The sequence below is a fragment of the Tubulanus polymorphus genome, chromosome 5 (genome assembly GCF_964204645.1).
Source record: "Tubulanus polymorphus chromosome 5, tnTubPoly1.2, whole genome shotgun sequence".
NCBI classification, from domain to species: domain Eukaryota; kingdom Metazoa; phylum Nemertea; class Palaeonemertea; order Tubulaniformes; family Tubulanidae; genus Tubulanus; species Tubulanus polymorphus.
In genome coordinates this window covers 4,674,791-4,790,917 of record NC_134029.1, presented here as the reverse complement: position 1 = coordinate 4,790,917, position 116,127 = coordinate 4,674,791, and the positions used below count along the sequence as shown (strand labels likewise).

General features: G+C 40.6%; 4 protein-coding genes across 8 annotated transcripts in view; 2 read left to right on the top strand and 2 right to left on the bottom strand.

Annotated features, from left to right (window-relative positions):
• Positions 1 to 4,986, top strand: part of LOC141905196 (uncharacterized) — an 18,941-nt gene extending 13,955 nt beyond the window's left edge. For 4 of the 5 annotated variants that reach the window (XM_074793995.1, XM_074793998.1, XM_074793994.1 and 1 more), the window contains 7 exons: positions 574 to 803; positions 1,119 to 1,267; positions 1,649 to 1,774; positions 2,347 to 2,426; positions 2,541 to 2,657; positions 3,781 to 3,924; positions 4,327 to 4,986. In XM_074793995.1, coding sequence (XP_074650096.1) covers positions 574 to 803; positions 1,119 to 1,267; positions 1,649 to 1,774; positions 2,347 to 2,426; positions 2,541 to 2,657; positions 3,781 to 3,924; positions 4,327 to 4,461 — 981 coding nt within the window. In that variant the 3' untranslated portion in view covers positions 4,462 to 4,986. The remainder of the gene's footprint in view (positions 1 to 573; positions 804 to 1,118; positions 1,268 to 1,648; positions 1,775 to 2,346; positions 2,427 to 2,540; positions 2,658 to 3,780; positions 3,925 to 4,326) is intronic. The other variant, XM_074793996.1, reaches the window with a different exon arrangement.
• Positions 4,987 to 8,102: 3,116 nt separating this feature from the next.
• Positions 8,103 to 9,197, bottom strand: LOC141905406 (FMRFamide receptor-like). The gene has a single exon (XM_074794257.1). The coding sequence runs from the start codon at positions 9,195 to 9,197 to the stop codon at positions 8,103 to 8,105; it is 1,095 nt and encodes a 364-aa protein (XP_074650358.1).
• Positions 9,198 to 10,002: 805 nt separating this feature from the next.
• LOC141905162 (transmembrane protein 33-like) lies at positions 10,003 to 15,719 on the top strand. Its single transcript, XM_074793936.1, has 8 exons — positions 10,003 to 10,033; positions 11,667 to 11,795; positions 11,917 to 12,011; positions 12,172 to 12,356; positions 12,983 to 13,050; positions 13,133 to 13,266; positions 13,393 to 13,476; positions 13,729 to 15,719. Exons 2-8 carry the CDS (start codon positions 11,703 to 11,705, stop codon positions 13,868 to 13,870), a joined length of 801 nt encoding a protein of 266 aa, XP_074650037.1. The 5' UTR covers positions 10,003 to 10,033; positions 11,667 to 11,702; the 3' UTR covers positions 13,871 to 15,719.
• A 2,711-nt stretch (positions 15,720 to 18,430) lies between these two features.
• On the bottom strand, positions 18,431 to 70,396 carry LOC141905403 (teneurin-m-like). Its single transcript, XM_074794253.1, has 26 exons — positions 70,159 to 70,396; positions 66,532 to 66,756; positions 61,678 to 61,893; positions 50,007 to 50,274; positions 48,814 to 49,040; positions 42,392 to 42,472; positions 41,309 to 41,571; positions 40,803 to 40,929; positions 39,189 to 39,293; positions 38,368 to 38,562; positions 37,830 to 38,048; positions 37,164 to 37,346; positions 34,514 to 34,660; positions 34,023 to 34,230; positions 33,639 to 33,758; positions 33,002 to 33,546; positions 32,709 to 32,849; positions 32,289 to 32,541; positions 31,949 to 32,184; positions 31,667 to 31,824; positions 30,507 to 31,575; positions 27,334 to 27,677; positions 26,503 to 26,529; positions 24,611 to 24,913; positions 22,747 to 24,364; positions 18,431 to 22,612 (listed from the first exon to the last, which is right to left on the bottom strand). The coding sequence occupies exons 1-26, from the start codon at positions 70,394 to 70,396 to the stop codon at positions 21,750 to 21,752; spliced, it is 8,379 nt and encodes a 2,792-aa protein (XP_074650354.1). The 3' UTR covers positions 18,431 to 21,749.
• Positions 70,397 to 116,127: the final 45,731 nt, after the last annotated feature.

The window sequence follows — 116,127 nt, the reverse complement described above, 5'->3', positions numbered from 1 at the left end:
TTATGTGGATGGTGTGAAATATGAATAACGTCCCGATTATAAATTCCGAAAAATTAATCCTCTTTCTGCGACGGAACGCGTGACGGAGCTGTCGGCTACAGCTCGTTCACCGGGAAACGTTTTAGCGACGAAAGCGTTTTAGTTGTTTTAAAAATATCACGTGCCTAAACCTGCTGTCTAGTCATTGCATGAATGTTTCAAGAGAAATCCGTGTGGACTTCTCGACATCTACGAAAAGAGCTGAAATATTAATTTCTTCTTCCGTAAACAAGTTTGTTGAATCCCCACGACTCAGTGAGAATAAGAACCTAAACGTGTAAAAAAAGAAACACATTTTTTTATTGCGGGATTTTAGTATAGACCTTATCCACAGACCTAACGTGTATACTCAATTGTTATTTACATCATATCGGCCGTCAAATGGCCGTCAACCGTCACGTTTTAGTTCAGTTGACGGACATTATGATCTATTGTGACGTAACTTGAATAACGTCTGTACGTTCGTTTTGCGATGAAATCATATCGGTTATTGATCATAGTCATTATATCATTTTATTTCTCACCCCGATTTAGGAACTAGCGTTGATGTACGGAGGTACGCGTAACGCCACTGTGACGTGTAAAGATGACGTCGAATTGTTGGCCGTCGGCCGGGACGATTTCGTCGATATTTTCATGCACGTCGATAAAGACGTCGAACCCGAGCACATACAGTTCCTGAGAACCGTAGATTTACTGGAAGGATGGCCGACCGATCAACTACCCTACGAGGATCCAAAAACATGTCTATTTACGTATTTTAGGTATGAGATGTTGCATTGGTCGAATAAAACATTTTAATTCGTGTAAATCGTTGATGAATGAAAACGTCCCGCGATAGAATTGTTTGCGAAAGATTTTGATCAGATTTAGATGAAATTTATTAAAACGCCTTACAGACATCATCTGGTTGAATGACAAGACACAGAGGAATGAACTATATAAACGCACAGTACATTAAACCCTGTTTTATCAGATATCATATTCCAGAATCGGATATAGAATATCATAAGCCGTGGCAATACACGCATGATTTAAAAATTGATTCTGAACGGCTAATTGGTACTTGTTCTGTTTAGGCGAGGGGTGATAATGTGCAGAGACAGCAACGCTGCAGAATGGATATACGTCATCAAGACTGGTTCCTGTCGTGTTTTAAAGGCTCTTGAACCAGCCCGAGCTAACGTGCCGATGATAGCGACTTCACCTGATTTGCGGGCGAATAAAGGTAAAAAAAGTGCAGCTATTCCGCTGAGTCAACAACTCACGTAGAGTTCATCAATCTAAAAGAAGTTGAATATCATTCGTAAACTAGCGTTTTGCCAACAAGAATGCACTAATGGTAAACGGGAGAAATTGATCAATTCTTCATCACAAATCTCATAGCATCGTTCAAGGTTGACTTGATTAATGTTTTATCATCCCGTGGTTGCTTCGCTTCCCAGCGATGGATGATACCCATCGTTTGGGTTTGCCCGGCAGGCATACAATTCATAAATATCCGCGTAACTCGTTGGTTTGACTTTTGTCTCAGATATCACATGACAAAATGATACGCATTCGCTGGAGCTGTATTAATCTCCCCCCAAACAAACTACTACAATTGCAGGATCGGCGCAAGTGTCTCCGCGGCGTAAACAGATGAAAAATGCAGCCGTGATAACCGTTCCTAAACGCGGTATCATAACTCAACCTAACCGTAATCAATTACCCGTCATTAACAGACAAAACGAAGGTATTAGTCTAATACCTATCTGCTTGATAGTTTAGAAATGTCAGCTTAAATCCTCCCGGGTAATACAGGTTACCAGCTGCTTTTTTACTGTTCTATTTACGGATGTTGCTTCATTGCTTTCGCATTCTCTTGCGCATTGGCCAGAATCTTAATTCGGTCTCCACTGAGATTGGGTAATTTTCGGTCCAGTCATTTAGCTTCCCTGTGGTATCGCAATACTCAAATCATTTAACTCAGCTTTGTCCCACACGTATATCGGTGAACAGCTCCTATTGTACGTTTTTCAAGGTCACCGTATGATGTCACTGTGACGTCATGCTGTTACTGCCGCTATCGCTATCAGGAATATCCAAAACATACACACAGCTCACAATGACACATTATTCGTTGAAATAAGTCGATGTTATACGCTTATCATATCACATTTGGTTATTATCACAATGCAAGACACAAAATATCTATTTACGATTCATTTTGAAAAAGGTAGCATTAAGATGATCCAATGGCATGTACGTGCACTGGTATCGCGTGTCTCCCAAAACTTTTACATCGATTTCCGTTCACTTTTTCAGCAAAGAACGTCACCAAAGACGACCATAAACAAATCATAAATAAACTATTCGAAGAAAAGCACAAAGACGAAAACACTAAGGTACGCTCCGATTCACGTAAAAACGAAGTCACTTTTCCGATGCGGGGTTTGTAAATTCCTTAAACTATTAATCCGCTTAAACACTGAGTCTGTGTTTGTTTGTTTTTTTTAAAGCCTGGAGAGAAGAAAGTGAATTTCGCCGACGCAAAATTGAAACCATCAGCTCCGAAACCAAAGCCAAATCAGAAAGTATACATACAAGTACAAAAACTGGGACCCAAGGACACGTTTGTAAGTTATTACTACAGTTTCTTGTTAATACAAATCAATGCAATTTGATATGACTCGATGAACTGACAGGTTCGTGCGGAGATCATCTTCTGATTTCGGAATGAATCCCTAAATCTTCGATAAAGATAGATATGAAATCATAATTATCCAAACTAAGCGCAGTATTTCATCTTTAACACGAGGAATTATTGGCCGGGGATTATTTTGCGGTCTATGACCCCGTCTAGATTTTAAGTGTAAAGTCTTCGTGCGTTGGCAACTATTTCCTCGCGCCCATTTTTTCACTAATTTCCATATAGTGACAGCCTTCTTCTGTAACAACAGCTGCGTCAAACTTCCGTCCGGATTGCGTTATTTTCGATGTATACAGTGACTGCGCCTGAAGCTTTCCATTTCTCTGTCTTCCTTTCATTAATCTGCCTATGATCAGATATATCGTGTTTCCTTAAACGAAAAGGATAGCTCCGTATTGACTTCCACCAAATCTTAAATTTCATTTTGCGACGGCAATGAATATTTAACGAACACCATTCACGTTTGCAGCAAGAGTTTCGTACTCTGATAATTTTTGAGTATAAAGAGTGCATCGTATAACGATTTATCGGTGACAACAAGCGGCGAAGCGAGCTTTAATGATCTCACATTGGCTAAAACGAACCATCAGTTTTTAATGAATCGTAATAACGTTGGTGTCCCGCGGTGTTAGAGTTACCTTCGTAGCCATTGCCAAGTAAGCCGAGTTCGACACGTTCGTTCATTGACTCTTTTCTTGCTATAGTTCATATCAGTTCACTGCATCTATAATTTCCATCAGGCGAACGCCTGGAATCTTGCATTCATCCAAACATGACGGAAATTAGAAAGAAGAAAATAAACACAATACGCGTATGATCGCGTATGATTATGCGTGAATGTAGATCAGGATGTATATTACCGTAATCAGATGACAACTAAAACCCGTGATTGTCAAATCTATTCCATTATTACCGGCGTGCTATTCAAGAATCGCACTCGCTTCAAAATGTATTCACTGGATATCACCCCAAGACTGTAACTTAGTGCTACAATATTGACCGGAAAACCGGAATTAGATTTGATATCTTTTTTTCTATGCTTCTTTCAGGGTATGGTACCGATTGCGTTCAGTATGATGCACGATACAATGAGTATGATACTGGTATCCGACGGTGCCGAATGTGTTCTCATCAGTAAAAAGTTCTTTATGCAGCATTTAAACGAAGGTCACCACAAACGATTGCGACAAAGTGTACGTATTCGATTTGTGGAAATCAGGGATTAAATGAAGATTAATGGGTAGAATTGCTCCGACGATATTAATATGACTTCCCACGCATAAGGACACGGTGATGCTACAGAACAGTGGCTCTCGAGACTTCCCCTTGCGAGCATTTATGGCATTAACCGCTTGCCGGTGAGATGTGCTCATTAATCCAGCATTCGTGTAAAAATCTAGTATCATTCCTATCGCATTTACATATAAATTGGTTCGTCAGAAATGCGAATTCATCACGCACCACCGTTGATACTTGAATCCAAGTTTCCGGATTCACTTCATTGCGTACATTCCGTTTTGATTTCCAGTGCAATTGCAACATTTGACATTCTACCCACGCGCTTAACCGACTTTATTGTCTCTTCACACTTACAGATCCAGCCATATCCCACACAAGAAAGTCTCCAACAGAAATTACAAGACCAGCTGAACTGGGAGGCGTACAAACTGGCAACGGTGCAGAAAGAGCTTATTTACAATACGAAATTACAAGAATCTGCTTTTTATTGAGTACTTTAGTACGTCAGATAGTGAAATAATGGTGCTTCTACGTGTTTGATTTTCTAAAACGGACTCAGTAAATGGATGCAGTTAGTAGGCGGCAGGCTGGTTGGTCGTGTATTCGAGAATTCTTCAATTAACCTAAGTTTCCCACTCGTCATCCCTACTACGTTTTGATAAGATGGCTATGCATTAGAAGGTGCAAGGATTAAACGGAGCCTTTTCAGTATAGAATCAAAAGCCGATAAGAAAATACACTTGTAAGCAACTGCTGCTTGTAGAATGACGCTGTGCGAATGTTACTTCGCATTTCGATTCCAATGACACTCACGTTCTTGCAAATACCGATGATAAAGATACTACGCAATTGTAAAGCGTTGTTGATAAAACTCCCGGTAGTAGGCAAACGATTATATTCCATTACAAAAATCAAGTTGAATTTTCAAAGTTTATATGCATAGTTATTGAATATGTAATATCAAAATAAATGGTTAATGATTTTGTGTAAATATTGTTATATATACATATACATACATCCAGTTGTTTTAACTATTACATCATATCGTACGTTTTTTTTTTGTGGTAGAGGAAACGCCACTATTTCACTCTTGTTGGATGGATTTTTTTATCTGGTGTCGATAAAATCGGACATTAGGAATAAACCATTATTAGAATATCAGATGAGATCAGTTAGGTCACTGGTTTGGTGATGAAGACGTTTAATGTTATGAGATTCGTGCGAAATGGTTTCCCTTGTGCTAATGAAATGGACCTGAACACATCCAATGCATTCCCCTGATATCCAGAGCTAGAGGAATACACTCCACTCGGCGTCCTGTCTATAAACGATACCACTTCCAGATGACATGCCTTCGTTCGTGCCGATCTATATCTCTCCCTTGCAATTTACCAGGGGAAGCGCACAACAAAAACTGAATAAACAAAACCTTCAACGGAAAAAAATCGATCCAATCTGTAACAAAAGTAAAACCAAAATCCGTGCACCGGAACATCCGTTTATGGAAAACGGTTAGACATTTCTTATTCAGTTGGTTTTGAGTTAGCCGGTACTTTCCCCAGCACATGAGCGATTTTGTATTAGTGTTCGTAACTGCGAATATGAGATTTACATAGCACTTCGAATGACATGTGCACTCTCCAAACATACAACGTTTCACATGTTTTGCATGCGATGCACATTTGTGGTAATATACATACATGTTGAGAAGATACGTGCAGGAGTCTTGTTATCCTGGTGTAGAATAAACATAACGAGACGAACGTCACTTTAAATGTTAACTAGTTTATTAGACGCACGAGCTTTCGCTACGTGTATGTAGATATAACTAGTAGCGAAAGCTCGTGCGTCTAATAAACTAGTTAACCTATATAAAGTACTGTTCGTCTCTTTGTATTTATACATACATGTTGTGAAGTTTATTTATCGTGATAATTTCAGCTAATATTGAATTAAGTTACGGTTCACTATTTAATCAACATAAACTACGAGAACAATTTGTACATTGTACAAAGCCTTCCCCGACTCAAATAAATGTATCGACAACAAAATTAAAGAATCGATAATGATGAATGCCCTGTGCTTTAAGTAATAAAGAACTTTTTCTTACAGACATTAATGGGTATATGTGATACTTTCAACTGTTCACAAGCCTCGCGTCTGTCAGGGTTGGATTGGCCTCTCCGATGTCGTTACTGCTAAGATTTATTTGCGATAACGAACAACACGTTTGAGTTATGATAGCGTTATTTATCGAATCGTAGTAAGTGCAATAAGAACATTAGTATTCGTCACGTTGTAGCGGTCCTGAAGCCTGGAAGAAAATCCGGAATAGCCGAACGAAAATGGTACCGGTACTTAGTCAGAATAGATACAGAGGCTCAAGTGTCGTTTGTCTTTCGGACACCAAACTGCCAGATAAAACGCAAAGATTTACTGAGCTCGTACGCTTCCATACTTTGCGCTGTCATCTGACTACGCAAAAGTTACACGTACTTCGATGAAGCAATTCGGTTAACTGAACTGCTTGGTAAATCCGTCGCGTGATTTATCGTCGTAATAATATCTTAACATGTCATCCTAGCTGTCCCGAGTTATCACCTGATCGTATACACAACTTGAAAACTACGACCAGTCGAGCTACAGATAAATGAGAGGTACATTCCCGGTTATTGATATACAGGACTCGTTTTATCAACGCGATACCGTCTGTGACACGAGGGGCACGTGTAATAAATATCGTTACACTTATTGCAGTATGCGTTCAAATATTGTCGGATACCAAATACCAGAATCTTGCGTGTTTCATCAGAATCTCTTAATAAACGATGTAAAGATGACTTATTTGAATCTCGTTGATTTTTGTAAAGATATTTGATACAATGTTCGACCTATTGATCATTCACGATTCAGGCTTTTGATCTTAAAATAGGGATAGTCCCTGTTGTTTATTTGGTTTGTAAATTTCGTTAGATTTTTAGCCGCCGCACAGTTGGCGATTTCTGATCGCTAACGAATAGATTATTAGCAACATCTATCTACGATGGCGGATAAACTGATGTATTCACAGTTTAGATGTTAATGAAGGATACCATTATATGTGGTATCTTATATTTTTCAATCTGACATTAATGAAGGAATGTCGGACACTAAGGTGCCACATAAAACACTAAGATTTACGGACACTTTCATACATTAAGCAGTCATCTGACTATGCAAAACTAAAGCCAAGTAATATGATTTTCAAATCATCATTTCGTCATTACTGTTTCTAAGAATGAAATTTGGATTGGTTCCGAAACCGTTGGATTTATAAATATACGTAATATAACGAATTGTGGGGATCGTTCATAAACATCTGCGCGTCGTCAGCTTTTGCAAGTGCACTGATTCTATTTTTTTCGCTTCGTTAGTGTTTATCATGTTTACGTCGAGATCACGCTCGATGTTCGCGAGTGAGGTTTAGAATTGGAAATAAATATAAATTATGAAGATAATTGCCCGGTATCGAAATACAGTACGGCTAAATGGCTGAGAATCAAACGAGTCACGACTCCGTCGTTATAGCCTAATGGTTTCTCAGATGCGCACTAATTACTCCCAGGAGACAAACACTGACATTTTAAACCGCATATGAAATCAACATTAGCTATTAAAACCATCCTAGAACCATAAATAAAAGAAAAAGAGTTCAACCAAGACATAATAATATATTCTCACACGGAATTGATTCACATTTCGATATCAGTTTGAAGTTCCTCTATATCGTCCTAATATCATCAGTCATCGGTTTCTTAAATATTCCATAAAATATTTGAATGAGATCTCTAATTGCACGTGGTTCTAAATAAGAACATATCACCGCCATATCGCCAACATCAACACAGGTAAAGTCTGAGAGGCCCTTAAACCAGCAACAACGCTCGTCGCTGATTAGTATGTTTCCCTATGGACCAATACGTTGCGTGACAGGTACACGTCTCTTTTACACGAAGCGCCAACTTGAAAAAAAAACATCCATCCAATCCAACATATCTCGATGATATCCCTCTTTTGATCTGGGAAATGTAATACCTCATTGTTTTACATTTTCCTTGTACACGTGGGTTGCTTCGTTTCTTTGAAATGCTATTCAGTATCTAGTAAGGTTAGTCGTATTTATTCTGTTGCTGGCCGTGTTCTTCTGCCATCTCGCGTCTCCCAGAGAAGAACTATCACAGCCCGGTCTCGACTCTGGCTGACCTCCGCAGCAGAGCCGTTTCACTACTGGACGCACTTGTTCACCGGAAATAACGTAGAAAAAGAAATTACACGCGTAATTGAAGTGATACATGATCTCAAAAAACTCGTGTAACGGAAGTTGAATGTTCGGGTCGATTTGGACTCCATAATCCAATATGGCGCTCATTATCCACGGAGGAAGTGTAAATATTAAAAACGCCATCGTCAATAAGCATAACATCAGCGTTATCTGTCGTTTGCGCTGAGTGATTTTATTGCCATTTGCCGATTTTGAGTGGTCTAACTCTGGGATGTTAGTTTTCCGGTTTAGTTTATACAGAATCGTAGCGTTGCACGTGATTATGATGCAAGCTGGAATGTACTCGTTAATCAGTCCGTAACATAGTTCGGCCACGTGCGCCAGGGATCTCTGGTGCACGCAGAGTCGCCTGGCGGGCAAATAAGTCAACGTCAACGGGAAATACCCATGCAATAGGACGATGCCCATGACTAGGCAAGGCGTTATCACGTAAAACAGTTTCGTCGAACATATTTGCCGACTTAGAAACGGAAAACACACGACAATGACTCTTTCTATAGTCACTGTTGCTGTCAGCCACGCCGACATAGTCTCTATAGTAAAGCACAGTAAATGTGACGCAACACAAGATGCCTTACCTTCGATCGTCACCAAAAGATACCCGTAAAAACGTTCCGAAACGAAATTTGCCCAGGCTAGTGTACGGATTAGTAAAACGCCCGTGTCGGATATGGCGATCGCCGCCAGATACCGGCTGAAAGTCTGTTTCCTGAGTGATTGCGATACCATAACAGCAAACGATAGCGAATTACAGATAATCCCTGTAATTACGATTATCGGTACGAATATAAGCTTCAACCAAACCGTCCACGTCGGTAGATAATCGACTTTGGAATAATGGTTCTGTAGAACAGCCGGCCAGTATTCCTCGACCCAGCTATCATTTGTCGATGCGTCAGCCACCATGATTTTGATCAAGTGATTGCTGGCGGCTCCACACCAAGTAGAGTGGATTTGTCGTCATTTTAGTCGAAATACGCGCGACACGCGGCGTGTACTGCACACAACGCGAGAGATGGGAAAGTGCCGTTATAAAAACCCTCGTTTGGCATGTCTAACCGATTACAAGTCATGCTTTCCTCACGACTGTACAGAAAAGTTCTCTTCGATTCTGATATTAACTCTATCGACATATCGGTTACGTAAGATTCTCCGTGAAGATATCTATATGTGTTGATCATATCGTATCAGCATGTAGGATATATGACTCCCACTAGAAATGGATTCGGGGCCCACGAGTTATTTTGATTTAATCAAACATAGTTATTCATCATTCATCATTTTTTCCTATGTAAATCTTCCATACCGTAAACTCTTATTTGTTACAATTTGGATGCTGCGGTTAACCTCTCATCCTCGCCTGACCGTCTCTCCCGCCGAAGCTCTTTGATTCGGCTAGGTCGTCGGACCCTGGCAAGCGAGGATGAGGCAATTGTATTGTATGTATACCCTACCGGTCTCTTCTTGTGCTCGATTTTTTGTTTGTTTGTTTTTTGTATTACACTTTCTATATTTTTGTACTGTGTATTGCTTTATTGTACTTCTGCTACCGATGATGTTATGTAACATTAAGGATCAATAAAGTTATTGAATTGAATTGAATTGTCCAGTTCAGTCCTTCGTAAAAAAAGCCAGTTTGTTTTTACGATTTGAAACAATAAAATCTATTTTGAATTGTATTACTCATTTTTGTGTTCAACAAACAAGTTGAATTGAATTGATTCCTGCACAGGGGTGACGCAGTAAGTTGTTCTAGATTAATCTCTGTTAATTTACGGCTGTAAATACGATTGAACGCTGGTTTTTTTACAGCCAAACCTTCCCGATAGATTGTTTCAAGTAATTAAACTAGTACTTTTGTGATTTGATGTTCGAATCTGCGCAAATTTGATCGAATTTCACGCGTAAACCCGGTTGACGGCTAGTCTGTGTTTATTCCTATCACATTACTTTCATTTTGCTGACGGTCACTAATATTCTGCGCCTTCCAATTGCTGCACCTATGCAGTTTTTAGGTTACTGATGTGTAAGGAGTTGGCCATAGCATTGCTGTGTCGGGAAGTCTGATACAGCAGGGCCGGCGATGGGCTTGGCCTCACAGGGGCTCGTTACGATAGCTGGGGGTCCAAAATCAAAGATTTGACCCAGTATCCTAGGTACCACCTATAAAAAAAGAAAAGGGAGCTAACATTTTGACATATTAGAATTGACCTTCTCATTTCAATCGCTCATAATTTCGTAACCCATCGACCGATTCGCACGAAATTGGTTTCGTTTCATTCCTAAGAGGTTACTTTTTCGTTTGAGACCTTTCGCGACAAAATCGGATAAGAGACACCCGAGAAATCATGACTCAAACCCGAAAAAACGAGTCAAAATAGCCAAAGCCGGAATTACTAGGACGTCTCGGAGCAGTCGATTCCCGACGAGAAACGATGAGTTGACGCGGTTCCCGGGCATTAATCTTCACATATCATACATCGCTGGAAAGCTTATGAACTGACCTTATTGAAAGACGCGTTTATTTGATAATCCGTTCCGATACCCGCGACTGGCGAGCTGATAATCCAGATTGATGCGATAAATACGATTTCCAAGTGTATTCCGGCCGCCATTAACTGCGTGACATCATGAGAAATCCCAGCATGCAACGCTAGATAATTAACATATTCAGTCGACCAATCACGTATCGCGAATTTATCAGTCCTCAGAGCCCGTGACGTCACACCCTCAATGGCGGTTCAGTGACGCTTAAAGTGCGTATTTATCGGTTCGGTGCGTATTATCACCTCGCTTGTCGCCGGTTTCGGAACGGATTATCAAATAAACGCATTTTTCAATAAGGTCAGTTCATAAGCTTTCCAGCGATGTATGATATGTGGTGATTAACATCCGGGAACCGCGTCAAATCATCGTTTTTCGGCGGAAATCGAGCACTTCAAGCCGTCCTAGTAATTCCGGCTTTGGATATTTTGACCCATTTTTTCGGATTTGATTTCTCGGGCGTCTCCGGTCCGATTTCATCGGGGAAGGTCTCAAACAAAAAAGTCACCTCTTGGGAATGAAACGAATCTAATTTCGTGTAAATCGGTCGATCGGTTACGAAGTTATGAGGGGTTGAAATGAGAAGATCAATTCTTGTATGTCAAAATGTTAGCTCCCTTTTCTTTTTTTATAGGTGGTACCTAGGATACTGGGTCAAATCTTTGATTTTGGACCCCCAGCTATCGTAACGAGCCCCTGTGCTTGGCCTGGCCCTGGGATAATACAGTTCCTGGCCCTCTGTCTCTGGGCTGGGGTTGTTGATAATGTGTCTCTGTGTTCCGACTGGTGGTTTTGCAGTAAATCAGAATAGATTTCTTTTCCTTTATGCAGTTTTGTTTCTGTACCTGTCGAATTAAAAAGTACGATATGGCCGACTCTGAAACTCAAGAGAATACTGCCGAAGGAAACAATGGTTCGGCGAGACCGCAGCCGCAAACATCATCAGGACCTGGAATAATCGTAAGTCGTCTAATTTACGGAACCCTTAGACCTACAACATCGGGTTCATCGCTAGCATTGAAACTATTAAGTTGTCTTACAGATCAGGAAAAAATGCGATATCAACATTTTATTTTTCTAGGGTTATATCTCTCAGAATAAGATCGATGCCGCTCTGTGGATGACGAGAATATTCACGGTTATTTGTTCCATCGGATTTTTATTTCCATTTTTCTCGTAAGTATGAATTTCACTTTTAAACATCTTGAATATTTTATAGAACCAGACCAGGTGCAAATCAGCAATTTTTCAAATTCTGAATTCGAAAGTTCTATCGTCTTGTATTGTATCCGAGGGGCTATGCAGATTGAAGCAGTGTATATATGTCTGATTTCAGATCGAACCCGGTAGGTCTGTACCAGAAAGCGTTGATCAGTAATGCGGCGACGAGCGCACTACGAATGCATCAACGTTTACCACAGTTCCAACTGAGTCGTGATTTTTTAGCTCGAATGCTCGCCGAGGACAGCTGTCATTATTTATTCTTTTCGTTGATATTTCTCAACAGTTTTCCCGTCACTCGTATCCTTTTATCTAGAGATTTTGGAATTGTTTGCTAGCATTGAATACTATTTTATTTGGTATTCGGAAGCCAGTCGCTCAAAAATTGGTAAAAGTCTAGATAACCGTCGAATAAATACCATAGTTACAATGAACTCATTGTCACTATGTCAACTATCCACTGGTTAGCTCTAACCAACTTTTGAGCAACTGGCCCTGATTTGTAAAATAAAACTTATCCAGTAAGCAGTTATAACAGGGTTTTTTCAATTCGGGGTATTCTTGAAAATCAGATATTTTAATTTTAGGCTTCTTGCTGGTGACAAAAAAAGCAAGGAACCTTTTGAAAAGAAACAGCCCCCACTGAGGATATCCTATCATTCAATCAGGGGTCGTAATATTAGGGAATTTTGGATTCCTTGGACTTAAAGAACTCTGATTCAGTTCAAATACAGTGGATCATTCCATAATATCACACATTTAATGTAAATTGGTTTATTGGATGAAAGCAAACCAACAAAAAGTTCCTTCTTCCTCGAAAAATGTATCGAAATAAGGGCCAATAGTTATAATAAACTGATTTGTGTTTTGAATTTGAACTAAAATGTATCTCATTATTTGAATTTCCTTAATGATGTATTAACCAGTTGTATTAATTCCTCTATTCCTGTTCGCTGTTCTTCATTCTGCTTCATTCACCATAAAACTTTTGAACGTAAGTTTCCATCGTGTGGGTTTAGTAAAGTTACTCATAGAGATTATCAAATATTCATTGTTTGTGCGTTTTTGTATTGCAGCAAATTGGACCCAACTCGCTGCCACCGGTTAGAAACCTAATGGCGAAATTACAGTTGAATCAACAAGCCGTTTTACGATTTATCGCTATAACTGAAATTCTTCTGATGCCCGGCATTGTTTTCATGTTAATCGGGTGTGTATTTTGCATAATTTGATCGGAATTTCATTGAAGTTGGAATTTTTATGAAAAAGAACTGCCAAAAAACTGTATCCTCTTTATGTATTTTTGCTGATATGTGCTATTATATTTCGATTTCAGGGGTAAAACTAGTATACTTATGCCATTCGTCTACTATAGATTCCTTACACTGAGATACTCATCAAGACGTAATCCATATAGCAGGTACTTAACCAAACTACTTCTACTTACGATAGAACCTGCTTAGCGCGAATAGTTTCAGACCAATCAACTAAATCTGGTTTGAGAAATTCGAATTTGACCCCTTGGGCCTTATTTCTGATTTAAAAGTACATGATCTGAATAAAACAAACTTTTGGAATGACTGTGGAACTGCTCCTAATTTGCCGACCTGACGATCCATGCACGTTTTATTTTCATCAACTCTCCCTCTTAATGTTGCTATTTATTTTTCAGACAAATATTCGGCGAACTGCGCATAAAAGCGGAACAAGTAGTAATGAATCCGAATTGCCCGGGAATAGTCAGAAATCTTTTACGTAAATCGATTGATGTCATTTCAAAACTAGCGCCACAAATCGAACCACAGCAGCAGTAAACTAATCATTGAAAACTGTATCGGTACCAAACAATTCAGACTTTTTTTCATTTTGTGTATGTGTATTATTGTGAATAAGCGATTTCCGAATGTGTAAATTAACTGTGGAATCTCATTACACAGTACACCTTGCCTTACTTATAAGACATGGCCAAGCTAAACTGAAATGAAATCATTTTCTGATTTCTTTATGAGAAGATTCATAGAGTATGTATGAACTGGGTATAGAATAAAGAAAAAAAGATGAGTAGTACTTTATAGGTTTAACTATTTTGTTTGATGTCAAATGAAATACACGGTAGTTAACCGATAAATTACTACTTGTCTCCTATGATTTCTTTGCGTATTTTCCGATACTAAACACGGACTTACGCTTAACTTGGACCAATTTTGTCGGTCCCGGTTTGTCCGAGGTGGGCGAGGTTCACCGTGTAACGAATTATCGGATATAGCGAACTTAGAATTTGTCTCGGGTTGAGATAATTCTATTGATTTCATACTGGATCTAACAAACTATCACTTAACGAACACAAGTTTCATGTGTTCTGAAGGTTCCATTGTACTTGATTATTGCCGTAAATCCGGCCTCGCTGTCGGTTAGTTTGGACCATAAATATTTTACCGCGTTAACGATGTATATTATTGTAAAATACCAAGTTGGTATTACCAAGTAAGGAGGTGTCTACTGTATTTAATGATAGAATCAAACAAGATTTTCAAAAATGAATAGTTGGAAGTTCTGTGTACGCGTTGTGTATCTGCATTGATGATATTTTACATCTTTATAATGGACTGGAATGAATGTTAATGTGTCACTGCCATTCGTAAAAAAGGAAAACATTTGTAATATTTGTTTCATTTAATGAGTATTTTGCCGAGTTTCCGCAGGTTTTATCAATGTTCCATCTGTTTGAATCATTTCGAAGAGCATAGATTCTTATCAAAAGTTTAAAAATCGTCTCTCCAACTGTTTTAATGATCACATTTTGTTGTTACTCGTGGCTTAAAAATCGATTTCAATATTTAACAACTTCTATGTTGAGAAATAATGCAGGTCATTTTGAGCCAGCCAAGCGCGGCTTATAATCCTAATTACCAACCAGAGATTAAATAACAATCCGAGTGCTGACAATATGGACCTGTAAGGGAGCATTCTTTAAGTGCATGTGCAAAAATGATGAAATTTAGACAGTCCTACCTTAACGTACAGTGGAACCTCGTTGAAACGTTCTCAGATTTATCGGTTTTTACGAGCCTAGAATTTTGTCCCAAATTGGAATATTTCAATTATATCATACTGGATACATGTATTTTCTGGTCCACCGAAGATCGTTGTAACGAGGTTCCACTTTATGATAGACTTCTACTTAGATACTCTTTATTTATGTACACAACTGTGGAATTACAAAGATGCCTTTTGTTGTTATTGTGTTTCATCTACGTATTTTCTCTAAACTACTGTACGTTACTGTACTGTACGCACTGAAACATAAGATAAATGGCAAGACCATCTTGCATCACTAGAAACAATGTTACAAGAAATACATGCAAATGATTGGCCTTGAACTTAATATGTAAATAGCTACCAAGCTGTTTTCACTGGTCACTCGCTTTTAGCTTCTTCAATATAGCTACAGTTTGTGTTTGTATTTGATGAATGCTCCCTCACAGTCAGCTTTCCTGTAGATATATTTCCATCAGTCGATGTCTTGAACGGTCATTATTGAGCATCTCTTCGTCTCGTGTTAGTTGAGATATATATGTGTAGATTCACTGTTGTCATGATGATAATTGTACATTTTACGGATAATTTAATAAATTATGAACAGATATTAATAAAGTTATATCTATGAAAACGTGTGGTAATTGACTTAGAATTTCGAAAGATGCGGAATAGAGGAGTATAGAAACCCGTTTGAATCTGATCTAATGTAGCAAGTCAAGTGCTACTTTTTGGCCCTGATTTGTGCCCACCTTTCACAAAAAAGTTAACAGTGCTGAACACTTTTTGACTCAAAAGTTATCAAAAATACACGGCATTCGTAATTGTGGATAGTCAGTGTTGATCGAATTAATAAATCTCCCACCTCCCTGTTCAAATAATGGGGTACCCATTAAAAGCAGCTATCCCGCCTGATGGCGTGACGAGCAGTAGGTCATCCGTTGTCAAAATTAGTTAATTCTCAATGAACTTTGAACTGGATTTTTAGACTCCTCTCAATCCATATATTATCACATCACCCTCAAATATACAATTCTTCCATTCAAGAGAAATGTTCATTTAGATTTATTTATTGAAATGTAGAAGAAATCGAACGCGGACGACCCAACCTACCTAGAAGCACACCTGGTGGATCCTCGCCTGCCATTCTGGGGGTCATTCCCGTCATCTCAGGTTCGAACCCATTCTGAGTGGCTTGACAGCAGTCGACTCGTATATCGATATCAGTTTAACTTACAAAGGTTGAAATAATTAGGAACAGACAGATACTGATTATTAAGAAGTTCATCGGTCGTTTTAACTGCTTTAAGTTCACAGATATGCCACTAATTATTCAAAAACTACCGTCAGACAAATCAATAAACATTCAAATACCTCGGACGAATAATAGCGTTGCCGTATTAACAAATGTAGAATCATCTTCAATAGAACAGTCATTTTTCATTTCGCTGATTATTTTGTTACTTTTTCTGGTGCTCGTAACCTTGAGCATGAGTCGAGTCGTCTAGACCACTGATAGATCACTTGCCACAAGAGGGGCAATAATTCAAAACCTGATTAATCTAAATAGGCCGTTTCTTTATGATCCCATCTCTTTATCGGTATGACAAAAACAAATAACTGTATCATGAGATTCGATAAGAGGGTCGATAATTCAAAATACTGATTAGTCACTGACCTGACACAGATAATATTGAATTGGACTTTTTTTAATATCTTAACTAAAGCCCTAATCAAACCACCCCTGGGAATATCACCTGACTGTTCTCATATATGACATATACGCCCATAAGTTGTATTGAATTTATTTCTGATCGGTAGTTCTCCTGAGCCGTCAGCAATCAACAACAACTTTTCACATACCGTATCGGAAGTAATTGAGCCAATGGAAGCGACCGACATCAACGACGATGAATTCGTTGATTCATTGCCGTTCAGTGAACAGGCTCAGACAGACTTCAGACCCTGCCTACAGACATCATTACCTAGAAAGCAGAAGGGTCGACAGTCATGTTCAATTTGTTCGGAGTACAGATTCAGTGATATATATTACACGGATGATACATAAAGTGTTGTAATGGTTGTCGTGTACTTGGACTCGCTACTGAACGGAAAGCTGTTTGTTCTCGCGTGGAAAAACAGAAAATACATCCTAAAAAAAATATAAAGATCGGAAAAAACTGTTAAAAGGAGTTATTACTGATTTCGACCTTGTATGTAGATATTGTGATCATGGATTATTACCAGGGTTACGCATCCCGATTATATGTGTAACCCTGGTAATCCATGATCACAATATCTACATACAGTTGCATAGACACGTTTATGTTCTACGTTTACTGGCGAACCCTGAAAAAAGTTTGACCGATAGAAACCAAGTGAAGATATATCAGCTCCCGGATGGAGAGTACCGTTATATGAACTGTTTAGATGTCAACTCGCGTGGACGGATGTTCGTCTACTGTAGCCATACACATAGACTACTCTTTCTAACAGCTGAAGCGAAACTGATTAGTTTTATCAATATGAATGATTGCGGACTATCATTTAATCCATGCGCGGGATGCCCGTCAGTTATTAATGATAAACATTTATTACTATCGGTAAACTCTGGTGCTGGTTACAGTGGAGCCGTGTTTAGTATCAGATATAACGATCAGGGGTTTATAGATCACCCGCGTGTAGAAATGAACTCAACAGATAGTCCGATACATGAGATACATCGGGTGTGTGACAGTAATACTGTAGCTATCCGTCACTACGATAACAGTAATAAACTGAGTTTACTGGGAATTTATAATATAAACACTGTACCCGCTCCAGTCGTCAGAGAGAGTCCTGTGCCCGACCCAGTAATCACAGGGAATACTGTATTTACAGTAACCGGTGTATAGACGTTTGTTTAGATTGTCAACTTAAAATCATATGGCTACAATTGAGACGCTTGAAAGCAATGCAAAACCATCATTAAATGGAGGAGGTTAAGACTATGATATTGATGCGGATTACTGTGAAAAATCGTACAAAACAATTCTTACTGCGTAAAACAGATCTTAACGCGCAAGGATATAATTTGTTTAATTACACGTATTTGTTTGATGGTCGTCTGTGAACGTACCGCGGGCTTTTTCGATCTTGCCTCTGTGAGTAACATCGAATGTTTGAACTCGGTCTATTGATACTGACATTGATAGGCGTACAACTATCTGGGATAATGCAGGTTCGAATCCGGTCTAGTGAATTTTCCGTGTGTAATATATGTTTCCAAGAAGATGAATGGTGGGGCTATCCCAGCTTCGAATCTGGTGTATCGATAGAATGAATACATTTGCTTTTTTATTTGATAAAACTTTATTCTTCTTCATGGTTTTATTCGTACATAGGTATCTTTTTTAAATTTTTACAAGATTAACATACACATATCGTTGAATAGTCATTTCCTATAAAACTGCAATTCATCAATTTCATTTCAGGTTTTGTTTCCATTTTACCACCGCAGTTTTCTGTACGATGGTTCGTTCCGCAGTTCACGCAGCAATATTCTGTAAATGATTCTTTTTTTGTATCATTTAATTACACCGCAATATATGGATATACATATACATATGTATTAAGTTTGCATGTCATGGTTATGGAATTAGTGGAGTTCACTCATCCCTGTAGCTCAGAAAGGAATCACCAGGTCATTTTGCATTAATCGGCAACTCAGTCCAAGATTTTATTAACAGACATCTTGTACACGAAATGAGAAAAAGGAAAACTTAAAAATATAGGATGTAGAGTAATTAGATTGAGGTTCATTGAACCATGGACTTAAAAATTCCGAACGAAGTAACACAAAGTAAGTAGTTAAATCTCAGATTTCAAGCGTTAGTCTATCTATCAAAAGATCTAAAGGCCAGGTCCCTTCTTCGATAGTCTTAAGACTTTTGGATGTAGACGAACTCCATTTTTTTTTTTGAAAAAAGTTTCTCCGAAACCAATTTTGAATATAAATCACAAATTTGTCCACAGAGAACGTGTAGATAGACACGGAACTAAAGACTTGAAAATACGAAACCTTTCTTACAGATACAAATAACACGTTTTCATCGTTTCAAAAACCGGTGATTGTCCATAAAAAGTTTTCTTTGCAACAAAAAATGCAAAACATTCGTACATCTAAATGTTTTTTTCTGCAATACGCGCGAACGCGTGCGACGAATGTACACTCTGACACAAACACAATATATCTTGAACCACAATAGATGAATTTGGCACAATAAAAATAATCATACTTATCACCACACAAATCAATTCAAATAAATTTCATGATAGGTCAAACAACAAAATAGGTCAAATTATGGAGAATATACTGAATGTTGTAGTAGGTAATTCTAGCGATGAAAATTGTCTTCATTTCATTAGATCGGTGAAATTCTCTTCGTTCGAAAACGTCAACATCGAAATAATTTTGTTTCGGGTCCGCGGTGTACTATTAGATAGTAAACAGCTTTTGTTTCAGGGTTCATTTTTTACTTAATTTGAATTCCGTGGTCAACAATGGGCTACTAGTAAATCGAGCTATCCGGCCAGCTGGCGTAATCAACGGTCGGTTTTACGAAATTGGTTCATTTCTAATCATTTTTGAACTGGATTTGGCTCGAGATCAAAGTATCATCCTAATGCCACTCTAATATAATGTATATATTATATACGATTGCCGTTCCGACTATACAATATAGACGTGAAGTGTAGTTTTTTGTGACCTGCACAAAAATAAAAGTAAAATGTTTACAAGAGAACATAGGAATAGCACTTACACTTAACCACCCCCCCCCCCCCCCCTATACTGCACATTCCCTAACCCAGAGAGACAGTCAAGACTAGCAAGAATACAACATCTTTAGATCAATCAATTGCAACTCAAACAATTACCTTTTTAAATCATACAAAACTAAAAAATATATCGAAATTGGTTCCCGTAAAATCCCGCAGAGGGCGCCCGTACAGCTAAAACATGGAATTTATGAATGCATCCAATGATAATCTTTGTTTTATCGAAACGACGCAACGCATTCCGAAAATAACACCATATATTATGAATAGTTATAGTATTTCATATGCAGGGATGCACCAGATTTACACGGTTTATGTACAATATTTACACAGGGAAATAAAGCCGGATATTTCCTTATATAGAATCTGATCTTCCTATTTATATACAGCACCACACATTAATTTTACACTCGCACACTGAAGTTTTTTTTAATATATATATATATTCATATAGATAGATATGTCGCATTTATTTCACACTGAAGCCATTACATGTCTCATAGGGCGGGCTGAGTAATTATCATCATAAGTAGAAAAGTAGTTCGTTTTCGATAGATTTTCGTACATTGATTTAGGCTTTGAGGAACAACGAAGCCTAATCTCGAAGTGGTAACCAAGTTTTCAACTTGCAAACTAAGAAATGGAAGAATGATAAGCACATTAAGTATGATACATGCTTTCTATGTTATTTTTCCTATCATCAACTTCTCTTTTTTAAAGAGCAAATATATTCAATTTTGCACTAAAATATGGATAGAACTCGGGTTAAACTTTCCACATTCAGAAACAGTCGACTATTTATCATTAGGTTTTAAATCTGAAGTGGCACAGAAAGATTCTGATTGTCATTGAAAATCCTAGGTGGGAAATCTAATGAAGGGATATATACCGCTGACTAAAATGCTAATGCTAACGCCAAAGGGCCTCTTGCCTTGATACGAATGTGTCATGGACCGAATTCGATCGTAGGATACGCCCGTTATAATATTCCGTCTCACGAATTATCTATGATTTTTATTTTTGCAAATGCATCATCGAAAATACCATACAAAAGACGAGATCAGTGCCGCACTCTATACGTCGGTACATGTACTATTTACAGCGATTTTTTTCGTTTCTTAGTCGATGATAGAAATGGAAGAAGAGAGATGATGATAGGATAATCAAAATACGATAGTTAGAATGACGCAACGTTCTCGCGCAACATTCGTATTCCTATTTGACTTTCAGGAAAGTAAGAGAAGACATTTATTCACGATTTGAAAAAGTCCGATCTCGCGCAATATACTAGCCAAAATATTTGTCATGGCCGAGCATTATTTAACTATTTACATATTGTTAATATACACATAACACACTCTACCCGAGGTAGTCAACAGAAATTGCGATAATTTTAACAGCATAGAAGCAAAAACACATGTATCGTCGATATATATCATACACATGTGATCATTTATCATCTCTCTCGCGGAGATTGTTTCTGGTAAATATTACAAACAGCGATCGTATTTTTCGTTCGTTTTCAAAATGATGCATAAAACAATATATCGATATTATACAGCCCGTTCCACGACAGCCAGCTCTCTCTCTCTCTCAACTAATCGCATATACACTTCATAGAAAAATGGCACAAAAATATGATAAAGATTCAGATTTCTTTCAGCAGAAATACTTCATGTGATGATGATTTTTAATGAACAAATGTTTTCATGATCTTTTCCGTTTCTCTTTTTCTATGTGGATATGGAGTTTGTTTTTATCATTATATATGTATAGGTGATAAAATTTGGCGATTTCCTTTTCTATATATATTTCGACCTATAGAAAATAGATCGGTCACTAGCTGACCGGTACAAAGACGATGTTTTGAGGATCGTCGGCTAGTTCGGGGTAAACGTCCACGTCGCGAATATACTCGCCCTTGTAGCCGGATATTTCGCCAGTGCTCAACAACTGCTCTTTCTCGACTTTGCGCCACTTGTGCACGCTATGCATATCGTCAACGAGAATGTGTTTTTCGCGAATCCACGCGTGTTCGACGGCGCGTTCTTTGGCGTGCACCAAAACGCGATGGCGCTCCTTCTCTAGAGTCGTTCCGTAGCGGATATTCAACACGGTGTGGTTACCGTGAAGTCGTATATCGACGTATCTCGGCTGCGGGTCGCGTCGCCGCCGCACCTGACCGCGATGTACGGAAACATTGATCCCGTTCGGTAACGTCACTGCCGTATCGACGATTCCCAGTTCGTCTAAATCTACATCCGCCTGTTCTAAGTCTTCTTTAATGAAGTAATGCACGTCTTTACCGTTAATCGTGAACTGTAGATCGACTGTGTACGAATTGTTTAACAGAACGGCAGCCAGCTGCTTCGATTTATCCCTCGCGCTATCGAGGAAATTCACTATTACTTGCGTGCCCACCGAGGAGAGCACGACGCCCTCTCCGAATATCGGCGAGTACGGACCGAACGTTTTTGAAACTTGCGGGTGTATTTTCGGGGTAACTTTCGAGCGCGGAACGGCGCTCAATGCCGTGAAATCGATAACGTCTCGTTCGAACGCGCATTCGAACGCCGAGATACTCGGCAAGAAGTCGGCGATTCCTTGCGTTATCACCGGATCGCGGATTTTACCGTTGAACGAAACTGAAGGGACTAAACTTTCCAAGTCGTAGCCGAGTAATTTCATCCAGTTGCCCATATCTGCAGAAAATAAGATCGAAATAATATAAAATGCGTTATAGAGGGAGAGGGAGAGGGAGAGGGAGGAGAGGAAGAGGGAGAGGGAGAGGGAGAGGGAGAGGGAGAGGGAGAGGGAGAGGGAGAGGGACACTTACCTCTCAAGTACTGATCACTTTCCTTCCAGTGAGTATTCATCGGGTGTCTGAACTGATAGAAATTCATCACTTCCGGAGTCAACGTCATTTTCTCCGGCAAATCGAACAGATTCTTATAATCGGGAGTCGTCCATCTACCGGTCATCGGGTCGTACAATCTGTGTCCGAGGAATATCAAATTCGTCTCGGGATCGTAAACGCCACCCTGGAAACCGAACGGGAAATCGAACGTCGGTTTCGTGTCGGACTGAATCAAACCGAACGGCGAATATGTGACTGTCTTCATCGCCTGACCGACTGAGTTATAAATGACTAGAGTCGAGCCCATCGGATCTTTAGCCACGTAGTAGAAACTGTTATCGCGTTCCATCGAGAACAGCCGGCCGCTCGAATCGTAAAACATCAACGTTATCTCGTTCTTCTGGTGGTTATACGTATGCGTTATACGATCGCGATGCATTACGTCGCCGTAGTAATATTGCATGATGTTCGTAGCGTCGGCTTTACGGGCGATCAGACGTCCCAGTCCGTCGTAGTAATACCAGATCTCGTATTCGCCCGGTTTTTTCGCCTGCGTTATCTGCGCCAACGAGTTATAGGCGAACTTCTCTTTACCGCGCTGAATCAGGAAACCGTCCTTGTCGAATTTATACCCCGTCTGTCCGAGCGAGACGATCTGATTGCGGGCGTTGAACGCGATTTGCATCGTATGTCCGCCCTGAGTAATAGACTTCAGATTACTGTTGGCGTCGTAGCTATATTTCCACGACGACACGTGGTCTATCTTCACGTTTACGACGTTGTTATCGATGTCATATTCGTACTCGAACGTGCGCGTGTCGGTGTCGCCGATGCGTCGACGCCATTTGTGAATTCGATTGCGTTTATCGTAGGTGAGCTGTAGCGTGTAAACCACGCGGTTATTGAACTTGTATCTCATATCGTCCAGCCGTCCGTACGCGTCGAAAGCTCGCGATATCTCCACATTGATGTCGCGGATAATCTGCTTATCGGCGGCCGGGTAGTTGAAATTGAAAGATTTGATCTTTTCCAAGCGACCGTTGTTATTGCTGTACGTGCTGTTCACCGGCCGGAAATGGTGCGTACCGATTTGACTCTCGAGTGAAATCACGCGGAAGTTACGATCGTACTGGTAAATAAATCGTCCCGATAAGAATTTACTGTTCGCCTGCTCCAACTTGACGATCTGCTCTTTCACCAGCGAGGACATCGGTTTGTATTCGACCTGGGAGTTGTACTGCTGTTGCCGGTTGGTGAGATTTATGTGCGCCATATTGCCGGCGTTATCGTAGTTGTGCACGACATCCGACTGGTCGAATATCACTTTATAGAGACGCGATTGGTCGTCGTAGCGATACAGAACGCGGCGCATTTGACTCGGGTAGAATACGTTGATCAGTTTGCCGTGGCCGTTGTAATCGTTGATGAAATGACTGCTCAATTTCGGAGGTGTGTAGATGTATCGATGGTAGCCCATCGTCGATAGAGTTCGGAAGTTGTGTCGGCCCAATCCGGGAGTGATCACTTGCGTTAAACTGCCTCGGTTGTCGTACAGGAGCAGGTATTGTTTGCCGCTCGGGAGTATCACATCAGAAGGCTGAAAATATAACAAACGAGAATTTTGAGATAAATGAAATGAATTAAGGACCCATTAGTTCGGTTGGCTTCCTATAATCCTATAAAAGATGATATGTAAAAGGAATTGGGAAAGACGCAGTTTGTTCTCTAGCAATCCAAAACCGAACCAGCAGTCTACTCTATTGGTACGAGTTACTTCACGGTCCACGATGAAGAATGCGACTCGACAAAAAGCAGCAAGTCGCATATTTTGATTACAAGTTACCTTATTTTGTCCTCTGTAGATGTACCGGTAGATCGCGTTGGCGCCTATTTGTCGTTGTTTCAGACGACTTCGTTCGTCGTAGAGGTACATCTCCATCAACTCTCCGCGTTTCCAGCCGGTGATCGCGCCGTGATGGCTGTACGATAGATTTACAGGTTTGAAGTGGGTCGACGGCACGAACGCCGTCGGCTGCCCGGCGTCGTTGTATATGACCTTCAATATCTCGTTCTTGTCCTTGTCGTGAACGGTTTCGTAATTCTCGGGAACGTTGTACGCAATCGTCAGTAGGTTTTCACCATTTATCTGCAATTCAGATGGAACATTTTCAAAATTCCCGTTTAAAATCAGAACCTACTAGGCTGTGATCGAGCGATGGTCCATGCTTGTTACTAACGACGTGCTTTGTTTATAGAATTGAGAGTTTTATTTTCAGAATATTTATAGAACATAATGCTCAAATCAGTAGAAGCATGGTTTTGCATAACAATTTTTAAACAGAGCTTGATTTTGACAGCTTAAAGTAAATGAATTTTAAGAATTTCAATTTTTTTATTGTATTCAACATATTTTGATAAGTGGTAAATTGCACGTGAATTTAATATCATTGTATTTGATTGGACGAACATGGTATATATTGTATATCTCAGGACACAAGATATCAACACTGTTTATTAATATATAAAACACGAATTAATATTCAATCTCAGGGTGAGACTTTGCTTACATTAGTCTGCAAACCCCAGATATTGGAAACGTAACGAGGACATCGTAATAATGAGTCACAGGACATTTTGATTGAATCAATTAAAGCAATTAACATGCCAGATACTATTAGATATCTCGGGAATTTTGGGGGTGCGTTTTTTCATTGGGTTGTGACTGTTGAGGTATTTTAGTGTACTCTTTTAGTTTAGTCAAAAGAGAGATAGATTGATTATAACAGTTCTCGATGTCAGTGTTTTTGAATGGAGAGATACATAAGCTGTAAGGGCTACAGGTTGGACGATCGCCATGCTAAGTGTATATATTATGATACATTTGTAGGCTTCGTTGCGTAATAGTATTGGCTACCTCTAGGTCCCAGTCTCCGCACACATGCACATTACACCGATGCATCTTTTGCATCAACTTTTCTCTATACATCGCTTCAACACTGACCTCAAGACTGAAACTTTTCAGTCAATAAAACACGTAGAGAGTATAGAAACTGTTTCTACTATTTAAGAAATAAGTAAATGTCATGCTTTCGTTCATGCATTCTGCTTTTCCGCCAAGGTTAATTTCGATTAAAACTGCAATTTCAATTTGTTAGTCATCCAACTTCACAAAGAAATATCAATCTTCTTATTGTTTTGCCACAATTTGGATTTGAAACGGAAGTTTAAAAAAGATAATCCAAAACGTTCCCAAATGTGACTAGTCTAGGTCAGATCTCGATCATGCAGTTAGTTGTAATCAATCAAAACTGTGCTTTTGAGGTAAGGAAGGGTTCAGGTTCAAGCACTATGCCACTAGAGGGCAGCACAAAGGTCGCATATGAAGCCAAGTCAAAATACTTATCATCAGTGAAGGAATCCACTACTATCCGATTTTGAGGGTACCTACGATTAAGGGGGGCCTAGCCGGCGGTTGGTAAAATCGGTACTACGAGTGTGCGAAGCGAGTGTCAGACACTCATCACAAAATAGAGCGTTACCTGGCACTAAACAAAATGAGTGTCCGGAACAACACTTAGATTTTAACTAACTAAACCGTGAATGTTCGATGCTCATTGCAACATAAGTGAGTGAGAATCTACGACGCTTTAATAATAATAATGATAATGATAACAATAAGGAATTTCTACCCTATTTTACCCAGAAAGATTGGGAGCATTATAAAATCTTACTTACTCGTAGTACACGTTTTGGTTGTTTGACCTACACATGTATACATTATGCAAATTAAATGCAAATTATGCACACTTTTTAGTAGCCGATTCCAGATTCCAGTTGAGTAACGCCACGTTAGCTCAATGGATCTGTCGGATTATATCTTCGCGTCAAAGTTATCAGATATGATTTTTATTTATTTTATAAAGATAAACATCATCAAAGTGCCGACAGAAATTTAGGAATTTTTAACTAGTTAATGTCAGACGACAGATATAAAAGAAAATGTTGTCCTTATGTCTGAAAGTAGATTAGTCGATATTACAGCGCTAAAGGTATGATCGTTTTGAGAAGGCGAAAGTTTAGAGCAAGATTTTGGTATCGATTTATCGAGAGAGGTGTTCCGAAATACTATCGTATTTCTTCGAGAAAAGGCGATATTTATCAAGCAAGCCACGTTTTCGTTGCAAAGTACAAAGACGTAAGAATACAAGATGTTAAACCTAAATAAGTGAAAAATGTGCTAAACACGTTTTGTGGTGCGAGAATAAAATTTGGCCAAAAATTATTGTATATAAAGATATATGAGACTGATTTAACAAATGAAAACTGAAAAACGCGTATGAAATCGAAAATGTCACAGCTCAGAAGTTGCCCACGTTGCCCCGATGGATGATGACATCTAATCGTTGAAAGATAGAGGGCGGATATTGGTTCTATTTCCAATAAGGGCTAGTACATCCATCAGGGTTGTGGGCATTGAAAACAGACATAAGGACAACAATGAAGAGAATAGATTCAGAGCGCTAAGGCTGCCGTGGAGGTGGTGTGGTGGGTATAGGGTAAACGTACCATAAGGATCTTTCCATTGTAGCCTATCTCATGCATGTCAAGGTCATCTGTAAGTGCATCGATGTTAGAATCGGCATGCCAAGACGAGGAGGCTTGTCGTTTTACCCGCATCACGCGACCGAACGTGTCAAAACGTTTAACCCTCGTACGCTCGCGACGTATGTAATAACGCCACTGTAACCGATGCACGATGTGTTGCGGCATGATGATCTTGCGTCGCAGGTGTATGGGATGCTCGGAGCTGAGCAGCGGGTGCGGACTAGTCTCGATCGTGACGGCCATCTCGGTCGGATACTCGATCACCAGCGATCCGTCCGGCGTGTACGTTATCTTCGCTTTGGCTCCTGTAAAACAATAACGAATATAAGCTCGATGTTAACACGTGGATGCTACAACTAGAGAACTGGGTTTCCATGAAAATGATCGCTCTCGAGTAAATGCGATGTAGACTAATCACCGAGATACAACGCCTAGTCTAAAGTGTTAATACAGAACGATTACCGTTAGATTAGTTACCATGGAAATTGGATTGATTTTTGGGAAGTGTAATTAGAAACAATTTATTCTCATCATTTCATCAGCTGAGGTTTTATTTTCCAGGGTTTAGGATACATAGGAAATATAATCACTAATGGAGTACGGTATTTGCGTAATGATGGAAGGTATGAATGGGAGTTAAGTAAGTGTTGATCGATAGGAGATAGAGAGAAAGACAGGGAAATATAAGAAGCCGAGAAGTAAAGATTGAATTCTTATCTTTAAAACCATTTTAGCCGAAGAATAAAAAACCTGATGAACTCAAAATAAAAGATGAAAGAAGATCTCGAAGCAGCATTGCTTGTAAAGCTAATGATGTTCTTTCGTTTGAAATTTGTCTTACGTTTTTACTCTTCGTATTCTCGATAAGGGATCGCAGTGGCGGGGTTCTCTATTTCAGGATACATAATTCATTTGATTTACATTCCTTTTATAGTGGAATAACCACAGTATTGCATCTATCACGTGTACGACTGAACTATTATAGACGTATAAATAGCAGGATTGTGAATTCACTAAAATCTACGGTGGCGGTAAAAAAAAAAATAAAACAACATCACGACGGAGTGCGCGAACATCATAGTACAAATCACACACAAACCAGTAAATAGCAGCAGCAAAACGGACAAACACGATATAGCCAATTTCGTAAAAAGTGGAATATCTAATCTCAGTTTATATCTTTAATCTATCATTCATCGTCTATGCATCAATAGTGATATAATAGTGATATTTTGTTCATATCACAGGTGTTTTAGGTTAAGTAATTTTAAAGAGAATGTTTAGACTTTCACCGTATCAAGCATATTTATCTATACGTTATATACATATTTACTTCATAAGAACGTTTAGTGAAGGGAAGAAAGTGTACAGAATAGAATATAGAATTTGATAGATTTTAAAGAGAATGGATAGATGGGAAACCAAATCAAACATTCGAGAAGAAAGGTCAACACAGTTCAGATCATTTTAAGTCCCGTTTCTTGTGGTCTTTATCCAATACTTCAATTTCAATGATTGTTTAACGTTTATTTCAAAAGTTCTTCTTTTCTGTGACAGAAGAACGGAATTCCGATATTACGAAATCAACCAAGCCATCAGCGTTATCGACTCGAGTGATTTAAGAGACAAATAAAGGCTGAACTAATCTATCGAAGAGAAAGAAACCTATTCTATATAAATACATCGTATTTGTTAACCTACTCACCATGTATGGGTGAGGTTAGACCTTCGGGGACTGGAGAAAGAGCAATACAATAATGTCTGTCAGTAATAAACAGATATATAATGTACACACACAATACACAAACGCGTAATGTTAAAATCCTTGTCTTTGTAAGTAAACAAGATGTAACAACTAAACAAGCTTTCTAGTTGTCGACAAGCAAGCTTATATCACCATCGGATGTGGCATTTGTCGTTAAATCGACATTTGGTAATTCAAATCAATTGCCAATAAGAAGCGTCAAAAGTGTGCAAACCAAATGAAACGACCGCCAATACGTTTTCTAACTTTTTGTTGATACTCGTTTCAATTACTTTCAATGTACGTCGCTAGATGGCAAAATGATTTTCCGGCAGTCCAAACATTTTTCTGGCCACATTCAAACGCGGCGCCCTCTGAACACAGTGGTATAGGCTTGCTTCGCGAGGTGTTATTATTCAAGAATATGAACATGCATTTTTGCACCATGCCTCGTAGAAAATTGACCGACTAAAAATATCAATAATATTCCTGCTTTCATGCAGCGAGAAGTCAATAAATAATTCATCAAAGAGTCAATCTATGAAAACTTGTTCATGCTCGTTGTACTTGTAAATTTGTTTCGATGTAAATGCATTTGTTCAGTTAATTATTTAATAGTAGTTTAAGTCTGCAGGCTTCTCCATGAGAACGGCTTAGGTTGACTTAGTGTACCATTTCATTCTATAAATCAGAAATGAATCAAGAAGTCCCACAAAATAATTTCATATGATAAAATCTATTAAAATGAAACCACAACGTTTCGGCTGTTCACTAGCAAATTCTAATGTCGGACTTTTGATTCATCTACAATTAACACGGATTAGAGTGTTTTATTCGACTACTGAATCAGAAATGGTCTCCGAATCTGCTAATCTAAGTTTACGTGCGAACCAAAGCCAGTGTATATTCCAGATTGAAATTGCGGAGGCAGTGAATGCACTTTTCGAAAGGACCTTATAATTCAAAAGCAGACTGGGATAAAAGCGCCAATCATACGAAGATAGCCATTCAAAGGCATCCTCGAATCAATTCATCGAAATCAATGTATTTGAATCAGTTCAGGGATGATTAGTATTGATTGTCGACTGATTGAAGTCTCTATCGTAAATGGTTCCTTCGTTGAAAAAAACTATATTATATTCACGTAACTTTATGAAATTCAGTGTTTGAGAGAAATTTGTGTCATTTGCTTGAATTTTGCTGGCGCGGAAGTGAGTCTTAACTTGTTAAAGACGAAGCACAGCTATAAGAATTGCGATGTTACTTTTTAGAACATTCATATCAATCGTCAGACTGCATGCATTATATCTGACTAGATATCTCGATAATGATATATTTGGGAACCACTCAGATAGAGATATAAGATTGAGATAAAGCTATAGGAACTTGCCATGGAGAATCGAAAGCATATTTCCATTGGTGGCCATGGTAACATCTGTTTTGTCGTCTGTTTTGACGTGTACAACAGCACCTGTTGTGTCGACATCAGTCTCGATACTGATGATCTCGCCGGTCGGTTGGATGGCTCTGGTCAGGCGCCCGTTCGTGTCGTACGTGTAGAAATAGGTCAAACCGCTGCTAGTGTGTTTCGTCTCCAGTAAACCGGTATTCTGCACGTACGTGAACGACACCGTGAAATTGTCCGGATTCATGAACCGAACCAAACGGGCCAAATTGTCCATCTTCAGATTGCAAATCAAGCCGTTCGGGGACCGAATCTCTTTGGCGAATGTCGTGTAGTCTCTGATGATGGTGATTTGGTTATTGCCGGCGCCTCTTACTGATGTCAGCTTCCCGTAAAATGAATTAACGGAATACGTAAAATTATACATGTACTGTCCGGTGATGATGTTCTTCGAGTAGAGATGTTGCCCGTAACGGTTGAAAATGTAAAGTTCTTGAGTTTCCGGCGACAGAACCTCGTACTGCCTCATCGCGTTTTGTTTGGGTAGAATCGACATGACGGAGTGCACGCGCAGGTTACCCATATCCGATATGTGTAAAACGCTATCGGGAGTGACCGAGACGGACGTCGGGTTGCTCAACAACGCCTGTGAGGCGACGATCTCTTTCGGGTCGAAGCATCGACAGTTACTCTGCGAGCAATCGCATTTCGGTTTGGCCCCGACGTGGTGATAGATTTTACCGTCGGTCGTCACGACTCGGATGCGGTTGATGTATTTCTTATCGCTCTCGACGATGTACAGATCGCCGTTCGGCGCGAACGCGATGTGTTGGGGATGATCGAGCACGACATCCGTGGCGTACTGGGTCAGTTCGTCATCTTCGAGGAAATTCGGCCGAGTTTGATTGTTTCGAGGAGGACAGTGTATCGCCCGACCAGCTACAACGATCACTTTACTATCGTGCGTCAGTTTCAGGACCATATCGTTATCCAGAACATGCACCGTGTCATCTAGCGGATTCACCGCTAAAGCTGTCGGCCATTTCAACGTTGTCTGTACAAAGAAAATAGGTTTTAATTTCAAAATATACCCACTTTAACGACGAACCAATGATAAATATGCTAATTAGAATAGAATTCTTTACCTCTTCGAATGAAATAGCCTCGTGACAGGGCAGCGGACGCCATGCTCCCGGCTGCTCCTGATGACCGATGATAGTATGAATGACGTTGTCTTTGGTAACAGTGCGAATGTTCGAACCATCGGCAAAATAGACGATTCCATCTTTGTTGATTGCGATTCCTGCGAAAATCAAACGAAAGCGCTTAAGATAAAGCAATATACTTCTCACTTAACAGTATCGAAATTCATAAGCGTGGAAGGTAAAACGACTGTCAACTAAACGAAAGCAAAAATCAATGATTACCTTTCGGATAGAGGAGCTTTGCGTTGACGGAATTGGATCCATCTCCGCAACGATCTCTTTCTCCCGGGACGCACGTTTCTCCCGTTCCAGCGATGACCTCGTAATTGTGCTCCAAATCGCGAACAGCTCCCATCGTCTTGACGCGGATAACGCGGTGGTTTTGGAAGTCGGAGATATAAAGCTTGCCGTTCAACGGACTAACGGTCATATAGTATTTGTAGGAGGACGATACCGTACTAAAATAATCAGAAAATGGATAAAATTATTTCAACGCATTGGCACATTTTCCCTAAATCCTCCCGTGGATCGTATTCTATTCATCTAGGCCTTCTTCACTTACCCCATCTGCAAAATGTTCATAACTGTTTGACGACTGGACAACAGTTTTCGGATGAAATTCGAATCGCCCACGTACAAACTTCCATCGAGACCGCTGGCCAGTGCAACTGGAGCTAATAGTCGGTTACCCTCGGGAGGCCCGTTACAATTCTTACATTCAGGTTTACGTCGACGCCCGTTGCCGAGTACGGTGACAATTTTCTTCGGTTTTTCTTTCAAATAAATGTTAGTTCCGTCGCCTTTATGCAGGATTCCTACAATGATTTCGAAGCACAAGATATAGACAAGTTGCGAGTTTTTCATCGAATGATAAGTCAAAGTAGCAGGCTTTCTGTGAAGAAATCTTGCTATATTTATGGCGAATATATCCAAATCTCTAGAGTTAGAAATAAAAGAACATTCAGTCTCGTTACTTTCTTACCTTCTTGGTAGTTGTACATGTGGTGTATATCTAAATTCCAGCCTCCGATATCGGAAGATGGCATGTCGTAACCGCTCATAGTCGCAGTCTGTGTCTCCCAGAATATATGATCGCAATCCTCGTATTTATAGCCGACAGCAACTACAAACATATAAACAAACCATAAATAGTATGTTAACCTACACTTAAACAATACATGAAACGTATGCAAATACTTTGATAACTATTTATTAGGTTTATAAATACATTTTCTTCTATATAAACAAGCAATATATCATTTCGTCGCTGCTTACCTCTGGCTGTGACGATTCCGTAAACTTTCTGATTATAAGCGTTCAGCCTTTCCCAGGCGAACTTGTACTTCAGTCCGGCGTCTGCCTCGAAGGTTTTCTCATAAGTCAGACCCTGTACTGCTATTCTCATGTAAACCACCGCCAGGGTCTCCGGTATTTTATCCGGGGTGAGTTGAATCATAATCGTCGACATATAACCCGAAGTTTCGCTGCTGTGGTAAACCAGGTGCACGTCGGTATCGGGCACTAGAATACTCTCTTGTAGAACTTGGGATTCGGGTATGAGGGCGCTTTTCGACGAACACGAACCGAGTTGCGTGTGCTCCCAGGTCGATAACACCAACGGCCGGACGGTGTAGTGGTCATGGTTGGCGCTCGGACAAGGTTGAATTTCGGTGGATTTATCCTCGACGAGGGACATCACGACCGTGTCCATGGTTATCAGCCGATTCCAGGGAACGGTCACCGTGGAACCTTTCGATTTGAACGGCTGACGAAGGAAGTTCAAGGTCACCGATCCGCCACCATTCACGAGTATATCGAATCTACAAATCACCAACAAGGTTTTTTGTGAATCGTAATTCCATCAAATAATATTTTTGTGTTATCAACATCATTATTAAGTTTTCTAACTTACAATCCTTGTTCTCTGGTAAGAGTGAAGCCATACAGCGGTTGAGTGAGGACGCTGACACGCACGCCAATTAGTGGGCTGCCATCCTTCGCAATAACTCGGCCTCGGATCACCGAAACTTGGCTGAAAATAAGCATCGATTCATCAGTCACAAGACAACTACAATCATCACATAAAGCATGAGATCGACTTATAAAGAATTAAAGGGAATTGAGACTAAAGACGAGAAAAAATGCCAGTAAACTTTTTTCTGGTAAAATATCCATTACATGTATTTGAAACAAGAGTTGTTGGGATGGATTTCTATTATGCAGTAGAGATCAAAGGCCGAAACATGGCTCATTGAAATTCTCTTATTCTGTTTGAAAGGTAATTTATTCCGCTCACCTTTCATTAAACGACGATCGCGTTGCGTAATTCTGCACGCTGTCGTCCTCGATCAAAAACTTCATTTTATCAAAGAACGAAGCCGTATTGCTCGGCGGCTGTTTGCGCAGTAGGATCTCCATCGGGTCCGGCGAGGTAACGCACTGAATGCTCTCTTTACAGGCGAACGTAACGCAACAGTCGGGATCAACGCAATCCGTCAAACCGTCTAAAATAACAAACAACAATTAAGAGCTAAAGCTAACAAGCAACAATGTCTTTACATTTCAAAACGATGACCTTTCCATGATCAAACCCTTGGGAACTTTTTCGAATGAAAATCACCGCGGTGTCACTTTACTTTCCGGGTAGATGTTCTCTACACTAATGCGATCAAAGATGAGATTTGAGTTTCAAAGTTCATTTATTTAGGTTAGCTAATGAACCGTGTCCCTCGCGGTTGGACAAAGAACAGCAGTTTCAAAAGAAATTTTGTTTAGAGTTTTTTTTACCTAAGTCATTATCAACGCTATCGCCGCATTGGGTTTCCATTGCGACGTTGCAGGCAGTGCCCTTCCAACCACTTTGGCAGCTACATCGCCAGCCATCTTGAAATCGTTGACATGTACCGTGATTGTTGCACGCGTTAGGACAACCATCTGTAAATAGAATGAAATATAATCTTTTAAAAGTTTTCTTTCCCCACTAACAAAACTCTCGAAAATTTGCCACCAGGTAAAATCAATTCCTAACTCCACCCAATTGATATCTAGAATATCATAAACATTCGAAATATCGATAATTCGCGGAAATATCAAAGAATCGTGAAATTAACGCTGACATTTACCGAGCTTAGATATCAAGCCCGGTAGCGATTTCATTTAGAAGTTACGATATTTGCCAAGTAACTAAACGGAAAATGTAGATCATTTCTATTTGATCGTCGAAAAATTGTGCAGTAAGCGGAAAATACAAATCGCGCTCAAAACAAAAACAGGCTAAAAACACGCGAAGCAAATCTAGTTTTTCAAACACACACGGTGCAACGAATCGGCAACTTGTTGATTGTGTCCTAAGGTCACGAGAATGGCTTTCATCGTCTTATAAATCTATGACGACTGAATTCGAAAAATAAGAACGTTCTACTACACAGTAAAAGCTTACCACTAACCCAAATACGGTACTTGTACCGTATTTAACGTATACATCTAAACACAGCCTAGAGCTAGAGCTAAAAATAGGAGTACATTTCATTGCATTAAACTGACTCTTTAATCCAGCAACTGTTGAGTTGAAGTGCCCTTAGTTCGTACAGCTCTTTATCCACTTAATCCAACGGAATTAAAGCTAATCTTTTCACGCAATGAAACGTACTCCCGAGCATGCTTCAAGCGTAGACATCGAGAGCAGTAAAGAAAAAAAAATTCGACAAAAAAAAATTTCAGGTGCGCTGAAACAAAATGTGCAATTGTTACCATGGAGATTGAAATTAGAAGAATTACCTCCTGTAGTCCGGATAAGCAAGTAGAATAAGAAACACTTAATGAATGCTGAAACAATGTTTTATTAAGCCACTGCGAGTAATAAACGCGACCAAAGAAGAGTCAGGTCTCATCAGTAAAATGCTCATAGACTGACTGTACGGGAGCGATAGGGGGATACTTGCAGCAAATGACCCAAACTAACAACAGTTTCATGACGCCTAGAATCTGTACCGCCAGAAAGTGGCAAACTCCATCCGCAATAATTTTCTATCTGCCTATAAACATTTGAACATGCGTAGAATATATTTTTCAATTGTTTTTCAGACGCGACTCGGCCGAATTGCTAACGGCTGTTCATTGGTAATTCATTACTTTCAGTAATTTCATAAGGCTTTGATGAGCGATCATTAAAGAACGAAACCTTGTTTACCGAAGGGCGTAACTACATTTTGTAAATAATTTCCCGGCCTAAAGGCTGTTTGAAGTTTGAACGTGTTTGCGCGTTGCATATTGACAAAATGCGTCGATAAACGAGTTTTTTTCGTCTCTTTTTAAAAATCAAACCATAATTTTCCATCGAAATGAATGATAATTATCGTAAAAACAATTTAATGTTTATTTATATAAACGGCGCTTAAAATCAAATAATCGTTGTTCTGGCGAAGTGGCCATTGATTTAGATGAAGCTATATAGTCATCCATTTTATCAAAGGGTGGATCCGAATTTCTATCGTCGAAAAGGTAGTGACAGTGAGACAGCTTAAGTCAACGATAGTAGTTTAGGAGACCCCGCAGTACTACTAACGATATCTAAACAAAATGTTTCAAAGCAGTTTCGAAGCCAGAATTGCGAAGCCGGAATTCCTTGGACAGAAATCAAAAACAGATTTTACATATTCGAACGAGGTTTCGACTAGATTTTTAAAAAGCAAGTTTTCGTACGTTTAAGCTGGGTCTACGGGGAACTGGGCCGCGGTAAAAGCGTCGTAAACGTTCGCCTTAAATCGCTACGTGCAGCTGGCTGTGAATCTAAATCGCGCGATGTTTCGTTTAACAAACATTATTTTATGTCTGCTGCATTCGTCGGCGTTTTATGCCTAATCGAGTTGATTCAACAGGTAGATCAGATCTCGCATGCGCCGAGCCATTAGACCGCGTTAAATTCAATAGTCCCCAGTGCACAGCCATTAAGCCAATATCATTTCCTCGCTTCGGGCGAAAGTCGAAAAAAATATGTAGCGATATTACGCGCGCTCGCTGAGCTAGGTGAAAGCTATTAACGCCTGATAACTCCAGACTGTTCTCAGATATCAGACATAACGATGAAATATCAATCATAACCGTATACGCTTGTAATGGATATCGGTTTTATGGATCGCTATTGAGATTCGTCGGTAACATGAGAAACGCGCGGAGTTCGTCCGTTAGTTCAAATCGATGTTTGATTCCGAGGTCACGGGGGAAAATGAAACGTGATTCTATTTCGTGCAAATATTATGGGCGCGTAAAAATCGAAAATCGAACTAGCGAACGATAGATAATATTCACTAAATCAATCTAACCACACATGTAAATCGAAAAGAAATAATAGCAGTTTTTTGATGCGTGTTAGTATATCGACGTTAACTATTGGGTCTGGAATTACTATAGTCGAATTAGACGCGAAAAGATAACTTACCGAGTGAACAGTGTTTTCCATTCCAGCCCAGGTCGCAAACGCAAGTTCCGTTGTCGCAGAAACCGTGGTTGTAACACCGACGATCGCAGGTCAACTGATCGCACAGCGCTCCGGACCAACCCTCGTCGCATTGACAGCGGCGACTTTCGCAATTTCCGTGCACGCACTCCAACAAACAAACCTCTGTAGAAATACAATACAAAATAGAAATACAATAAATCCCGTGTGAAGTCGGATAAATGAAATTGCAGTAAACTGTGTGTTAGTCAGATCGGTGTAAGTCAGAGGAAAATGTTGGGTCAGGTTTTTCATCTCATTTCCAAATTAAGTTGAGTTATGTCCTTGAGTCGGATTTTATCGTAACATTTTTATTTTCCAAATGATCAAAGGATTGTGAAAAACCACTAGCTGCTGGGAGGCACGTTATGATATGTATCACAATAGGTAGAGAGACATGTAGTAGGCTTCCTCTCTCCCCAGTCTCATAAGGCAACTCGAAACATGAAAGATTGAGCTGTTCCTCCTTGAAGCCACAGCTTTAATTCAAAAGCTTGAAATCCGATATTTTCCGAGTCGGAGCAAAATCCTTCAGTCTCAAAGCACGGTTTTTACTGCATTTGAAAAAATTACGATTTCCTCATTACTAAACGTAGGCCTGTACAGTACCTTCTTCGCATTCCGAGCCGGTCCATCCTTTGTCGCAGACGCACTTCTTCGATTCTTTATCGAACTGACCGTGATCGGAACAGTTCCGATGGCAAACGGCCGTCGAGACGACTTGCACCTCTTTCGTTTCGCAATCCTGACCTTTCCAGCCTTTGAAACATTTGCACCGGCCACCGATACACATGCCGTGATTCGAACAGTTCGGCATCAAACAATCGACTATTTTGTTAAAGTAGAGATGAAAGAAGCGTATAAGATTTCAGAACAATCAGAATGCATTCACGTACAAAGCAAGCAACATCTTCTCTAGTTTATCTAAGCTTCAAATAACAATAAGAGGATTCTCGTGTATATTTACGTTTCAATTCATTTTTATCATTATCCTAATAATAATTCTTATAACATGACGACTGAACAAAGAACATTATTAGGTCAATGTTTGCGAGAGATGCAACTTGTTGCTCAGAAGGTGTTCTCGCTTTTGGCATTTTATTTTTCGTAGAAAATCCGTATTTTTGATAGAGGAAAACTGGGTTACCTTCTTCGCAGTCTTTGCCTTTGAATCCCGGTGAACAGACGCATTTTCCCTTTTCGCAGACGCCGTTGCCGTTACAGTTGGGAACCTCGCAACTATCGGCTGATGTCGAACATTCTTTACCCTTCCACCCGCTGAAACACTGACAGGCGCCTCGTACGTAGACACCATTACCAGTACAAAGGACCGGGCATGTCTCTGAAATATACATAAAGTGAATTCTATTTACAGTGTGATGATTCCAGAAATTTTCATTTTATAGACTATCTCTCAATAAAACAATGCTCAATCCTCACGATATCATATTTTCGATTGCGGATTTAATAATAGATATTCTCCGCTTGTTGATATCACGTTACGTGTCAATGTCAGATGAATACTTCCACTGATATGAAAACCTGCCGAGCCTCTCGAGTCTCAAGAGAATGACATGCTTTTCCGAGCTGACTATATTAAAGATATATCAGTTATAGTCCTTTTTAAAAGCAAAAAAGTGTTCCATTAACTAATGTTTCTTCGTCGCCAGTGACTCACACGGATTCAATCCGATTTCCCAGTTGACGGTTGAAACATGTCATTCGAAACTATTAAATATGCAGCCATCACCTTTGCGTCGCTGCCACCACCGCAGTGCCGTAATAAATGAAATTCAATTTTTTTCCAGAGCAGAACATAATACCAAAACACACGCTATATAGCAAAATGAATTACTGCCAAGTCATACTTAATGGAAACTGCGATTTCCTTTCGTATGCTATCGTATACAATGATTTAGATTGCAGACAAACAATAGGGGAGACATTTTTTTTTCAAATCGTGCTTACCTTGTGCACATTCCCAGCCAGCGTAACCAGGGAAACAATGACACTTATCGTCAATGCATTCTCCTTTGCCGTTACAGTTGTTTGGACAACTCGTATCAATTTTATCTGCAAAACAAAATCAAATAACGAAAAATTACTATACGATATTTTCTGTTTGATTTCGAGCGCGTTTCGATATATTTGTACAGTCTGGTGTGTCGCCGCTCGCGAAGGATCTGTACATGTATATCGTTTCAATAATGATATGGTATGCCCCGTATAGAATTTATTACAAAATTAATGAATAATCAGTAAAATGTAGGTAAAACACATTTTAGACATAACTGATGTAATAATCTCGGATGAAGCACCGCTTTGAAACAACAGTTAGCTTAAAAGATTAAATCTATTCTTAGAAAAAGGAAGAAAACATAGGAAAATCAATCTGGATATACCCTATACCCTAATCTATCTAGCAGTAGTTTGAATTTGGCAAATTTGTGAACTCGTCAGAGCAGGGGTGGATCATTATACCAATCGATTTCTACAAAAATAGAAAGTTTAGGTGATGCGTTCAAATAGATATCAGTTTTTTACCAGTGCTTTGACAGTTGCGAGGAAAAAAGATCGTCAAAAAGACTGCAGGGTACAACACGAGCGAACAGACTGATAGGTATACCTATATAGATCCAACCCTGCAGGAACGTTAAACATTCAACAGACACCAACAAACAACTTGAAGGTATGCGAATGTTTTTCAGGAAATAAGTCAATGAATGTCAACGAGATCGAACATTGAAATACGACAACTGATTTACATATGCAAATATATACAATATTGACATTTTATAATTCCATAATTACATGCATAAAGATTTTATGCTCTTTATAAATACGTATAAGGTTGTCATACCGATGATGTCGGTTTTATTGATTACGCATATTTTAAACGCCTGAAGAAAAATGTCAAAATCGGTCTACTCGATGAAATGAATTTCTGGAACGTTCTATATTGGAAATGCATTCCTATAACAAAGCGTATGTATAGTATTGAAGTAGTATCTAATATCTCTACTCGCGTCGGCGCAGTACATTAACATCCGCGCGAAACTAAAGCGAATCAAAAAAGTACTTGATTAGATAAAACGCGTTGATGCACTAACGCCAGAAGGCCAGCGCGTGCAATTACTTCCAGCCAGTGACTAAAATAAGGTATATCGAATTACAATGTTTCTAGAAGAGAGATTAAATCTAAATTATAAACAAGAAAAAAGATGACGACAACAAAATGTCAGTTAGTTATTGTAACGTCTTCGGCGACGGGGAAAAGTCAGTTTCTAAATAGATTGTCACACGCCTGGTTTAATAACGAAGATGATGCATTGATATATCAACAATGGATCAGAGTAATTTACTAATTTACTTTTCTAAGCAATTTTTTCGAGGGAAGCGAAGTACGCAGAATGTAGAGAGCTATCTTCTGAAGAAATCGAGGCTTATTTCAGAATTCAATTTTCATAAATATTTGGAGAACTCATCTCAGCGCTTCTAAATCAAAGCATGCAGATCAACTTCTACGGATTAAGGTGATGAATCATTTTTTTTTTCAATTCGGAAATCTTGACTAATGCTTACCGTATATATATCCGGCGAATGAAACCTTGTTTGAATCCGGGCCGTCGTTGTAAATCGACACGTACCAAGATCCTTCCTCGAGGAACTGTATAAATGCGGTCTCTTTGAACGGGTTTATGTATCGTGTCTGCAAAATTCAATATAAATACATCACTAAATATTTGCGAATATCGATACTGAATTAATCCCTACGATTAAAAGTGAGAATTCCAATTTGAAAGATGAGCGAAAACTTCATTAGTATTGAATTGTCAGGACTAATTGAACTTAAAATCTTTCTGTAAAAAAACCCGTTAAAAACGGGATGTTTCGGATGCGCCTGAAGTATTGTAAGTATTCTAAAAAAATTCTAAATTCTAAAAGGCACTTCTTGCGTTGTATCACGAAGTTCATTGATTTTTTTCGCGTATTTTTGGGTATATAATCGGACAGCACATTTCATAACATCAGTTCGACTCGGAAAAACTCGGCCCAATTTCGTCGCTGTTTTCAAAAATGACAATTACCTTCCCAACTTCTCGTTTGTATCGGTCTTTGATCGTTTTGCCGTCGAACACTTCGAAAAAATCGAACTGCGTATGAGTCGGGGGTAGGTTCTTACGTCCGTAGACTCCGATCACCGCGTAGCCCGGTACGGAGAAATTAAATTTGACGAAGTTCGGCCGCGGCATGTACAGTTTCGATCTCCAGAATGAAAACGGTGGCAGGGTTCGTTCGTTATAGCGCTCCAACTCGAACTGTACTGGTTTACCCTTCGGCGAGTTAGCACCTGGAAGAAATTCCATATATAGATTAATAATCGAAACTGAAGAAATTGTGACAACAGTTTGCTTTATTTTATCAGTATAGGGAATGTTTTTTTTTCTAATGACTTGGGAGTACGATCTTTTAATGAAAAGGGAACCGGGCGAAGATAGAAATATCTTTTTTCATTATTCTTCGAGGATTTCCAGCATAGAGTCTTGAAATGAATACGGAAAAAGTGTCTTGATAACAGGTTGATGGGAGAAGCAAATAGAGCTAACTTTAAAATGTGATGTTTTTGGTCGAATCACGAGCGGCCGATCCGTAGTAATTTTTAAAGCAATTTTTAAAATGACGTTACCGAGGTTTCTGTGGCTTCCGTATATCGAGGCAAAACACATTGCAAAAAATTGGACCTATCTTCATTACGAATGCACGCTCATACTCGTAGTACAAACTTGATTATCAGAGAACGGCGGCTTTTACAATAATGTAATAATTATCTCCTGGGAATGCACCTACAGTAGATCGCCTACGCAGCAGCAGCAGCAGCAGCAGCCGCATAAAACGATACGCAGATACCAGAGGTACCCATAAAACTGAGTCTCATGATGTACCAATTCCGTAAAATTCAAATATAAATTCAGCTCTACCCGTTCGAGGCGACTATTAAGCTTCGTCTGTAAAAAGCTTAATTGTCTTGTGGATGTAAATTTGAATTATCGGTCTTCGTCTACTTCTTTCACCAACACAAAGATCGAACTCTACATTTTTTGCATCTCTTTTCACAATCGACGGTTTATCTCGCTATTCAAGGCGCCAAGTCCTAAAGCACTGCCGCTTACCTTTCGATATCAATTTGATAATTGTCATGTTCAAGTCATCGGTGATAGGTCGCCGGGTTCCTCTGTCCAGAAACGAAAGCGCTGAAATGGAAATATTATTATTGAACGTGTGTATTCCTACAGACTGAGACAGACATGATTTTTATATATCCGATCGCAGGTAAACTTCATATCAAAATCGATTTGAATTATTTTAAAACTGGAATCACGTTGGCACACGAGAAACACCTTTGCTGCAGGCTCCACTATGTCGGTGACTCGATATTGTAAACATAGTTACTGAGATTTGAGGGAAATCTACGTGCGTGATATGATAGAACTATTAATAGCAATTATGACATCAAACAGCCCAGGCCTAGGTTTAGCATTTCTTAGTTAGCTTAACGTTCAATTGAAGCTAACAAACAACGCAGGAACTTCCCTTGGCGGGGATTCGAACATGATACCGTCGGTTCGGCATTCTTTTTGGTGACGTAACTTTCCTGTAGCTAAGCTCCGTGAGTAGTTACGTACTGGGTGTATTTAAGCGCATACAGGGTTTCGTGCCGTGGCAGAGTCTCGCGACGCCACCAGGTTCGAATCTACGCCGAGGAAGGAAACAGGGAGTTCCCACGACCACAGTGCACGAAAAATCGACCCCGTAATTTGAATAAGACGGATGACGATTTCTTTGAAAAAGTCGACGAATCGAAGAGGCGAAACCCACGGAGGTGATAAAATTCAATCATATCATACTCGGCTACAACCTACACTGTTAGTGGGTGGGGAGAATCATACGATGAAGCCATAAAAGAAGTTAATCTGAATGAATGACAATAGAAGTGTAGGGTTATCAGTTGAGTTCTTAACATTTTGATTATCGAAAACACGAGGAAAAACGAAACCGAACTTTACCGGTGTCAACAACGACAAAGGACAGTATGGGAACATGGACACTGGGTTTGTGTAAGTTGTGAAATGTGAGTTACTACAGAGCAAGGGTTATCATAATCACCGCTGGTATGACACACAAAAGAAACTGTAATGAAGGCCTGGGAAATTACATTATTTCCTGCATTTTTCTGCCACTAGCAGTCATCGCGCAGTCATTGTTTCTGATCAAAGGTCATCTCGGGTTATTTGAAGTCTACACGCCAGTTAGCTGTCGATCAATGTAAACCTAAGTGATATCGACAGGATGACCATTTCTGTGATGTTCACGCAAACTGTCCTTAATAACGTCGACAGTGACTCAGCTATTGTCTCCGCTAACGCAATTCAATAACAATCACGGTTTCGCAAACCATCTTCACTGTCCGCGGCCACTTCACAGATCGAGCCGACACGAGGTATCGGCAAAACCTAACAAACTCCATCCTGTAATACCGCCAATGCATCCACTTCACTGTATGGCTTTTCGAATAATTTCATTGACAATCCAAAGCGAATAAAAGAATGTCATGCTTCGTTCAATGAACTTTTTGGCATGATTGATAAGCCATATCAGAAAGTCTTAGATACAATTCGTAATAACCAGTCAGATTTTGAAATAGATCTATGGACTTTCTGAGGGGATGTTTCAACTTCAGCAGTTATTTTGCAGTAGATAATGAATTTCAGCGACCTCAGGAGTATGATTAACAGATTTGTAAGCGACGCTGACCTCATCGCGGCGAAACATTTTGCGGAAATGAAGCGGAAAACTGCCCACTGTAAATCGACCTTTGGGCAAGAAACTATAAAGAAATCCTGCGATCCTGAAACAATCTTTTGGTAAATAGGTGTCGCGGTCGATTGTGCCATTGTTCAAACTAATTGAAGTCCAATTGATTAATCTTTGAGTGATCCTGATTATCACCCAGATGTCGATATTCCCAGACTCAGGGTTCTGGTCCATTGTTCTTCACGTATATGTCATCGCTTTGTAAAAGCGAGTATGCATTATTTTCCAATCAGGTTTCTTGTGATTTTCACGTAACACGCGCATCGAATCGATACTGGTGCCCCGAAAAACATCTTCACCTAAGAGTTTTTCCATGCAACATTTTCAAACGGTTTGATAAAATACGTAATTCTAGACAATTCATTCAAAACAAGACGGGGTTTACTCACGAGACATTTCTACAAGGAATTCGTGACCCGATTAAAGTCGGCCGCCTTTCGTTTAAACGGTCGGATCACTTAGGAAAATCAATTACGTCACTTTGCAGTAATAACGGATCACCGCCAGACGTATATCAAAACTCTTTTTAGAAGGAATAATTGCCGAGATCGAAGGAAGTTTGATTCATCCGTTTACCTCCGGTTTTAGTATTATCGAATTCGTCTCGTATTTGTTCAGGACGAGGAACATATAGGAAGCATTCCCGAGCCGATGACTGGACATCCGGCGAGACAGCAGAGGACGCTGTGTAGATCATCCCGAACGCTCTTACCGTAAAATAACAAAACGCCTCATTGATATTAATCGCTGCCGATGTCGTAAGAGGATGAAACGTTTTTTTTTTCTTTATTCGATATGCAACGATTTTCCGAAGACGAAATCACCTTTAAATCCGTCGCAGCGAGCGGCGGATGAACAGCAGATAGTCGAGTCTCGCGGGACCATTGAAATATCAGGCCGACTGTTATATTTCTGCGTTTTGACGTTGCGTTCCGCGATAATTTAAAATTACTTAACCTTGTGGAAAGAGGCACACGCTCCACGGGGCACCCTTCATCGTTATAAGTTCCACGTCTGCTCGAAATAAAGGGCAGAAAAAAAAACCACAGACGAATCAATCTGATATCGATCACCTTGAATATGCAATGATTTCGCGAGATATTTTTCCCGTATCGACAAAGAAGGTTCTTTTTTACATCATTTTCATGGCCTAATCTATCGACATTCGAGTCCCTTCGCGTGCTTTAAACCGTAAACAATGGTGATCGTATTTCAAAGATTGAAAATCATAATTGTGATGTTAGTCACGTCATACGATGACGAACAGAGGGATAAATCAATCAAAGCGTCTTTTTGAAAATCGTATCCATCCATTGTTCGGTAAAAGATTAACATACAAGGGATACAAAGCATTAGGAAATAACGCTGATCACCACGGGAGAAATAGGCGCAGACGACAACACGAACAATGTACAAGGGAAAACGTGTTAAAACGAACGACTTTTGAAATCCAGGAGAAAGAAAACTAATCACACATCCGGAGATTACCCAACACCCCCGTGCCATATCAGGGCCAAGCCAACCGTTTGCGCTGACAACGAATGGGTCTGTGCATTTTGAAACGGGACAAATTTGGCCTGACCAATATAGTTTGCTGTAATTCATTACGTCAAAGCAACAATTCGATGAAAAGTTTTTAAGTTTTGATACACTTGTTTCTTATAATCATTGAATCAATTTACCCTTCTGGCAATATTTCCTCTGGCATTTTTACCTCTGGCATTTTTACTTCTGGCATTATCACCTCTGGCATTATTACCGTGAACCCATTGTACCAGGCTCGTGGCGAACTTTTTAGTATGGGACAAATTCCGTGTGAATGCTACCTTGTTTTGGAAATGACTCCCTAGCCGTAGCATCGTTTTGAGAGCACTTAAGTATCAAGTCAATAACTTACGCGTGGACGCGTTCTCTTTTAAGGCACGGGCCAAATTTGGGTCTGGGCCCCCGGTTTCATCCGGGTCAAATCTAGGGCCATGTCTTGGGAACGGTCTAATATGAATGACTTGTGTTATTATCGACAGATATCTGGAAAGACGGCGTGATTATCATCGTCATACACCAGCTAACGATTGTCCAGTCATATCCCGAGTATTGATCACTTAGTACCGCGGGTTAATTGTAAATAATCACAGAATCGATGTCGATGACTCTCGTTAATCATCTAAATAAACATCGGCCCTAATCGCCCGAGGGGTATAATACCCCCTCCCCTTCCCTCTGCTCCCCTCTCAGCTAGGTGGATGATAATGGGCCGCGCGTGACCAGCTCAAATTATCAGAATCTCATCACGACGTAATAATAGCCATTGTTTCGTGTTTGACGTTGATACTATTGGTCAATAATGATCAAACGTTGCCTCCGGGGAAGAGAGGGCTTTGAGAAGGTAATACCTCTATGAACAATAGTGCGGATCGGTTTTTTTTAATATGAGAAGAAGTAGCGCTAGTCGGAACAGTCACAATAGACCGATCGACGCCATATTGACTGTGACATGGGTCAACCATGAACTCTAAACCTAGAGATAGTACAACGATACCATACTCACAGAGGTGTGCTGTGACATAACGCGCTTTAAATCTACAGATTTCGAACTTTGTCGTAAAATCGCTTGTTATTTGTAAGCTTTTAACGTAAAGGATCTGGACGTTGAGACTGTTCGGCAACTTCAGATTCAAGGGCAGATTCAGAGGGCTCCCTTATCTTTTGCCGAGATTACACTTTCACAACTTGTCTTAATAAAGGTACAGAAACAAATAGTATTACTGGGCATTTTGTTTTGGAATAATTTTAGATGCTCAGAAAAACTATTCATTTCACTTGAACTCTCTAAAATTTCCCAAATCCCGATAAGAGGCGTCCTACAGCGCTCGCTGAACATGTATATACAACATGGCCTGGGGAGCTCATTTCATAAGTTCCTGCGGATCCACCCTGGCATCAATCGCTGAGTGGGGTCTCGGGAGGTCTCCGCTCATCGTGACAACATAGATAAACATAACGACGGTATAATCATCTATATCGTGAGCGAAGCCATTTCGCCTCGACCTTGAGAATCCCGTACGTTTCCATTCCTTCCGATGTAATCATTTGTGCAGCCGGCGAAAAGAATTAATAAGCCAGGAAAAAATACGATGCGCGTCCGTCGTCGTCCGTCGCGGAAAGAAAATCATTAACGATTCTCTGTATAGCGACGCGTTCGAATCATCAGGTGTGAGTAGTAGTATGAGTAGTCGCGGAATTAACCGGCGGCGCCAACTGAAGTGGGGCGAGGGAACAGGACAGGAAACCTAATTACTACAGCACTGCACTGAAGTTGTCTATCGACAATGACTGACAAGACACCTGATGCTCGGATGACACGAGAAATCGCAAAATACGCTAACTATATCATTTTTTCTTTTTTTCCGGGCCCTTTTCGTGTCGACTACCGCGATATATCAAATACGTCGCCTGCCAGCCATGCGTACCGCGCACCGAGCCCCAGGATGCACAGCGCGACTTCATTAGTCGACTTCCGCTCAGTGAAAACGAGATAACGCTGAACAAAAAGTCGGCGCTGGTCAAGAAGCGACTGCAGCCCACCCACATAATCCGCTTGATTGAATCTAATCGCGTAGGGGTAATTGAAATGTATGGTGGCCGTAACGCCGCAATCACTCGCTCTTGTCCACGGAACGACAACCAACAAGACTTTTTAGTGAATTCTTTCATTATCTCCGAAGTTCTAAGCCTTCTCAATAAGGTTCATCATAAGGGGACATTGGAAACCGTTGATGAAACACTATGTCCGTGTTGTGACGATATACAGAGAATAACTGACTATCACATCTTCATTTCAAAAGATGACTATTGAGTTATCGTCGAAACGCGAGTCATTAAATTATTAGCTTTAAGGAAACTTTTCGGGCGTCTTCTTTGTCGTTATATTATAGCGTGGAATTCTCTATGTCCGGGTAAATTGATCATTATTTCAACTGTTAAGCAGCTTTATTTCGGCCTCGATTCAATCGGGAAACGACGAGTTCAGTAGGCGTGAGTCGCCTTTTTTCCGACGGATGCGAATAGAATATGAGAGCAAGGTAGCGGCGAGCGGAGGTCGATTTTCTGTAAACTGATAACTCCCGCTGTTGCTTCAGAAATCGTACACACTTCACGATAATTACGTAGCAGTGAAGTAGATCTCCAGGGAAAGGACGTCACTAGTTAGTTCCGTAGCCACTTGACACGAACTCGTCTCAGACGCGACGAGCGGACGAAAAAAAATAAGTAACCCGCGTGACGCCAACAGTAACTACCATCAACACGAGTAGCGTCAACAAGTTTCTGTAACTCGGCAATCAAAGCGCGCCTCCGTCTCATCTAGCATAGTCATTTTGTGTAGTATCGAACTCGGCGACTATCGGATAAACTTTCAATCGCGTAGATAGCAATGCTCGTTTAAGAACCTAAAGCAATTCGGAAATCTTTTTTTTTCTCAGAAGGATTGACGAAATTGCTTGCAGCGGCGGAGAACGCATTCAGAAAGATTAAGATTTCTTTTCATCCGCGATGCGCCCATTTTTCGATTCGCTTTGAAGGAAATATTAGAAACCTTTTCGTCAACACGTCATTCGGCGGCGAGATTTCATTTGACAATACAACAGGTATCAAGACAAAACGTCTCTACTAGAAATAGGGCGCATTTCGCGTTTGAATTATTCAATTGGAATTTTCTTACCTGTAAGATACGCCAAACACGCCGCCATGACGACCAACAGTAACAGTAGAATAATTCCCGTACATCTCCAGCTGCATTTCTGTTTGATTTGTTTCTTAACTCTGTAGCTGGCGTTCGTAAACTTGGAGTAGTGTCGGAAGTCATTTTGCACGGGACTATATGATGGTACAGGTACGCTCGGATTCGGTATGACCATGGACGGATATGTATATTGTTGACCTTGCAGCCTTAGACAAAACAAGAAAAAAAATACAATAACACGATCATTTTGAGCACACGACGCCTTGTTTATACATATTGAAAAGAAAATAAAGTCAAAATCAACGCTTTTTCTTTGCTTCTAGTTTTATGTGTGGATGGAATAGTGAACCATTAGTTCCTTACAAGGAGGGCTTTATAAAGGGCGTCGCATTTGACATATATCAATCTATATCATACATGCATTAACCATAATATGAGATCGGTTGAGTTGTTTACGCATTTTCGAAGAGGTTTAAGCAATGCATCTTTTAAAGCGAGTGTCTCGTAAAAGCCAGCTGTTTTTATCGTTCGATATCGTGACTCTCGTAGGTTTGCACCGACTGCCGACTTCTGCAACGTACGACAAATTTTTATGCATCTCTCTACGCTTGACAAAAATCGTCCCTTTCCCAATACTTCACAATCGTAACCGAAGAGCAAACGAGTGGCGTAGCAATACGTGAAATACTGCTCTCGAGCGACGGGGAGCAGCGATCTCTAGTGTTATTCGAAATTCGCTCGTTGTTCGTTTACGAAGCAAGTCTCATTACACAACTCGACAGCACTCGACGACTCATTAAAACCAGTAATTACTGCCCACATTATTTCACTAAAACTCTTCAATAACGAACTGAATTACTGCGCTAAAAATTCATTTAATAATTCATCACATCTCGCAAACCGGGGTGAAACTGAATACGCTGATCAAAATAGTTACCACACTAACAGGTCGCCTATGGACACCCAACAATATACTTAAGCAAGTTCACGAATTTAGAAGCGATAGAAGGTGGCTTCTAGCTTTTCCTTGAACATTCGGAGTAAAGGCAGGAAAGGGCCTAAACTTCCATTTATGAAAGATTTCTACACTCCACAATCTAGCGAAGGGTTGTTCATTCTACAAGGCGCACTAAAATGGTTAGACCTGAAATTTAGACAGGTTAAGTACTAACCTCTCAGTCGGTGGTAAATGTTGAGGTAATGGCTGCTGTGGCGCCTGTTGATAATGATCTGACTTGTGATCCGAACGATTCAGCGAATTCAAACTTTCATATTCCGGCGGCATCCGCGTGTCCATCGTGCTGTGGGGAGACAGATGGGTCTGTTGTTGATGCGGCGGTATCGGGTTGTTCATGTCACCGCTGTTTATTGCTCTGTTGTTGCCGTGAGGAAGACTGTTCGTCTTGGGAACTGTACGCGGGAACGAAGGCGCCTGTGGCACTGCAATACAAATGCGTCAGATTCTTACATCAAATATCGTCAAGTTATATATACAAATAATTAATGAGCAGATTTTTCTTTAAAGATTTTACATATTTCGTCCGACAATCATGATGACATGAAAAGAAAACACGAATATGATATCGTTAATTATGCTCTACGCAAGATGCTGGAAGGCGAATTCTGTAAGTAAAGCGCACACGAAAAGGGGTTAAAAATACAGGCATTGATTGATAAAAGGAAAAAGTAACATACACATGAATGATTCAGGTAAAATTGCAAACAAAGTAAAAGTCAGCGTCACGCGAAAATATAAACAGTTCTACCACAGCAGATTTAATGTAAAATACATAGGAATATAGTTTTTGAGATTGAAAATCATTTGCTTCATAATTCAGTACATGCACGAAATCTTTGAAAGCATTTTGACGCACGATTTGTTGATAAATGAGATAATTACTGATAGAATGACCGCGGCGCTGAAGGGCACTGCGGTGAACCCGCAGCGGAGGACACGACATCCGAGCTAAGCTATACGCGCTCTAACACGCAACTAGGCTAATTGCTACGACGTTAACGTATAGAAGCGTGCTTGATTTAAGATGTTGGAATTATTAATTAGTGTTCTGACGATGATGTCGGGTAATTTGAACACTGATGGAGGGTTTTAGTCACATCAGATCGGATTGCTAGCCTAGCACTGAAAACAGCTATTCGCACGACATCATTTCCTTTAATTATGTAGTTATGACACCTGAACTAAATCTCGTTTTAAAAGAATGAGCCTAATTTCAGAGTGAATTTTTCTAATCGAAATCGAAGCAATTCTATACAAAAATCAGGTCGTTCACGGGGCAGAAATTATGACGTAAACGCGAACATGATGAGGCGAAAAAAAAAAACATAAAATATTACGGAGTTTTATTCATGCCCGATCGTTACGTACATTCGCGTAGAACCGGATTCGATGACAATCGTTTCGAGGCGTTTTCATTCGGTATCAAAATGCATCATACCTCATACACCGGGTAGAAAGTCCTCGGGCTTGAAAATGTCAGTTATTGCAATCAGCGGAATATTCATAGGAAAATCACATGTCTGAATATTCAATAATACGAAAGCGTTTTTACCGCTCTGCTATAGGGATAGACGGAGAGGGGAGTGAGAGGGGAGAGAGCGAGCGGGATGGAGAGAGTAGTATGTTTTGTTATCTGTTGTCCTTAGGCAAAATACAGATTTTCAATAATCAATCGACCGTCGTCATTGTGTTTGTATTCACATTAAATTCGCAATTTTTTGTACCTCGACGTAATAACCATTGGTGAAACACCATTCCGTGTTGTACGATATATAGAGAATCCCGCAATAAAACGAGGAAGATGAAGTTTGAAAAGTTTCCTTCAAGCTAACCATTTATCGATTCAACGTTTCGGATATAGGATGACTATTAGGTTATAGTCGAAACGTTGAATCAATACATCATTAGCTCGGCGGAAACTTTTCGGATTTCATCTTCCTCGTTTTACTAGCGTGGGACTCTCTATATACCTCGACATAAGCTTATACGGTTTAAAGAGGCGAGGAAAACCTACTTTCTACCATTTTCCACACATAGTTTAAAGCGATTTCGCAATTCGAATATATTTCTCTTTGTTTGATGAGCTATAACAGGCGCATGATTGCACGATTGCTAGTAAATTTGAATTCTATCATCGATGACGAGTTTTAAGAATGTTTTCTGCCCGCAGGCTGTAGAATGGTCGATGGTTTCGTGATCAGTCAATAATAATGAATATGGGCGGTAAAATTTGGTTTATCGATAGATTTTCTAGTAGTTTCTCTACCGTTGTAAAGAGCAAATAGTAACGTGCATATTATTACATTATCACAACGTATTGAAAAATCCTTTTTAAATCTTTGTTTATTTCAGGTTCGCTGAGCATCGAACGAACGTGTCTTTGGAAATTGCCATTTCGACCGTAAATCAAGCCCCGCCTAAATACATATCAGAGTTTTCAAAATATCTTATATCTAAAAGAATCGTTGATAGCATCACTCGTGAGATCTACTAAGACCTGAAAACACTGACCAGGGGCCATATGCGTCAAAGCTTAGATTTGAGACCGGACCAAGACCACCTTAGTTCTTTAATCAATCTAACAACTTGAGGCTAGCCTTGAGGTATAAGTTCACTTTTTGGACGACTGGACCCAGAAGCACTTCTTAGAATTCCCTAAGTATTGGTAATGGCACTAAGTCATCGGTGAAGAGGCTCCCCTGCTCATCAACCTCAAAATACGCAGATGAATGAATGATATTCATTCAGTCGTGTTGAGCGTTCTAAAGACGTGACTCTCAATCGATTTAAAAACTTTTACTCCTAAATGCATCTCATCCCCACGAGTCGCGTAAAACCTAAAAATAAATTGCATTAAAACCCGCTGTAGTAATTAACATGCTATTTAACTTGCCTACAATTTCCTTAATCAAGATTCTCATACCGCGTACACTGATAATTGATAGTCACACATTTTATTGTATCCGCTGAAATTGCTTATCATCACTGAAGAAGCGACGACGTGTATGTTTCGCAATCGAGTCTCAACAGCGACAATGATATAGCCTTTAGCGTTCCGTATCCGCGGTTTACGGCTTCGCTTACGAGTTCCATTCTCGCTGTTTTATCCGCAGTTATCTATTTGAGTTCAACGACGAAACGAAAACTTTTAACGACTTCACCTTAGATCGTGCATCTATGACGTCACATAGTATAATACTGGCCCAATCTCGTGCGAGAACTCCATAAATTCTTTCAATTAAAATATAACCTAACTTTAAAATCAATGCCCAAAGTGAACTTTTAGTATTTCAAGCCATTCTCTTTACTTTTCGAAAACATTTTTTTTCAACTAGTTCACTATTAGAAGACAGTGCACCTGAAGAACTTGCAAACCCCCATTCCCAGAACATAGTTTCGTGGCTCAGTAAAATATATAAGCTTCCTTTATGTCGGCTAGCTTTAATATGTAAGCTATCGCAAGAATCTACGACGCGTGTAAGCTATGTCAGCTATCAGGAATACTTCATATCTTCGTAAAACGTATAGGTATTTTCGTTATTTCTGCAATATTATTTATATACAAATCCAATAATAACCGCTGCTGCCTGGTGGGTATACCATGCGCCGTCAGCAGACGAACAGTTACCTGGTAATCGTCTCGTATTCTTCTCCACAGAAAGCTACTACTTCCGGTGAAAATTCAATTACGCGCGCAGAAGAGAAGACAAGACGGGAAACCTTTTTAGATTTACATGTTAATTATACAGACAACACGAAACAGTCTTTCGCTCGTCGTCGTCTATATTGGTGTCACCGCATCTAGTTTCCATTATCGACCCTCTTCATAATAATATACATATAAACTGATGATAAAATAGCCATATTCTATAAAGTAGCGCCGACTAATTCACTTAACAGGTATACAGTATGCCAGGTGTACGAGTTCGGTATCGTTATACAGAAACTCACGTCCCCGGGAACGAAGATCATCCTCGTGCGCTATTTTTAATAGCAGTTCGGATTCGTGTTTTGCCTTCAAAGGAATCCGTTAATGGAGGCCAAAACTGCGCACACAAAGCGAATATTGTAAATCTCATATCGCCAACATCTGAAGCATCGTATCAAATCATTATCTCGTATCATAATCTAAAGCTAACCGTTAAGAAAAAACCTGCAGATTACCTATAAATACATGTATTTAGGCTAAAAAAATTGATACCTTGTTTCTCCGCTCTGCTGAGCTTAAATGTTGACCCGGCCGGCCGACTATCTACCCTATACATTACTTTTTAAAAAATCGTGATCAATTTTACCATAACAGACCCAGCCGCTATAGAACTGAACTGTTTATAAATTTTATCATATTTTACAAAAATGACCCGGCCGCTGCGGAGAAACAAGGTATCATTTTTGTTTAGCAAAAAACCTGCAGATTACCTATAAAAAATACATTAATTTATATATCTGAGAAGATCTCCCAAGGACATCGAAATTGCGGGAAAGCCGTATACAATACAGAAGGGCTGTTGTGCAAAGAATAAGAAAAAAATAGATTTTTCACCTGGCAAAAACGCAAGAGTATATACCGAAAATTAATATTCATACCTGGATCAAATTTATACCGCGAAGACTGAGACATTGTCCGCGCAGGATATAGGTATCTTGTAGACTGGCGGAATTATTAATCCGTCGTTACGGTCACCGTAGCAACATAATCCGTCGTTAGATTAGTACATATGTAAAAACGTGTATGCTGCGATTATTACGTATATAACGGTTGAATGACGATGTAGCGCGAATGCAGCACACTCGCTCTCTCTCTCTCTCTCTCTCACTCTCTCTCGCGTGCAGGTTTTCTGTTATGTTATCCAGCATCAGCGTTCACCGCTGCAGCGTAACTGCCGTCAAACGCTGAACGTCATCAGAAATGTTGTTGTCGTTTTCAGTCGCAGCCGCGTGCTCCCCGCGACGAAGAACCCCCGTCAGCCAATCACGAATAGCCATTGACGAGATGACATAACGCACGTCGCGAAACGATGATCTCCAATCGTCAATTTTTCAAAGGTATAAACATACTCTTGTTCTCGTTCGTTCGGGTTTTGACGAATAATGTCACCAGACATTTTTTCATTACTTATTGACTATTTTGAAAATAGAGCGATACGTACGTAAATGCGACCGGTTCGATGTAAACAACGTTCAAAAGCGTAAAGGTAACCTGGTCGGTATTCGCTTCTGTTTGCCTACGAATATACGAACGTATTTCCGACGCTTCAAATGTGTCGAGATCAAATTGAAATCGTTGTTGTTGACGTAATTCGACAACCTATAACGCTCACTTCGCAGTGCCCGCCCGATCTAGTACATTCTTCGGTGGTCGATTTTCTCGGCAGGGTCATTGCTCCGACGCTGCAATGTCGGTGTATACTTCAATGCCCGGCGTTGATTTTCATATATGATGTATTTCCGCAATCGTCACGAAGTCATGTTTTATTGGAAGGCAGGTCGTTGCTAGATGAAGCCGCATTCCCCCGGGACGCTAGAACCCTCCGGCCGAGTTCGAGCGTGATATACTTTATAGTTTTTCGCTAGGACCGAATAGCTATTGTGCCGTCCCCGGGGAACGCTGACCAGTAGATGTCGGGCGATAAATTTCATATTTTCGCAACGCAGCCAGATCCTGAGGGAAGCTGACCGGTAAAATCTTATTATTGCAGTCAGTCGAGTCGAACGCTGGCAATCATGAGAAATCCCCGATTTAGGAGGGTTGAAGGTTACGGGCTACGGAGCGGACAGTATTTTGATTGGGAATTATCCCCGATACGAAAACATTTCAATCCTAACTAAAAATAAATGTCGTCTTTATTTTTTGCCGAAACCTTACCGTTATACCTGACACCTACACCCTACCTCTCGTTAAACAAAAATAACCTCAATAATCTGAAGATTAAATCTCTATCGAACCATTCGCGTGCGGTATGACTTCAATTTTCGACGACGTAATCACGGAATTATCCGCGATTCCCCCGAGTTGCCGGCGACGCGCGTGCATCGATGATAGATACCTGATTACCGCGGGAGGATCATCGACATTACCCGTATATCCTCAACAACAAACAATGAACGCGCGCTCGACGGCGACACGCGCGAAACGACGTTAAAAATCACTTTTTCTTACTCTTTCTTCCATCCGAGAAACGCGTATTACGAACTTGATACAACTATTTCGCGTGTATAGACGACGGACTTATTGTCTAAGCGGATCTCGTTTTGAGGCCGCCTCGGCTAAAAAATGCTGACTCACGACGCGATTCTTCGGGAATTTGGTCGCCGCGGATTATATTTGATTCGGCGTATACGCGCTATAATGCGGATGGGATTGTATTGTGTGTAATTTGAACGCTGGTATGGTCACACTCGATACCTCAAAGCCCGGCACTCAATAACTTTTCTTCAAATCTCCTTGATTTTTACAGCGGCGCAGTATTATTGTACGTGATTCATCACTTTTCTAAAACCGTCTATCTATCTATACGCTAATTAATGCTAGCCTTAGTTCGTCGCCTTCGGGACTTTTTTCTGGTTCGATTACAAAAATTCGTAGAGCTTTTTACAGCGCGACAAAGAGGAAGGATAGCGCTGCACGGCACCACAAACTACGCAACAAGAAAGAAAATCCAGTTCAAAGTGCTTCCTTGAATTAATATTTCATTCGACGTTTTGACCATATTCTAAATAGTCATCGTCAGGATTTCTTCACTGCTGAAGATGTGCCGTGATTACAAGTATCAAAGATATCGCGAAATTGCTAGACATTACGCCAAATGAAAAAGACCGCAAAAGAAACAACATGCATCACACATACATGTGCTTAAAATAAAGGTAAAAAAGAACGTATTCCGCAGAGAGGCATATAAAAATTTTAGAATTTTCAAAACTTTTTGAAAATCTTCACAGAAATATCGAATTTCAGAATCTTTCACTTTTTCTTTACATTTTTCACATAAATCTAACCCCTGCGATTGAAGGCTTTCTTAAGTGAGACGTTTTCGCGTATATTTCTTCTCGCGTCGATAAATTCAACTAAAAACGCCGGCGACGTCGGGGCGACGTTTTCATGGCGTGTTTTCGGGCTGTTTCTGGCGTGAAGTATAACCGTATAAATTCGGATTGTCTTCGACAGCGCGCGCTGTAGAGAGCTGCGCGTCGGCGCGATTAAATGCTCGCCTAAGTTTGAATTAGTGTTTTTAAGGATGTACTGTTTTGACAGGAGACACGTCGGTGGCGACTACGACGTTCGGTAATGCGCATCCGTGAGGGTGACAGGCATTGTGATCGATGCGCGAAAATTACACCATTAATGTCATCGTATATGGAAGCTCATTCAGCAGTCGTAGACGAGGTCAGAACATACACGAGTTTAACATCTGTACGAGACGTGTCTCTCCGACGAGGGGCGTGAGGGCGAAACGGCCGTCTGTCGTTTTAATGGCGGACAAAATGCACCCCTCCGAAACATGCGCACGAAGTATCAATAAACACGTCACCTCGTCGCTGAGACAGACGCGCGGCATTCCAACTTAGGCGGAATGAGCTGTCAGGATGAAATGCGGAATGTGCCTCCCGGAGGTTCTTAAGCGAATTAAACCTGATTAAACCTTAGTCTGACTTCGTTCGGGATAAAGACGCTAACCCGAACAATAGCACAGCCGAACGCGAAGTAAAAACGGAAAATCGAATTTAGCCCATTGATAACTTCAACTTCTTAATTTAGTTCAAGATACATTTGCATACCTGCATTATTCATAGACAGCCGCAAATTGATTCGCTAAGTCAGCGTGGCAGAGACCTGCGAACAATGACTCGTGAGGCCCCGAATGAAATCCAATTTCAGGCGATCGATTCGAACATTGTTTCTGTTTTTCAATTATCTCGAAAAGTTATCAACATAACAAAGATGTCGACTCAATCATTACCGTTAGGTCGAGACTCTTTCCGCTGGGTTTTGAAAAAACGTTGAAATTCGCGTATCAACCCTTGTTAAAACGATCTTCCCCGATCATCAAATGCTTGTCGACTCGAGGGATGATGAATCTGCCAATGTTTTTTTAATTGCGTAATGAACTTGTTCCCGAATCCGGTATATCGGTAATTTCTATTGTTCGCAGTTTGTTTAACGTCGATTCATTGAGTCACCTCTCAAACAATAGATCCCTAATCGACCGTTAAGAGATAAAATCACTACCCAATCATAAACATAACAAAATATAGCGATGCCAACGATGAGTTGGATTTAATTTTGAAGTGGAAACGGGATGAATTATTTTCCCCAAATAAACTGAAAGTCAATTAAGTAGCAGTAAAGGTTAAGCCGTCGTATGAGTAGTCCTTATACAAAGAACATTACTGGCATATTCATTACGTGTGGAGATCAAAGCTTTCGCAGGCGCCGCGGTCTTCAGGGATCCCGATGAAATTAACTAGGAATGATAGAATAAGAGGAATTTATTGGAACGAGAAAATTAAGATCGATATCGCCGAATTGCGTGGAATAATATTTTCATGCCGGCTTCGCGGTTTAGAGACGCGTCGGCCTGAATCCGCGTTATAGCGAGGCCCGGGACGCTAGTCCAGCAGCCGATATTATCTGCACTGCGTCATCTTTCATGTAAAATTATTCATTGAACGCATTCTGTACTGGCTTTTCATGAACGACGCCAGGCGAGACTTAATTACCTAAACTATCAGATATACCGCGCTCTAAATGGTTTATGTTTGCTTCCATAAAAAACCTCGCAGGTTCCACGCGTATAGAGAAACACAGTACACCAATGTTTCTTATTTCAACGAACGGGATAAACTAACTGATAAGTCATAGCGCGCTGATAAACCAACTCTTACCCATCTATAAAGCTCTATTTATCTAAGAGAAATAATCAGCGAGTCAGAAAAATGGGGAAAAAGGATTCGGCATTCATAGAGTAAATTAATCGAAAGTTCAGTGCGAATGATCTGAAAAGAGCGCACTTGATGAGGTCAAAAAAAATTTTGTATCGAAGAATTGATGATCTTTTCTCATCTGTCATGAAAGATTCCCCGGATGTAAAGTTTGAAAGCAAACGATCGAATTCAGTCGGCGTTTGCCCAGACTTAGCAACATTGATTATTATATACGTGTGTCGAACCGCACCCCTTCACAAGCACTTAACGCTTGTTTATGCGGCCATGTCTTATTGTTGTTAGAAACAATGATTTATCCTGTCTGTAACTGTTTCTATAATCGTACATTACGCGCGTAATGCGTATTTAGAAACCATTTTATTTAAAACGATGAAAGTATCATCTCTACTTTCAAGTGTGTTTAGATACTCTGGCGTCGGTAGGTAGAACCTATTCTTGACACCTCTCGACTTTTATCTTTCATATCTCGAATATACACCTTCTATCGATTATATGCGTATCACTTGAACTCTCACATTTCGCCTAAAGTTCCATATGCGCGCTACAAAATACTTTAAAACTGGAAGATTTTATTTTAAGTTTTATAAACAAAAGATACTTTTTGAATTTCTGAGCTTAAATACAAGATATTGGCAGCGTTCGCCCCTTAGCAATTTCTACTAATAGACATTTCGTGTATAGAAGGTCAAAACGTCAACAAAGCAATATCTGATGCCGTAACGGGGCTCGTCATTTGCAGTCTTGACATTTTGTTATTAAAAGTGAATCGCTGCCATTGCATTTTACGCTTTATCCGAAATTCTAGCCGAATCAATCGATCATAGATATCATAAAACGACTTCATTCCGAATTGTTTACGTAGCACTCGTGGCAAGAAAGGCAAAAAAGTAACTGATTATGTACGCGCGTCAATGAGAGAAAATGCAGGAAATGTAAAGAATGAAACATTAATGAATCATACGTCGCCAATTCAAGAGCAAATAATAACATCTGCTATACAGATAAACCATCGACTCTGAAACGAACGTTTTTGAGTACATGCATAAAACGAAGCTTTCTACAAACACTACACGATAAACAAAGAAAGTTCAAAAGTCGCATCAAAACAAACATCTCTGAATCTTGGGAAAAAAAACAACAATCTAAATGCGCCGTGCGTATAAAAGTTCGCATTAACAGCTCCGATTTTCGCGGAATCGTTTTTAGTTGAAAAAAAAAAACGAAAATTGATAGATTCATAATGAATATTTGATTTTTTGGTGATTTGAAAATATGACTGGAAGACTGATCTTAAATCTCAGTATTTTTAGTTTTTAAATTTGAAAATAAAGCGCATATCATTTAGTTTCGGAGTTTATCTAAACCCCATAATCAGAGAAACCAAAATCAACTATTATCATATCAAACGCTTTGAAATCAATTACGAGTTTTTGTTAATTTTAAAAACTTTTCGGTCGTTTCACTCGTGCCAACATCATCGAAGATTCAGAGATGATTTTATGGTGCTGAGGTTAGAGGTGAGATATATTATATATAGATATGTATAATATAGACATACTTCCGGCTTGTGAATTACGGTCCCCTCGTACAGGTGGAATAGTGCGTGGAAATGTCGGCTTTTCTCGCGGTTCTATAGAGAGGAAAATCATCAAACATCATAAGCAACGGACAAACATGCGTATAAATATACATTCAGCGATGGCTGGACATGCCCATGTATGTACGGGAGCCAGAGAACCGTTGAAGCTGAGAGCAACGAAAAACCACCAGCAAGATATCTGAATCGTGTGCTGCAACTTAGGTTCGAGCCCCAAAAGTTAGTTAAACCCCTAAACGAGTTTACATCAGGTACAATGGATTTTCGCCCGATTCAATTGATACAGTCAAATACGTAAGACAAAGACGGTAACTGTTTGATTTTGATTTAGCAATCTCAACAAATTTCCCCGATCTTTAGTAGCTTTTTTACAAATTTCCCATACTATTATAAGAAAATAAAATTCCCTGTTTCCAGGTAAGTGGCCACCCTGTTATCTTAACCTCCAATCCGTCTAGTTTTTGAAAATCAGCGAAGGTAGGAATCGGTCATCGTCACTGATACCGAAGTGCACGGAAAAGGTTAGATGAGAAATGGTAATAATCAACCCCAGTACGCGTGTGCGCACATCAGAGATACATCATTTATTCATATATAATACGATATAGATATCGTCGGTGATAACTTGCTGATGGTTTCAATTTACAAGTGAATTACCTGATGAAAGCATGTGACATATACATGTGTCCCATTACCAGTTTATATATACGTGCGATAAGTGAATGTTTCTGATATTGTTGTATGACGGCAATACCCAGCATCACCAGCTTCGGCAGGCGTTTCGAAGCACTTTTGATAATATTCACCCATTATTAGGCATAAAGCAATATATTTCATGTACATGGATATTTTGCAGTGTGATCGGTGTTAGTAAAAGCCTTAGAATATTTCGATATATTTTTGAAATGAATGTTTTTCAATTATCTTCTGCTACGAATGTGACTTGAATGCGAGCGCTCCCCCGAGAAAAACGTCTAACATTCATTCACAAAATAATCTGCCAACAACATTGGTCCGATTATAGATGGCTTCAAAACTAGAAGCCAGCTGCGCAGTCGAGGTTTATACCGATGGCTTATTTTGATTTTTACGGTCAAACTTGCTACTTTTAAGGGCAAAAGCCGCGACTGTACAACTGGGCATAGGAACTAGTTCCACTGTGAAGACCACATCGAGACTTCAAGATGTTCTTAGGTTTACTGTGAGGCGTCCCATGTGGAACTAGGTCCATATGAATGGCAAGAAAAGGTAAAACAACAATAAGTACTGGGTAGAACATAGTTACCGTTGCTAGGCGTGTACATGTTACCAGACGATGAATGCACTGTATAATAGTTAGGATCCATGTCACTTCCGCTTTCATTCGGTCGACACATCCGTCTCTGATCCTCCGGTTCAGAATAGTTACCCCTCATAGCCGGGTGATACATCCTACCCGACGAGTCGATAGGGGGAGGAGCGTCCGGCGGCGGAGGTGGAATCGATGGCATCGGCAGCGTCGCTGAAACAGATAATGATTTGATGCAGTTTAAGAATGGATTTCTACGAAGTTCGCTGTTCGGAATTTTCTTTAATGTTCGCTCAACAAGGCACGCGTGAACACCGTACATGCCGTGGGCAGTGAGCGTATTCTCGGAATGCAACAAGTGACATCGATTCGTCCAAATCATCAAATACGTTTGTTTCGCCCCGAAACATGGACAGACGATGCTAAAGATAATGCAGAAGATGATCTCTGCAGCAGAGCGGCAGCACAACCTCGCCCGGGTCGCGGTTAAAGGTGTCTGTACACGGCATGCGACCCGCGCTTTGTAGCGAAGAAAAGAAAAGCCCTTTCAACCATAAATAATATCATAAACCGATGCCTAGCTGAATCTTGCGCGTTCAAAGCGAAAACTGAAGTAACAAGATTTTTCCATTAAAAACTTATAGCCTTTATCAGCACTAGTCTGCATAGAAGTATATGTATAGTTAATAGGTACACGTGGAATATCATGATTGCAAGCAAAATGTCGGAAACCGCCATGCTATGAATAAGTAACTAGCAAACGTATATATCGAAATCTAGCAAAATAGCTATTTATTAAACCCACCAAGCGCATGCGACAAATCCCATACCGAATTCACATCTAATATTTCTACGGAATGCGAAATAAAAATAGATCACCGAGCTAAGCTTGGAAACTTAATCGACATTATGGACGATGGTTGCATTTTTTTTCTAAAAAGGTTCGCGGTCGCAGCAAAGATAAACAGCGTTCGTTTCACGCCGTATAAACAAAATCACCGGTCATTTTTGTCGGTCTCGCCACTGATCCGTCGGAAATAATCTTGTCGCTGATTATGGCGAAGTCACATCGATGCGCCCGCACCCGCGGCTTTCGAATAAGCTACTGCCGCGCATCAAATGCGGATGGATTTTTTTTTCGAGAGCAAAGATACAATCGCTAGAACGAAAGCGTTGAATAACGACGAGGATTCTCGGGGCGATGATGCGATAACGTATAGTTCAGGATTGCGTCAATTCAACAGCCCACGAGCGACGAAACTTTTGTTGAAAATAGACGTGAGTTAATCGATCAAAAAACTTCGATACATCCGTATAAGCGAAATATTACGAAACAAGTCGATAAAAATACATGAATCTAATGGAGTTATTCGCAGAGGGTTCACAGGAAATGTGGAAATTAAATTTTCAAGAAATACGTAAAAAATACTTTGATAGAAAGAAAATATGAATAGGCACAAAGCAAATGATGGCAATGAAAAAGGAGAAAGACATTTATTTTAAGAGCGGCTTCGGTCATTGAAGGTTCGGCATGAAGTGGTATGAAAGACGATTATCTCGTCGTTTTATGTATCGTTTAGAAAGTCTGCAGATTTGACTGCATTCGAGCCGGCCAATATTGTTAGAATTCCATCCCAACAAACGACTAGCGTTGCACGCGAACTACCGGTGTTTGTATCGGACGTTGTCATGTCGAAACGATAGAAATAAGGTACCGTCCTTAATGCGTGGTTAAGATCGATCCTGAAGATGATATCAAAAGAATTAATTGTAATTGAGATCGATATTCACTCGTAAACAAAGTAACGAAAAACGTATGTTTCTTCTTTGTTCGTTGCGTCCGCAGAATAAGTAGTTCTGTTCAATACGACGGTGTGAATCATAATATCGCGTTTAAAAAATCAATCGGACTGAGACACGGATATTTCGGGCATTGTCTCGCCGATAATAACTGTATGTCTAACTAATAACATTTCTTAACGGATGACTAACCTATCGATGCGGTCACAATAGCCGCCATTAATGACCGTCTTAGAAACGCGAGGCCGCCGTCTGGTTTTTAATAATTAATACGAGACCATTGTCCGCGCCGACGTCCGATCGAACCACCTAGCCGCATGAGTGAACATTCGCTAAATACTAGCCATTCTTTACTGAGGCTTCGCTCACTTTACTAATCAAGCCAGGGGGGACTTTTTCGTAATAGCATTGTTCGTCGAAAGCCTCGTAAATCTATTGTTTTCGATTTCGATAATTTCCGAAGCATCGCCCGCACGCTGTTCGCGATAAAAGACGTGTAATTCAAGTTCCTGGGCTGGATTTCAGCGCGTTACTCATATCCAGACGAGAGCCCGGACTCGGAGCGCGCCGTGCGGGTGATATTCAATAGCTATAGCTGATATCGATGCCACGACTTCTCGTATGGCGAATAAAAATGTCGAACGAACGAACGTCGGAGACAATAGGATAAAAATGACAATTCCGAGCTTTGTAAAATTATCGGTCTATGACTAAGATAAGATCAAGTCAAGATCGCTGCATCACTTCTAGAAGTTCGGGCTTATTTTCGAAAAAAGAGAACATTCTGGGAAAAGCTTTTCAAATTCAATCAAAGATATTCAATTATCGATTTTATTTTGTTAAAGAAGGCTTTTCACATAGTCTGTTAGGGTCCTCTGTCGAAAACGCCCATCAGATTGTGTAAGATCTAAATGTTTGTCAGAACTTTCATAGGAATAAATGAAAGATGTAATGCATATATGCAAAATAGATATTCAAATCGATAAAAAATCCTTATTTTGGTCGGTTGCTTAGTTACAGAAATGTCGTGTCAATGGCATTTAGAATATTGTATTCAAATATCGAAGAGGTCTGGCATTTTTAACATCAAAATAATGCCACTTTCGTGTCTGACAACAACACGAGACGCCGTCAGCCATTTTAACCGCCTATTAAATGTTATCGATCTTTTCCAGGGAAATCATCAGACTTCATACTAAATTTGAAATTGCTTTGGAGCAAATTGTTAACGGTTTCAAAAATTGTTTTCGAGTGATTGACGTATTTGACAAAAAAGAGAAAAAAAACAAGCAAGCAATAAGATCATATCTGGCGGCAAGAGAATAAGAGAACATTGTTTCCTTTAAATCACTATCAACAGGAAGCCACTGATGTTACGACAGTATCTTCTACTGGCTTCCTATTCGAAAACCATTACAAAGACCATTGCGTATTCTATATACACAACACACAATATTGACGACATACAGCGTAAAATCTGTTACAATGATGTTTCGGAAAGATTGCTTCCATTCCTTTTCAAAGATTTATTCAAAAATGATTCATCTGAGACAAATCTCTAATACTGTGGGTTTCAATCGTTAAAATTGAACTCATCATTACGAAGAAGCCTTTAAATCTACTCTTTGCCCTTTCATATAAACTGACTGTTAAGAAATTCCCCATCTCTAAACAACTTTGCAAGTACATCAGAAAAAAAACGGAACAAATATAAATCATGCTGTTAGGTGTATATGCGACACACACTTCTATTCCCGATGAACGATTCTCTCTTTTGTTAAGGGTTAGTTCAAGGTAGGTAAAATTACCTCCAGGTTTCCGTCGATGATGCCTGTGTTTGTGGTGGTGGTGACGTCGTTTTGGCATGTCTAATTAGTAGGTAAGGAAAATTTGCATATTTAATTAACGTATTTTAGTCGGCAGTCGATTGGCACACGCGTCACACGTTAGGACGTAACATAATTCATACGGTGCGCGCGTGAATGAAAAGCCATGCGTTTGGGTTCGAGACCCGAATTCTATCCCTATCAGATAGGTTACTACCGCTATCGAAGATGTGTCGCACAGAACTAATTGACGACACCTTTGATCCGTCCACAAGGCTACGCGTTACAGACCTTCTCGCGGTAATTAAGGCTTAGATTTCGCCGAGGCGGTGAAAAGGTGATCGACTGACGCTCTAAAACGCGATACCCCCGCAGTGCTATCAACTGTCGATTATCGAAAGTTTCAAAGCGATTGATTACGTCAACCCTAGGGCGAAGATCCGGCCACCAAGACGCGTTCACACCTCGATACAGCCCGAAATCAGATTAGGAGATAATTTTTTCTTTATGGCGGGAAATGAAACAGATGACTCGTACGTCGATCGGCTAAGGGCAAGATTGATACTCCATTGTGTTCGTTTAAATGATTAGAACGTCTGTCTAAAGACAAAAGATCTAATTTCATCCGTCGCGAGGCGATTCATTAGTGAAATTATCGTGACATATGCGTCCGGCGCGAACTATGACATCAATACAACGATCGAAGAAGAACAAAGCGTCTGAGAAATAGTTTAAAATCGTAGCGGGGTATAAACAAACGTTCAATTTAACTCGCGATTAAACAAGACGATTTAGCGGTTAAACTGAAGTAGATTTAAGCCTGGAGTTACGAGCCGGGTTACGTAATCCCTCGAGGCTGGTTGTTCAGATTAATGACGTACGCGAAAAACAAACACGCGACGAAAAACTTAAATTTTTTTGCATCTCTCGTCGAAAGCCTCGGGCTTTACACTCTCAATCAGGTGCGCGAACGCGGGTCGTATTCGCGTCGCAGGTGATTGACGCATCGGGCGGAGAAGGTGAATACAGTGATTCGAATATTGAAACTGGGGTAGGGTTCGATCAGTCTCTACCGATCCTGGCTGGATTCTCTTCTAGCGCGTTCGAATCGACTAGAATACGCCCTACCAATTCCGGAAAAGCATAATCGGTAAACCTAATACGGGCAGCCAGAGTACGGTAGACAGAGTTTCGAAACACCAGCCCAAAACTATGATATACTTACACATCTTTCCTATATGCGGATTCGAACAGTCGTGCATTTCGTTATCAGATAGAGAAGACTGGGATAGACTGGAAACCGAATGCGATCTGCCTTCCCAATTATCTCCTTTCTCGTAGGGCTCGCCGTCTCCTTCGCCCTCGGATCCGCTCAGGTAACTATACAATCTGTTCATAGGGGGCTCGCCTGTCTCTAACGGCGATATCATACTCTCATCAGTTGTCAGGCCTGAAATGAGAAACAAGCTCACATTAAACACGTGATTAAACCAAGAAGACAGAGGGAGAGCAGAGAGGAAGACAGCTTTAGCCCCTGGTTCGTTTCGCAGTTTTACCATTTTGTCACAAGTTACGTATCTCTATTATTGACGTATAAACTACGACTCCATGATTCAGCATAGTCAAGTAACTACGTATATCATTGGGTTATTGAAATGGCCATGGACTGGTTCCATCAATATAGGTATAACCGGTATAAGATCACCAGTACTAAGGAGGCGACGCGTGGATGTCGATGTAATGAACACCGCCGATGGGGGCCAGGATGTGATTTCTTTTTTTAATAAACGAGAAAGTACTATATGAGAACCTGACGACGAGTTTGCACGGAGAAGCTGACACGAACCTTATTTGATCAATTAACTACTAACAGACTACACTAATAGCTGGCTAATATCCCCTCTATACCTGCGGGCTACCGACGACTGGCTTACTCTTTACGGTGTAGCGCTGTTAATTGATGAAGTTTTTTCGACACTCTGTCCCATCATGGCCACATCTCTTTTCATTTGTTAATTAATTCACACAATCGGCCGCTTGTGTCAACGCAATCTTGTTACGTTGAAGTAACGAACACGCGCGAGTTATAACGATGTCGGAATGAATCGCGATACTTGAAAGAAATCGAAATTACGAAAAAGGGAAATTCGAGGCGAAACATTTCCTCTTTTGAGTTCAAAGTCTTTCGAAACAATGATACGCCATGAGCTCAATGCCTAAAACTGCTCCAAACTAATCCATTTGAGTAGCTAATAACTAATCGAATAAAGTCAATGACTCACTGAAAATAGCGATCAGATCCTAAAATAAAATATAAAATACCCATTTTGCAGTGTTTGGATAATTTCTTAGATTATATTTCAGAGCAGCGATTCGTGAAAACGATACGTTTTTGAAATGTACTCGTCCACTCATGTAGCTACGAAAGGACCATCTCAACCAACGAGATTGCTTTATTATGATTATTATGATGGCTAACTGATTTACTTACAAGAAAAGAAGCGTTAATTAAAAAGCAGGTCGAGAATATTTTCTTTTTGTTGTATTTCTGTTTTTCTTCCATTCTTTCGATTTTTATTCGGAGATTCCGGGAATGCTTTCAAGAGCCGGAATGTGCTGCCATCTCGATGGTAAACGTGGAACTAATACTTGGCAGATCTTCACAAAAACGACATGAAATGTTTTTTTTTTTAATGAAAAAAATGATTCGCGTGTTGTCTTCCGCCATCGACTGTAGTTAGCAAGTACACAGATGGATTTTGTGTCGAAACAGCATCTCTTTATGATCAATAGTTTTTTTACGGTAATTGCCATCGACGAAAATATTTCCAAGAATAGTTCAAAATGCCGCGCGCTGTTGCTGTCTTTTACTTCTACTTACTTTACTAGTGACTTATCCGATTAAGTCGTCAATACGTTTAAGGTACATTTTATTACGTGGAAGCCTCGCTAAATCAAATACTCGAATATATCAGACGCAGACGGCAGCCGTTTCACTAGCCATATATATATACATTTAATAAATACAAACGAATACATTGATTTCGTCGTCGGCGAATATTATAGATCTTTAATTATGTCTCATAAACCGCTCGAGGCTCCTTTGAAGTTGTTCGACTTGTTTCGTATTCGCCAGTCGAACTGGAAAGTTACCGGACTTATTCGACGGCGCAAAATTGTGTCAATATTGACTAGCAACCCGCGTGAGCTGGCCGGAGTGTGCGCGCATGGATACACATTCGTTTCGTCTGCCTGCTAATAATCTGCTTCAGGTACCTGTTATCAGTTTTTTTGCAAACATCTTTTACGCTCGGGCGACTGGAGAAAAAAGTAACTGGTCGTAACATTAGTGCTCGCGCATTGCCCGTCTCGAATGTATTCAAACATAATATCTCCCTCTATCAACACAGTTTGCTGCCACAAATTACCGCAAGAAAACCCGTACAATCACTACGGACGATTGTTACCGAAATAACGCTTCGCCAAATCAATACATTCATATCCTTCATTTCGTTTCAAATCTTCTATATATTTGAAACAAATGTAAACGACTGCAACAGTGTTCTCGCAGACGATACCAGGGTCAAGGTCGCAGCTCCTGAATGGGTATCGATTACCGATTGAAGACGTAAAAGTGATCGTAATGCTTTTAGAGTCATTAATATAGCGGGGGTAAATTAGACGTGATGGTAAAATTCTGAGAAAACTCTTCCCCGATCGAAAAAGGATGATATCATTGTAAATCTCAAACGCGATACACGAAAACATACTTTAGGCAAATCGACGTCGAGTGTTTCGATTGAAACATCTATTTCCGTCGTTTAAATGGCGTTTGATTCTATTAGTAACGCGATTTGAATTATCAATGATAGAAAAAAACGAACTGTTCTCGAAAGTTCCGCGCATTTCGATGCTATTATTGGTATTTTCGGTTCATTCAAATTATCAAACCGATCGATGCCGATTGAAGAGCGCGCACTAAACGAGGTAAACTCCGAACCGAAATTCTGTCGGTTTCGAAAATTAGCAACGCGTAAATGCGATATCGACGATCGATTAAACGATCGAAAACAGACGGCTCAAATATCAAACATGAACGGTTTAAAATATCTCGAAATCATTTCAGCACGCGTCAGATTTAAAAGAAACCACCGAAAGTAAACTATACGCGCCGATACAACCGTCAGAGCCAACACCCTTAACTACCGCCATCAAAGCGAATCCAGATGACACTTCGTCAAAAGCCAATATAGGAGAGCCAAAAAAAAAAAACAAATTCATAATAGCGCTATCTCACGTTTCAGCGATCAATTATTTCAGACATAATAGATGTTTTTCTCGACACTTCGATCTGTGTAAGATGATGGTTTCAGTGATCGACACAATTCGCATCAGGATTTCCTAGTATACACGTTTTTGTTTATCGCCTCGAGGTAAAGCAAAACATTGGATCATTGTCGACGTCCGTGGCTTTTTCATCGCATTACAAAACCATAAATAGATAGACAGGTCTCGTTAATGGATAGTATTTGAAAAAAGAACCCGACAATACAAGAAGCCGATGCTTGTCGCTACTATGCTATACCTCTTTGAAGATTTCAGTAACTTGAATTGATCAGTTTTATATATAGACACTAGCTGACACTAGCATAAACACGATAGGTCCCAAGAGGTTTGAGACGCAGTTGAACGTCGAAATTATTATCTCGATGAGACAGTTACTCTAAGGTTGAATTGATGAAGTTCTTTTGAAATCTTTTTGATGCCTTTATGTTTCGGCAACACAGTAGCCATCATACTCAAGTATAACGAGTCTATCAAACGGGACCCACATTTCCCTTGGAAAGTTTACCTAAACTTCTGGCCGTGTTGATGCCTTCTCTGGTGGTAAACTGAGGCGTTTCATTGTTTCGATCGATGTAGCCTTTCACCCTGTCGTCGTAACGATGGGTCAACGGGTCATCCTCGCCGTCCGACGAACTGTAGTGACGCTTGTCTTTCTGAAGATGCTGCGGTTGTTGATGTTGCAGACGATGTCTCGACTGGTTGGTCCCGTTCCTCACCTGAGGCTGACCTCTGTTCGCATTCATGCTCATTGCGGTCAGTCGTTCAAAGCGTCAAATCTGCAAATACAAAGAAAATCACATATTATCATTCTACTGATAACATACCAATGATTTTGAAACGAGATGGCGCTAACAAATCCATTTTTTCCACATATCCTTTGCCAGGCGCCCCGAAATAGACACAATAAATCCTAAATAACATTTTCCTTCATTCAGCCATATTACCTACTCCTGTAAAGGCCTGCTTCAGTTATTAGTAGGTTATGTTAGCATAAAGCCCGTATGTTTTGCAGATGGTAACATCATTTCTGGCTGTGCTGCTGATGATTGGGAGAGCGAAGAAAAAACTGCGAGGCCAATTAACCCATACCTCAGTAGTGTAGTTATCACTCTATAGAGATTTGATGAACTAATAATTCATAAATAGCTTCATACGTTAGATATACGATTATTGTTTCTAGCGTGGTTTTTTCTACTACTGTGAATGAGTGTGATAGAAAATGAATTACGTTCCGTATTGATGCTGCAATGCGGATTGGAAATATACTAATCTATATAATGCACCCGCAGCTGGGTATACGTGGGTGTTTCGATGAAACAAATTGGTATTAAAAAGTCTATCCTAGTCGCCATCCCATTTTGAAATGAGAGTTGTTCAACAATTCATTAGTTTGCCTTTTAACTCTTAGATTCCAATTCAACGCAGAACTGTTCGAACAGGACCTGGAACATTACTAGTGCGAACAAATGAACATAAAATCTATGAACCTTTCCTATGACAATGTAACCCACTTAGAAAAGCTCGTTTTTCAGCGAAAATTCCCTAGATTTTTGCCATCTTGATTGATTATTCGATAGGTCCAGCTAGAAAAAAAAGGATTAACGCTAAAACGACATGTAAAGCTCTCGTTACTACGATAACGATTTTACACGTGAACGCGGGGCTCAGCCAGAAGCCAGTCAGCTGTCAGATGTATGTATAAATTCAGCGTGGGAGGTTTCGACGAGTGTACAAAAAATAAATCCGCGTGTTTCTTTTTTTTTCGTTCATAAGATTGATGGTTAAATAGATACACAGGACAGCGCCGGATAGTAGAGATAAACAACGTAACTGTGGCATAGTAACGCAAAATACACATAATGCAACTGAACATAATCACACGTCAATAAAATTCAAACAAGAGACGGCCAAGAGACGTTCAGAATTTTGCTTTTCACCTGACAATGGCAGCATATACGCAACTAAATAGTACTGCAACGTAACCCGGATGTGGGTTACGTCTTCGTTCATGCTTGATGCTGACTAGCGTTACTAAAAAACTACTTAGTTGACAACAGCAATGTTCAAATTGATTTGTTTTTGAAATCAATTTTATGCTCTTAATTCTTTAATCAAACTCGTTCGACTACATTTATATTCGTTGCTGCAGCTGACGTAAGTTTCCATTTAGAACCATTTTCAAAACTACCGCGCTACAACGCATTCTGAAAACGCGGGGACACTGGGGATCGGCCGTTCAGTTCGCACCATACCCGCGGGTCAAAACAGCAATATTCAAAGCTCTTCGAGTATACGGACCAACACCAATAAATTGTTACGTATTTCCCATACGCATACGTCTGACCCGATTGCATCATGAAATATGCAACCATAGTTCGTGCCAGTTTCCGATATTTTTACATTATAAATTCAAACGGAGTCCGCGGAAAAGTTTTCGACCAGCGAATATTCGATATCTAATGTAAATACGTGTTCGCGCGTGGTTATGGGACTATACGTGGTGGTGAATGAGTGTGCCGTGATCGACTTGTTGTGTGTGGTTTTCATCAAACCACAACACAGGGAAATATTTGAAACCGAACATAGTATCAAAAGTGAACAGTTCATGCGACAGCAAAAAATGCGTCTTTACAACCATGAAATATCAAAGATCAAAGAGATTTACAAAAATTTTATGCTATGAATGATCCGATATATTTTTATGTTCCCACAAACATTTTAGTCATTTTACAACATTGAGGAATATTCACGTTTTATTACTATATCACGGTTATTGTGATTTCCAGTGATTCAATTTTACGATATATTCGCGGTGTAAAAGGTCTGGAATGGGGAAATAGCCAACAGCTTATTCAAGAGCGTCAGAGATTTTGATTCGATTCGACGTTTTCGTCACTGATCCGCGCGGATCGACGTAGAAGCTGTTCAGATATGCATGAAACCTTGCTCAGATTTAGTCGAGATTTGAGCTGTCGCGTCGGAGAATTTAAAAATTCACAGCGCGCTAGAGACGGCCGGATTAGACCGAGAATCAACACGTGCTGATAACAAAACTCACTGCAAAATAAATCCCTAATTCCACAAAACGTGTCGGCGTCTGAGTTAGATGACTCACAGCAAAAAACGCAGTAGCGCGGCATCGGTGGCGGTGAAAGTCACTAGGATCAGTTCGCGCAAATCCTGACCGCTTTGCTCGAATTTCCCAACCATAAATACTTAATGAGATTGTTCACGCCGAAAGAGCGCAGTATTCATTTATAAATAATTGCCCGCGATCGGCTGAGAAAGAAACAAACACCCGAACGACACGACAATCCATTTGCCAGATTACCCGAGCGCCGAAACATCCGCGTCAATTTTGCATTAATATAAATTCAAGCAACAAGTTTTCGAAATTGGCAATTTTACAGAAATGTGCATTTGATCCGGCGTAAGGCGTCCGCTGATGATGTATCGACGACGCGAGATCGGCGTTGTTTTCAATTTCATATCTAGCGACGAGGATTGACCGACGCGATATAATCGAAAACCAAATCTGATTTGTCGCAACCCAGCGCAAGTAATCTCGATCCGTTTCCGAATTGGTTTTTATTTGTTGCCGCGGCGCAAGAATCGTTTAAAATTCGCGGTCGCCGAACCGAACGTCATTGGAGATTGGGGGGGGGGGGGGAATTCGTCGAATCTGTTTTCTTCCCCAATCTCTTCGAAATTAAAAAAACTTTCAAAATGTTTTCTATACTGTCGATCAACACCGATGAATAGACTTCATTTTCTTTTTTTATCCAGTTAAGGATTTCGCAAGCCGGGCTTTTCATATTTCAGTAACCCAATGCAAAGCAATCACGTGAAAGGCCGAGATTCTACCGAGACTCGATAGCTCACCATGGAATATCATTTTTTCAACATGGATAAGTGGTACGACCAGTGGTGTCTATTGTATTAGCAAAATAACCCGGACATCACGCCGCTGTCCGCCATTTGAGTGTGATACACGGCACATTCCGCTCTCTCGATGCGAGCTAGTGGAGAGACGCCCGGAAGCTATACTTTACCTACTAGACATCATTAAAGAGCCAGCGAGTTACGCTAGATACAGGTCCGGCGATATATGGACATTCCGAAGGTTTTTAATATATCGGCCTATTGAGTCATCGGAAGCGGCTTTTACTCGACGCGGTTTAGTGTCACCTGGTTAAGACAGAGTCAACTGTACGCGCTGGTCGGTCGCGTTTTATCATACACCGAGTCCAACTGAACAAGTTTGCACCGGCAACATAAAGATGAATCACGGACGCGATTTATGCCGTGCGAGACCTTTCCATATATCTCAATTATATATTGTATTTCATACGCGATACTACGATAAGAAGACGTTGGGTTTGAGCCAATGACCTCGACATATACACGCACGAGATAGTTCTCGCGATATTCAACGACTTAAAAAGCTGTGGTCTTTTTCTTGGGAACCAGCATTGCCGTTACTACGAGGAGAACACTATAACTGTATATGCTTTCTATATTGATATGACGTCAATGATATATTTTTCTGATGTCTCTTGGTCTCGAGCTCACGACTCGCGGGTCACGGCCTTTTACTACGCAGCTCACGACTCGGTCTGCCCATGTCATTCTGTCTTCATCGAGACTCTTATTCGACCTTTGAAACTATTGCGATACGGATAGTATTTAGTCCAAAGACCTATATTTGATAACTAATTACACTACCGGACCGATCTGTTATGCTGATCATGTCCATCCGTAGAAAATACCAGAAGTCTGGCGTGCGCGATAGATCACACATTAATTCAGGCTTCGTCTTTATCCGTACATTAGCGGATGAGATTTAATCGACTGTCGACGATATATTGCGTAAACAATAATTTCAATTCTCGTCGAAACAAGAAACCTGAACCAATCAATTTCAATAAAATATTCCAAAAACTCGTCGAGCAGAGTGAATCGTGTCAGATAGACCATCGCTAGTGAGAGAGGGAATATTTTACCGCCAGTGACTCATACTTTAAAACTGATGAGCGCGATTTACAGTCATAAGAGTCTGGTTAGGGATGCTGGGACTTATCTTCCTTATCCCGCACCACGCAATCGCCGTATTCTCCATAATCCATCAATGTAAATACCCGTGCCAGTTTGACAGGCGGCAATTTTTAAAGTTTCATAAGTTGAAATCTAATTTTCTCGCTAATAGCCGTGGAGATTTACTGAAGGAACGACGGCAGACAACTGATGCTGTCGCGGACGAGTTGCTTTATACGAAATGGAAGCCAGCAGAAGATTTACAAAACTTCTAGACGTCTCCGGGGGTTCGTCAGAAGATGGAAAAATCTCCGCGAAGACGCTGTAAATGAATAGGCGAATTGATAAAGAATTCAATATTTAGATTTCGCTCCGCTTTCAATTCTATTACAGACGATTCCGTCGATAAAACTAACGCTTTAACGAAGATGGAAATAAAAAGCTCGACGGTATCGTCGACAGCAGTGGGTCTCATATCCGTCTAATTAAAAAGGGAATTTAAACCGATACGTTTTAAGCACTTCTATTCAGACGGCGTCAACAATTTCAAAAGTCATCAGAACTGCCGTAAGTCCTCCACCCTTCATTTCCTTTCCCAATCGACGTTAGCACGTTAGCAAGTAAAAGATAATTTCTTCCGACCTGATTTTTTCCCCACTAAACTTTAATAGGTAACATAAGAAACATACATCCATCCCTTGTATTTATTTTTCAATATGAGTCAATTATTCATCACTTTTGCATTTCATATGACCCATATTCTACTTAATTTGCTCGCGTAAGCAGTTATAGCGGCTTTTTCAATGTTGATTTATGTGTTTAAGTTAACATATCGCGCAGAACCAGTTTCCGTAAACACTCGCGTTATTTCATGGAGCTTATCTCGTCTAAATTACGAAACACAACATAGCAAAGCAGCAGGCGGTGTTTCATTCTTTTTTATCAGACCAGGAAGTTACCAAGTATAGCACGTTTTCATTTCAACTGGCGATAATTTCTATTCGTCACGTTCGAACCATTTTAGCATATACGTTTTGTCTCTGAAGAGCACTGAATGCAAGGAGCATGAAATAGATGAATGGGTCGGCTCTACTAGTTGGTGATCTTCTAAATTTCAAAATATCACATTTCTCAGGACACTGAATATTTTTTTGAAGCCTATGGGAATCAGGACCTCGAAAGTACTTAACGCGTATCTATAAAGTCGACAAGACGGATCGGCTCCGAGCCATCGGTTAGCGACTTAGGGGGCAGTTTCGTCATTGGACTAAGACGTAAAGCAGATATTTTAGTCGGCTGTGATATATTACTGCGGGAAATTAATGCACGTATTTAGGGATGAACTCTGGTGATTTGTATTCGCCGGTAGACCGAGCGTTTTACACATTGACAAATCAAGACAAACGACAGACATTGCGGCTCGGACCACACACTATGATTACGGAGTACGACAGGATGCGACCAAGGAAGGGACTTGTGGCATCGCTCTACGCACCGCGGTGTCATCCATCATGGAATACCAGCATAGACAGCTGAACTAACCAACCATCACATTCTATACATGACGAAAGTACAGCGACCATCAGATCAATGACCACTCAATTCTATACGTAATACGAAAGTATAGAACCGAAACATCCCTGAAAATGCCGAGCCATATCTCTATACGTTCACTGCGAGTCCTGCTCGTTGAGACATCGTCGGTGCTTGATACTTTTCCGATGCAATCTTCCGACAATTCTACAAGCTTGTTCCATGCAACTGCGCGCCTAACCTAGACCTTTCAAATCGTGTATTGAATACTTTTTCCGCATCTTGTTTTTCATCTGTCTTTCCGAGAATGTACCTTACAACAGCAACAGTTAGAAGGAAGGGATCGGCAAGAGAGAATAGTTTATAGTGCCGGAGACAACGCGTCTGAAAATGAAACAACCTGCCGGAGCTTTTCATCTGTAACTAATTGGGTGGGGGAGAAAACGGAGCCGCTGAACAGAATCATTTTTTACGCATGTAGAAGCGCTATTACTAATGACGAGGAAGTTCCGTAGCGTACCAAACCGAATCTTGTCACGAAAAAATTCGAGCGCGAATATCTTCAAGAAAGGGTTCAGAAGGAGACAATGAGTCATCGCTACACGCGCCGCCATTGCCGTGTCCCTGCAGTGTATTTAACGGTTTTGCCATCACGTGACGCTGCATTCCAACACACAAGCCGATGAGCTCAGATATGCATGTCCGCGCATAAATGTACATTAAACCAGCAACACTTATCAGCAAGATGCACCTTGTCACTAAAACTACACGTCGGCGTTGTCAGTCATAACTTTATGACTAATTATGCCCGATCCGGCAGGCCTAATTAGCGCGCAGACTGCCAGCTAATGAAGCGTGTTAAAGCAGTCACACTCGACGAAGGCCTGTTGGTGCACAGTGAGATAAACTCGCCAGCAAAAGCTAATTACGGCGTCTAATCAACGAATTCAATGCCGCATTGAAGCCAGGATGAAAAAACTCGCCCCGCACAACAAGTATATATAATAAAGAGTCGAAGTTGTCAATGGCGAGTGTTAATAAAAAGTGCATCCGTTAATTTCGCACATTCGCGTGTTCTTCGTCGATATTATCGACGAAGGCAAAAAGGAAAAATTGATTGCCGAACGGCTTTCTAAATATAATTAACGTTGATGCCGTTGAAGTCGGAAAGGAAAAAAAGTAGTTGGCTTAGATTCAGGAGAACCATTTTGGGACATTTTGTGACCGTACAATATTGGGCTCATGCAATGGAATTTCTATTTACCAAAAATATCGAAATATTCATCTTTATTTGTGAGTGTCAATTTGTATTCCCAATTCAATTTACTAGGCCTGAGCCAAGCCATCACTTGGACAACTCGTCAACATATTATCGTTTCAATGACAAGTTGACTATACTCTCGCTAGTTAGTGAATTGAAACAGCCACGTGAACGCGGTTGAATCATCGTCGTGCGCTCAGGTATCGGGTGGTAGGCCCCAGTCGCAAAGCGTGCCCAAAGAATTGCTTCATCTATACAACACGTCCAATTATTTGTCGCGCTCGGAAAAATAATCTCGACGGGAACCTGCAAACTGCGGAAAGCAGAATAATTACAAAGCTCGTTGATGAGTCGGATTATATCACGTGTTTTAGAGATCTTAAGACGGCTCTCGACCCGAAGGATTTTACTGGTTGGCGTGGGACACGGATGAAAGCTGTAATCATTATATCAAACCCGAATACGTTTATTTCGGTTAACACTGCAGCGACGAAACATTTACACGGGAAAATGACGCCATTTGATGAAAATCCCGGGAGGGAATGGCCAAGATTTCTCCGGCTAATGACACATCTTTCACAACGTATCCGTATCGCATTACAGTGGAACTTCGTGACGACGAACTGCAGAGGACCAGACAGGATGCTCGTTATAACCGATAGTTCGTTATATCCTAAGATGTTACCAAAATTCTCCGATGTTGCAATAAGTCCCCGGTTTGTAAAAACGGATGTGAATCGTACCGAGGTCGTTATGACGAGGTTTTCAGCCGGTTGTCGCCCGATTTGAACCTTTACCTCAATACTCAGCAGTTCCCATGCCTTTCTATAAGAAGACACGTATTCGATAGCGCACTTCTAGCTTCATCGTGGAGAAAAAGCTCCGACATTTTGGCACAACTTTTGAGCCAGGACTACATCAATCTTCAGTATTAAGAATGGGGCCATTCTATTCAAAATGCCTGCAAACCCCTAATATCATCAGATTGCCTACAAATCATTTGATTCAAGGTAAAGTTTATATAAATGATTATTTGTTTTCATTCGTGCATTGATTCGCGTGTCAGTGAACAAGTCAGCTATACCGACTATTTCTAAAAGCGTCAATATATCAAATACTGAATTTAGCTCTCAAATCAATGAAGTCAAAAGGTGAGAGGGTGAGATAGAGGTAAACAATGCTCCCGTCTCCGGGATAACTGAAATACATCACACGGCTCAGTCATATCCTTACACGTCAACAACGCTTTGTTACATAAAAAGCCTATGGTTTCTAAATAAGAAAAGCTGACTCTAGTCAGAAGTGATGAATATTTCTGCTTCACAGATCGTTAGTAAATAAATACACAGTACCCGACCACGCCCAGAAGCGACACGCGGACTCTGCCGGGAAAACAGAACGTTGTCGACGTCATTATCAACATCAGAGTCCTATTAAAAACGCGATAAGACTCGCTTGTTTTCGTATAATATCTGGTGTTAAAAGATCACCTTGTCATCAATGGGCTCCGCGTCGATAAAGGGGAGCTCGCGTTTAATGAAGTAATGCGAGAGAAACGCGTTCGGAGACTACTATTTGATTAACAAGTCGTAACATCGAATCATCGATCAAAGACGTTTGCGTAACTTTCCGTTCGCTTTAATCATAACGTAATCAATAGGAAAACGAAATAAAGAGCGCGCATTTTTGGTCCCCACGTCATCATCGGCAGACGAAACGAGCAGGCAGCGCGACGCGAGTCTATTGACCGTTTCGCTTCGCACTCGAAATCGTTAACGTCGACGAAGCGAGGAAATGAAATTCTCCACTCGTAAAAGCGTCGGCTGAAATTTGAAAACGCGTCGCAAATATCGGCGACGTAACTTTTCTCTTCGTTTATCCGAATCTTCAATAATCTAGACGGATGATGTATTTTGAGATATCGACGCGAACGCACGAGCGAAGCAGACACTATACCCGACGAAGAAGCAAACTTGCAGCAAACTGATTTCAATTAAACCGTGTTTATGATCTACCTGGTCTGAATTTAGACCGTTCAAATAAAAATACACCGGCGTTCACACTTACGAAAGGCCGGTTCTTATGAGTACGTTCCGTTTTTAAAACGAACACATTGAGGCCACCGAGAAGCCAAATCCAGGTCTCTTCTCGATTTGAGAACGGATCTTGACCTATGTGCGTGAATAGATGGTTTTCTCTTAATCATCGTTGCGTCTATCTGGACCAAAAGCGTGGATTCAAAAACGTGCGCGAACAGCATTGATTCAGTCCATTCTAAATGGGTCCGTTGCAGGTGAGGGCTAAAACAGAACACGGCTGTAGACGATCTACTGCACGACACGTTTGTAAACAACAGCAGCAGTGCAGTCCTTGTAAACATCTTCCGAGGTCTCTCTTCACCAGACGGAGACGGGGTATTAAACTACAATCGTTAATTGCATATCAGTGTTGATTGACAACGAATCTAGCTCTCCTTCGCTAATCACTGCAACCCTAAGGACACGCAACACTAAATAGCAGCCATTAATTGCTTGGCATGTGCGCGCTGAACGTTCACCAATATTTGTCACATCATGCGAAACTGATATCAACTGTAATACCTGCCGGCAATTCCATCATAACAGGTGCTGCAGCTACAAGACGCTAATTCCACTGTCTTACGTCGCGGAAGCGAGCAACCAACGATCTCTATACTCAATATATCCGGTTTCCACTGACACGCTTAACTACCTTGTAAAACAAGACGTTCTCTTGCGGAGCCACCGGGTTCACTAAGTAGCCACTTTCTTCCCGACGGTGACGGTTTTTTTGCACGTTAACCATCTAATATTCTATCTAGCCATTTGGTTTTTGCACGAACCTTATTCCAGAAACCGATTAGATAGCCAGTCGTTTTACCGATGAAATTTCGTCTTAGAATACTGGTCGAATTTTTCATTGTTGACAGATCTTGGCCAGATTAATGTTCGGAGGAGGGAGATATGTATCAAGTCGGATTGCGACAAGCAACTCTGATTACTGCCGGTATTAAGTACTTATTTTTGCAGGAAAGGTGAGAACACAATGGGCAATCCACTACTGCAATATAGATGACAAAAAAGAGTACAATATCGAAGTGGATGAGCTTAGCGAGTTCTCTAATGTCTCTTTCGGTATCGGGAAGGTGTCTAATCCACCGTACTTCATAAGATCTGAAATCAACCAAAGCCGAGATCGATAGTGATAAGCCACCATAAAGATAATGCGCAACCCGGCGTATCTTATACGGAGAAAATTCCATCGGTTCAGAGCGAACAAAATGAGTCAAACGTGACAAATTTGCCGACGATTATATCATATGGGGTGTGTTTGTGTGAGTAAAGGTTGCGTATATAGGTGTATATCGTGTTTGACGGCTGGAATGCCAGGTTTAGGAAACATCGTTACATCCATCATTTAACAGATTGAGCGCAAGGAACGGGTTCGGAAACGGTAACGAATGTAACACAGCGAATAAGAAAAAACCATGGGAAGTGAAAGAATGCCACGAAAGAATAACATAAGAGCACGCTATAACATCTGGCGTTAAAAAACTGAACATGGATGTATATTTTCTATAACACACACGATCCAGGTTATTTGTCTAGCTTCAATTTACATCGAACGAGCTCGATACAATGACGAATATATCTACAAAAGATAACTTTTTCGTATAGAACGTTAAGGCCTTATATATTATGTGAAGCCCAGAAATTGGCTTTGATTCCGATAAATGTCAAATCTGAACATCTCTTCTGCGCGGTTATTTCATCAAAAATACAATAATTTGTGATTACAAATGCGATTACCGTTAAGCCAATTTGATGGTTACTGATGGCGTACAACAATTTGCAAATCTGGCAAAACATCATTAAATTATTCCATCACTGCCGCGCAAAAGGTTAAACCTCCACAGCACCAGTGAAAATAGGCCATTTTCTAGATTTCCGTCGCGGAAACAGTTACGCCGACAGTCGGTCGAGAATCTATCAATCGGTATTGATCGACCCGTTTTCAATAGGGTCGATCGGTAATCGATCAATCACGGATGGCGTCCGGATCGATATCTAATGAATACGTCCAAAGAAAAACCAATCACTATGATAATTACGGCCGAAAATCTGCAACTGTCTGAGCTGCGGATTTCGTATATATTCGAGCTGGTCAATAGCCGCGATCACACGAGCGTTTTTGACCAGAATTTGACCCGACCAACCGTCCACACTGGTACGCGCCTGATTGACACGGGCCAGATTTGGCCCGACCAAAAAAGTTGGACCAGAACCCGAGCCAGATTTCAACACAGGTCAAATTACTCCGTGTGAATGCAAATTGGTTTTGAAATGACTCACTTCACTTGTCACAGCATCGTTTTGATTACATCTTTGGTAACGATTGATTTACACGGAAACACGCTGGACTCGGGCCAGCTTGACTGGGCCGAATCGTCTCCGCCTGGTTGGTGATACCCAAATATATAGATACGTAATGGTGGCCTTATTGAAGATGAAGGGTATTTCATGCAGTAGCCGATAGAAGAGTGAAGAAACTTTACCTAATTCAATTGGTGTAATGGGTAAGTGAACGGTGTGTGATACAGCCCTAGTGGTGTCTTACATCACACAGCAGCCGCAGCCGTTCACGGAGACTTGTTTTAAAAGCCTCTTTCAGACGAGACAGCGTCTGACCTTCTTCTCTTCGCATTACTTACGGTGTAAAAACGAAACCGGTATGAAAGGTGACAGGGCTTATACTGGCATATCAAAGCATGTGTATTATCATCTTAAGACGCTTAAACCCACTTCGAGCTTTGTTCGCATAAGTTACTGGGTTAAGTGCCTTAGTTTCACAAATACTAATATGTTACTTAGACTAGGAAGGCCTCGGAGAGCTAGGAAACCTTATCCGTTATTATGACGATGGGACATCCATCTTTGGCCCTTCGGGGCATTAGCGACGTCAGTCTATCCCACAAATCGCTACTCGAAAACTAATAAAAATGTTCATTTCGTTGCCGGCTCAATATTTATATTTTGGGAATTATTTTCTGGAATAGACGAATAATGGAATGTCACCGAAAACAAACGACGTTCGAATTGCATTATCGACGCTGGCGGCGGAAACAACGCCACATCTTGAAAATGAAATGAAAATTCATCTTTGTCGAAGCGGAATTTGCGACGGTTGTCAATTTTGATGAATACGGAAATTTACGACGTCGATTCATCATCGTTTGCCGTAGCGAATTTAATGGGACAAATTCAAGTGGCGCGCTCCCCGCAGATGACTGCAAGCAATGACAGTGAAACCATTACCGGCATATTATATCAGGCAGACGACTACCGACGACAGGCAACAGGGCAAACGTGGCTGCAGCAACAGGCAATCAACGGGGCTTCCACATTCTAAACCCTTGTCTCAGTTATCAAAAGATATCTAAAATCGTTAAGTCAAATCGTGGGACGTTTGATGTTTAACTTCCTATCTTGATTTTCACGTCGACCTAAGGCTTTATCGTCATGTTTGGATTGATGCTGCGAGCTAAAACCGTACAACTGCGCACCTTTTGGTTTCGCTACGTCTTCATGGATTTTAGCCATTAACAGGGAACCATAACCTCGATACCTCATCGAATGTGATGCCTCCGCAAAAGTAGGAGCCAACAAGTAAACCCTTCCAAATGTGATGCCGAGGTGTACGAGTATCTGATTCAACCGAAGAAAACTCGCATATGTGCGGTAAGGTTGAGTTTATATTCTTTAGCTGGGTGCAGCGCGGGGAACATGTTTTTGATAGCTGTTGTGATACCGAGTTCCCTGTGGAGAGAAAACTCTGATTGGAATATCTAAAACAGTGGCAGACATGCTGCATCTGCGAAGCACATCTAATATCTCTACCACGAGTATAAGAGCCCTATTTTACTATTATGTGCAAGGTCTATGGTAAGGTCATGGACGACGTTGTCGACAAGCCCTCAACCAGTGTAAAGTAGATATTACTCGTCCGTATGCCATTCTGGAAGTGGCATCTATGCGACACTTGATGTGTACCTATTGGCCTCATAGCGGGGAGGAGCAAGGAGTGAACATTTCCAATCTCGACGAACTGAAGTTACACAGTGAATGCAAAAAGCCTCTTTTCATTAGAAGAGTGAAAGGCATCCATTGACCACGAACCTGACTTTTAAATATTGCATGACCGATGATGCTATAGCGTAGCCTTGTACCGATAGTATGTTTTTGCCCGCTGATTGGCATGCTGGGCTCCTTTCAACGAATCAATCCGATCGATGCTACCAATAATGAGTTGCCTGCTACCGCAAAACCAATAAATCTAATTGATTTTTCTTCGCATAAAAGCCATAAAAAATTTGCCAGTTATGATCGCGTGATAGGTTCTCGTAGGAAAGCGGGACTATCAGCTGTGCGCATCTAGTTAGTGGGGGGTAGCGCGACATCCTTGTCATTTCAGAAATACCGACGACCCGCCCATATCTATGAATACCGCTGCTAATAATTGAGCTCGGCTGTAAACAAATATACTGAAAATCAATGTTTTTTTCATACGAAGATACACGAATTGCAATTACATCACAACACGAGATTAGCAGAAATTAAATGCAACCATATGGGCGACCAATTACTAAAAACGATCATTTCATATCGAAGCATCTGGTCTGTCATTATGAACGTTGAAATGACGTTATTTTCAAATTCGTTTTCAGATTCGAAGTTGAAGAGATTGACAAAAGCACGAGGAAAGGTGATTATTATGATGTTGTATAGTCGAATGATAGTAATTACTATTCATATCTTGTTTATTTCTTGTGTCGCTCTGTCGCGGTCAACCGTGATGATTATACGTGTATTTTCTACGTCTATGCTGCATCTGCTATCAGCTATATACCTCAGATTAGACAGACACATCCGTATACGCGTCGTATGCTGTCTTTATTCCGGCTTCACGTTCTAGCAGCAGCCGCACACTCTTCCTCCGCCGTGGTGTGCGCGCCACCGACTCGAAAGCAGTCGACATTTACGTGGCGCATATACGGCTTCCTTCATCACTACGTCGTTCTGATATCAATGATCGGATCAATGAAATACGAGCTTCATAAGCCTTTCTCAGATTGGATTAGAAGCGACGGGTTAACCCACAACAGCAGTCAGCAGCACATCACATATACTTTTTCGTATCAGTAGCATTGCAAAACTACTAGAAGCACCATCTTGCGGGAACCGTCGATTCTGATCCCCTCTCAGCGCGTGGGTCCTTTCCGCGATATTGGAATCGGAAGATGCGGAAGATTGTGTCAAACTCCAGAATCGGTTAACCTACTTTACCTACATGAATACGCAAACCATTGGATTACACATGGCCTTGGTGAGACCTCAAGATGTGAAAACTTTATTCAAAATTTACATATTTCAACATCCAATATCTCATCAATTCACTGTGCATTTCATATATATATATTTGTAAGTATTTTAAACAAATAAAGAAAGTTTAAAAAAATGCTTCCAACTGTGCAATAACGCGGACTCTTCCCCCTCTCGACAAGATTGTATATATGGTTATGTGATATTAAGACTGTCGTCATATAGTAACACGATATGATGTAAATCCAGTATCCGACCATTGTATATTTTTCATCAACAGTCTCCTCGTATTTCGCAACACAAACAAATCAATTTAGGTAAGAATCATCGCAGATGACGCAGAACGATAATTTCATTACGGCGAGATATAGCAAGATAATCTACAGGTAGAATAGGACCTGGTAGCTACTACTTATTAATTCTATTTTCTCGGCACGACACTGTCGCTTTCTATTAGTGAGTGCAGTTACTCACGTCACAAGGCTGTGGCAGAATTATTAGCGACACCGGGAGAATATACTGACCCGGCTACGCGCTACCTCTGAAAGCTGGACAGAGAAACTTACGCGCCAGCAGCGAGTTTACTAATATACCGGTTCCGTTGGCAGTGGATTAAGGCATAGAACTCAACTATGATTAAGGGTACCTCGTGTTTTGTCGTTGTCCATTGTGAATGGTACCAGGATGAACCCGTGTGCTCATTAGACACCGACATTCGTGATGATTCCTGCAATGTCAACTATTGAAGTAAAAATCAATGCTCCGATGGCGGTCGCTCGTGACCAGCAAGCACATCAGACAGTACGTACCGATTTATGAAGTGGCGTCGACGCCATCGTGACTGCGGTAATGATGAGCTAGATAATGCTGCCCCCTGGTGAGGGATAAATAGCTGTTAAGCGTCGGATGGGTTAACCATGGACTAGGATGGTTTAACGAGTGCGTTTTCCATTCAGCATTCATCGTAGCTGTTGTTTTTGGCTGTTTGTTTAAGATGTGTTGTGGCGCATTTTCTAAAATCAATGCAAACAAGATGACACAAATGTTAACGTAGCAAAACAAGATGGAAATAGATACGTGCTCCATTCAGTCATTGAGTTTCAGCGATGAACAACATCGTGGACAAAACAAGGGAAGCTTTGGGTTATTCCGTACAGAGGAAACCGAAACTCGGAAAGAGGCTGGGGCTGCGTCGCGATTCGAAGACCTAGTTTCGCAAGACTCGACAAAGAGCATCCACAACACAGCTTAAACACAACTCACACCACCACGCAACATAAAATAACCTTGGAACTTGTAGAACTTGTTGAGACAAAACAAGAGTGTTTGATGACATGCAATGTTGAAAAATTCAATGAAACGCCTCCAAAAGCATTATCTAGAGAAAGTAAAAGTATTCAAATGGCTGCGTTACGGGATAAAGCTGGCTGTTTACTATTCGATAGGCATTCGGTAGCTCTTTATTGATACAGAACACTTGCTGCATCAGGCTATTCTAGATTCGTTAACATCGCGACTATGAGTGTTAAACCGATCAGGCAGTTTTTGATGGTGTTTTTCAAAGAGAATTGACGATAAAAGCGCGGCGTATCAATTGCGACGTGATGGTAATTCAAATCGCGTATAACGTTCATTTGTTTGCCGTTTACGATGAACACTTCTGTGATTGCGATCTCTGGAAGCCGAGCTGGCTGGTTTATACGCAGAGAAAGGAACGGAAGAATCCGCTGCGATGAACAGCAAAATCATTGACTACCAGGAGAATATTACATCGATATCTCGAACTTCGATGCAATGACCGAAAGTTGACTCTTATCCACGATTGATGAGGTAGAATTTTCGTATATTTCTACTATATGAACTACGATCTTGCTTTCAATGCCAAACATGGAAATTACTTAAGAACTCACAGGTTACACGAAAAAATGGATGTCGGTGCAAAGGCGCCTGCAATATGCTGCTCAGAATTTCCTGCCAAAGGGCGCATATATAGTATATGACCCTTCTGAAGATCACCATGCTGGATGACTTTATTCGAAAACCACTCCTGATACAAGAATACGACCATATACTGCTGTTAAAGTAACTAGTTGAAACTAGTGGAAACTAGTTATTCTATAATGTGTGTATGCGAAGTCTAGACAACTAACAATTAAACATTGGGAAATGAATGCGACTGCGTTATTAAATGACGTTCGGAAAGTACGTAAATGAAGATGCCTGAAGATCAGTTTTTATCATTCTGGTTGGTTGCTCTAAGGTTTTATTAAATCTTCTCTCGTCGTCGATGGTATTTACTCCAGACCACTTCACTATGCGTAATTACAGAATATCGGGTAGAGGAAATACTTGCAACTTTTTCTACGCGAATAACTCGATAATTTATGGCGCGACGAAATTGAATTTATGTCCCGCAGCCCGGAGCGTTCAAAGAGTTAAACACGATACCACGGAGGTTTAGGGCCTTCGTCGAATTGCACATCTAACCGGAGAAGGTTACAACTCAAAAAAATGAAAATATGCAATTACGATGTTCGGTAACGTCGTATTCCAAGCATATAACCATAAACAAACCTGAAGTAAAAAAGTGCGCGGTTGAGGATATGGTAGAGAACTGGTAGAGGATATTGTGAGTGATAAAGACACGATAGTGCGTTGGGTAAAAGATCTGGCTATGTTGGATATTCTGTGTAATGATGCCGTTTTTGGTGAGGGCTCGTTGGCCACAAATGACGGAAAGAGTGGGCTTTTTTTCTTAATAAATGCGTGGTGTGGATGGAAATGGGGTGTTTTACAGTCTTCCGTGACTGAATATATATATTTGATTAAATGTTTGCGGGGATTTGAGGAAGTGGGCGAGTCCTGAATTGACTGACTAGTACGGAATCGGCGATTGCGGTTGTTTATCGGATTGTCTCCGCGTCGCTCGTCGTGTTTACCGTTATTCGACGTCGCCAGTCGTCAGCCACGTCTACGGATGGAGACAGCCGACCATCAGCCGACCAACAATCGCCTGAATGAATACCGAGTTACCATAGCTGCCGATGTAAATCATTACACGTAAGATGTTATACTAGTTGCATTGAATGTTCGTCAAGTACTCTCCCGAGCACGACGTCGACTATTGACGACTGCGCTATACTGCGCCGACGTACCTTATCACGGTTACTACGAGCTTTCTTTTGTCTTTTATTTCATTAACCGGAGCGCTGGCATTGTTATTTGTTTTTCTAATCAAGCGCTGTTCGGCGCGACGAGTGCCTAGGAAAATACCCGATGAATGGCTAATGAATTGAGGCTACGTTCGCCGAATAGGGACATATTATACGCCACGTAATTCGATTATAATTCACGCTTCGAAAATAACGACATCTACGCGACGACGACTGCCGGTGAACGGTGTTGCGCTAAATTTATCCAAGGTTGTAAGTGACTCCTTGATTAATTCAATTCTAAATGTAAGCGATAGCGTTGGAATTCCGTGGTTAACCAAAACAAAGGGGGAAACTAGAAACAAACTTCGAAAACCGCAACAAAGTCACCGCAACTCCGGAACACACGTCGGTGTCGGATGAGCTTTCGAACAAGGTTTTTTCTAGTTCCTTTAGGTGCACTTCTATGGGCGCGAGAAACTTAGCGTCCCGGGTTAAAGTTAAAATTACTTGATGGGAAGGGCCCGCGCCATCTTACAACTTGATCTCTTTGGCTCCTGCTTCCAGAGGCCCTCCTAGCTATTATTTCAACGCTAATCCCCTGAGAAGGAATGATGTACGAGAACGCTAAGACACGATGGAAAAATTCTACGCATGACTGTCATTTTAAACTGATTTCGATGACGGATTCGCCGCTAATTATCACGCGCGCTAGGACGATTATTTCAACTATAAACGAAGTTATCAATCAAGAAGGATCTGGGGACCGGGGAAAAAACATAGCGTCACACATCTCTGGGTTCAGCCAACTGTTGTCACCGAGGAGCAACGACGACGATGACTCAGGACATTTTTCTTTCATTCGTCGCGTATAGTAAAACAATTCCACTGTGTATGAATCATTTGTAATTGAAATCTACCAGAATTAATCCCAGTCTAATAGAAGTCTAGGCCCGAGTCACACACACGCACCACGCGAAGCTATAGCGATTTTCATTCTCGTGACATAACCGTATACGCGTAGTATAAGCCAACATCTTGCGGTGGCCATCGAACAATTTGTCAAATTCAATTTAGACTAATATCCTCGGATAGCGGAGGTGACATTGTCGCCGTCAATCATAAACGAAAGTCGTCGCGCGGTTCGTTATGAGGGCGACATGCGACACGTCTCCGTCTTAGTCACCCGGGTGACGGGCGATGCTGCAGTCTTCTCTCTCTCTCTCGGTCACGTCAGCGATAATGAATTTAATTGATTTGTTCTACGGAATAATGATTCTTACGAAATGAGTAAATTAGACTACTCTTCGGTAACGGAAATTACACTGGTGGTACGTTGCTGAAGTTCACTTGCCGGGGTAACTTTCTCCCTGATTATTCACTCGAATTCCCCTCGAGCTGTGAGCACAACATCTCAAATCTTGACAGTATAATTGCGCTACAACGGGAATATTCACAATATTCAACCCCGAGTTCGCGCTCACCGATCTCATTCATAATACACGCTCCACTTTATGTAAACATATATCCATCTCAAATACACGCATCTTTCAAATAAAAGTGTATTAGAATGTTTAAACGTAATCGGCACATTCGAAAAACAAATTTAAAATTCAAGAATAATGTCTATCAAATGGATTGAAGTAGACAGAATGCTTGAAATATGTTTCATTGAAGAATATAGAAAGATGGCATAACGGGATTCGATATGCATTGATTCTAGTTCATAACATCATTGTCCTGTTCGTATCTGAGTCAATAAGCGCGATTGGTGACGACCTGGACGTATATACGGTACTAAAAGTGTAGTATAATCTAGTTTATACGTCCATAGCGACGTCAACGGATCTACTGAACAGCGCAGTTACACTGTGAAAACAATTTTTGTTTCCACTTGAAATAAACCGTATCATCAGTAATTATTCAGTAGTTGGTTAACGTGATTTTATTTAAGTGTAAAACAGAAATTTAAAAAGATTAATCTGCTTATAGCGTACGAAGCCAGGTATGAAAATCACCCATGAATCGTGAACGGTTGGGTGAAGTTCGTGACGGCTTTCGAGGCGTGTAGAGCAAACCATCCATTACTGATATACCCCCTCGCGACAAACCTCTCTACACAAAACACCAGTAACAGTAACGGACTTGTTTGTCTCATCTCCATATACGAGCTTCTCCTCTGGTTTTAGCTAGTCTGTTATCCATTGTACGATATAATGCGATAGACAGGGAGGAGCGCATTATACATTGAAACTAATTTCCGCCATCAATAATTGATCTATTTGACAGACACAAGGACTGTCTCTCTGAACAAGGGCCGAACACTCGCCGTAACTGTCTTACTTAATTATATCGTACATTAAGTAGTAATATATGTACAAGATACAAGAATTATATAGACTTATAGCCTCTTACTATAGTATTATCGATCATACCGAAAGGGCAAGATAATTCAATGAGGTGTCCTTCAAGGGGTTGCAATGTCTCCAATAACAAACATACAAATATATAAATAAATATACATATAACTTGCGTGATGCCCTTTAGGTAATGCGATGAACTGAAAGTTAAGATATCTGATATCAAATGATTGGCATCTCAACAAAGGCAGTTTTCGTGTGGCAAGAGAAGGTGCCTGAATTTCTGCGATCCGTGGATCTCTTTCTCTTTTTTGCGATCGATAGGCGGCGAACGAACGAATGCATTAACTCCTTTTTTTGTTCGTATAAGACCGCGGGCGTTAATCAATAATTACAGCTATTATTACTTCGTTAACCTTTCGGCTTAGTTTATTTGATATCTGATTTTATAGACACGAAAAAAACAAGTTTAAACTATGTGTATATACGCCTGGTACGCTAGAACACGATTTGCCTATAGCCGCGATAACAGGAGCGTCTTTTACCCGAGCCAAGCGTTCACAGCCAAATGGGTCTTACTAAAAAAGTTGTAACAGATTTTTTTCGGGAAGTTACTCAACTCGTTTACAACTCGTTAACAGCGTTGTTTAGTATCGATTGAGTGAGCATACCCGTGAATGTGTTCTCACGTACCAAATTTGATTCCATGGTCTGATTCGGGCCAGTTTTACCCGGGCCAAATCGTCTCCCATGATCGCTGCTTATAATGTATGCGGTAGCACCGGCGGATCTGACGTTATTGCAATTACCAAGCGATACTAGCAACACACACTGCGGCAGGGGAGGTGATAAGTATCTTACCTTATAAAGAACTTCATTGCGTCATTGATAGGTGTGTATTATTCGCAGGTAGTCATTCAGCACGTATCAATCAGTACGTAGTAGACCAACTACTCGACATCCGCGTGCAATAAATGAACGAAGGAGAGATCAGGTCGCTTTCTGAAAATACGCATAAAAAAACCTCATTAATTCCGTAAAAATTAAGATTGCCGGTCATATCAGCAGTAACAGGTAAACGGGAACACCAGGCTGGTGTAGATGCTTCAAAAGTGTATACCAAACTGTGCTTACACCAATACATTCATAACATAAGCATACATAAATGAGCTTTTTTCTTTTAGCAGTAAAAAAGGCTTATATATAAGTATATAACAAGTCGGCATGCGGTACTTTACATGTTTAACCTTTACATGTTTAAATGAAATTACGTAGCAGCATTTTATAGTAAATACTGATGCATCGTTTTGCGTATGACGAATTCTACGCACGTATATTTTTTGCAAAGTGTTTGTTGGTTTTTTTACAACTAACGGACTAACAACCGAACCTTGTGTGACACCTTAATGGCGGCATCGACTAATACGCAATTCACGCCCGTTAGTCGGACGCAAATGGCGGCACTGCAGCGAGTTCGAATGATCGATTGGGAGATCGGTAGGAATAAAAAACCGATCGGCGATCGGCGAATCCCTAATGAGAAAAATGACGGGTATGATTTCAAATGTTTTGTATCGACGATTAAACGACGAACGCGGAATTTCACGGTTTGTGACCGCGTCGCGTCGCAGACGATGAAGCGGTGAACACGTGATTTTAATGGTTTTCGTGGCCGCGCGAATTACACGCATGTGAAAACTGATATTCACACGGGCGTAAAAAATCTAACGCCACGACATGAAACACGGAAATCAAACGGCTCTAATGAATATGGTTTTGCGTCTCTGATTGTTGACATCATTTTTTCTTTGCAAGCGATGGCAGCACTATAGCTACCACCTTCCAACGGTGTTGCTATTGGTTTGTTTACGTTCTTCAAAGGAGAATAACTTTCTATCATTTGGAAACGGATTTCTAGACTCCCGAATCCAAATATTTTCAAAAAAGATATTAAATTGACTTCTCTTCTTATAAGTTCACTCGATTCTGATTAAGATAAGAACGAATCGAACGCGAAAGACTACAAGCTTATCAGCGCACCTGGTGGATCCTCGCATGCCACAAGTGGAATCCTTCCCCATTGCTTCAATCTACCATTTCAGGGGAGGTGCATACCACAGCATAGAATACGACACGGCGTCAACCTGTTCATACACACCACAGTCATTCCATCATCATGATTATTTTCCATAATACGCCACGTTCAACGCGGAAAAAATGGCAGCAATTTTCTAAATGTGTATGGCCAACACACACATTAGCGAGGTGAATCAAAATTACTGAGGTATAATTCATTATTAGCGAGAGATGCCAGGCACATGTCAAAACATTAGTCAATATAAAGTATAGTACGCAGAGCGAAAAATGATTTCGTATTTTTTGCGATACATGAATCATTTGTGTAAGTAAAATATTTGAGTTGAAATAACGGTAAAACGAACTCTTTTCTGAATTCATTTTTCAACACGTCCGTTATGACGTCCAATTCGTTGGTGTTATTATTTTAAAGATTAAAAAAGGGATAATTTTTTAGACACGGCTGTAGGCATTCTCTCTCCCTCTCTCTCTCCTACATCTCTTCTTTCCCGTCAGGTAAACAAGTATAATTTATAGATATAATCCTATGAATGATGTTTCTTATCAATGATAGCAATGGTAAGCATAACTATCCGACTGATAAGTTAATATTGATGGTATGCCATACCGTCGCGATCTGCTTTACTCGACCGATCCTTATCCTCAGATTCGCTACAACTCTGTTTTCACAAAAACAAGCAGACTGTGCGCGAGGTGGATTGGTTTTTATACGATAGGAAAAAAGAAACGCAGACAGCTCACCAGAAAGTCGGAGAAAGAAAATAAACCGGCGTGGCGTCCAGAAATAACCGCCAAGTAAAAATCTCCTAACATGAGTTAGCAAGATGTGGACTAGACTACTAGGCTGTGAGTTGGAGCAGACCAAATATAGAAGCCGATGCGTGAATTTGGAGCAGACCCAATATAGTACTACCATCGGGTATGCTTGAACTCATGAAGCATCAGTGATTTGAGTTGGAGCCAATGATAATGCGGACTGGAGCAGACCTACTGAGGAACATAATAGCCCGGAGACATGAAGCATAATATGGCTTTTCAACCTTGCCGATATCCAAGGCAACAGCAACAAGAGCAAGTACAATTTCCGAGCGTTCAGTAGCCCGGAGACTTCCCTACTGTGAGCCTGCGACACACCGGCGCACAAAGACTAAATGATTATTCCCTATATACGCCATTAACGATGCCCTTTTTATTGAACTCGCCTCGTACCGAGTAAAGCCATTAGACAGTATTTATTTCCATAAACTAAGCAATTAATTTTCACATTTTTCGCCAAGCTGCCGTTGAATAGCGGTTTTATCACCAACTCGCCTCGACGCTGGCTCGGTACATGATTTGCCCATTTAGCGGACAAAATGTTCGAGGCGCAGCCACGGTTATTACGAATTTTATTTCACTCGACTAAAACCGTCTGTCATCATCAACGAATTTAAACTCGACGGTTGAACGAAAGAGGACCATTCGATTTTACATTCTCGTTAGTATCAGATACTTAATTGCATTGGACTGTGGATGAACATCCCCGTGCGCACCAACCGAAGGGCATTATATTGAATTCCATGTTTCAGAACCGTCTCCGCCAGGGTCGAACCCATGAACGATACCAGTGAAATATTGACATGGTCGACACGGCCACTTCTTCTCTCCGGGACTCCAGGAGTCGCACATAGACCCCTTTCTCTGCATAAATCCCTCCTTATCATCGCCTCAAAACAACGGAACACTATACAGCGTCTTCAATTGCGACGGCTATACACACGTATCGTGAGAAGGCCCTATTGCGTCAGCTAGTTTTCGGGAATTTTTCACATCATTAGTTTTCCAGTAGCAGCGAGTGAGCGCCAGATCGAGTGATGTATATGTGATTTATAGCGTTTATGGCGGGCCATGCGGAATGTAACTTCGCCCGATTATGCATCACGTATTCGCAGCCAGTGAAGTCACGCAGAAATACGGCCATTATGCCGTGCAATTGCATGATTTTAATGGAAAGATGATGACGCGATGGCCATACTAACAACCTAGCAGTATACACCCTGCAGAGAGACATAGACGAACATAATCAGAAAGTCATCAGTATTGGGTGTCGAATGATAGCTATTGGGTAAATATGGGACCGTTTGAAATCACTTTGGTAAGGCAAATATGAGCATTGACTTTAACATTACAACCACCGTGGACCTGATTTATAAGTTTATCTAAATATACTGCTGTAAGTGACTGTTATAATAGACATAAACTTAATTCACAATTGAAGCCATACATGTGATTTAAGAATTCGGAAGTATTCTTACGGAAGAAAACATCGTAGCTACAATGCGGGATTTGGACCCTGTTCAACTCCGGAAATATCAGCGTTCTATGGTGACGTCATCGCTGAGGATGACAGAACGGCCTGACGGCTGTGAAAGACTTGCAATTAGTCACAGCTACGGCGTCTGAAACTGATCCTCGACACGGAGATTTTAACAATAGACTGACTGTTTTACACGGTCGACTGCGCACAATCGCATGCTTCGGATACGAATGAAAAACATAAATAAAGTCCACGCATCTAACCGAGCAGAAATATGTGAAGCAGGCCTTCTTAATATCGAAAAGCTGGGACACCCTAATGTCGCTAATCCATCACATCATTAAGGATAAACAAACGTAATTCGTAGATATCTTCTTGTAAAACACCGCTGGCATATTTCTTCTACGGCATGATTACAATTTTCGATCATTGATTCTGGCTGATTCAATACGCATAAATTTCAATATCGGATTCGAAAGCTGCGATTCGAACGTTGATATTATTTTATTTCCAGTGGCCTGACGGATTCAACGGTTTCCCTGCCGTGACATTAAAAGCGATTTATGACGTCATTGTTAAGTGGCGCGTCACTGAATTGCACGCTTTTTGAATGTTGATCGGCAAGAATTCAATTTTTCTTCTTCAAATCTCATCACGGTTGATTGTACTGTGATGTGAGTAAGGCACATCTCGATTCATCTCCGATGGTTTTGCATTGCTATCTTCTAAATACTTGAATCAGATCTTACATTTAAAGGCCATTTCTTATTCGTTTTTATTCCGTTTCACTGCAATACTGACGATAATAGTAAAACGTTCGGAGATCGCCGATGAATTCACCAAATATGGTGGCGACGATGGAGTTTTCAGGTTCCAGCTGGATTTAGTGTCTTAAAATCATAATTACTGTGGAACCGGTTTCTGGGGATAATCATGGTTCGGACCTGGTTCGATATCATAATGCGAACACTGGACTCGGTGTTGCACAAACGTGACACAAGTCTAGAAATCTAAAACTGGTTTTAAATTTACAACCAAAACAGGCTTAGATGAGTTCAACAGGGCCCCTGATGAGAAAAGTGCTACCCTTCAAAACCTCTTCAATAAAGCACACGACTTCAATATTTAGCATCTGCGAACAAAATAACATCACAAATAATATTCATCGGCTGATTACATTGCGCCAACATTTCAAAATATCATCCATTATTCATAACAATCTACAACAGGGCGCGTCTTCCAACGGGACCCGTTTTCATTCGAAGTCACACGCGCAGAAAAACAACAGTCACTTGGAAATTGACGCCGTGTTTACACACGACCAACAAACAGCGCAATCTGGTAATTTCCTAAACAAGTGAATTCGGTGATAGCGTCACGTACTCGTCGGCTAAATTCTAACATTTAGCCATATTTACGCGTTCTAACGCAAACAAACGGCGCCTCAATAAAACGGGAATATTTCGTCGATAGCAAACTTCCAGGTCACGAATTCCATGAAAAATTGTCGCTGTTTTCTTGTAGTTGAATAATAAAACATCAATATACTCGATAGCGCGTTGCGTTTAGATTCAATTACTGATTCATTGTACGCGCTATACGCATATGGTTCCCTCCAATTCCACGATATTCAATTTCATTTTCATACACAAATTAATACAGATCTACTAAATTGCACTGATACAGATCGTTTTTTTTCATATTTCTTTTTTCGATTTCTATTTAATGTATACGTATGCAATTGCGGATATAGTCGATGATTCATTTATATCGATCGGAAAATGACAATGGCTCTCCAGGATGAAATTGAAATGAACGCGCGCGCCGAGCCGTTTCCAGTTCCGTAAACAACATTCGTACATTTAGAAACAGCATTAGACTTGTCAACATCTGCGTTTAATGGGATTACAATAGGAAGATCGTTGTCTTTATTGACTGATGGTATATTGAGTAAATTAACGGACACTCGGGCGAGTGCTTTACCAACCCGAACAGCTGTTCAGGTCACATCATTGTCACCAGGAGAGGTGTCCGATAATCACTACAGCCTTTGTTCTAGGTACTGGCCAGAAAATCAGGCCTTTTCACGCCCATTAACGTATTCTTCTCTGCGGCTGAAAAAAGCAGACCGGAGAAATAAAAACCGATGGTCATGACATGGAAAATACGAACGGCGGCGACTAGTCATCAGTTCAGGGCGAGCGGTCAAAGGGATGTCCTTTCACAATTCGTCCTGCCGTAAAAACACGCTCGACGACGACGAATATTTCGATGATTAGCTCGTATTTTTACGGTTGAAAAGCGAAATTCGTGCTATAATCATCGACTTCGGTGTTTAAAACACGGGTTTCTCTTTGTTCTCAGCACGGTTCGAATGTAATTGCGCGTGTTTCGTACGCGGGAGTCTGAACGGTTGACCAGTGGCGGTATTCGTGAGTCAGACATTTTGACCAGTTAAGTCATAATGAGTACTGGAAGGCAATATGACGAAGACGTACGCAGCCCGTCGGTCATCGCATCTTATAGAGAATTGCCTAAACTGCATCTTGTAGTAATAATTCAATGATTACTCCACTCCAAGACTGCACCAAGTACTCGCTATCATAGTGCCCAACTAGCTATGACCAAGTTGCTCATCTATATAAGCGACGCTCACGAGATTTTAGCCTTTGGAAGTATACCGTACTTAAATGGAGCCGAATTTGCCAGAATACAAAATCAGTTGCGATCACACAATGATTCGGCGCTTCCGACTCAGTTTGTCATGTGGTATACCGATATGGAGGGTGTTTCCCTGGTGCTATCTTCGTCTTCTTGTTTTTCAATTATTTTTAACCCACTCTCCCTCGTCCTGAAGAAGGGTAGTTTGAATTTCCAATTCGGCGCACACAAGCTGTACTGTATAAAGTAAGCACGGCTAATTTAGACGTTGAAGCAAAATTGACTCTAAGTTCCAGCGCTTCAAGAATGCAATCTGATAAAAAAACGCTACACAGTTCTATTACGAGCGAATTTCTTATATCAGTAGCAGCCTCGAGTCGTGACTTCCTGCGTGACCCTATACCACGGTTATCTTTTCATACCAGTACGCCGTAAAGTGGAAAACCACGCAAATGCCCACAGCAATTCGTGAAACATACAAAACGAAATAATTGTGGCCATTATTCTGCAATAGTATGCCATCAGACAATCTAAACTTGGATTCTTTGAGGGCAGGAATGGAAATTTGAACCCTTGAACCCCGGATTGACGAGACCAGTAAGTGAACCGCTGTTTCGACCCGGACAAGCGCGGTGGATTTGTAGACACCAAACAAGCATCCCATGAAATCAACTTAGATCGATCAAATGAATAAGTGGGACAATCCCTGAATAGAAACCTCAATGCCCAATTTTATCAATACCCATCACAAATGCATATTGTGAGTTGTGGAGTGGGAAAGTTCTCCAAAACCGCGGCAGGAGTGTGTTTAGCGACGGGAGTATACCGGAACAGCCACAAATCACTGCGCGCCATCGATGACGTAGAAATCACTGTCAATGACGAACCAGAAGTCGAAAATCACATCACACTACACGACTCTAGTTCTGACGAGTCGTCGTAGAGATGTTGGTTTCTTCAAGATTGGTAGCATTTAGAATAACGTAACAAGCTCAATCTAACCTCGTGACCGTCTGTTAACTAGCCTCGCGCAACAGGCGTGTGACAGTTAATGAACTGTTGCCATGGTTTTCACGCGGTGACTGTCGCACGGTTAAACACCTAAATTTAATAAGTCACCGGTATTTTCGTTAATCGCGTGTTCGATTGACGATAGAGAGATTTTTAGCCCGGGTTCCCGCGCCGTGGTTTAACTGGCTGAATTAATAACACGGCTAATGCGACTCGCGATTCGTCGAGCAAAAAGTCTGAAGTGTTTACGAGGAAAGAAATCCGAGATTCTTCAAACGCGTCGGTAAAAGATCCTTCAATTGGATTCCGATACAGATCTGATGGCAGAATTACCGGCAGTCTCGGATGGAATTGAAATATTATAATAGCCATCGAACTACAAAAAAAGTTCTCAGATAACAGCCTCCTAAAATATCTAGGACATTAAGTTGTGACCTGGTTTGGACAAGGACATTTGTTCTTTGGGTCATATTACCGCTAATAAGTAGCGTTATATATTCTCGTCTTGATTTATTCCAATCATCGGAGCCTTCCCTGCCATTCTCTGCCACCCGCGGCCACCAAATCGGTCGTTGTGTTTATCCAACGAACATCTGTCAAACCCTCTGAACGTAGATTTTTTCGGCAAAAACTAAGAATCAATGACCACAGATGAGACAGAGCAGCGATGCCGGCTTTAACGAGACTGCCGTACGTACCCGGCGATTCCGCTTTATTTTCATAAAACTGCAGCAATCACAATCTACTTCACAGAGATGAGAACCGAATGAAGATTCCTGTTGATTCTTCGTTAATTATTCACCGACTATCTTCTCGCCGGTGTTGCATCGAGCCGATTAATCTACGCCGCAGAACTGTCTACTCTCGCCGCCGTTCCGCGTAACGTTCTTCTGCAGCAGAGCGCGAGTTGTTAAATATTCATGTCGGTCAATAAATTTCAATCAAATTCTCAAATCAAATCGCATCGACGCAACGTAGATTTCTAGCAGTGTAAATATTCAATGGTCGTCCTGGGTTTGAAGTCCTTTCGCGATATTAATCGAGACATCGACATCAGTAAGTTCGCGTGCAATGTGCAGTTTTCTCATCTTGTATCTTACGAAATATGCTTCAAGACGATATCTGTGGATTCAAATCGTAGACGTTCACATTTTCAGAAAATAACGATTCGCTCAAATGATATTTGTCTGACTGCGATTGGTGTCATGCCGCTTTCTCTCTCTCACTCTCTCTCTCTCTCTCTCTCTCTGGGAGATGTGCGCCTGAGCTCAAATCCATTAATTCATTCGTGTCATATTCCGTTTAATGAGTTTTAAATGAATCATTAACCACAATTTGCGTCCATCCATTAAGATTAATCAGAATTTAAAACCGATAAAATTAATACTCGATGAATATTGTTTTTTGGAAACTGAATATTGCCTCTCTTGTGCACGCGGGATGATAGCAAGTATATACTACAACTCGGTACTCGCGAGTGAGATTGAATTCACTACAAATGAGTACAACTACGGTGCCAAAGTAACGGCAGAACAAAGAGGAGCCCAGCATCCAGCTATCCAGCGTGCGAATTATCAGGAACACTCAATCAAATTCTAGTTCAATGAATTTTTATCTAGAGTCTTAGATTCCCATTGGTTTAATTGAATTTGAAAAAAGGCAAAAGATTAGGGCATCGTTAATGTACACTAGCGAACCTGGTGAATCCTCACTTGCCACAAGCAGGATCCTCGATTACCACGGCATCCTCACCGCAACAAATTTCAAAATGTCATTTGTAGCTGGTACCGAGGCAGGAACCTTTTTTATCGGTAACGTTTCTAGAGATTGTAGGGTTAATATGAGAGCAGTCAGTAAGCCATGCGATAATAAACATCAGAATGTCGTTTTAACGTGCTCGAATTACTAAAGAGAAATGAATGTATCTTTAAATAACCTACATATACCGCAGAATTGGAACCTATTGTCGTCAGTATTCTGTACAACAACGTGTATGTATAATAGCCATCCAGATATCGATACTGTACCTAGAATATAGATATGTCGCTCGCTACTGTAAGTAGAGGGATTATTGTTGTACATGAGAGCGACGATATGTCATTAGTGCTTAATCTACAGCGGAGAAAAAATACTCGAGCGACCGCCATCAATGAGCGATCGAGAGACGAGGTCGTGATCGGGTAACATGACCAGGCGAATCCTCACGCGGGGGGGGGGGGTATGGTATGGTGAAATGATTTTGTCAAAACGATGAGAACAAATTTGGAAATGAAAACATTGACGACATTATTCGCATCGAAGAGTATCACCGCTGACCTTAAGAGAAAAATCAGCCGGTTACATTAATTAAACCACAATGATTTTCTTCGAAGGGGAAACACTGCCAGTCAAGGTCAGGACCGGTATAATTCACTGATCTAACTAATGCCCGCGGCGAAAAACATTTCATCACGATTCGGCTTTTCCTTGGAGTCTTGACTTTTCTAATTCGGTACGCCACCAAATCATCGGTTTAATCTCGAATGCTAACCCAAAGCAAGCCCCAGCTGTACAACCATGTATTAGATTTAAAAGACGTTAGCCCGGTTTCACATTCATGGCTTAGATTTAAGACCAGTCTTTAGACTTGAGGATCTAACAACTGAGACGAGTCTAAAGATTTACGATTACTCTTGTAAACTAGGCTTGGCGCAACTGGGTTAAAACATGGACTCTAAAGCGAGTGTCCATGGTTAAAACAGGTAAAGCATCTGAACGTGGATTCAAGACGATACCGGTTCCTGCAAACTGTTCACAATCAGAACTCAGCGCAATCTGCAGTTACTACGCGACGATTCAAACCGTAACGAGCCTCGTCATTTTCACACACAATGTTAAATTGTCATCAGTATAGTAAATTCGTTCCGAATGGAATTAGCTTTTAACAGTCACTATTTCCCGACAAGCTGAATCACCGGGTGACAATCATAAAAACATAGAACCAATCTCGGCTGAAAGAAGATTTCTTTTCTGCCGTTGATACGCAGTCTGATCTCGTGATTGCGCGTTCAAGTTCCCCAAATGATAATTTCGGCACTTAAGAAAATGATTTTTCAATCTATCTATTTTAATATTTCAAAATAAAGGGCGCGCTGTCCACCCGCTCTACTTCTCGGTGATTTGCAAGGTCTACAGATAACCATAAGCTCTCAATCCTGGCCGGGCGTGATGGCAGCAATGGCTGGCCATTTTCAATAAGACCGGCCGTAGGATAAGCCGATAAGCGGCGACCGTTCTGTTTTATGGCCGACCAGGGGGTTTTACTAGCAAAACGTGGAATTAACGCTGTTAGCGTAGGTACGACGTTAACCATCCATCACCACTGCGAGCGCAGAGATAATAACTATTCGGTATTATACGTTTGCGTCGGTTCTAGCAAACGGTTTGATTGTTCGGAAGCGTCGGGGGACGAGCTCAAAAACGCCGACAAAATGTTAACACAAGCATGTTTGGAATATGTACATCGCTCGTGTCACGAAAACGACGCAGTGACGGAATTTGCATATAGCCCAAACGAGTTACATACACGCCAGGGAGACTATTAGCCAACTAAACGACTTGAGAAAACACGTGTTCGGGAAGTGGAAGGAACCGCGCGGATTTGAAGCCGGGGTAGACTGTCCCGCGCGTTAAATATCATCGGGGAAGAGGAAGCTCTTCCGCCGAGGAAGAACAGTTTCGAGCCTTAAAGCCTCTTCTTCGGGAACGTCCAGCCGCCGCTTAATAGCATTAACGATTTTGGGACATTTCTGGAAAATGGCGATTATTGGAGCAGAAATTTGACACCCTCGAGAGTCACCCCCATATAGCCTGTTCTTTACCCCTTAGCAAGTCAATGAACAATGGTTAGTTTAGAGGGATCGGATCATTCTCCTATCTAGAATTATCACCTTACCATGTTAGATACCCGGGAACAAACTGATAGATGATGTAACACTCCTAGACATACCGTGGACGATAATCTAGCAGACAATCTCTCAGAATCATATTCATAAATTCGATTGATTCAAGCGCGCATTGTTCGCGTCGACGCGTATCATTGTTTCAATAAGTTTCACATATTTGACGGTCATTACCGCTCAGCGGGTGTCGCCATTATTAAACACATTTACGACAGTCTTCTGAGAATAAAGTGGTCAATTAACATCTGGATTCAATGGCGGACACCTCGTTGAAATCGTATTGAAATCGATATCGATACCTTTAATATAGACGCGATTTCAATATCCCTCGCACCTGAACTAATCTCGTGGTTCTCAGGGCAACGAACTGGTCAAATTCTCGCATCGTACTGCAGAACGTATCGATTCGATGATTTGAAAATGAGCACCTGTCAACACGTCTATATTACTGATTGCTTGTATATATATTAATTATATTATTGATTGCTGATATTATATATATATATATATATATATATATATATATATATATATATATATATATATATATATATATATATATATATATATATATATATATATATATATATATATATATATATATATATATATATATATATAAACGGTAAATATCGACAGCTTCTCTTCAAGGCTGCCGCTGATTCAAAGTGGCGGTACATCTTAACATGCGCTACCCGCCGAGAACTGCATGGGGTCGATCGAATACGCCAGACATGCATGGGTGCATCTCGCGGGGATTCGAAATCTTAACCAGTAACTGTAGAACCGATAAAACTTTCGCCGAGTGGGCTCGGTTTTTGAAATTGGGAATTGTCCCTCGTGTATTTGATTGGTCGGTGTCCCTTCCAGATCAACCGCACCAACCGGGGGCGAAATGGGTTTTATTTTGAAATCGGAATTCGAAGTACATGATCGGTTATTGTAGACCTCATTTAAAATGGCTATAACACCCTGGTTTGGTGGGTCTGTGAGGGATACGCAAACAAGAGCATAGCGCATCAAATCAACCTATATCAAAAGGACAATTCCCTACTTCAAGATAAGAAATAAGAAATGGCTCATAAAACTGCCCCCCCCCCCCTCTCCGATTTGATATACAGAAGCAGAATCAGTAAGATGTTTTTACGGTTATCTTATTATATATAAGCTATCATCTTCTCGCATCTATCGGAATTCGGTTTCTCAGACATGCTACAGTCGATTTAGAAATCCGGCTAATCCAACCCGATACAGAAAGGCCTCCGGATCCGGCGCTATATATCGATGCTGCAGTCTATCCGCAGCAGTAAGTGCCGATAAACATATTCAAGAGCGAATTTTCACAGTTTTCCCACGTTTTCATCGCGAAAACAGGAAATAGCCGCCGTATACAATGACAAAATCACTCAGACCTGATAAGACAATCGTTCGATTGTCGGCGCTAATTAAATGGAGCCTATACCGGAGAGTTGGGTTAATAGGAAGCGCAGGATCAGTTATTTACGCAGCGATTCACAGCGAAACATCTGTTTTTATCGTCATTACTACAAAGCTCGCTCTTAGATATGTGAGAAAAATACCGATTTATGAGTTAAAAACCGGGCAATTTTTAGCTGAATGCTTATTTCATACTGTATATAACGAACTATCGATTAACAGGCTATGCGTTAAACATTATGAATTTAAAAGTACATTTTAATGTATTCGCTGAAAGCAGAAACAGACACCAGACTTTCGATACATTCTACCATGTATAAATAACCGAACCAGACTCCGCAGTATCCGGGTTTGTAGTTAGTAGTTCGGTTTACAGATTTTAATGCCCTTCTGTCTCGCAGAAAGTCTCTATTGAGAAACCAGTATGCGTTTGCTTCAAGTTTACAAGCGAATTATCGGATCGTAAATAATGCAGATACTGTTAGGTTTGTCTGACGTGTATATAGAGATTCCGCGGTTTTATCTCAATAGGTAAGAGATGTATAGATTCGCTACGTATTAGTCTTCCCGTATGAAAATGCATGAACAAATAAGTATTTCTTTAAAAAATATCAACGCATGGTATTATTTTTAGATGGTCTGAGGTGATGACTTTCATTTTATCGGGGCTTACTTAAAACCGAGATGACCATAGTATGCTGACCTTACTCTAGAAGCGGATTAGGTTTAATCGTCGACTCATTTTGGAGTTTATGGTTTAGTATTACAGTTTAATCAGCTGGTTGCGTAGTCGTATGCGCTGTCGTTACGTAATTACTGATTATATAGGCGACAAGTTCTCAGATATACACGGTCTTAACTGATTAGGTTCCTGGACAAATAAATCCCCTGCTATAGATAATGCATTAGGTTTATAGGTGGGGCAAATACCGCCCATTTAATTTGAGAATAGCTTTTTCAGGTTCTCAGATGAAATGCAAGAATCGAAGGAATGGAAAATTTCAATCATACACGATGACCCCCTCTATGTTATTGATCTGATTTCTATCCCGTGCAAAAGGCATGTATATATAAAGTATATGCATGAAACATTTTCATGGAAAAAAACTCATCTTTACAGCAGTCTAATCACGTATTTAGCTTAGATAGTTGATCGTTGTCATGTTTGGTTAAGACCTAAATCATCATTTATCCTGTAAGTTCAACGTTTCAACTTGTTTTGAAAATCCACAAAACAATAGTGAATACGAAAAATGAAAAAAAAATGATAACTCAGCAAAGATATAAAGTTCTAGCCAAGTGATATGCAACAGTTGTGAATGAAAACAAAGATTTCAAAAAGATGTTCCTACCTTCAATAAATAAATAATCCTTTTCATTGACGATACGTTACTTATCAATCGAAGTTGCATAAAGAATCCATTAAAAAGTTTGATAAATATGCAACGACATATATAAATCCTATAACTATGTGAAAAGCGTTTTGAGTTGATGTGTGATGGAACGCGGCTGCGGCGCGGCGAACAAGCGACTGAACTGGAGGCAACTCATGCAAGTTGTGTGAATGCGAGCGAGCTGAATGCCGGCGAGTTCACCGTCGACTCGCTGCGGGGTGGAAGCGTGTTATTGCTGCTCGTGATGCTCGCGACAATCGACCTCGCCAGCGGAATGGAAAGTGGGAGTGACCCGAACTCTTAATAGAGAGAGTCGACACGATTCCGTGTCTATAGGCCTGATTTAATCGTAGGATGAATAATCATCTGTGATAAGACTTTTAGTTGAATACCAGGAATTTCACTATGTAGTTTATTCTTCAAATGCTTCCGTCAAACTTGTAATAACAGAAAGTATTTTATTTTCAAATATTCTTATTACTATCCTATCGAAGAGGACCTGGCGAATCCTTTTATTCTATTATTTCGAATAAGTAGATTTTGTTTTTCATGGGATGGGTTTGGGGATTGGGGATTGTTCATTCCTCTAGGTATAAACAATATACACACATGGAATATATGTAAACTAGAATATACAAACGCCAGGCGGTGTGGGTGGGTCACTAAACATCCGAATTTTTGGCCCGGGGATATCACGTCTACGCCTACAAAAACGACAGGATAAAGGATGACCGCGAAAGTTACGTCTTACGTCAGAGACTATTGATCAATCAATAATCAATTAGCCCAAGGTCGCGCCTTTGTAATTACAAAAACTTTATTTGTATAAGAATTATATTGCAAGAGTGTAGTACAAATTGAACATTCACTTTTACGGGCTTTTAATGCTTAGTCAGGCAGAAACGTGTTAGATACATACACACTCGAATTCAGTCTAAGATGACCTATGCTTTATCGTGGAAAGAACATGTTTTCCATACAATGGCGACAATAGTTTCTAAGTGTTACGACTCAGATAGACTATTAATGGATAAAGTGCGAGTAAATAGAACGGAATACGTGTTGTTCTGAGCCCCCAGTAGAGTTCGGGACCCCGTTAAACCAAAATCACTAGATTTAAGCCTTTTCTGACCAGTGCCATGGGAATAATGCATCACTTCTACCTATATTCAAAAAACTATCTGTCCAGGTATATGGGTGATCTCGATAAAAGCTCGCATTTGTCCATCTGTTATTCAAGTACAAATTGCACTTTGACCGGTTGAACAAGACAATAGTTTACGCATTTCGATTCGTTGGACACTATACTAGTGGCTAATCATCTTAATGAACTGAGCGAAGACAAAAAGTCGTGAAATTGATGTATAAGTGTGGCTAGTTCTGGTAATTAAGATTTTAGGGGTTAGTTAGCGGTTATTAAGTGATCAAGTCGATAACTTGCCATCTCAACTTGTCGATTCCACTTATATCGTAATTTAGTTATTTCAAAGACGCAATCTGTAGTCTTGGAGCAATTATCTTCCAAGCTGTGGTATAAGATACAATCTCGCAAGACCAAAGAAAAAGAGTGTTGGGTAGAACGCAATTCGTGTCCATCTTTTTCACGAAGCGTTTTTAGATATGAACTTCAAAGATCTTTCCAGAAAAACTCTGTTCAAGTAATCGATGTCTTCACGCTTCTTTTCGTCCAACCGCGTTTCGAGTTTGAATTATGAGTAGATTTCCATTTTGAAAGAAGAAACCGATTCCATATATTCGCCTCGGCCACATACAGGTTTTATCGACCACTTTAAAGCAGATGGTTCTAGATTCATCTTCACGTGTTGTTCGTTCGATCTGTTTGTCAATTGATATCGTTGAGCCCCAGTTTTGAGCGCGTCGCGAACCCTCCAGCTTAAAAAGCCGCTATTTTAAATGTAACATTTTACGGCTGTTCACTTCAAAAGATTCAAACGGTTTACAATCAATCAAAAACGTCTATATATAAACCTAAAAACATTGATCAATTCGACGACGAGCGACATCTGAAAAATGTCACACGTTATGAGGAGACCCAGAAGTAGAATAAAGTTCAGTATTTTACAAGGAATATGTTCGTATGGATTTTTTAGTTTCTAGTTTGTAAGTCCATGGTTACAAATAAGGATTACGTTGATTTGAAATATGTTTACATGAAACCAACGTCTGTGAATGCATCTGTCGAGGAGTAGCCGTTGTGTACTATGATCTACCCTAAATCACCGACAAATAGTTCGTCTATTCGGACTTTATTGGGCTTGCTAAGGGTTCGTGTTTTGTATGGCCCCGTACGCCCCTAAGCATCGATGGGCTCGTGCAATTTAAAGTGGGTAACACATAATATTTGCGACCGAAGCCCACAGCGACATCATGGTTACTCAGGGTTTGGATTGTGGTTCCGGGAAGCAATCAAACCCTGGCAAGCGAGAGTGACAGCGACCATACTTCCCAATATTTCGTATAAACGCACTTGTATCATCCCTACACTCCCGTGAACTGATGAAATTCTCCTATATAACAAACTGAAGTGCCAGCTTCCTCTGAATGTTTCATTCTTATCATCAGTGTATATAAAACAGTAGAACGTCGATCATCGACATTGCGATGATGCTTATCAAATAAAAAAATATACTGCTTACCACTTCTCGCGGTTGGTAAGAAAGCGAATACGGCTACTTGGCAGCCGCTAATCACGGTTCAATTGGCCACGGGTTAATTCTGTTAGCCTATTGCTCATTAATATCGGCGCTTTATGTCGCGCAAATGAAAATAACCTGTCATGTGCAATTTGTGCAAGGGTGAAAGCGGAGAATGAACTGGCTGATGGCGAAGTCCCGTCAAGACGAAGCCGCGAGTGATTTATTTATGATCATCGATCAAATGTTTTGTAGCAGTCGCATATAACCGACACAAAGTTCACGAAAAGGAAATCAATTGCTCTCACAATGTACAGTTTTTACATATATCTGTTGTTGATTTATCTTTTCGTCTGGCGACCGAAAGATCTTCATTTATCAGGCTTGTTGATTGTTTATCGGGATTGAGAAATCGTTGAAAGAGCAACTCAAATGAGCTCGGAATATAGATAATTCTTGATAGAACAAACGCTTTTCGTGCTCTTATTGCTAATTGGTTGATTAGTGAAAATATTTCGTGTTTATACGGGCCAATAAAAGTGGCTTGCATATAGAGCATGGAAAAGCATGACGCGAAACGTAATTCTTCGGAAATATCCGGAAAATGCTACGTTACGCCAAAAAAGACGAAATAGTTCTTTTGCATTGTGAATTTACCTTAGTTCTTGTTGTGTGTGAACGATATTTTCGCGGCCTATCTTGATTTCTATCTGAAAGATACAAGTGAAACAACATGAAGAGCTTTCCTGTATCACTATCAGAGCGAAATAACATTGAGGTTACTGTCAGTTTATTTTAAAAACAGTGCAGCTCGCTCTGGAACGTAATGATAGTGCGGTCGGGCATGGTCTAGAGGCAGAAAACTAAGGTGAATATATGCCAATAGGAAGGTTTCCATGTCCTGTGTCTTGAGAAGAGCAGAACTGCACTGGAGAAGCCCGACGCACACGACATAGGGAAACGCTCGGAAACACGTTTCTGTCTCTGTTTCGTTGGGCTGTTTTATACAGAGCTCAACAGATGAAACTTTTACCGTAGGTCTCCTAATTTTGATACTGCCTCCAATCATAAATCCGTCTGCGGGCCTCGGACTCAATGTATCAAGCCATATATTAAGCCAAAGCTTTCAGTAAATCTCTATCGTTAATCACTCTTGGGAGAATTTAGTAAATTAATACTCATATATATCTGTATATATATGATGTATATGTAATACATTACTTAGTGGAGGCGGAGATAGCGAGGGAGGGAAACTGGAGCCCCTCGAGAGACCGTTAATACGATTAGTCGGTCTATGTATTGTTCCAATTTGTTTGCAGAGATTATTGCGAGCATTGCCTTCTAAATCTACAGCGAGCGTCGAACTTTAAGAGCAGCTTTTTGAAAACAACCAGCGCATTGATAGATAAATGACGATAGAATATGTTTACATTTCCTAATTCAAATTTCAATTCAATAGAATACACAATTCCACGAAAGTGACAAAAAGAGAGTGTTTGGTGAAGCTTCAGGAAGAAGGTAAACTTCTACCCCTTAATGTAAAACAGATTGGTAAAAGCTTCCTATATAAATAACACCTGTTCGTATTTCTGTTAATTTTTTGCGCAGATTTTTCCGGCCAGTTCAAGATGCAGTATTTTAATAGGATTCCGTGACAATTCGTCACTCGTCAGTACTCACGCTTCTTAGTAAATACACTTGAAGTTTAAAAAAAATCGTCGATAAGTCGGGTTATATGTAACCTGAAGCGAGCTGGCGTTTTTTTAAACAAACTCCAGCCACATCATGTTTGAGTCATCTCTTCAAAGTCTCAGAGAGTGCATTTTAAGACAAGGCTGATTATCACGGGGATTAAATAGATAGACAATTATGGAAGAGCCAAACCAAGATAAAACCGCCAGCGACGAACCTTTCATTAATTCGAGTCAACGTGATCATTCTATTCCACCACGAGAAAACGATTTTCATCGTAATGAATTCAGTCTCAAAGCGAGAGGCGCTTTAATCTCTGAACAAGGGAAATGTGGCATGGACCCAGTTTCACAGTGCGCTAGCGTTAGAATTAGTTTATTAGTAAAATCGTAACTCAGGAATCACGTTGCTGGGTGATACCAGTCAAACAAAGAGCAATACAAGGAATGAAAGTGGACACCAACTTATAAACTACTACTCATTTTACAGTATATGATTGACATAAATTGATACAGAACCAAGAAATTCAACAGACAATCAACAACTTGGAAATTGATTCATTGGCTCGCGAGTTAGCGGCTTGTTGTTCGACGTCGGAAAGTCTATACGAAGTTTCGAACTTCGGCTAAGAAAAATTCGTTTTCCAATTTGCTCGATCGATCGCGCGTCGCGCCGGGCAAACTCTATTTCATAGATAAGAAATCGCATTGAATTGAGGGATTAGTTTCGTCGATACGCGCGCGCACGTCAGGTCGTCGAGACTTCGACCGAAAACTTCACCGACAAAGAAACCAAATCAACGAAAATCATGACGGTTGGCGGCGAACGCGTCTAAACGACTGATAAAATTCAGCGCGCGTACCCATGTCCAATCACCAACAAGCGGTTTTATGATTGGATTTTGTCAATCACCTCCGCCACAGAAGCGGCGTCGCTCCCAACGACTTCGACTTCGTTTATGACACGAAAATCCATGCATATTGTCCATTCTAGCGATCAACGGTTAGCCGCTTCAATTTGTAAGCTTAAATTCGCGTCGGTTAAGCCTATTACATGCTTTGAATTTCTCATCAGATGTTCAACACTTTTCACTGATAACCACGGCGACGATTCGTGACCAAAATTGTGGCGTTAAGGCCAAAACGACTTAATATCGAAGCGTTTTTTATTCAAAATCGCAGCCACCGATTGGTAATCGATGACTACTTCACGCGGCGGATTCGTTCGTAAACGTAGTTTATGAAAACACTCCCATTTCGTGAACCGCCGAGGCGTAAAAGCGCTCGCCATAGAAACGCGATATATCGATATTTTGGCCTGAACGGGTATCTGTTTAAAAAACGAATGCGTGGTCGCGTGAAACGAGTGATTAGCCGGCATCGCCGTGTACGCACGAATCAGTCGAATTAACGGAGGTGGTTATCGCTAATTCCCGGACGCATCGGAAAATTGGATGCAACAATTGGCGACGGGTGAAAATTCCGATGCTCAGTCGAGTGTAAGAGGATGGCGATCTATGACGGGTATGTTCGAGATGACGCGGCGCGGCATGAGACGACGCTAAAAACCAGAACCAATGAAACGGAAAATGAGTCTCTTCAGATACGAGGGAAATGGCGAGGATTGGTAGATTATACTGAGCGACAAGGCAAACTTTCCGCGTAGAAATTTAGCGCAATCCAGCCGTATACCAGAAACTCGGACATGACCAACTCGGAGTTATTACTAACTCGAACAAAAACGAAATTATATTCTGACCTCCTAACGTTTTTTCTTATCTTTAGCTCGAACTTCGCTTACCTCGGACCGATTTCGTCCGAGTTTTTCGGCATGATTTTCTATGAGCGCCCGTCCAAATTAAAGAATAATCCAGCGATTCATCGCGCTTTCTGGAACGGACAAAGAATACCGTTAACTTGTGTGAGGAAATTAATATTCTAATCATAATCATTCACAGATCTGTATTCAATTTCATAGGGAAGCACTTGAAAAACTTTCATTTCGGTATGTATTTTGAAATAAGAATTATATCTGGAACAATGCGGAGTTTCGAACGGGCCGGAAGATGTTGAAGTAGAAGTCTTTATAGCAACACGGCCAGGTCAATGAAAACGATTTTTTAAGTAAGTTTATTAGCAAATATATCTCATGCGTATTTTTATTTGCGTATCGTTGAACGTTTTTACACAGAAACATCGAATCAATACTCGGAAATAGACCAACAACAAAACTGTGCTTTTATTTAATCAAATAGAAATCGCTTTTCACTCATAACGGGATTGAACCACTTATATTCGATAATAGACCTCTTCTAGGTACAACAATCATTCTTTACCGTTTACAATACAATCCTTACAAATGCATCTCCGCAAACAGAATCCAATCTCGTCGACAAACCTCCCAGTCCATCTTCAGAACTTTCTTGCGGTCACGCTCCGATTTCGTGAATGGGCAACTCCTGCGCGCCGTCAGAGCACGGTGCGCCATTCAGAAAGGAAAAAAATGCCAGACTTAATGGCGGTAACTTGTAATAGACGAGGATCGGACGCAATTGCTTGTTCTTTCTTTTACCATATGACTAAGTCTTCTAGGGCGAAGGAAACAAAATAAATCACCAGTACCTATTTCTGCTGTTGTGAGATTAAGAGTTAAAATAGGTTCATTTTCAATGTTTTGAGTTTAGAGTCAAATCTCACGCAAAACTGTTGAAGTATGTCCAGTGTAAAAGTTTTAATTAAAGCATATGTACAATATGATTCAGTATCCGTGTAGGATAGGAATTTCTGCGTGTGTCATATATACAGATACCTATATATTTACAAACAGCATTATCTGACAAGTTGACCACATATCACGTCACGGGCAGAATACCAAGAACTGCGTCGAGTTACTGTAAATATTGACTTCAGGTGTTATAAGATAAAGACCGACGCATTTTAAGCTCTCGTACACATAACGTTATAGGATATTAGTTTTCATATTAAATGGAGTTCGTTAATGCTGCAAATGCGCAAATGTGAATCACTAGTCGAAACGTGGGTAATTACTCGGAATATTGTCTGGGCAATGGGAAAACCTCATGATCCCATTTCGACGGTTATTTGTTCGATTTGGGTTTCACTATACACATGGAAACGAAACGCTTATACATGGAAACATATAAATGTTGAAATGTTAAATGGTCAAATCAATGTGCTTCTAGAATTTATAGAACCGTGAAACTTTTTTCTATCGATCTTCGAGAATGGCTCGCTTTGATGGTCGTCAAAATAATGCCAATATTCATAATATGTATTTCACATAGTTAACATCTAAAGGTGCCATATTTTCATTTGTAGACCAAATAAAGCTGAAATTAATTTCAGAAATTCACTGCTACCCTGGCTTGAAGACACTGCTGACGGTATTTCGAAAAAGTGGGGCGATAAGTTTTTCTTCTTGCTTATACATTCGCGTCTGTTCCCTGGAGGCGACACTGGAGTCGTCTCAACGGTTCTCATCTTTTTTCCGCGCGTCGTCTAGATCAAAAACTATCTACGACAGAATGCGACCTCTTATAACGTCGAGAATAGCAGTACGTTCAAAAGGTGTTATCTGCCTCAACTCTCTACGAGAAATCGATAATTGTGCAGACGGCAACCGTTCATTTGTAGGGGAGATTTTTTAATAACGGCCTCACTCGACTCGTTTCTAGTGTCATCCCGTTCCTTTTACAATCTCCGTTTCAAGTAAGTACAGAAGTTACCATGGAAATCGCATACAAACAGTAATTATCGAAGACGTTCCTCAACAACCGAAAACCTACTCCTCCGCGCGCTTGCAAGGTCAACTCGATCTCCCCGATTCAAGGTCAGAGGCTCCGAAGGAAATGCGAGGAGAAGATGGACGAGAAAATGATAGCGAGAAGGAAAATATATCTTGATGAATTCATTTCTCTCTCGGCGGCTTTTTCGATTAACGACACACAAACTTTTTTTGTCGTGTATAAAATGGTGCGGATTGTGAAAAGCACGAGGACGTTTCGAGGCCACTTTGTAACCGTTAATGAATTGATGCCCCTTTTAATCGTTTGATACAAGGTTTCTTTAATAAAACCCCGTCCATGACTCAAGATAAAAAAAACTAAAAGGTCGGTGGATGTAGGGCTTGATATACAATTTCTGGATACTGAAGGTCTTTCCTAATCACAGGGTTTCGAATATGATATGGGACTGGATCGAAGGTCATTTATATATAGGTTAATTCATATCGGTGATGAAATGATCCCCACAGATTTCTGGAATAACTACAAATTGACATTTCTTTTCAGTCTCGAGTGATTTGTCGCCGTTCACCCATCTTTATCTGTCGTAGACACGATCAATGCGTCGTTAGAGCCAGAAGAATTGTCGGACAAGAGTATTCTCCGTGCTGATAGTGATCAGCTGTAGTCCCCGGAATGACAATAACTACAGTACAAACAGAGCTGTAATATTGGTCATTTGACTAGCCATGCGATCTCAATACGAAACGCCGTCGTCGACTCCTGATTGCCTATTTACAATAATGTTGATTACTGGCATTGAGAAAATAAGAGACGATTCTGACGAATATCGATAGTGAAAAAAGGACGAACAAATCAGCGCATTGTACTGGCACACATTGACTAGTCGGCTCTACACGAAAAAATGCCATAGACATTCTCCAAAACAAGTGCACCTACACAATAGGCGAAATTGTGATGGAATTTTCATCTTAACTTTTGAAGTTGGAATTGAATTGGATCAGAGCCCGTACCTATGATATGTCGAATTTGGTCAATATTTGAACTAATTCGATGTTTACCTATTTTACATCACCATTAACACCATCACAAACAAATCTGTGTTAGCGTAAGCGTTAGGGCATATATAACGTAATAATAACACTTGACCGTTAGTAATATACTAGAATAGACTAAACTTAAAACCTATGCACGGTAACATGGCGGGCCTAGTTTACAAACAGTGTGACGTCATTCATCTAAACCGACAGATGGGATACAACGAAGCTCAATGCGTATCCCTGTGACCTGGCTTCACACTATAAGCATCGCGAATCTGACTCCGTAAGCCTTAAACTAAACAGCCCAGTGGGCAAACACAGGCTGGGTAGCTTTGTTCCAGTGACCCCTGCCCTGTTAACACAGTGGAAATAAATTTCCTCTCGCTGGTTAATAACTGTCAACAGTAAAATAGAAACGCCGCGTCGTTTTATCTGATGTGCATAATGGAATTCTTCTCAGGTAATAAAACGCCTGGATTATTTTCGTCTCCCCGCTGAGAATGAGAGGAAATCAATCTTTCAAAAAAATCACACAGGAAATCAACGCCGGACAATGCGTCGTGGGTTTGCGTTTGAAATTAGCGCTGTTGTGAAGTCGTGGCGATCAGCAGGGTTCCGACCTAAGCCCAACAATGTACCTCAGCCCTCGATTGTTCTTGGGTGACAATACTTTTTTCAATACTGTGTGTACTTAGGGTCAAACTTTCAATTTGGGAATAAGCCATATTCAGAGGAAGGGATACCATTTGATGTGTATATGGTACGGTGTATTTGATGTATAGGGTTTCATATGTAAGTTGTATACATAGGGAGGCCCATACGTGTAATGATTTCAAAATCTTTAGAGTATTGAATCGACAAACAAAAAACAACTCGAAGTTGGAGACCTTTGTTCGTGTTAAACATGAAAAGGCTCTCTAGTGTTTTTGTAGTTGAAGTATCTCGAGTCTGTGTCAAGAGTCCTTAAAAACTTATAAAGGTTAATTGACTTAGTTTCCTATAGTGTAAACCGCATCTGCAATCCTCTCTCATTCACTCTAACATGCAACTTCAGACGAAATGCACGAAACATGGCCTTCATAGACTCATTTCTTAGTCTGATGTCCATGATCTAACCATGGACGTTTAAACGTTATCTAACAAACAAACCCGAAGAATGCGGACAACCCCTAACGGTAACAACGGCTAGAAAATGATACGTACATCACGAGACGGTTGGTCAATCTAACTCAGTTTCGTTTCGATACAGAGTAAGAATCTTATGAATGTTGTATGATCTTGGGTTTTAATGTATCTAATTTTTACTTCAATTCGGAAACTCAAAACTTCGAACGCCCATCATAATGAACGTTTTCATCGCACACAAAGGCTTCAAATTGAAATTTTTGAAGAAAACGTGGCAGCTGTACTACTACTTAGAAACCGAAATGCAATACATCTCTCTAACCTAATTATAACTTTCTCTAGTTCAAACTCAACACAGGTCAAGGTATTCGTGCACGAATGCCGCGGGATATGTTCAAAGATAGATCGGAAAACTCCATAAAAATCCAAATTTAGTCGAAAAACCTACCTTCCGATAACGATTGATATAACACCGAGTATTTAATCCTAGAAATCGGAAATATCTCTTTAAAGTTTTAATCCGGTGGTAATAAAACTGCTCTTTTTGTTTTAACTTCGAGAAAATCACTCGCTCTACATAGAACTCAGCTGAAATAGCGTCAGTCTCAGTACTGAAACAGCTGTAC

Bases quoted from the DNA above. Each gene is read 5' to 3' on its own strand.
- LOC141905406 (XM_074794257.1), bottom strand. From the start codon at position 9,197: ATGGTGGCTGACGCATCGACAAATGATAGCTGGGTCGAGGAATACTGG.
- LOC141905162 (XM_074793936.1), top strand. From the start codon at position 11,703: ATGGCCGACTCTGAAACTCAAGAGAATACTGCCGAAGGAAACAATGGT. The intron at 12,012-12,171 runs GTAAGTATGAAT...GTCTGATTTCAG, and splicing joins TTTTTATTTCCATTTTTCTC to ATCGAACCCGGTAGGTCTGT. The intron at 12,357-12,982 runs GTATCCTTTTAT...TGTATTAACCAG, and splicing joins CAACAGTTTTCCCGTCACTC to TTGTATTAATTCCTCTATTC.
- LOC141905403 (XM_074794253.1), bottom strand. From the start codon at position 70,396: ATGAATGCGAACAGAGGTCAGCCTCAGGTGAGGAACGGGACCAACCAG. The intron at 31,576-31,666 runs GTAAAGAATTCT...TTCTTTGTACAG, and splicing joins AGGCTATTTCATTCGAAGAG to ACAACGTTGAAATGGCCGAC. The intron at 24,365-24,610 runs GTAACTTGTAAT...TTATATTTTCAG, and splicing joins TCTACAGAGGACAAAATAAG to CCTTCTGATGTGATACTCCC.